At 33.8% G+C, this 144,179-nt stretch overlaps 2 long non-coding RNA genes across 3 annotated transcripts; both read right to left on the reverse strand.

The window, feature by feature from the left end:
* Positions 1-27,049: 27,049 nt before the first annotated feature.
* LOC103092953 (uncharacterized) lies at positions 27,050-85,207 on the reverse strand. Of its 2 annotated transcripts, XR_464941.2 has the most exons (6): positions 84,588-85,207; positions 63,586-63,815; positions 54,101-54,208; positions 28,195-28,279; positions 27,779-27,873; positions 27,050-27,178 (listed from the first exon to the last, which is right to left on the reverse strand). It is a non-coding gene; the product is annotated as an uncharacterized LOC103092953 (long non-coding RNA). The 2 variants fall into 2 exon arrangements; XR_008917648.1 differs by lacking the exon at positions 63,586-63,815.
* Positions 85,208-90,260: 5,053 nt separating this feature from the next.
* On the reverse strand, positions 90,261-114,438 carry LOC130458373 (uncharacterized). Its single transcript, XR_008917649.1, has 2 exons — positions 114,372-114,438; positions 90,261-90,684 (listed from the first exon to the last, which is right to left on the reverse strand). It is a non-coding gene; the product is annotated as an uncharacterized LOC130458373 (long non-coding RNA).
* Between the last annotated feature and the right edge of the window lie 29,741 nt (positions 114,439-144,179).

The following is a 144,179-nucleotide window of genomic DNA, read 5'->3' on the forward strand; positions in this document are numbered from 1 at the left end:
ACATTTATCTCAGCACTTATTTTAGACTATTTAAATGATTCAGAGACTCTAATTTGTCAGAAAGGGCATTCCCTCCCCTAAGGAGGAGTGAGACACATCTAAAATTTAATAGATGATCCTTAAGCATGATTGTATCCAAAAAATCCATTCAGCCTGTAGTCAATCTAGTGATGTCTCTAAACAGAGATAATATGATTCTTCAGACAGCAGATCTTGTACCATTGTCGGTGTCAAATTAATTCAATCAAGGAGAGTCTGCAGGCAGGCTTTCATTTTTAATTAATTAATTTTTTAGAATATTTTCCCATGGTTACATGATTCATGATTTTTCTCACCTTCTTCCCTCCCCTTACCCCACCCCACCCCAGCTGACAAGTAATTGCACTGGGTTATACCTATTTCCATGTTGATTATATTTGCAATGTAGTAATCTTTTAACTTCAGAACCCTAATCACATCCCCATTGAACCACATGATTGATCATATGTTTTTCTTCTGTGATTCTTCTCCTACAGGTCTTTCTCTGGATATGGATAGTGATCTTTCTCATGAGGTTCTCTGGATTGTCCTGGATCATTGCATTGCTGGCTAGCAGTAAAGTCTATGATATTTGATTTTGCCACAATGTATCAGTCTCTATGTACATTGTTTTCCTCGTTCTGCTCATTTCACTCTGCATCCATTTCTGGAGGTCTTTCCAGTTCACATGGAATCCCTCCATATTTTTTATTCCTTTCAGCACAGTTGTATTCCATCACCATCAGATACAACAATTTGTTTAGCCATCTCATAATTGAGGGACACCCTCTCATTTTACAATTTTTTTGCTACCACAAAGAGCACAGATATAAATATTTTTGTACAGGTCTTTTTCTTTATTATCTCTTTCTGGTATAGACCCAGCAGTCCTATGGTTGGATCAAAGGGCAAGCATTCTTTTAAAGTCCTTTGCCCATAATTCCAAATTGCCTTCTAGAATGGATGGATCAATTCACAACTTCACCAGCAGTGTATTAATGTTCCAATTTTACCACATCCCCTCCAACATTTATCACTTTCCTTTCACTGCCATATTAGCCAGTCTGCTAGGTGTGAGGTGGTACCTCAGTGTTGTTTTAATTTGCATTTCTCTAATCAGGAGGGATTTAGAACACTTTTCATGTGCTTGTTAATAGTTTTGATTTCTTCATGTGAAAACTCGGACAAGCTTTCTTTCTTTCTTTCTCTTTCTCCCTTTCTCCCTCCCTTCCTTCCTTCCTTCTTCCTTCCTTCCTTCCTTCCTTCCTTCCTTCCTTCCTTCCTTCCTTCCTTCCTTCCTTCCTTCCTTCCTTCCTTCCTTCCTCTTCTTCCTTCCTTCCTTCCTTCCTTCCTTCCTTCCTTCCTTCCTTCCTTCCTTCCTTCCTTCCTTCCTTCCTTCCTTCCTTCCTCCCTTCCTCCCTTCCTCTCTTTCTTTCTTTCTTTCTTTCTTTTTTTCTTTCTTTCTTTCTTTCTTTCTTTCTTTCTTTCTTTCTTTCTTTCTTTCTTTCTTTCTTTCTTTCTTTCTTTCTTTCTTTCTTTCTTTCTTTCTTTCTTTCTTTCCTCTTTCTTTCTTTCTTTCTTTCTTTCTTTCTTTCTTTCTTTCTTTCTTTTTCTTTCCTCTTTCTTTCTTTCTTTCTTTCTTTCTTTCTTTCTTTCTTTCTTTCTTTCTTTCTTTCTTTCTTTCTTTCTTTCTTTCTTTCTTTCTTTCTTTCTTTCTTTCTTCCTTCCTTCCTTCCTTCCTTCCTTCCTTCCTTCCTTCCTTCCTTCCTTCCTTCCTTCCTTTCTTTCTTTCTTTCTTTCTTTCTTTCTTTCTTTCTTTCTTTCTTTCTTTCTTTCTTTCTTTCTTTCTTTCTTTCTTTCTTTCTTTCTTTCTTTCTTTCTTTCTTTCTTTCTTTCTTCCTTCCTTCCTTCCTTACTTTCTTCCTTTCTTCCTTTCCCTTTACCTTCTGTCTTAAAATCAATACTAGGTATTGGTTCTAAAGCAGAAGAGTGATAAGGTCTAGGCAATGGTGGTCAAGTGACTTGCCAAGGGTCACCCAGCTAGGAATTATTTTAGTCCAGATTTGAACCCAAGACCTCCCATCTCTGAGCCTGGCTCTCAATTTATTGAGCCACCCAGATGCCCCTTAGACAGGCTTTCTTGAGCATTATGTAAAGTCATTTCCTAAAATTTCACTATTGAAGTAGATGGCTCTGCCTACATACTGGCAAGTACATTACTGGACTAATAATAGGCCTGAAATTTTATGAAATTTAAATCACTTAAGAATGACTTATGGTACTAGTGAGGACTATGCTTTCAATAAAACCAGATTTCATGAAATGTCTTACAATATGATACAAGGCAATGAAGAATAGTATTAAGGCATATGTTTCAGTCCCACAAACAGTTGGAAGCACAAATGTTCAGAGACCTGCATTTTAATTTGCTTTGAAGCATAATTTCCATGTATAATGATGCTTGTGAATTGGCTAACAGATATCAAATACCAACTACCCCTCAAATAGATATGTTCAGGTTTCAATTTGAAGGAGATATTTAATTTCTCCACTCTTATACTTGAGAGTGGAATTTAGTGGTTTGTGGCTGTATAGCTTAAGTAGAATTCTATTTTTATTGCCAGAACTATTATTCTATGCAGTATCATTGAGAGGTAAGAGAGGAGCAATTCAATGAAATTGAACAAAAATCTATTAAGCATCTACTAAGTAAAGACCAAGTAGCCAATGTGGATGTTTATTATTGCAAAGGAGCTATTTAGAACAATGCAATATCAACTATAGAAACTTAGAAACTCAAAAAGACAAAAAATAAAGCACGTGAATATATAATAGCTATATTTCATCTCAGAATAAGGTCATCATACATAAAATAAGCAAATATGAGGATTTTTATTTTATTATAATTTTATACTTATTGTGTAAGCATATGACCTACCTATAAGAAATGATATAAGGATTATCATCTAAGATACAGCCTTAGGATATTTGATGCAATAGAAAGTCATGGAATTTGAACCAAAGAACCTTTGTTCAAATTCTGCCACTTCTTGCTTGTTGAAATCAAGAAGGGAAGAGGGAATTATACTTAATAAATACTACATTTACATCATTCTCCATATTTTATCAATTCCTATACTACCTGAATATTTTGGAGACAAATATTGTCATAATATTCCAGGTAGTGACTTCTAGATCAACTAGAAATGAGGCCTACTAATTAAAGATTTAATTTTCATAATCCCATTATTTGATGGAAATTATCAGGGAGTTATACTAGAGGGTATAAACACCAAAACTTAAAGGAAGATTTTAGTGTTTTGACTTAAAATCTAAAATAAATGGTCACCATGGGAAATTCCCAAATATGAAAAATACCCAAGTCAGCTGGGATTTATGGATATTTTAATTAATAAAGAAAGAAGGGATTAAGGGAAGTAGAGAGAGAGAGAGAAAAAGAGAGAGAAAGAAAGAGAGAGCCTCCAAGCTGGGTTCTTCCACTCTGAACTGAAATTACTCTCCAAAAGGAATTGTCTCCTGACTTTTTACCCCTTCTTTTTAAAGAAATTTTCTCTTATGTCACCTCCCCTAATTTTTCACATCTACCAATCACAGTAAACACTTTTTTTTTTTCCAGGACTGTCCAGTCTTAGTTTTCACCTTCTTTGGTTTTCACCTTCTCTGGTTAGATTAAATCTTCTGAGTACTTCATACCACTTTGTTAAGCTTGCCTTTTGTAAGTTATTTGACCTTTTTGCGTACTAATTTAACTTTTACATGTACTTAACACCTTTTTGTATTAGATCTAAAAATAGACCTAGCTTAAGGTTATAACTTCACTATAAGATATGAGTTAGGGACTTTCATTGTTCAATCAGGAGTTTACAACTTTATCTTCCCCTAAGGCAATGTCTGAGTAGGGTGGAGTAACTTTAAAAGTTCCCAATACATTCCTGATTCTTGTTAGACCAAGTATCTCCATTGTTACAATAAGGAAATTTCTAAATCAAATCTTCTAAAGTACAGTCTGAGTAGTTTTAAGATTCACAAGGGGAAATGTTGAGTTCAATATATAAATATGGTATCAATTTATGGACCTATTAAGCATGTACACTATGAGGGAATTTACTAAATTAGTAAAAATATATACACCATCAAAAACAACACTTTTATTGTGACCAGAATTCCAAACAATATTTTTTTTGTTTTGTTTTTAAAACATTATTTTATTTGGTCATTTTCATACATTATTCATTGGAAACAGATCATTTTCTTTTCTTCCCTCCCTCCCCCCCCCAGCCACCCCACCCCTAGCCGACATGCAATTCGTCTGGGTATCACATGTGTTCATGCATTTCCTTGTTGTTGGTATTTGCATTAGGGTACTCATTTAGCATCTCTCCTCTATCATGTCCCCTCAACCTCTGTAGTCAAGCAGTTGCTTTTCCTCGGTGTTTTTACTCCCTCAGTTTGTCCTCTGCTTGAGGATAGTTTTGTTTTTGTTTTGTTTTTTTCTCGTAGATCACTGCAGATTGTTCAGGGACATTGTAAAGCCATTACTGGAGAAGTCCATTACCTTCTCTTGTACCACAGTGTGTCAGTCTCTGTGTACAATGTTCTCCTGGTTCTGCTCTTCTCACTCTGCATCACTTCCTAGAGATTGTTCCAGTCTCCATGGAATTCCTCCACTTTATTATTCCTTTTAGCACAATAGTATTCCATCACCAACATATACCACAATTTGTTCAGCCATTCTCCAATTGAAGGGCATCCCCTCATTTTCTAATTTTTGGCCAACACAAAGAGCATAGCTATGAATACTCTTGTACAAGTCTTTTTCCCCATTATCTCTTTGGGGTACAGACCCAGCAGTGCTATGGCTAGATCAAAGGGTAGATATTCTTTTGTCGCCCTTTGGGCATAGTTCCAAATTGCCCTCCACAATGGTTGGATCAATTCACAACTCCACCAGCAATACATTAATGTCCCTACTTTGCCACATCCCCTCCAGCATTCATTCCTTTCCTTTGCTGTCATGTTGAACAATCTGCTAGGTGTGAGGTGATACCTCAAAGTTGTTTTGATTTGCATCTCTCTGATTATAAGAGATCTAGAACACTTTTTCATGTGCTTATTAATAGTCTTGATTTCTTTAACTGAAAATTGCCTATTCATGTCCCTTGCCCATTTATCAATTGGAGAATGGTTTGATTTTTTGTACAACTGGTTTAGCTCTTTATAGATTTGAGTAATTAGACCTTTGTCAGAGGTTTTTGTTATGTAGATTGTTTCCCAATTTGTTGCTTTCCTTCTAATTTTAGTTACATTGGTTTTGTTTGTACAAAACCTTTTTAATTTGATGTAGTCAAAATTATTTATTTTGCATTTTGTGACTCTTTCTAAGTCTTGCTTGGTTTTAAAATCTTTCCCTTCCCAAAGGTCTGACATGTATACTATTCTGTGTTTACCTAATTTACTTATAGTTTCCTTCTTTATATTCAAGTCATTCACCCATTCTGAGTTTATCTTGGTGTAGGGTGTGAGGTGTTGATCCAAACCCAATTTCTCCCACACTGTCTTCCAATTTTCCCAGCAGTTTTTATCAAAAACGATTTTTGTCCGAAAAGCTGGGGTCTTTGGGTTTGTCATAGACTGTCTTGCTGAGGTCATTTACCCCAAGTCTATTCCACTGATCCTCCTTTCTGTCTCTTAGCCACTACCAAATTGTTTTGATGACCACTGCTTTGTAATATAGTTTGAGATCTGGGACTGCAAGGCCACCTTCCTTTGTATTTTTTTTTTTTTGTTATTTCCCTGGATATCCTTGATCTTTTAGTCTTCCAAATGAACTTTGCTATGGTTTTCTCTAATTCAGTAAAATAGTTTTTTGGTAGTTCAATGGGTATGGCACTAAATAGATAGATAAGTTTGGCAAACAATATTCTGAATAAGGTACATTTTTTAAAAATAGGAACACTATAATAGTTACTATTTTGGGGTTCAATTTTTTCTGTATTGACATGAGGCTAAATGAACTTTTTAATCCCTAGCAGACAGATTAAAAAGGAAAGAAAATGAACAAAAACCAATATTCTTATTCACTCAACCTACCAGAAGAACTGTCTTATGACAATTTCTGTTTAGAGAGAAGATGAAGAGACATTATGCTCTCTAATAGACTTGACTCTAATAAAGAAGAAGAAGGCAGGTAAGTATAGCCCCAAAGTTTCTGCAGTCTTGGCTATATAAGGTAGATAGAGCAGAAGAAGAAAGCAAAAAGATAGATGAACTTTCATGATAAATCAGAGGCAATTAAGTCCATGGTATCAACACAGATGCCAAAAGGCCCATTATTTGAAGCCTCAGCTATCATTCCCACTCTCATTAGCTCCTGTGCTATTGAGCATGATTATTGTTTTTTAGGATTATGGTCTGCTTCGTAGCTTTCTTAACTGCCCTTCAAGATTTAGTAAATACTTTTTATTTTCTGAAATCAAAATTCTGAAGACTTTGATGCTGGATGAAATTAATTTCCTTTTTCTGAGGAAGTCATCAGTTTTGAACTATGGGGCCCTGACTAATTAACAATAATAATAATAATAATAATAATTGTTATTATTATTTTAACTTTAAAGTTTATGGAGCACTTAAAATATATGATCTTATTTAGGACTCAGACATAACAAACTTGGGAAATAGATACTGCAGGAATTAATATATCCATTTTTAGATGAATTAATTGATATAGACATAGTCACTGCAGATAATAATGCATCCATTTTATAGATATGATAATGAACACAGAGTACAGAAGATTTTCCAATAGTCATTCAGCCAGCTGGGCAGCACAGTTTATAGAATTCTGGGACTGAAATCAGGAAGATAGTTTTACTGATTTCAAATCTGGCCAAAGATATCTTCTAGCTATATCATCTTTGGCAAGTCATTTAACTCTGTTGCCTCAATTCATTATCTATAAAATGAGTTGGGAAAATAAATACTAAATTACTCCAGTATTTTTGCTAAGGAAACCTCAAATGGGGTCATGAAGAGAATGACATGACTGAAATGACTGAACAGCAACAACCATATTCACACAGATACTATAAAATGTAGGGTTTGAATTTAAGCCTTGGTAATTCAAAATTCACTTTTGCATGCCCCATTCTATGTAGATTTAGTAGAAAACCAACTCTTTAATTCAGTCCACATTACTCATTGAAGATTACAATTATTGTATAAAATATGCTTTATTTATTTTGTTAAATATTTCCTAGTTATATGTATACATTTAAAACATTTTGAAATACAAATTCTCTGCCTTTCCTTCCCAATCATTGGGAAGGCAAGCAATATAATATTTATTTTATAAATGAAGTAATGTAAGACACATTTCCACATTAGTTGCAAAAGGAAACACATGCACACACAAAATATGAAATTAAAGAAAGTTTTAAAAGTGTACTTAAATATGTATTCAGAGTTCATCAATTCTTTTTCTAGAGATGGAGAGCATTTTTCATCATGAGTCCTTCGGAATTTACTTAGATCATTATTATCTTGATCATAGTACTTGATCATTTCATAGTTGATCATTGTAAAAATATTGATGTTACTGTGTATGATGCTCTTCTGGTTCTGATTACTTCACTTTGCATCAGTTCATGTATGTCTTTCTAGGGTTTTTTTTTCTGAAATAATTCTGCTTGTTATTTATTATACCACAGTCATATACCCCAAGTTTTTCAGTCATTCACTAGAAAAAACTGCTATAAATACTTTTGTATATGTAGGTCCTTTTCCTTTTCTTTTTTTCTATTTTAAAATTTCTCAAGGATAGATCTAATAGTGATATTGCTGGGTTAAAGTTTATGCACAGTTTTATAGCCCTTTGGGCATATTTATAAGTTATTTCCCAGAATGGTTAAACTAGTTCAAAACTCCATCAACAGTGACTTAGTATCCCAATTTTTCTACTTCACCTCCAGCAGTTATCATTTTCCTTTTCTGTAATATTATCCAAAGGGCTATATCTCATACTTAGTTTAATTTGTATTTCTCTAATCAGTGGTCACTCAGAACATTTTGGGGCCTAAATTTGGAGGCAAAGAAATCAGGTCCTTTTGATAAAAAAGAAAATCAGACTCTTAAACCATGAATCATTAAAGAAAACTATTTTCTAAGAACTATTTTCCTGGTTGTAGTATGATAAAGTCATGTTGTGCTACTCTCTATATGTATTTCAGATAAGTAGGAGGAAATTTGAATATTTGTTAATTGTAGCTCTGACAAGGATAACTAAAAAGTTAGGTTCGTTACACTGGAAAATGTTGGACAAGTCAATGAACATCTCTAGACTTCAGTTTCCTTATGTGTAAAATGAGAGCTTCTACTTAATGCTGTTTAACATCCCTTCCAATTCTAAATCTATGAATATATAATCATAAATATATTGGAAAAATAAGCAAGCTGGTAAGATAAGAAAAGCAAGAAATAACTGATGGATAATGCAAGACTACATTGGTCCTCAAAGAATATTAAAAAGCCTAGAATCATATTCAGCACTGTGGAAAACCTATGGAAGAATATAGACAATAATGAATTATGGTTTTTAAAAAATATGAATTAGATCTCTGACAGTAGAACATTGTTCTTAAAATCAATCAATTAATTAATTAATTTGTCAAACATTATTAACTTTTATATAAATTACTCTTTTCTCAATCAATAAGACAATAAAGTTTAATAAGTACTTACAATATGCCAGGAATTGTGCTATATCTTGGACATAGAAAGAAAGGCAAAAATCAATCCCTGCTCTCAAGGATATCACAGTCTAATAAAGGAAACAACATGAGAAATCTACATACACAAACAGGGTATTTTGAAGATAATTATCAAAGAGATGGCACTAACATTATGAATGATTAGGGAAAGCTTCTTCTAGAAAGTGAGATTTTTCACTAGAATTTCAGGGAAATGGGAAGATCAGAGATGGTAATGTGAATGAAAGAACTTCAGACATGGGGATAGTCAATGAAAATATATTAGAGTTGAAAGATAATAGTTTATTGTAGTAGTAACAGTAAAAAAAGCCAATGTCTAATAAGACTGGAAAGATAGGATGGGGCTAGGTTATGAAAGGCTTTAAAAACCAAATAGAGGATTTTATATTTGATCCTGGATGTTATGGAAACCTTTGGAGTCTATTAAATATTGACCTTCCCTTTAGGAATATCAATTTTACACTTAAATGGATGGTGGATTGGAAGAGGCTTTGAGGAAGAAAGAATATCCAAAAGACAATTCAAATAGTCCAGGCATGAGGACCTGCATGAGGTTGATGACAATATCAGTGGAGAAAGGAGTCATATATGAAAAATTCTGTAAAGCTAGAATTAATAGAATTTGTCAACAGATTAGATATAAGAGGTGAGGGAAAACAAGCACCACAGAATGTCATTTAGATTGTGATTCTAGGTGACTGGAAAAATGGTTATGTTCTCAGCAGTAAGAAGGAAGTTAAGAAGAGTGTGGGCTTGGGGAAAAGAGAAATAGTTCAGGTTAGAGATGTTAAGTTTAACATTTCTATAGAATGTCCATGTTTGAGATGTTCAATAGTCAGTTGTAGATGTAGGCCTGGAGATTAAGAGAGGAGATAGGGTTGAATAAACAGATATGAGAATCATAAGCATAGAGATGATAATTGAATTCATGGGAGCTAATGAGATCACCAGGAAGAATACAAAGGATTCAGGGCAGAGACCTGAGGATATCCACATTCATAGGGATATGCCCTCAATAAATATCTAGCAAAGGAGACTGGCTCAGTTTTCCCCCTATCCAACACTATCCTTGGACTTGATGTCTTTCCGTTGGTTGTTTTCTAAATGCTAGAATCATGTTGGTGAACCTATGGCATGTGTGCCAAAGAGAGCTGATCTCCACTTGCACATGAGGACACTTCTCATTTCTCCTGCCTCTCTGCCTACTAGCCTAATGGGAATATTTCCTCCTTCCCATGTCTGGGTTAAGGCACGGAGCTCACATGTGCCTTGAGGATTGCAGTTTGGGCACTCAGTCTCTAAAAAGTTTGTCATCTCTATCCTAGAATGTGCTCCACTTCTGCTTCTTAGAATCTAGTCTTTCCTATAACATTCTACTCAATTTCCACTTTTTAACTGAAGGGATTTCCTGATCCTCCCAGATTCTATGAACAACTTCTCCTGACAAAGAATCCTTATATTAATTTTGAATATGCTAATTCCTTTTTTAGTTGTCATTCTCAATAGAACATAAGCTCTTTAAAGACAGAGACTATTTTATTTTTTGCTTTGTAGCCTAAATGCCTAGCCCTGTGCTTCAGAAGTTTTAAACTCTGGTCCCCCTTTTCAAGTCCAGTAGACTTTATATTGCATTACACTGATTCAACAACATAGAGGAATATCCTAGATTTTAGAATTATATTTATACCTCTAAGTTCATCTATCTATAGGATTCAATGTGAAATGTAAATTATAATTCATTCAAATACAAATTTGGGGAGTTTTCATTTATGCTTCTATTTTCCTTCGGATAAGACACATTCCAGGGACTGATTACGATTTTAAAATTTAGTTTTGCTTAACACAGCAGAGTAAGCCTACTGCCTTAAAACTGTCAAATGACTGTTCTCCACGTTCCCTTTTGTTGACATTGTCAGAATGGGAGAATAGTGTGAACACTGCCAGTAACTACTTTTTTCACTTTAAAATATTACCTAACCTCCAATAACCTTTGAGAAATAGTATTTACCACAGAAAAATATTACACACATGACAAAGAGAAACTATGATTTCGCAAAGGCAATGTCAAATCACACAGCTGGGAAACAAGGCAGGAAAGATGAAATCAAGAGCCTGGTATGCAGAAGATATCCTTGCTAAACTCAATGACACTGTCAGTGTCTCAAAGCCAACAAATGCATTTTGAGTTAGTGATTGTGATAGGGTAAGAATTGCTTTCAAGAAAGAGATACACATTTCTTCTAAGGAAATATGGGAGGCTCCATTAAGTTTTTTTCTTGCCCTTATGTATTTAATTCTTTTAAATTTCAATCTAACATTCAGTTTCCTGCTTTTAAAAATATTTTATAGGAAATCAGGGTTTTAATTAGGAATTTACATGTTTGCAGCTATGTGTTCTTCTTCTTAAAGGACATAGTAGTGTAGAAAACACAAACCTGCTAATTCCCACTGGACAGGGATTTTTTTGCATATAGTAGGTATCTAATATTTGTTGAACTGACTTGAATGGAAATAGTCACAAGATTTAAAGGAAAAGAGAGGACAGATTGCTCCTTATTGCATAGATCAAATGCAATGACTATTTGTTACATTTATGGAACTAAAGTTCATTAGTAGTTTAATTGGAGGAACTATTTTAGATAGGCAGTAAGGTGCTTTATTATTGAAATTCTCATATACATTGCAAAGTCATGCTACTGTGCAGTGAGTGCCAGCAGGATACAGAACAAGTGTTAAATTATAGCCTGAAGAAGCAGATCTAATCATTCTTCAGTTTACTCAATCAAGCTCACAAAAGTTGGTAGCATAGAGCATATAAAATAATATTTAAGGAAATGTGATCCTTGCTGCCTTTGTGCTTTCTTTCCCTGAATTACTCTTAAACCTCAGTGGTTATTGAAATGAAAATTCCATTTCTCTCACATTGACAATTTCTTGAGAGGGGGCAGGAGAAGTTTCTTTGTCAGGATGAAAAATTTCTTTGCAGACTTGGATAAGTAAAATTGGTTGTGACATCAATGTGATTATTACAGTCATGCTTTTTATTTTTAATATTTTCCCCTTGACAGATTTATTTCTTTTCAAATCGGAAAAATTTCTTCTTAGAATAAAAATATATAGCTGCCTTATATTTCCTGATTCTGAAAATTACCAGATGCCAAGCTGGGAACATAAGGAAATTGAAGACCCTTGAGGGTGACCTTAAGAACCACAAAGGTGGAGAATTGTGATATAGTGGTTTAGGCAATTTCATTGCTACTGCTTGGCTCTTGAAAAATGAGAAATGGGTTTTCTATTACTAAATATAATGAATTTCCTTTCTGACCTGTCACAAATTGTCAAACTTCATTAAAGAGAAGAAAGATGTGGTGCTAACATATATAAAAGGGTAATATGAATATCCATACTGTAAAGTGGATAATGACTGAGTATTCATAGATGATGATGACTTGGTCTTGGCTCTAGAACCTAATGCAAATGCAGTTAATGAAAAAGCAATGAGAGGATGTGGTAGAATGGTGGGGGAGGGTATAAAATAGTATCTTTAAAAGTATCCTGTATTAAAGATGTAGGGTGTGTGTGTGTGTGTGTGTGTGTGTGCGTGCGTGCACATGCAAGCACGTGTGCAGGGTTTTAAATAGGGAAAGAGACAAAGAAAAAGATCAAAAGAGAAAGAGGAAAACAAAAACACATAGATAAAGAAACAGTAGCAAAATGACTTAAATACTGAATTGGATTGAGGATGACACAAATTCAAGTCCACATCTGTTACTTATTACCTATGTGACCATTGACAAATCATTTAGTATTTCTGAGCCTCATTTTATTCATCTGTAGAGGAAATAATATCTATAATTTCATGCCGCTTGAATGAAATAATGTTGATGAAGCACTTCGCAAACTTTAAAAGTTTTATTACATAAACACTGAATATACAAACACATGTAAAACGACTATGAGTATGCTACTATATGCAGCTAAAGTAAGTTAATAGAGAGAAAATATATAGATTAATGAGGCTGTGAGAAGCAGTATGACTTAATGTATAGAAAAATTACCTCATGGTGAAAGTGTCTAGGTCCAAATCCTGTTCCTGTCACATATTAGCAGAATAGCTACATGACCAACCTTTCCATTGCTCCAGGAAACTCTCTTAGACCATAAATTGCAATGCCGGTACTGATTGGCATTGATGTAAGTTATTTCCTCATTGATGGTTCTTAATACTAATGAATTCATAAAGCCGTATCATTTCTACATGATCAACCACAAACTGCATATACAAATAACACATGAAATCTCTGTATAAGTACACATCTGTTTTATTTAAAATGTATTTTATAAAATTACTTATATGCATTTTATATATATGTATATATATGGATAAATATTTATATATCCAGAATACACACATTTATATTTAAATCACAAACAAATAATGGTCAGGTGAGGTAAATCACTTACTGCCTAACTACAGTGCCTTTATTGAGTAACTGTCATGTAACCACAGTAGCAATTTTGCTGGTAATTACACTGAGATGTGAATGATCTGTATTCCAGCAAGGGAGAAAGAAATGACAATGTTAAGTAGCCTGTCACTAGATGACATGCACCATTTTGTTAAAAGGTCAATAGTTGTCAAGTGAATAAAAAATACTCATCTTTCATATCACCCAAAGGGCTACTCATAGATAGAGGGAGATTGTACATTTTTATCTTTTGTGATTATAAATGGCCAAAAATATTGGATTAATCATGTTTGATATTTATTGAGATGAATCAGGTTTAGAATCACTTACATATAATAATAAACATGTAATATAATTAGTATCCTTTAAATATAATTTTGATGTAATATATACACATGTGTATGATTTTATACATCACATGTATAAAACAACCTTTAAAGTTGCTTTGATAGATATCTATATCAATATAGTTATCTACATAAAATCCAGATCTCATATGTGTAGTGATTTCCATTAAATTCTTATTCAGTCCTCTCCAAATTATCTGTAAGACATTCATTGGTAGGCTAAGAGAAACCCTGCAATGGTTCCAAATGCAAAGAACATCTTGTGAAAAGAAAAGATACAGTGGATCATAACTTTATGTGACAAATATCTGGGGTTTGTAAGGCACTGCTTGCTTGAAATGAGTCCTCTTCATCCTTTTATCTGTCACTTATACCTTGGGTACTCAGGGGAACACTTTGAGTTTAATTCAAGTATCTTCAATATCAGTTATCTAGAGGATGTATAGGAAGAGTGGTCTTAGAGAGCATGATGTATAGCTTTGAGGTCTTCCAGAAGCCCACTTTTCCCTCGCTGTGGATGAGTTAATTCATATCCTTAAGAAATAAAGAGTATTCCTCATAGAGACTTCTTTCTATTGTTATTACTATTTTATCAATTATAATAATTTTTATGATTACTATTTTTATTAGACATTTATATAGATCATTAAGGATTTTAAAGTATTTTGCAAACATTTTTAAGTTGAGAAAACAGGCTGAGAAATTAAATCACTTTCTCAGACAGCATTTAGACCCAAATAGTCCTCATTCTCAGACCTTCAAATCTACTACAAGTTTTTTTTAGGGTTAATCCATACTGTAAAGTGGCTAATATATAATTTAACCCTATAACAGGACTGCTAAATATGACTCTCTCTCTCTCTCTCTCTCTCTCTTTCTCTCTCTCTCTCTGTATATATATATATATATATATATATATATATATATATATATATATAGTTATATCGGCTTTTAACTTAACTACCCTTTACCTCTCCTTCACCATCACTTACCCTATTTTTTCAGATAATTTCCTCAACATAGAAAAAGACATTATTCCATGTTGAAACAAAACTTAATTATAGGAGAGGCCATGAATAACTAACTGAAAACCATGTACTGACCTAGATTCAGTAGGACATTAAAGACTAAATGCTGAGACTACCTTCACATAAGTCATAGTCCTAGTGAGGAGATAAAATCAATACATAGGAAACACTTAGATACTTTGACTTATACAGTGCAGGATAGCCTAAATAGTTCTTTGAAATATTTGCCATTTGATAATTAATGACTAGAGTAATATAGAAAAAAGATATTTTGGGCAAGATGGATAATAATAATAATAGCTTTTAGTCATGAGTCCCTTAGAGTTGTGTTCAGCCTGCGTTCAGACTCCATCAGTTCCTTCTATGGTAGTTAGTCATGAGTCCCTTGGAATTATCCTACATCCTTGCACTGTTGATATTAGTTAAGTCATTCACAGTTAATCATTGGATACTATTGTTTTTGTATACAAAGTTTAGGTTCTTCTCATCTCATTTTGTGTTACTTCATAGAAGTCTTTTCAAGTTGTTTTGTGATAACTTTTCAGTTTTTATGATAAAATAGTATTCCATTATAATCATGTAACCACAAATTGTTCAGCCATTCCTCAGCCGATCGACATCCCTTCCTTTTTCAAATCTTTGCCTTTACAAAAAGAACTGCTATTAATATTTTTGTATAAGGAGGCACTTTCCCCCATCTTTGGTCTTTTTTGGGGATACAGACCTAGTAGTAGTTTTGCTGACTCAAAGGGTATGCACAGTTTTCTGATGGAACAATAATAACTCTATTGAAATATTTCACTTCCGGTTTCAAAGCTCCTTTCCTCACATTAGCAACTTGACAGAGAGTATAGTGTATAAGTATTCATAAATATAATTTTAAAAGAAAGAGACTGAGACTCTGATGGGTTAAGGGATTTAACACATAATTGTAAGATCTCCATAAAAGGATTATTGATATTATTTTTAGAAATCCTTTATTATATATGAATTTTGTGGCAACAACTTTTCTTACCAAATAAGTTACTAAACTAAGGTGTGAGGGCATAACTTCAGGAAAATTACTAGATTTAAAATCTTTTTTAAAGTTCTCTTATCCTAAAACAAAAATAGCACCCTGAAAAAGAAAACCTCTTTTACTGATCCTAATGTATTTTACCAGATCACTATATTTCACTCTTCCTCTGCACTAACACCTAGAATTATTATCTTATATATAGGCTTTAGCTGTAAAAGGACATGTTAAGATCATCCAGTCTAAACCCTTTCCTTCATAGATAAGGAAAATGAGCCTCAGAGAGATTATATGATTTGTCCAAGGTCACACAGGTTTTTATGAGGATTCAACATTCAGTCCTTATGTTCCCATCAATTGCTTTTCATACTAAACTGCACTGTTTCTTTTAGCTGTTTCTAGTCTGTATGCACTTATTAATTGATCAGACTCTGTTTTAGGTTAGGGATATTGAAAGAACTTTGTAATTTCTCAGATTTATTTAAAAATTTTCTTCTTAAGTCTAAGCCCAACTAATTTTTCAAGTGTGTTGGCTAGGTGTATACCAATTGTGTATATGTGTGTGTGTGTTGTTAAAGGGATGGACAGTGTACAGCATATGTATGTAATTAAAAATGCAAACTAAATTAGAGTACATAGAATATGAATATAATATGTATATGTTCTATTATGTGGTATATTATACATGTATATAGTTACATATAGTATATGTATATAACATAGGCATAAATGCATATATCTGTGTTTTCTGTATACATGTATGTATATATGGGTACATGGATTTGTATATACCAATTTATCCATGCACACATACATATATGCATATATATACATACGCACATATGGGTATATACATATATATGAAATAACCATTTTTAATCCATTCCTTGGAGATTTTTCCAGGAGATTCTGCCATGTTTGGGGCTTTATGGAACCAATATGATGTCATATACACACACATTTGAAATACCTCAAAATTAACAGAGAATCCCATTGCATCTTTGACTCATGTCTGGAAGTCATTCATCACAGCAAACAACATTAGCATGGATATACTTCTCTGAGAGTTATGATTAGTGGGTAGTTGAACATAGTTCTCTCCGTTGTTATATCTTTCAAGGAAAGATTTTGATCTATGATCCAGAGATATCTTTTTTGAAGTGTTATAAAGTCAACAATTTACTCTGCTTAATGGAATATTTTATCATAATCAATATATATATATATATATATATATATATAACAATAAGCTCTCTATGACTTGGCATTGTCTGTCTGAGTCAATAAAATGATCATGAGATATTCTTCACAATGGAATATTGCTTGCTAAGCCTCTTCTCTTCCCTGATACTATAATTTTTGTATCTTTATTATTATATTCAGATACCCCTCCCTTATAGTATAAGCTCTTTACAAGTAGGAATTATTTCATTCTTTGTATTTGTATTGCCAGCATCTAGTCTAGTGCCTAACACATACTGGATATTTAATACTTATTGATTGATTCATACCTTGTTAATTGAATCCTTAACACCCTCATACTTATTTTGCCACCTACCATTGCATTTAAGACCTTCAAAAATTAGGTGGCTTAGTGAATAGAGTGCTGGGCTTAGAGTCAGGAGTTCAAATCCAGTACAAGACACTCACCTGCTATGTGAACTTGGACAAGTAACTTAAAATTTTTTTTAACTTAATCCACTAGAGAAGGAAATGCCAAAGCACTCTAGTGTTGCCAAGAAGCTCCCATATGGGATCACAAAGAGTCAGATCCAATGGAATGACTGTAGAACAAATGACATAGAGGTAACTTCTTTTAAGGGCAGCTAGGTGCACAGTGGATTGAGTGTCATATCTAGAGTAAGGAAAACTAAACTTTGTGAGCTGTATGTCCATGGGCAAGTTACTTAACTCTGTGTGCCACAGTTTCCTCATCTGGAGAAGAAAATGGCCAGCCACTTTAGGATCTTTGCCAAGAAAACCACAAGTGGTATCATCAAGTCAGACATGGCTGAGCTGATTGAACAGCAACAACAACAACAACAAATATTTGCAGCCTTTTCCAGATTACTCTCAGGTCTATTACAGATTTTATATTCCCACACTAGCCTAATGATTATTTCCTAAACTTTACATTTGATATCTTAGCTTTCTACATCTACATAAGCCTTCTATCATAACTAGAATGTAATCTTGACTTGTCTTTGTCAAAATCTATATTTTCACTGGAAGTTCATCTCAGGTACAACCTTTCCTGGTCCAAAAGTTGGTTTTCTCCCATTCCTTTCCCAAAGTCCTTTGAATTGCAGTGTTTTGCATACATGTAACTACTTCAAAGAATGAAAGTTCCCTAATATCATGCAACTCCTTTTTCCTTTGTCTGTGTCCCCTACACTCAAAAGGCTATCTCATACTTAATAGATCCTTATTAAGTTTGTGATAAAAATTGATAACCATGAAAAATAAGAATGTTTCTAATTATATAGATATGGCTGAATAGGGAGCTGATTGATGAACTCATATTTTAGAAATATTGAAGGTGAATAATGCTAATTGAAGACTATTTTTTAAAAAGTAGTATGTTAATTAGAAGAATTTCTTATGAAAGGTTAACATAGACTGTGAACTAAGACATGTGAGGAATCTTAAAGATAGTCAAGTAGGCTTTAAAAACTATGTTGGAATGTAAAATGGAGGAGTTAAAATACTAATTATAATGGCATAAATATTATTACATATTATATATGATTTATTATTCATTCATTACCTGCTTAATGGTATTCTACTAAGGCTTTCTACTGAGAAACAATTTGAATAATTAAAATAGAGCTAAGTAAAATCAGCAAACTCTTAATTCAGACTATGTGCAAAGCACATTGTACTCATCTTTTGAGGGTTAGGTGGAATCTTACTTTCCATATAATGTCCTTAACTCTTCAGGTCTACATTATTCTTTCATTGTTTTTATGCCTATAAGACTAGAACTTCTTGAAAATTGTCACTTGTGTCATGTGGATTTGCATTCCCTATTATGCCCTGTAGAATTTGTGTACACAATGAATTTTTACTGACTATATGAAGAAAAAAGCTAACTCAAAGTTAGAAGGGCCTTCATACTTGAGCAAGAATCTCATATCATTACAAAGAAATGGGACTTAGTTTTGTATAAATACTTCTAGAGACTACTACTATAGATGTAATCTATTACTTCCCTAAGCTCTCCATAATGTTTTGACTTTTTAAGGGGGGAATTTGTCTGGATTGACTTTAGAGTCATAATATCCCACTCGTAATCTTCTCTCCCAATGCATATTCTCACTTTTTCTGTCATTTGTAGTTGGAGAGAGCTGCTTGCCCAGGGTCTCATGGTCAATATGTTCTAAATGTAGAACTTGAAACTAGGTCTTTCTGATTTTGAGACCATTTCTCTATTCAAATTGCTATGCTACCTCATTCCAGTTTTATTTACGTCTAATGGCTAAAAAGTTTTTCCTTGTATTTTCCCATATGTTTTTAAGGTTATTATTCATATTGACATCTAAATTCATGCTTCTTGAACTGTTATTTAAATGAATGTTGGTAGTCTCCAGACATTGTCTTTTGGTCTCTGTGCATTTCTGAGGACCCCATTAACTTACATACCTGGAAATAGAATTTATAAGGAAAATAGGACAGTGAGGCTATACTGCCTAGAAAACAAGGACAGCAAGTGATCTAGTAGAGTTAGGCTTGGTTCCTCCCTTTCTTCTGTTAACCTTAAGATTCATACTACTTGATCCATAGTGAGTGATAGAAAAGTAGATATTATCAAGGGGAGCACAAGGTGTTAAAGATATATCTCTTACCATTTCTTCACCTGTTAAAACTTAAAATTCAGAAATGACATATTGAAGCTACTGAAAACTAATTCAATAACTGTCTCTCTTCCTCTTCCTCCTTTCCCTCTTATCATCATTTTTTTGCTCCCCTTTTCTTAAACTCTACTTCACTTTCTGAGCAGAGGGCATATATGGTTTCTTTTCTTTTATCTTTTTTCTCTTTTTCTCTTTTCTTTGTTTTTATTTGGTCTGTTCTTTTTCCTTACCAACCTAAGGATCTGGGAAGGCAACTGAAAAGAGATGAAGAAGAGGGCTGGAGTTGGATAGTTCCATACAAGAACACTGAATTATCCCATTTCAGTTTGGTTACCTTCAAAAATTGTGTTAATTTTATGAGATCTGTGACTGTTGGGACCAACTGCAACCAAAGCAAGCAAAGCAAAGGCACTTGGGATGGGGGCTATAGAGCTGGTTATGGACCACAGATTTTATATTTTAATATTTTGAGCAATATGCCTTTATAAGTTAGATTTGAGCACTATTGTGGATGAAGCTGTACTCTTAATATTAGAGAAGTAGTCTAGGTATCTTCAGATGTATATCATAGGTGCCAGTGAGAATACTGTAGGTGTGTAGCATTTTAGAAAGATCATTTCATGTATATCCAAGATAGCATCTAATGAGAACATTGGGCTAGTAACCCAAATAAGGTCCTTGAGTGCAAGTCAGACATTAATCCTTCATTGGATAATTACCATGATAACAATATTGTCTTTTTGTGGACTTACAGAATCTGTCACATGGGAAATATGACCCATCAGCACTGAGAAAATGGCCACAATGCCATTATGATTCATATATAATTCAATTAATCAAACAGACACATGCCTTATTTCCCAATATCTTTTTTTCTTATAGAAGATCCAATCTTATAACTCTTCTGCACCCCTATAGTAGACAGTGATGACACATAGTAAACTTGCTGAGTTTCTGTAAGAGGAGTATTTCTTTTTCCAATTGATAAAATTTAATTGAAAGAAGAGTATGTGATAATGCCTAGAGAGACAATATTGTAGTGAGGAAGTGCTGGATTAACATTTTGCTTCTGATATGAAAAGTTTAGTCTGACTTAAGATAAATATGATGGGTTTAGGAATTTCTTCTGTACTCAACAATCAGGGCATCGCAAAGCTGAGACAACTTTCATATTTTGCTATAGGGTTGTTACAAAAGCAAAGCAAAGCAAATATTTCATTATAGTATCAGTGATTACTGGTTTTCCTTATGGAAGTTCTGAGTTGCTGCAAAATTGATGTATATTTAATCATAAAGCAAAAAGGAAAGATTAAGGACTTCTAAATTTGTATTATATTGTATTATAATGCCTTGAAAATTAGCAGAGTTGAAAAACCTCTGATGGCATAATGTGCTGGATTGCCTGATTTCCAAGGCTCTTTCCAGCAATAAAATTCCAAGGTTACCAAACTAGAAACCTTTTTACTTCCCTATTGAAAATAAACATATAGATCTTGTGAGAAAATGCATGCATGTGTGTGTGTGTAAAGGTATCAGGTCTGGTTCTGTGATTTAATTGGTATAAAGAACTTTAATGTGAAAAAATCTTCCTTGATCAATATAGAACTGTACCTTCTCTGCAAGTCAGAGCTGTAGAAAACTATTGAGATTCATAAGTAGTGAAGTGATGACTTCGGGTCACTTCAAGGTGATCGTGATTATAGATCTGCCTAGTTTTAAGGACAACTTTATCCACTGCTCTATGTTGCCCTCTTTAAAAGAAATGAACACAGTTATAAGGTATCTATTCCATATACATTAATTATCCACTTTAAGGGAGAACAAAAACAACAACAAAAATCATCTTTGCAGCCATTCTCTTGATAAACCTCTCCACACAGAAAGGCTGGTCCTCAGAATCCATCATCAAAGCAATATTACAATAAGAACTTTAGTGGCTGCTGAGGATGTACCCAAGCCAGTCCCAGCCTGTCATCATCTTCATGAACTCAGGGTCACTTTCATTCCCCCAAACAGAAGATTTCTGAAGATGTCATTTGCTATTATCATTCTTCCAGAGCTGCTAAAAATCCACAAACCCCAGTATTTTCCTTTTTCAAAAAGTAAGATGCTAGTTAACTGTTCACTGATGAAGTTAAAGTGAACTCATTTCAAATCAGGTCAACTACAAAATATCCAGAACTTATTACCTGAAATAGGTACTGCTATGAAATAGTTCTAAAGTGACTGTTCAAAGAATTCTCTCTTATCCACAGAGCCCTCTAGTGGAGAAAGTATAGGATAAACTACATGAGATGGTATTTTTCTACTTTAATATTTCCCAAATGAAATGCTTATTGTTAGAATATTTTTACATCAGCTTTGTTTACTTCTGTAATTTATTTTGGACCAAAGCAAATACACTCTATGTTCTTTAAAGCAGCGCTTCTAAAAGTTTTCTCCAGGGAACTCACCCATTCATCCGAGTTGTAAGGTTCAAGCTGTTTTTAATAAAAAAAAAAATAATACTAAGATGTTTTACCTTCAAGTATGGCATACTTTGATAGCTCTAACCCACGTAAACAAGATTACTTTGGGAGAGATCTTTAAAAGCACACAAAGGGGTCCTGAGTGTCTGTCCCTAAAATTTCTTTCTTCTTCATTATTTCATTTAAGTAAAGCAAGTCTCCTGAGTTCAGGACCTTGTCTCTGCTTTTGTATCCCCAGGGCTTAGCATAGTGTCTTGCATAAGTAAAGGCTAGGGGAAAAACTCTTGGAATGGAACTGATCATTACATTGGATAGCTTAGGATTTTAAGGTACTTAAGACATACAACGCTGCTCATATGCCAGTGATTAATAATGTCATAGTGGTTTCCTGCCTTATACATTAGAAAGTACTTTGCCTATATGATCTCATTTAATTCTTGTAGCAACCTTCTGAGTCCTCTCCCATGTGTCCCCTATCCCTTGAGGAACTTTGCTAAGTGAATTAGTGAGGGTGCTAATGTCATCCCATTGGTCAGCGGCTGAGGCAGGATTTGAGCCTAGGTATCCTAATTATAGGTCCAGTATACTTCCTTTTATATATGAATAACTTTTATGTGTTACAAAAGGAATCCTGGTAAGCCTTTTATTTTTTTCTTCTTCATTAAGTAAATATTTATGATTAATGTAATCAAAATGTTTAAAAGCCACACTTTCATCTCTTTTGTAAAAAAATACTCAAATAACATATTTGACTTTTATATAGTTTGATAAAGTATATTCATATTACACTTATTTTTTAAACATAAGGCTATTGCTTGTTAGTGTGTGTGTATGCAAGTGCATGTGTGTATAAATTATTCACACTTTTATTCCCCTGAACCAGCCAAGAAGTCAAATTTTAAATTCTTATTACTAAAGGATACCTTCCATATTTTGCAAAAATAATTTTACCACCCTTTTCAATTGAAATATGAGAGTTAATGTACTGTTATCACCTCAGGGATTTTCAAACATGAGAAGACTATTTGTAGCAATAGTCAGCTTTTTATTATGAAAAAGAATACAATCAAGCAGACAATAAATAAGCATCTATTAAGCATATACTACTTCCCAATTTAGAGTGAGGATCATGTCAGAGGGAAGAGGCTAAGGTTAAATATCATAGAGCAAAGAATCTGAGACATTAAGTTAGAATACAAGAATTCAAATCCCTTTTTAAATAATTATGAGCTGAGAACATTAGAAAATTATTTAATCTCTTAGAATCTAAATTTCCTCACATGCAAAATGAATATATCGATGTTTGTATCATGTACTTCAAAGGCATGTGATAGAAATGCTCTTTTATAAAAGCTGAAATATGTTGTTTATGTAATGAAATTTTCTGCTTATATCTAAATGAATTTAAGGAAAATATGTAGAAAATAAAATTATTAAATTCTTTTTTATAAAGAACCTAAAACATAATTATAGAAGACTCATGGGCTCAAATAAAACACTATGAATAAAATTTTAGATTTTTTCATATGACTGGTATTAATTTCCTGGTCCTCTCTTGTTCTAGTTAATAGTAAGTTGAGAATAAACAAATCTTGAGGGAAAGCTTTAACAAATACACATGAATTATAGATATTTTTCTTAAGTTGGGAACTAATTTTAACTGTGTAAAATATTTTGGCAAAATATTCCGTATCTATATATTTTCATGAAAATAATGCTCATTTTCATAATATTGAAGTATATTTAATTATTATCTAATTTTGTCTGGTTTGTTTTAGCTTGGACCTATAGCTTCATTAGAAAGGAGACTTTCCTCTATATTGTACTGTTGGAATAATTCTCTCCAGCAAAATTTTCCCTCTCATATCTTCAGTAACCTTTTAGCCTACTTTTCTACTAGCTAAAATTTTATTCATGTCTCCTCCATCCTTAAAAAAATTCTTCACTTGATCTGAAAATTCCTACTACATTTAGTTCCTCAATTTATACATTCACTCTCTTCTAAACTCTTTGGGGAAAGATAGCTTCTAGTCCCATTTCCATACAAAATTGTCCTCTCAAAAATTACTAGGAATATCTTTACAAACAAATGCAATGAACTTTTGTCAATCCTCATTCTCCTTGAACTCTTTGCATTATTTTCCATTTTGAGTCACCCATTTCTTCCCAGGTACTGATTTTTCTTTGAATTTTTCAAGATTCACCTCTTTCCACATTTTCCACCTACATAAACAACTGCTCTTCAGCCTTTTATTTTCCCCTTCATCCATGCCATACTCAATAACTATATGTCCCCTAAGGTTCTGTCTTATTAGACTCCCTTATTTTTTCATTATATAATATTCTATCACCTACTGATTTCTTCAGTTATCAGGGGTTAGTGATCATACTTATTAAGATTATTCCTAAATGTGAATATTCAGCACTCATCTTTGTACTACAACAGTGAAATTCTACTTGGAAATTTCAAATTGTCTGTCTTGTACTTATCTCAAAGTAAACATGACAGAAAAAAGAACTAATTATCTTTTTCTCAAATCATCTCCAATTCATAACTTTCCTTCTGTTCTTGGGGATATCATTGGCATCTTGTTGACTGATAGTGGGCTAAATCCATTAGTGACTACTCTTTTTCAAATCCAAATCCAGGTTAGGAATTTGCAAAATTCATGGCTGAGGAAATGAGGGGTAAGTAGTGATCATTTCCCTCACTGCATCAGACTACTTTGGGTGTACTGAAAGCTTGTTGATTTCTAGCCTAAGCTGCACCTGAAATGTTTGAAAAAAACATCATTCAAATCCAACATAACCAAGGTTAGAATGGAAACAACAAACTGGAAAAAATTATAACAAATTTTTATAATAAAGGACAAATTTCTCAAATATATAGAGAACTAGGTCAAATTTGTAAGAATACAAGCCATTCCCTAAATGACAAAGATCAAAGGATGTGAACAGCAATTTTCAGATGAAGAAATCAAAGCTATCAATAATCATATGAAAAAATGTTGTAAATCACTCAGTTAAAGAAATAAAAATTTAAAAAAAATGATGTACCACCTCACACCTATCAGATTGGTAAATATGACAGTAAAGGAAAGTGATGAATGTTTGAAAGGATGTATAAAAATTGAGACACTAATGCATTGTTGGTGGAGTTGTGAACTGATCCAATCATTCTGGAGGGCAATTTGGAACTATGCCCAAAGGACTATAAAACTGTGCATACCTTTGATACAATAATATCATTACTAGGTCTCTATCTCAAAGAGCTAGAAAAAGATGTAGGGGAAAAGGACATACTTGTATCTACTTTTTGTGGTGGCAAAGAATAGTAAATTAAGGGAATATCCATTAATTTGGTAATGACTGAACAAATTGTAGTATATGATAGCAATGGGATACTATTGTTCTGTAAGAAATGATGAACACAATGATTTCAGAAAGAGCTGGATGAATATATGTGTATATTTGACTCTATGAAATAAGCAGAACTGGGAGAAGTTTGTATCCAGTAACAGCAATATTATGGAATGAACAATTATAAAAGACTTAACTATTCTCAGCAATACAATGATCCAGGACAATTCTGAAGGACATATGAGAAAGAATGCTATACACCTCCAAAGAAAGAACTATTAGAGTCAGAATGCAGATCAAAGCATACCATTTTCACTTTATTTTATTTCTGTTTTTATTTTGGGATTTTTGTTTTATATGAATATTCTCTTGCAACAATGAACAATATGTTAATATTTTTGCATGTTAATACATGTATAACCCAAATCAAACTGATTACCATCTCAGGGAAAGGAGAGGGAAAAGATAGAGGGAGACAGTTTGCATCTTATACCTTCATAAAATGATTGTGATATTGGTGAATTAATTGGTGAAATAATATATCTCTATTAAAAAAATAAAATAAATAAAAAAACCCACACAAATTAATGCCTCAGGAAAGAAGCAATAGAATTAACTCATTCTTTTCTCTTGAAGTACACAGATACTTTCCCTAACTTAAAGATTGAAGTAAGAATGTAGGATGGAAGAAATGGCAGACAAATGTATCATTCCTCCATAAAATGTTCAATTTGATGGGGCACTCAAGTGATGAGATCAGAAGAAAAAATGACTCAATACATTTATAAACAAAATCTCAATGAAAAATCAGTTGAGTACAGATTCAGTTAGAATTCTTCAAAGAGATAAAGCAAAAGGGTTTTATTTCTTTAAGTTAAAATATTTATAAATTAAATGAGAATGGTGGAGGAAAATATAGGGGGAGGTGTGGAGAGGAGACCTATGGAGGAAATAATTGGAAGGGAAATTAACAGCTAGACACAAAAGTATAAAACTTTGGTCAAGAAAGAAATTCATAGAAAATTAGAATGGATGAAATAGAAATCATTGACTCCATGAAACAAAAAAATAGTAAAAGAAAGTTCAAATATTTAAAGAGTAGAAGAAAATGTAAAATATCTTCTTAAAATAACTCATCTAAAGATACATCATAGACAAAATAGCCATAGTATCTGAAATGTATGAACAAAAAAAAGTCTAGAAATATCTTATTCCAAGTAATCATGAAAGAAAATTACTCAAATCTCTTTGAAATGGAAATCAAAATAGAAAGATATTTAAAAAACATTCACCAGGAGCAGTTAAGTAGCACAATGGATGGAGCATTAGGCCAGGAGTAGATAAAACTTGGGTACTAATTTGGCCTCAGACACTTCCATCGGTGTGACCTTGGACAAGTCACCTAACCCTAATTGCCTAGCCCTTACTACTGTTCTGCCTTTTAACCAATACTTAGTATCAATTCTAAGACAGAATATAAAGGTTTTAAAAATAATAATAATTATAATAATAAAAATCCACTGTTTACCCCCTGAAATAAATCCTCAAATGGTAATTCCTAGGAATATTACAGCCAATATCCAGAGTTCACAGGTCAAAGAAAAAAATTGCCATCGGCCAAAAGGGAAGAATTAAAGTACCAAAACCATTCAGGATCACATGCAGTATTGTAACTACTAGTATAAATGAATGAAAGGGTTGAAACATGGTTTTCATAAGTTTACTGAAAAAACTAATTCAACTGGGAAAAAATGAATTTGTAAGACAATAGAGGACTTCCAAGCATTTCATGATGTATAGATGAGTGCTGCACAGAAACTTTGAAGTTCAAACCTAGAGTCAAAGGAAACATAAAAAAGTAAACACAAACAAATAATAACAAAGAAGTAAATAAGAATAAACTGCTTACTTTTGAAAGTGAGATATCCATCCCCTTTGAAATCTATCACCATTAGGGATCCTAATGGGAATCTAATTAGACCAGGCCAGGAGTGGTTCTGTTATGTCTTATTGGTCTTAGGAGAAGAATGGATGCAGCAGCATAGGAATATTCTAGGAATTGGTTTTCATTTTTCGTCCTTGAAGAGGATCAAAATGACATCACAGGGGAGTATCTTTTGACTCCCACATAAATTGGATTTGTGATAGAGGATCATCCAGAGATTTTGGAATCTCTCTTCCAAAGTCATCAAGATCCAGTGGCAAGACAAAAGTCAAGATGACTGGTGACGGCTAAGGAAATAGTGGATAACTTTAGCTTCTTTGATGTATAACCAAGGTCTAAGTGCTCAATTGTTTTATTTGTCCCTTCCACCATAATATATCTTCACATGTCAACCAGATCACTGATGGGTTTGAGGCTTGTCAGTTACCCTCAATCTGGTTTATCTGCATATAGATGGTTTGCCAGGCAGTGACAACTTCATGCTATACCTTCTTGGAGCCACAGGTGAGACCTGGGTAGCAGATGGAGGCAAACAGCTCTGAGAAAGGTTGAGCAAGCTGTCACACAGGGCTACTAGTCTTTCCTGGATTTATCAGAAGGAAAGAAAGACTAGTGAAAATTCTCTCTCATAATCAGGTTACACAAGTAGACATCTATACAAACAAGAAGGAAGAGTTAGAGGAGACATAAGATACTAACCTCACTTTCATTCGAAAGGGTCAAATGAGTTTCACATACAGTTGAGTATAGAAATAGAGGGGAAAGGTGAGGAGAAAGGGGAATTAGATAGATGATAGTTTAACAGATTAAGGTTCTCCACCTGCCAGCACTATATTGTCCATACATGAAATCATAGATTACAACAAATGGAGTAATGTTGAAAGCTGTGGATGAGCTTGTTTACCTTGGCAGTATACTTTCCAGAGATGTCCACATAGATGATGAAGCTGATATATGCATTGCCAGAGCCAGCTCACTGTCTGGAGGTTCTGAAAGAAAGTAGGTGAGAGGAGATAATGGGGTCACAAAGAGTCAGACATGAGTGAAATGACTGAACAACAACAAAAAAAGATTAAGAGAAGGATTATTTCTAAGGAAAATAGACTCTTCATTGGGGAAGTACAAAAATATAGTTCTTTTTGAGGTAAAAAAGAATGGAAACATGAAAGAACACCCATAAATTGGGGGATTTTTTGAGCAAGTTATGTAAGGGGTAAAATTAGGGTTGTTGACTGAATATATTATACTAGTGGTTGCCAGGGATTAAAATTCAACCCCAATAAAATATTCAAGTCAGTTTGGGATTTTTATGGTGATTTAATTACAATACAGGGAAGAAATTAAGAAGAAGAGAGAGAGGAAAGGAGATAAGATTGCTCTGGCAAGTCAGATAGGAGTTCAGAGGCCTAGGCCAAGGGGCCTTCTCAATTTAGCTCAGCTTCCAGCCACGAGGCCTCTTCCAAGATGGGACTCCTCCTATGAGGATAGCACTTTAGGAGGTAAAGGAAAAGAGGAATCAGCATAAATCACTCACCAAGCATGCTAAGAATGCCACCGCAAGCTCCCAACTCTGAAAGAACCCAATGTCCCTGAGAGAGAGAGAGAGAGCAACTGGAGAGAGGAAGTGATGCAAAATATATAGATCATTCTTTACATCACTTCCTGCATCTCACATGTACCAATGGTAGCTTAAGCTTGACTTAGGACAACCCAGGGCGTCTTTGTCACTTGCTAGCACATGTTGGTCAAAGGCCATCCTCCTCAACACTTAATCCTTAAGTAGGGGTGTAGGCATGGTCTTCACGGTGAGGTAAATGCAGGAAAAATGCCTTGAGCAGAACCTGAGTCTCTACATTGTCTTCATAGACCTGACAAAGGCATTCGACACAGTGAACAGGGACGCATTGTGGGTGATCCTCAGCAAGCTCGGTTGCCCAGCAAAATTCGTCAAACTGATCCAGCTCTTTCATGTCGACATGACAGGGGAAGTCCTATCTGGTGGAGAGACTTCCGATCGCTTCAACATCTCCAATGGCATGAAACAAGGCTGTGTCCTCGCTCCAGTACTATTCAACCTATTTTTCACCCAAGTATTATGACATGCTGTGATGGATCTAGACCTGGGCGTCTACATCAAATACCAACTGGATGGCTCACTATTTGACCTTCGCCGCCTGACTGCAAAAACAAAGACAACAGAGAGACTCATCCTGGAAGCTCTCTTTGCAGATGACTGTGCTCTCATGGCCCACCAAGAAAATCATCTCCAAACCATTGTGGACAGGTTCTCTACAGCAACAAAACTGTTTGGCCTGACTATCAGCCTCAGCAAAACAGAGGTGCTGTTCCAACCTGCACCAGGGAGGCCAACGAACCAGCCGTGCATTACAATCGACGGCACGCAGCTTTCTAACATCAACACTTTCAAGTACCTGGGCAGCACCATCGCCAACGACGGGTCCCAGACCATGAGATTAATGCCAGGATCCAAAAGGCCAGCCAGGCACTCGGGCGGCTGCGCTGCAAAGTCCTCCAACACAGCGGTGTAAGCACTGCGACGAAGCTCAAAGTGTACAACGCAGTGGTCCTCAGCTCGCTCCTGTACAGCTGTGAGACATGGACACTGTACCGGAAGCACATGAAACAGCTGGTGCAATTCCACCAACGCTCCCTCCGGTCAATCATGAGGATCCGATGGCAGGACCGAATCACCAATCAGGAAGTCCTCGACAGAGCCAACTCCACCAGCATCGAAGTCCTGGTCCTCAGAACCCAGCTACGATGGTCTGGACACGTCATCCGCATGGACCCACAGCGAATACCAAGACAGGTATTCTATGGTGAACTGTCAGCTGGACTCAGGAAACAAGGCCGACCAAAGAGAAGATTCAAGGATCAGCTAAAGTCCAACTTGAAGTGGGCTGGCATGACACCAAAGCAACTAGAACTCGCTGCCTCTGACAGAAGCAGCTGGCGAACCCCCATTAACCAGGCCGCCACCACCTTTGAAGATGAACGACGTCGACGTCTTGCCGCTGCGCGTGAACGCCGACACCAGGCCACAGCCGCACCTCCCGTAACAACCGGCGTCCCAGGCCCCATGTGCCACAAACTGTGCGCCTCAGCCTTTGGACTCCAAAGCCACATGAGGGTACATCAATAGATGATAATGCACAAAGACAATCGTCATTCTCGGTCACCGAGAGACTACCGCTTTTATTTCACTGTAAAATTATGCACATCTATCAGATAGGCTGAAATAAATGAAAATAATAAATGTTGGAGGGGATGTGGTGAAATTGGGACACTAATGCATTGATGTTGGATTTGTGACTTGATCCAACCAATCTGGAAGACAATTTGGAACTATGCCCAAAGGGCGATAAAAGACTGTCTGCCCTTTGATCAAGCCATAGCACTGCTGGGTTTGTAACCCAAAGAGATTAAAAAATGGGAATGGACCTGTTTGTACAAAAATATTTATATCTGTGCTTTTTTGTGGTGGCAAAAATTGGAAAATGAGGGGTGGTCCCTTAATCAGGGAATGGCTGAACAAACTGTGGTATATGATGGTGATGGAATACTATTGTGCTATAAGAAATGATAAACTGCTTGATTTCAATAAGAACTGGAAAGACTTTATGAATTGATGTGTAGTGAAATGAGCAGAACCAGGAGAACATTATGCATGGTAACTGAAATATTGTGGGATGATCAAGCATAATTGACTTTGCTACTAAAAGCAATGCAATGATTCAGAACAATTCTAAGGGAATTATGAAAAAGAGCACTATCCACATTCAGAGAAAGAATGTTTGGAGAATAAATGCAAAAGCAAATATATGATTTGTCATTTTTTAGTGGGCATAGGATTTGGACTTTTGAATTTAAAATATTATTCTATTACAAAAATTAGTAATATAGAAATAGGTTCTGAGTGATAATACATTTATAACACAATAGAATTTCTTGTCAGCTCCAGGACAGGGGAGGGAAGAAGGAAGGGAGAGAACATGAATCATGTAACCATGGAAAAGTATTAAAAAAACTAAAATAAAAATTATATTTAAACAATAAAAACAAAACAAATAATAATAAACAAACAAATATCACCCTTTGGTGAACTTTTAGATAGTAATTTTAAAGACATAAGTATTATTATTGTACTACATGAAACAGAGAAAGAATAGATGAGTTCCCCCCCTTCTCAGGAAAAAAAGTAATGATGAAAGATATGGTTTCAGAGACATTATGAAAGACATATTAACTAAAGCCAAATGATATGTATATATATTATATATGTGTATATATGTATATAAATGACACACATATATAATAAGGCTTTGTTTTTATTTCATTGGGTGGGTAGTAGAATAGTAGTGAAAGAAAGAAAAATTTTTGCCAACTGGAAAACAAATATAATTTTTAAGACTAAGATAGTAAAATATATACATGTATGCATCCCTAGTTTTAGTAGGTTAAAGAGAATAAAGTATCCTTTGAAAAATAAAGGAAGATTTTAATAGTTAAAAACAAAGAAGAAAATATATCTAATGGCCGAGGAGAAATTTGGCCTATATCAGAAGAAAGAAGGCTTGAACAGGAAGATAGTTTTAGTAGTGAAATATAAGAATAACTGATTCCTTGGACCTGACTAATAAGTAGGAAACCTATTCTTTTATTGTAGCTCTGATTCTATCAGGGGGAATAATTTTTTGATATTCTAAAAATTATTTTCTATATTCACAGATATTATCAAGTGATTATTGATCTTGCAAATTTAAGATGAAGTAGAGATGTGTAGTGGTGGTTGATGACTTCCTGCTTAGTGGTACCAAGAAAGTTAGGTGTCAAGTAGATAGAAAGAAGGAAGAAGTCAGACGTCTTCATGGGAGATGCCACCAATTAATGGGATCATCAGTTTTATGTGGAAGAGAAAGATCGCATTTTATATAACAGGAAGATGCAGAAGAGAGTTGGTCAAGATTCTGAGAAATTCTGAAGAGTAGAGGTACAGAGTTGAGGATTTCAATCCCTTCCTTGAGGTAATAGTGAGACATTTTCAGCTATAAATGTGTATATTTTGTGGTGGGGTAACAGTATGAGTTAAGAGGCACAGAGTTGCAGGTGGAAGCTAAAGGCAAAAGGAAGTTTTAGAGCCATTGCTACAGGGGAGAAGTCATTAACTTCCTAGAAAATTTTTGTATAATTGCAATTCTAAAAATTGCATTTGAGAGAATTATAATTTAGAGTATGAAGGAAATGATAGTCATCTAGCACAGAGACGACAAAAAAGCTCCATTAGCTTTATGTTTCTACCTCCAAACTCCAAAGAAAATTGATATTCAGAACCATCAGTTTGTGGACATTTCAAGTTAGTAAAATCCAGTTTTATTGCTTTAATGGATTTGTGATTTTATCCAAAGGGGTACTATCTCCTATAGTTAAGCAATGCTTAACTATGTTTCTGTATTAACAATCTATAGAAATTCTATCCAAGTTTTACTCTCTTAAATTCTTCTATCTCTATTAATATCTCAATGTTATTAAATCTATCCTTTTGTCTGATCTTCTATATCCAATAAATAATCAAACCTTCTTTTTTAGTTGTTTGTGTCCTCTTTGATATCTACTTTTTTGATATTGTTTAAATTTCATTATTAAAATGCTACAATCTACTCAAGCTCTCCATATGTGTTTGCCTTGATTTTTGGAATATGTTCAATCTCAATTCTTCTAAAAGCATGATTTTTCATAACTCTCACAGCCACATTCTCACTTGGGAAAACATTACTGCTTCTAAAAAAGTTGGAATTGTTTTGTAAGAAGTGGATTCATATTGCTGAAAATACCACAATTTCTACAAATAGAATTAATAGGATTATTCAAGAATATTGCATTGTACCAGGGCTTATGAGTATCCATCTTTGAATAAATCTCACATCCATTAAAGTGACAATGTATCTGTTAGTAGCTTACAATGCCCACAAACTCTTGCAGTTGGATAGCAATGTTCTTTGGACTTTGGAAACACAGACGTAAAACTAAGGGAACTTTCTTATTGTTCCTGTGCTGAAGGGCAACATTGCTGTTCACCATTCTTAAAAACTGGAAAGCCTTGCATAGTATTCATAACTTTCTTTTAACCAAAATATTTGATTACCTAATGAATCTTTTTCTTCCAGATAAGAGTTTTAGAGAAGCATGAGGGGAATTTCCCTTCATGCCATTCTCCAGCAGATGGTGCCATTCTCATACTATTCTGCAAACAAGACCATTTACTTTAAGTGATCAGATTTCACTGATACACTTTTTCCCCCCCTCTGAAAGCTTTCAGTGCCTGTATACAGAATAATAAATGTTCATAATCAAGTCAGAGGAAAAATATATATTTATTACATATTCAATTTCCTGTACTGGGGAGATAGGATGAAGAAAGACTAGATGCTAAAGATAGTTATATATTGAACCTCATAAAAATTCACCTTTAATGCCCGTTTGCTTAAAATCCCATTATCAAACAAGAAACCTAAGAGCTTTATTTATGTTTCTGGAGTTACTGTGCATATGCTACAGTGCTCACATTTATATGATTTATAGCCAACCTTTTTTTCCTATGAGAGTGGTTTTGTAATGATGACCTAAATGGATTAGTTTAAGTCATTTTGTATGGAAGATAGCAACTACCACAATAGAGAAATTTCATATTTTACATCTCTTGTTTTTGTTGTTGTGGTCACATTTCAGGAATTTTTGTGGAGTGCTATTTTCTTTGGAGGCTCCTTTATCTTGACAATTACTCAGGTTTTCTAATGTAACTTACTTAAGGAAATATACAAAATAACTTTAATGTAATATTAACTACCATTGAACATTTAATTAGCTGCTCTTAATGCCTATTATTTATTCCTAAGTGTCTTTTGAAATAGAAAAAATTTCTGGTAATCCTAAAGTTGTCAGGGTAATACATCATATAGGCACAGTCAAAAGAGTTGGGTTAGCCATGGAACTAATGTTGTCTTCTTGATTTTGAAATCATTTGTCCCTGACTAAAACTCTTCAAGCAAATGGCCATTTGTCATAGTGAATGTAAAGGACATACCTGTTCAAGTTCAGATTGGATTAAAGTGTTCTTAAATTTTGTGTGTTTATGTCATAAACCCCTTTGGCAGGCTGATGAAACTGATGAACCTCTCCTCTGAATGTTGGTAAATGTATCAAATAAAATACGTAGGATTCAAAAGGAAATTAGTTATATCAAAATAGTATTTGATTTTTAAAAAAATAATAGACTTCAAGTTAAGAACTCCTTGATTCATTCATTTGTCTCTAAGGTTCTTCCCAAATGAAAGCATCTCTGATTCAATGATATAACTACACAGTCTATCTAAGGCACGGTAGAGATTATCTTCTGTACAATTTATTCTAGTGTCAGTCACTTATATCAGGGATTCCCAAATTATTTCACTTCAGAGTGCCCTTAGTTCCTCATTAATTTTTATAGTGCTCTTATATGAAAAGAAAAATACAACAGTTACATTTATTAAATAGTTAAATAACTTAAGTGCATAGGTCCTAACAATTTAGGAATAATTTTTTTAAAAGGATGTTAATTGAAAGAAAAATAATATTTTAATTCCTTTCTTATCTATAATTACAAAAGGAATGTGACCACTAAACCATTTTTTGAAAACTTAAAATCAGATTGGATACTGCCATAATTCCTTTTCCATACTTATTTTTGTATGGTTCTTGCTTTTTAACACAGCAATTTCCAAAAACTCAACTTCAAAAATAAATAATGTTGCAAACAAGAAAGTTTGAGAAGATACTAGGGCAGTCAAAAATAAAAGCAAACAAAGACATAGCTCAAATATTTAAGAACCTTATCAAAATGAATGTGACAAGATCTAATGTTGAAAGTTCAAATTACCTCAAGTTAGTAATTTGTGATGTTAACAGATGTATAGTTGGGTCCTTCAAAAATTTGGGATAGCCTTCTTGCCTCTATGACTTTGTTGTGGCACAAAATTTAGGAACTATATTTGGGAACCATGTATTTAAACTATTTCTAAATTAAACAGTTTAAACATTTTGCCTGTATTAATGCTAATTCATTTAGAATCATAACATACTCAAAACTTTCTGATTTGACTAGGTAATCCTTTCATAACAGATGCTTCATTTATATTGTATGCATAACTTTATCCTTTTATAGTCAGTTATGTACCATTTATTACTATATAATAAATTATATTAGACAGTATTGGATAATGAATAGAGAAATGGTCTAGCATAACTTAGATTTCAGTCTAACTGTATTCAGTATATTTATATATGTAGATGAACATGTAGATGTAAGCTAAGTGTGATATGATTCCCCTCTTTCACCAATACTCAACTAATAATATCACAAAATTCTGTCTTACATGGAGTTCTCAATATGCAATCAAAATAAGTTTGATTCCTCTTCCACTTCTCTCCCCCAACTTTTTTATTGAATCAAAAAGGGAAAATTATGATTAGGAAACCAAACAGGGTGACCAAAGATCTGAAGTCTTAAATAATTGGTGAAATTTCAGCAAGTTTACCACTTTGGAGTTTGTCTATTTGAAATTTGGAGCCAGAAATGGAGGAAAAAATTTGAGAAAGAATCATTCAAAGAAAGGAGAAAACTTTCAAAAACATTTTTCTTCTCCTCTCCCTGTTCCCATTTGACCCTACCATCAGAGAAACTGAACACAGAGGACATTAGAGAGGTTGAGAAGTGTCCAAAGGCAAGAGGCAACCTTGTGGAGGAGTTCTGGTCATGATATATAAGGGTTTCAGAGACATGGCCTCCAAGGGGGTTTTCCTGAAATGAAACTATGAAATGAGAATTTTCAGACCGAAATTGTACCAGGAATTGTGAGTTGCTTTTTGACATATATATCCTATATGTGTAAATAGTATTTTTACATTTTTAATTTAAACTAAATTTTTGTGGAAAAGTGTATCACAAGATTATGAGAAAGATATTTTATAATTTCTGTTCTTGCAAGGTCCAGGTATTATTTCCCTGCAAAGAGTTAACCGAGGAACAAGCCTGTGGGAACTCTATGAACTTTTGCATTATAAATAGTCTCCCACAAGTTTGCCTCTAAAATAATGAGAATAAGAAGTCACACCTTTGAGAGCCCAAATTGTGAAAACAAGTAAAAGTAGTGAAATCATCTCTAGGGGAATCAATACACATATTTTTGTAGAATAGTGAATTTCCTACTTTGAAGAAAAAATATTTACCTGAAGCATCTTTGTAGCAGTGTCCTTTAATAACATGGGATGCTACCATCCAACCTTCCTTATACCTTGTCATTTGCTACAGAACTACTAGGACTTCTGAGCTTTTTAAATCTACCTCTACAGAGGAGCTCTTTTATACATTTTGTTTCCCCCTAATTAGAGTGTGAGCTCTATGCATAGGAAAGGTCTCCATTTTTTGCTATTTATATCTCCAACATTTAACAGATGACAAGTACTTAATAAGTGGTTTTTCATTCATTCATCATTCATTTGCTATAGGAATAGAGTCTTCTGGGGACTAAAGGGCTCATGATTAAAGGGATCTATCAGGCTCAGAGGGTGAGAAGAGGTGAGGAGAAAAAGGTTAAGGCATAAGTTTTGATTTGAAAAGGAAGCCTTGAATCATGGAATTGGCCAATCAAGTCAAAGTGATGACAGGTGTCAACTAATCCAGAATAGGAGAATTTGACAAATAAAGGTCTTCACTTAGTTCCTCTTTGGAGTTAGACAATGGGGGGATCTGGGTTGGGTTTTTAGTGATGGGTATTCAGTGAGAATTATATAGTTTTTACAATATATTTGACATAGATAAACTTACATACATATGTGTGTGTGTCTCCTTGAGAGCAAAGGCCTCCTCACATTTTCCTTTCTATCTTCAATTCTTAGGACAGTGTCTGGTAATTAGGTAATTAATAAATTCTAGTTGTCTGACTTGAGTGGGGGTATCCCCAAACAAAATCCAATCCAGACAATTAATACCAGTGTAATCAGAGAAGAATACTTCGAAAGTCTTTCAGTGGTAAATCCACTCATAGCATAAAAAAGAAGAGTAAAATGAAGAGAATGAGTTGTGTGAAAGTGCGCAGACTCCTCTAGAAAGTAGAAATATAAGCTAACTTGGAACAAGTATTTTGCCAATAAATAGGAATAGGATGCTCACTAGAGAAGGAAAGGGTAAGGAAGGGAGGGGAGGAAAGGAAAAGAAGAAAAAGGAGTAGAAGAGAGGGGAAGTGGGAAGGAAGGCAGAGAGGGAAGAAGAAACACCCCACAGTGTTTTATGGTTTCATGGGCATTTTGATCCATTTCCTTCTCACCATGTATTTAAATCAATATTATCCCAAGGTAAGTAATGTAGATACTTTGTGCAAGGCAATGTCCTTTGCCTAAAGAGAAAAAGATGTGTGTGTGTGTGTGGGGGGGGGGGACAATAATAATGATAATTATTATAACAGCAATAATAATTATAATGACAATTTGTATAAGTTAGGACGTCATACTTACCAACTCTTGAGTTTTCCTGTATTCTATAGATAGTTTTAACACAATATATAAATAAATAATTTCTTCAGGATGCTAAATAATTGGTTCTCCATTCTCAGGGAATTAAGTGAAAATATTGACCATAGCCACAAGAGGGAGCATGATGTCCTTTGAACAATTTATTTTATTTTATTTCATTTATTTATTTATTTGAGGTGAGTTGCTTAGAGAATAAAATTCAGGACTTAGAATTATGGAAACCTTGGTTTGAAACTTATTTCTAACATATACTAGTTGTCCCCAAATAGGCAAAATTATTTAATTCATTCATGACTAGGTCTCTTCATTTTGCAAAGCAGGGAGAATAAAATTTTTAGAATCTCTCTTACAAGATTGTTTTGTGGTTCAAATGAGAAAATTTGTGAAAAATACTTTATTAACTTTACATTTTTCTTCCTGGACTACTGCTTTTCATGGTGGAGGAGCTTGCCTAGCAAAAATACACAGAACTGTAAAAAAAGATTTTAATATCATCAATAACCAAGATGGTGTGGTTACAGACCTTAAGCCAGATATCCTTGAGAATGAAGTCAATTGGCCCTCAGGAAGTATTGCTGACATAAAGCTAGTAGAGGTGATGGAATTCTAGCTGACCTATCTGAAGTCTTGAAAGATGATTTCTTTAAGTCCTACACTCAATATGTCAGCAAATTTGAAAATCTCAACAGTGGTCACTGAATTAGAAAAGATAAGTTTATGTTCCAGTTCTAAAGAATAGTAATGCTAGAGAACATTCAAATTACTGAATAATTGTGCTCATTTCACAGATGAGAAAAGTTATGCTTAAGATACTGCAAGCTATACTTCAGCAATATGTAAACTGAGAATTTCCCAAAGAGCAGGTTGGTTTTCCAAAAGGTCCAGTAACGAGAGACAAAATTGCCAACATTTCCTGTATTAGAAAGAAAGCAAAGGAATTCTAGGGGGGTTAGAAATCTGCTTCTGCTTCATTGATTACATTAAAGCTTATTTGGATCACAACAAAATGTGTCAATTCCTTTAAGAGACGAGAGTACCAGATCACCTTATTTGTCTTCTAAGGAACCTGTATGAAGAGCTCACAGTTGGAATAGCAAAAGGAGTACTAGATTGTATATTGTCACCTTCTTTATTTAACTTATATGCAGAGTATATAATGCACATGCAAGATTGCTGGGAGAAATATCAGCAATATCAGATATGCAGATGAGATTACTTTGATGGCAGAAAATGAAGAATTAAGAAGCCTCTTGATGAGGGTGAAAAAGGAGTATGTAAAAGGTTTGAATTAAAAAAAAATTAACAAGGTCTGGGCAACTGGTCCCATAACTTCCTAAAACACAGAGGTAGAAGAAATAGGCTAGAAGGTCTCTTCAGATGGTATCTACAGCAATGAAATTAAAATATACTTACTCCTTGGAAGGAAAGCTATGACAAATCTGGACAGTGAACTAAGAAGCAGAGATATCATCTTACCCACAAAAGTCAATATAACCAAAGCAATAGTTTTTTCTTCCCCCCTAATCCCCAGTAACAATGGATGTATGTGAGAGTTATATTATAAGAAAAGCTGAGTATAGACCTGTGATAGCAAGTTAGCCAGAGATGGCATGCTTAGACCTTTCTATGGACACACATGCCAAGGACCCAGTGACTCATCCCTGTAGCACAGAGTTCACCAGAGTTCTTAACTAGAAAGCCAGAGAAGGTGCAGCTGGACTGTTCTCCTCCCAGCCTCCCCAGTAGGAGTTAGTAAGCAGGTCTCTTCAAGATGTCCCCCCTTGCTGGACAAGATTGCCCCATTTCATTCAGAATACAATGGACTCTTAATTACCTTTGGCCTGAGTGAGACAGAAACAATTTAGGTCTTTACTATCAGAAGCAACTAAATATCTTTACTATTCAAAGTATATCTGGGATTTGGGGATGTGTCTTTTGAGTTTGTACTTTTAAAATGTTCAGAACTGTAGTCTAGTGATTTAGGAATGTTTTATGAACCTCAGGCTAGGTAATAGACTCTTCTCAGTTCTACAACTCCCTTCCCCAGTTTCTTTCACAAGCAAAGGAGCTTAATTTGCATTCTTCTTCCCCTCACTTCTTCCTGTTTAATTTGCATTCAAAGGGGTGTCTGCCCTAGAGGAAACAGGTAGTCTAGAAGCTCTGGAAAACACAAAAGTGGTTTACTAGAGGTAGCAATCAGCCTGGCATTCAGATTAAAACCGGACTTCAACCCTTGACCATTTTCTAAAAAGTTTAATTTGGAGGATACCTGCTTCAGGAAGGCTGGAACAGGGTGAATGTGTCATGGTGATGTCATTTAGCTTGAGGATTATATTTTCCTATAAATAAGGGGTTTTCCTGTAAGCTGGGGCTTTTTTGCTTTTTTATTTCTAGGTTTAAAGAGATCATAGCTCACTTAACTAGAGGGGAGCAGAGTGCTTGTACCCCTTGCCTTTCACTCTCCCCAAGCCTAACTACATTATCCACATCCCTGCCCAGCAGTCCAATGGGAGTGCTTTCTCCCTCCCCTGGGTGGAGTAAGGGGAGAGGACACATGCATCACTCAGTGGGGGGAGGGTCACAAAATGTGGTTTTGCCGGTTTTGGGCATGGCACTAGGTCTAGGGGTTGGGGTGGGGGAGAGGGCCTGGCATCACTGTTATATACCATTTAAAATAAAATTATATGGAGTGGAGCCAAGATGGTGGCTTAGTAGTAGCAGAAACACAAACTTTTCTGGCAATTCTTCAAACCAATCTTTAAAAAGCACCTCAAAAAGACAGGCTTCAAAAATAGAACTATAGACAAGAAAATGGCCCTTCATTTCAAAGTTTCTCCTAGACTATATTCCTATATACACTGTTTCAGTCTAACTATATTTTACCCTATTTTTCAAACTTGTCTTGAGCCTTATTTATTTTTGCTCAATTTCTTCTATCCTTGATAGTTTGTTCCCTTTTTTCCCCCATTAAATCAACAATTAGATCAATAAGCATTTATTAAGAGTTTACTTTTTGCCATTGTACTATTTGCTGGGAACAAAGACAAAAGTGAACCAGTTCTTGCCCTCAAGGAGCTTACATTCTAATGGGGAATATACATATGTGTATGTATGTGTATACACACATATGCATACATATACATATACTTATATACATATATATGTAAATGTGTTATTTGAGATTTCTTAAATTAAACCAGATATTATAAGAGGTAGAAGTGAGATAAGACTACATTCCATACATAGGGAATAGTGAGGACAAAGGTTTAGAAGTGAGAGATAGAGAATCCTGAAGGAGGAATAACAAGTGAATTTATAGAGCTGGATTGTAAGCAGATGGAAAGGAGTGAAATATAAGTAGAATGGAAGGGTAGAAATGGAAAAGATTGTGAAGAGCTTTAATTATACATTCAAGCTAGTCTTCAAGTCTACTTTTCCTGCTCACAGTGGCATGTCTACTCTAAATTCATATTTGTTGTCCTTGCAGTTCATTTGGCTAATAATTAGCTGCTGTCTTGTGAAATATCTCCTATTCTTACCTAGTATTGTTTTTTAAGTCTTATATTATTACTTTATTTTTATATAATGAGAATATTGTAATTAGCTAACATTCATATAGTACTTTAATGTGCCAGGCATTGTGCTTAGTGCTTTAGAATTCTTATTTTCTTTGATTCTCTAAGTAGGTATTATTATTATTATTATCCACATTTTACACATGAGAAACCTGAGGGAAACCCAAGTTAAGTGACTTATCTAGGGTCATACAGCTACATATATATATATATATGTATATATATATATATATATATATATTTCTCAATGGAGATTGTAAGCATCTTGAGAGTGGGAATAGAAGTATTATACAGTAACCCACTGGAATTGCTTGTCAGCTCCAGGATGGGGGAGGGGAGAGAAAGAGGAGAGGGAGAGAACATGAATCATGTAACCATGGGAAAATACTTAAAAATAAATAAATAAATTTTTAAAAATAAGAAAAGCTGAGTAATGCAAAATAAATGTTTCTGACTTGTGATGCTAGGAAAAAAATGTTTGAGAATACTTTTGATAACAATGAGATTAAATCAGGCAATAGCTAAAGAAATTAATTCATAATACTCACTATAAGATAAAATAGTGAAGCGGAACTTACTCTAGCCACATAATGAGAAAGCAAGATCAGTCAAAAAAGAGCAAAAGGAAAAAGAAAAAGGGGATGTAAGAGTATTAAATTAGTTTAAAAAAAAGGATCATAAGTCTCGAGTCAGTATCTATTAGGGATGAATAGGAAAAAAAGATAAAATAAATTTCTAAGTTTTCTAGTTTTATTGGTTATTCTTCATGAAAGTATTGTTAAATTGGTAGAGATATTACACCAATACATGGGAGAAAATATTTTCTAATGTTATCTCATCAGGTACAATTATCACTGTCTTTAGTCTAATTTAGCCTCTGGTTACCTTGGAGACAATCCATTACATGTTCCAACCTCCTGGCAGTAAGAACCAGCTATTTAGCTTCTGCTCTAAGCTCCCTAATTCCTAATTTGGGATGTGGGAATTTATATCTCCAGAATGCCTTAAATTTTATTTAAACTATGGTAAGAATATAGAAGGAATTCAAAGAATATTATTTTATGTTATAATTGATTGATTGTGAATATAATCTGATCAACCATGATTTGATTAACTTTAAAGATTGATGTCTGCCTCTCTTTTTAAATCAACCAGTAGAGGAGGCAGAATCAGGATGGTGGCTTAGAGGCAGCAAATGTTCAGACCTCCTGCAAACCCTTCCTCACCGATCAAAAACACAATGGTTTGAGGGGGATGAAAACCAAATTTAACAACAGGACAGAGCTAGGGAACCCTTCTCCTGGACCCAACTTAAAGGATACGCCCCCGCCCAAATCCTGAGCTCTAGAACATGCAGGTTTGAGGGGAGGGAAGAAGGAAGGTCCCAGGACCCCTCACCCACCTACAGTGCTGAGCCTACAGAGGTGGCTTGTATCTCTGGGCAGGCAAGGGCGCTAGTCTGGAGGGAGAACCTTGCTGGCAAAGCTGTGCCAGGCTCAGGGCTTAGAACACAGGCAGTATAGAGGAAGCTGGAGGAGAAGTGCAGAGAAGGCAGCCCAGTCATAGCCTAAATGCTCCATCTTGCCCCCCACCCCCTTTTTCTGGAGGTTTTGGCTTCAGGGCAAAGTCAGCTTTGCAGATCAACTCCGTCCTGGCTCAATCTCATGAATAAGGGCAGATAAGAAGCCTTCAGAGGACAAGGAAACTCAAGTCCCAACACTTCTCCCTCACAGACTGATCTGAGAGCCTTGCTGACTTAGCTCAAAGGGCAAAGGCTGCAACAAACTACAGGCAACAATCTTGACAACAAGGCAGGAAACCCATCTCATTTTCCACTTCTGCTGTTAGCCAGGGAAGATTAGACTACCTGATCAAACAGCAGAACATAGAATAAGCCCTTTCAGAACAGAACCGCCAAAATTCACAAATCCGTCACAAAATGAAAGGAGCAAGACTACAGGCAACTACAGGGGTTGGAGGGGGGGGGATATGGGGAAAATATGAGTAAACAACAGAAAAAGAAATAAGAAATTCAATCAACAGCTTCTATCCAGGCAATGAACAAAGAGCAAATGAAACAGAGGAAGATCAAGGAACACCAAGCAAAAACACAGAACTCAAGAGAATTAGACATCGACTTTGGAAGAACTCAAAATACAATTAAAAAACAATTAAGAGAGGCTGAAGACAACTGGGAAAATAACTTATAAAGCAAAATAAATCATTTGAAAACAGAAAATAATGTCTGGAAAGCCAAAATTAATCAGCTTGAAAATAAGGCAAAGGAGATGAAAGATGAGGCAAAGAACATAAAAGATGACCTCCAAAGAAAATCAGACCAGAAGGAGAAGAATAACCAAAAAAGCCAGGGATGAAATTCAGCCCTTTAAAACTAGAATACAACAACTAGAAGCAAGCCACTTCACAAGGCAGCAGGAAACTATAAAACAAAATCAAAAGAATGAAGAAATTAAGGAAAATATGAAACATCTAATCCATAAAATGGAAGATTTAGAAAACAGGTCAAGGAGAGACAACTTAAGACTCATTGGTCTACTGGAAGATCATGACAAAAGAAAAATCCTGGACATCATACTACAGGAAATATCCAAGAAAACTGCCCCAACATTCTAGAGCAAGAGGGAAAAGTGGAGATCGAAAGAATCCACAGATCACTTTTTACCCGTACTTAATCTCCAACTGACAATACCCAGGAATGTTATAGCCAAATTCAAGAAGTACCAGACAAAGGAAAAAATATTACAAGCTGTTAAGAAGTCATTCAGATACCGTGGAACTACAGTTAGTATAATATAGGAACGGGCTGCATCTACACCAAAGGAACAAAAGGCATGGAATACAACATTTGGGAAAGCAAGGGAACTATGTCTACGACCAAGAATCAACTACCTAGCAAGACTGACTATATTCTTGCAGGAGAAAGTATGATCATTTAATAAAATAGAAGACTTCCAAGCATTCTTAAAGAAAAGACCAGACCTGAACAGAAAATTTGATGCCCAAACACAGAACTCAAGAGAATCACCAAAACATAATTAAGAAAGGGGAAAAAACACCTTTTTAAAGGGACCCATTAAGGTAAAATGATATGTATTGCTACAAGAAAAGAGGATATTGGTAACTCTTTAAAATTGTTATTATTACCTGGGTAGCTAGAAGAATTATACTTACTAGGAACAGTGACAAACTGTAAAGGATGAAATGCCAAGACATAAATATGTATATAGATATATGCATGCATAAATATCTATATCTATATCTATCTATCTATCCATCTAAAACTAGAGGTAAAAAAGAGGTTAATACTAAGAGAAATGGGAAAAGAAACAAAATCGGATAAATATATATGTCATAAAGAAGTGCATGGTGGGAGTGGGAGGAGAACACCAATACACTGGAAGGGTAAAGAGGTTGGAGATAGGAAATACTTAATTCTTATGTGCATTAAAATTGACTCAAAGAGGGAAAAACAATAAAATCTATTGGGGCAGAGAATTGATTTGTATTCTATAGAAGTAGAAGTAGAAGAGTAACAAATAGACTGGTAGGGAGGGAAACAATATAAGGGAGAGAGAGGTTGGGGGGTAGTTTAAAAAAGCCATAAAGAAAATAAGAGGGGAATTTGAAGGGGGGGGTAGAAAGGGAAGTAAAATAAGGGTGGGAATTAGGGAGACTGATTAAAAACAAAACACTGGTGTAGAAGGAAATGGTGAAAGAAAAAAGGGCAGTACTAGGAGTGGAATTAAAACATTGGGAAATACATAGCTATTAATCATAACTCTGAATGTGAATGGAATGAAGTCACTCATAAAACCCAAGAAAATAGCAGAGTGGTTTAGAAACCAAAATCCTACCATATGTTTTCTACAAGAAACACACATGAGGAAGGTAGACACATATGGGTAAAGGTAAGTGGATGGAGCAGAATCTATTGGGCATCAGCTGAGAAAAAGAAGGCAGAAGTCACAATCATGATATCTGACAAAGCCATAATAAAAATAGATCGAGTGAAAAGAGATATGGAAGGTAATTACATGCTGATAAAAGGCAGAATAGATAATGAGGATATATCAGTACTCAACATGTATGCACCAAATGGCATAACATTCAAATTTCTAAAGGAGAAACTAGTGAAGCTCAAGGATGAAATAGAAAAATTAAATCAATCAGTAGTGTTGAGAATGACTACACTTATTTTTGTAGTTCATGTAGGCTCTAGGGATATTTTTCAAAACTCCATTATCACAATTTTTGAATCCAGAACAAGGCTGGCTATGACCCTTCAAAATTCTAGGGGCAGTGTTGAGACTGTCCAAGTGTGGAAAAGGAGATTCTAATGGTGTACATACAACTAGTATGCTTTCCACCAAGACCATCTATTAGTTTACAATTAGTCATTCATCTTAAATAATTTTTGGAAAACAACATTTTACTATGGCAACATGGTGGTACAAATCTACCTCCTCCCCCCCAAAGTCTTTGACATACTCTGCAATCAGTACATATGGAGTCCAGAGAAAAGCAGACTTAAATTTAGAACATGAAGGGCAAAGATGCTCCATGGCTACCTATACACTTGATCAAATATCTGGGATTTTAAGCCAATCCTCCCATTTTATACAAATCCCAGGATGTTTTAGCAAGTTTTTAACCAATTCAAAAAGTCTTCCAAGGTCATTCAATTACTTTCAAGGTATTTTCATAATTAGTCTAAATTCTTAGATTGATTTATTTGCATGTTCACCTGAAAAGTAGATAAGAGATAAATGAGATTGGATGATTTCAGCCTACATACTTGTTTTTTAAGGCATAGAGGCCATAAATTGCAATTTCATTGACATAAGGAACTCCAAAGTTAGTAAACTTCCTTTAATACTAATTGCAATCTCCTGTGTAACATGAAGATTTACTGAGTTGTCTAGAGTTTTGGGATGTTAAATGATTTTCTAGCATCACAAAGTCAGTATATATCAGAAGCAGAACTTGAATCCTTGTCTTACTGACTAAAAGGACAATCCATTATTCACTATACCATATCTTCCTCTCATTATTTTCATGTTTTTATTTATTGCTAGTTGCTATACTATTAGGCAGATAGGATAGATTATAACACTCATGTTTTTGTAGTTCAGAAAATCTTTTTTTCTTTTTCTTTTCAGAATTGTAGATTATAGTGATTTCCATATTGGAATTTTGCTCTTTAATGTCTTATTGGAATAAGAGATTTTCATATTGCATCTTTATTCATCTCTATGAATCAGTTAATATAGCAGATATTTGTATATATATATTATAATATCTCTATTTCATTGTACTGTGCCTCAAAGTCTATTTCAATGTAAAAATCTAATTTCACTAATAAATATTATTTTTACTTAGACAAATCATAGTAAAGCAATTAATGAGATCAAATATGTCTTTATTATACCAAATAAGTAAATTGCTAGAATTTTACTCATTTATTAAATGAAAATTCATTTTGTACCTACTTTAAAATAATAAAGTTTAGGGAAAGCCTGATCTCTTTCCTCGTGAAGATTTTCATTTATTATATAGATAAGTTTACTCAAACAACTCTAATATACATTGTTATATTATAATTTCATTAGAGATTAACAAAACAAAGTACTAAGGGGAATAATTTACAGTAGTTGAAAGAAAAAAAAAGAAAGGATTAAGAAAACTGTTAGCATTTTAATGATTTTAAAGAAGTAGCTAATCAATAGTTTGAAAGAGCAAAAGGGGAAACTACTCCATGTATATTATCACACATGAAGAGGTGCATAAAAATTAATACCACAGAAAGAAAGATGAGGGGTGGGGATGGAAGGCAATTTTTGAACCTTATTTTTATTAGAGTTGGCAAAATACAGGAAATGAAAAATAATATAAATATCCTGTTAGCTGCAGAATCCCAACTTACCCTAGAGAGAGGTAAGAAGGAGAGAGGGATTAAGAAAAGGGGTGGGGGCAAACAAAAGGGAGGGTGAACTCAGGGACCAGGAATGTCAGAAAACAAAATTTATGAACCTGGAAAAGCTGAAAGGAGATAAGGAAGATAAAGATAAATGAAGGAAAATAGGATGGAGGGAAAATATAGTTAACAATCATAATTGTGAATTTGAATGAGATGAAATCACCCATAAAATGGAAAAGGGTAGGGGAATGGATTAGAAGTCAGAATTCCATAATATGCTATCTATAGGAAAGACATTTCAAGCAGATAAACATACACAGAGGAAAGGTAAAGGGTTAGAAGATAATCTATCTTGCTTCAGCCAGAGTTAAAAAAGCGGAGGTAGCAATTATCATCTCTGAAGAACCAAAAGTAAAAATTACTCTAAATAAAAAAGTAAAGGAATAGAAGTCCCCAGGACAACTCTCAGGGATTCAGGAAGAAAAATTCTATCTAGTGCTATAGAAAAAAAAATGATGAAATCTGAATGCAGATTGAAGCATGTCATTCTTCACTTTCTTTCCTCCATGAATTTTTTCTCTAGGGTAAGCAATATGTTTCTTCTTTCACAACATGCTGTTAAATTGAAAATCTGTTACCCTAAAAAAACCCTACATTTTCCAAGAGCCCATTTTCTTCCTGTTATTATGTACTTCCAGTGGTCAGAAGATATTAGTGAGTGGGCAGTCCTCTTGGGCCTCTTTAGCTTGATGACAGTGACCATGGTGGTGGTAAGGTGGGCATTTTGAAATGACTAATCAGCCATGGGCATGTGGTCTTTATTTTGTATCCCTTTTATTCTTTTATTTCTAATGATCATTAATAAATGTCCCTAAGTATATTTTATTATTGAGTTCTAATTTTGATTTTTACATTTACATTTACATCTGGCAACCAGAAGGTGGAAAAAATTCTCAATCTTTTTAAGATAGCCTAGATAAAAATTTGAAGCCAAATTTCTCCTGCCAAGGTTTTTTGCACCCCCTCACACACCAACCCTCTTGAACTCTGAGTGAACTCCAAACTCTCTCCAGAGCTTCTGCCCTGCTCCTGATGGTTTTTTGTTTTTTTTTTTCCCCTTACTTTTTCCTGGTTACTATTGCTACAGGTCAGGCTATTTTTAGCTGGGGGACTGCTGGGGAAGAGGAGATAAGTCACTTTTCTCACCCATCTGCTTGAGCTCATGTTCCTCAGTTCCTTGTTACTGTCTCTGGCATTGCTGATACTGCTTCCTCCTGATCTCTTGCCCCTGACCCCAATTGCTCATCTGGCCCCAGCCCCAGCCCGGGGTCCCAGACTACTGGTAGCTACCACTATGTCTTCGGAACTCACAAACTTGGAGCTGCTCTCTAGGCAATTGGTAAAAATCAGGGTGTATTTTCCTTAGGCAACATTTGCCTCCTAACTCCACATGGATGGAGAAACACACTTCTCCCTAGCATTTTACCTAAGGTGGGAGGGGGAAGGGAAGAAGGAAGTTACTCTTCCAAACAGGAAGTAAATTACAAGTATAGAACACTCTTTGAAAGATCAGTGCATTATCTATTTCAAACATCTTTCAGTTTAAGGATTTTTTCATGAGTGCACTGGCCCTTTTACTTATCTTGCCTGAGATTCAGGGGAGAAATTCATCTCCCTACAACCCTTTGACATTTGGGCCTGGCCAGTCTCTAAGATTCATCCAGTTTGGGATTCCTAAAATCCATGTTCTCCTTCACTATGGGAAATGCCAGAGCTCTGACAAAAGGAATCTGAACAGATAGAGAAAGGAACTTTAAAGAGTTTGGAGGTGAAATTTTTAAACCTTTTCAGACCCCATTGTTTTATGAAAGTCTCTATTTTATTGTCTTTTGTTGATTGTCTGCTTTAAGATTTAATTTGGTTGGTTTTAAGTTCATATATTAATCTGATCAATACTCTTCTGTTACACTGAATCATTTTAATCTACTATGTTTTAACTACTGTTAAATTCTGTTATCTTTCACCTATGACTATTGAACAAAATATTGTAAAATATTGTAAAAGCCCATAAATAGCCTTTTCTTCCATTTTTGCCTTGTAAATTGCCACATAGATGATGGATAGACTCCATCAACCTGATTAACAACCCTTGGAAAATTTAATGAGCTAAATATCTTAAATTGATTTTAAGGGGATCTTCAAACATGAATTTTAGATTTTTTTCCAACAACTCTGACTGATCATTTTGCATACCTCTGAGTTATTTGTGACAGGAGATAAAGGGTCCATTTTAGTAGCTGAAGTGAAGTGTTATTATAACCCCCACCTCCTACATTTGTAAAAATTTTAATGGATGGAACATAATCGTCTCATACCAAAGGAGCTGGGAAGTTGATCCCAGGGCATGGTACCCCTGGATGGCTCCCATGAGGGAGCATCTCTCATTTGTAACTCTTCAGATTACTATACCCTTTCACCAGAATGATCTAGATTCTTGGTGACATTCTTAGACCCGACATCAATAGTAAAGAGGTTTTTTTTTTTTCTAGACTCATCTGCCACATTTTTTATAATGATGTCAGTAATAGATTTTAAAAAATATCTCTCAGATGAAGTTGAAACATTGCTACACCTGAAAAACTTATGACAAGTATCCATTAGCTTCTAAGTTTGAATTTATATATGTATGGAGTGTGAGATCATGATCTAGATCTGATTTTTCCCATACAGTTCTCCAATTTTACCAGCAGTTTTTGTCAAATAATGAGTTCTTGTCCCCAAAGCTATGATCTTTGGATTTATAAAAACTAGCTTGCTGAAGTCATTTACCCCTCATCTATTCCATTGATCCACCATTCTGTCTCTTAGCCAGTACCATACTGTTTTGATGACCACTGCTTTATAGTTCAGTTTAACACCTGGTAATGTTAGGTCCCCATATTTCACTTTTTTTGTTATTTCCCTTGATATTCTTGATCTTTTGTTCTTCCAAATGAACTTTGCTATAATTTTTTTTTCCAATTCTATAAAAAGTTTTTTGGTAGTTTGATAGGAATGCACTGAATAAATAAATTAATTTGGGTAGGATTGCCTTTTTTATTATATTAGCTAATCCTAGCCAAGAGCAATTAATGTTTTTCCAATTATTTAGATTCAGTTTTAATTGTGTGAAAAGTGTTTTGTAGTTGTATTCATATAATTCCTATATTTTTCTTGGCAGATAGATTCCTAAATATTTCATATCATCTAGAGCAATTTTAAAAGTTTTTTTTTTCTTTCTAATTACTGTTATTGAGGTTTGTTGGAAATATATAGAAATTCTGAGAATTTATGTGTGTTTATTTTGTACCTTGCAACTTTGCTAAAGTTGTTAATTATTTAGTTGTTAATTATTAGTTGATTTTCTGGGATTCTTTAAGTAGGCCATCATGTCATATGAAAAGAATGACAGTTTAGTTTCATCATTGCCTAACTTAATGCCTTTAATTTTCTTTCTTCTCTAATTGCTATGTCTAGTGTTTTTAGTACAATAAATAATAGAAGTAATAATGGGCATTCTTGCTTCATGCCTGATCGTACTGGGAAGGCTTCGAACTTGTCCCCATTGCAGAAGATATTTGCTGATGGTTTTAAATATATACTGCTTATTATTTTGAGGAAAGTACTTTCTATTCTATACGTTCTAGTGTTTTCAATAGGAATGAATGTTATATCTTCCCAAAGGCTTTTTCTGCATCTATTGAGATAATCATGCGATTTCTGTTGGTTTGATTATTGATATGGTCAATTATGTGGATGGTTTTTCTATTATTAAACCATCCTTTCTTTCCTGGTATAAATTTCACCTGATCATAATGAATAACACTCTTGATAACTTACTGTAGTATTTTCCCTAGTGAATGCTATGTCAGCAGAATTTAGGAAATGACAGGCCCCACAAATAGGAAAGGTATCATGCAATGGCCTAACCAGGATCTGTTATTTTAGAAAAGGAACTTACTAATCCTAAATATGGAGAGGTTCATCACTAGAAGACTGAATATAATTTATTGAATGATTTTGGCTACAGAAACTAACACTATTATTTATATTATTATTATATAATATGTAAAATTATATAACACAATAATATATTATTGTTACTGTTATATAACACTATTATTTTTTTAGTACACAGAACAATTGTGATTAGCATCTATTGAGGAAGTAACACTTACACCTCAGTCGTTTGTAGTAATTAAATGATAAAGAATCTCAAAATATTAATCTTTTTCTACATAAAAAGAAAAAAGTATTGAGTTCTTCCAAGAGACAGATAATGTGGGCAAGAATTACAGGGTTAGCTGATGGAGTTCAACTCAGCAAATTATAAACTTCTGAGGATAGAGAAAGACAAGTAGGACTTATGGAATAGAAAGTGACATATATGAAATACCAGAAATCTTGGATTCCAACATTAGTTCTGCCCCTTTCTCACTCTGTGATATTTGCCAAGTAAGTTCCACTCATTGATATCTTCATCTGAAAGTAGTGATAATATGCATATGTAATCTTCATTTTGGCCCACAAATAAAAAGACAGATAAATAAATTAATAACCAAAAAGATAAATAGAGAAAATAGAATAAATATATATATATATATATATAAATACATAGATTAATGTACAAATATAAATCTAGAGGAATAAATAAATATTCAGCAAAATAAAGGAGTAAAGAAATAAATATGTCCACAAATGAATGAATGAAGCAATGAATGAACAAATAATGAAAAATAGAAACAAAAGAATAAATGAATGACTAAATAAGTAAAATAAATGGGCACAGCTAAATAATTGACTTCCAGAAATCAGCCTTCTCTAAAAACTTTATGAGGGGACTTCATTGCATATTTAATTAAATGTAATCTAGTTGACCTTTTGTTCAAAGCCCTTCAAAGTCTAATTCAAAACCTTTTTTTCACCTTATCCTTTGCTATATTTCCTTCACAAGAGCTAAAATGTACATGTACTCTATATCTTGCTATTCACAGATTTTGATCCACCATTTCCTAAATCTGACTATCTTCACTGTCCCTCAGATCTGGAAGGCACTCATACTCCCCATTGATTACTATGTAAGTCATTCTGTTCCTTCGAAATTCAACTATAGTGTCATATATTTCATTAAAATTTTCATATTCCCACAAGCTAGAAGCAGTGTCCATCCACAAAACTATCACAGAATACTGATTGAAATTAAGGTAAATTGAGGCATCAAGTTTTGACCATGTTCAATTTATTAATAAACCTAGCAATTACCAATACATGTAGTACCTCAGTTCCTAAGCCAATAAAAAAGCAGGATATTCCAGTCAAAAGATATTGAGGTGAAGTGAGCTAGTCTTTTTTATAGATTTTACCATCCTCCCTTCCCTGGGAAACAGAATGAAGACCAGAACAGATCACAGATGACCAACAATATGATTAGTTATAAAGTCTAAAGTGCTATAGGTGGTAGAAAGCAAAATGATTGTCTAGTATTTTGGAATGTGAGACTAGCAACACTTCTTCCTTCAATATTGTTGCACAGGAAAGCTCATTGGTGGTATCCACATGCATGATTAAGTAATGTCACAGTGACAACAGAGCAGATCTTCTTGAATGATAGGCCACATTGTGGAGATAACTGACTAGACTCCCTGGCACTCACCTGAATCTTTCCAGGATAACAGATTTCCCTGACACAAGAGTGGAACAAAGATTAATAAGAAGACTGAATTTTTAAACATGGAGAGGAAATAGGAACCTCTGATAAAAAAAAACCAAAACAAATAATGATTTAGTATACAAAATTTCAGTGATACTACAGAATAGAAAAAATTACAAAAATGGAGGCAATATTTATATTTTATTTTTCAGAAATTTATATTTCTGGTTGTTTTCAAATATGGATTTGAATGACTATTTGCATCTTTGTCTTATTTCCCTCACTATACTATGAGCTTCTTCTCTGTTAACTTTATTGATATAATCATGACTACCATCAATGCTGAGTCACCAGCATCAAATATGTAGCCCTTAACATTTTTAAAAATTGTATTATCTATTGAATGGAATAATCAGCTCTTCCTATATAACATCCAGTCCTCCACAAAAGGTTTCTTGTTCAACTTGAATTTTGCTCACCCCCCCCCCACCATTAGCAATCTCTTGTATGTTTTTGTTTTAATGTATGTGTCTTTAAAATATCCTTTTGGAATTGTGTTATAAAATTTGATCTTTTGTTTAGAATGCATATTAAACAGAACAGACAAATTTACCAGAAACTTTAGGTGGAAAAGTTGGGTAGTGATTTTACATGAATCAGACCTTTGGATTTCTAAATATAGAGATTAAAACATAATCATATTTTCTATTCTCTAAAATTTTCTGACAATTACACATCTCTGGCAGGAAAATGGGCTAAGTTGAGCAACTTAGATGAGTGGAGGAGATTGAAAAAAACATTCAAATTTTGCTTTCATTTCATGTATTTTTCATGTGTCCATATACCTTATTTTGTTATACTTATCCTAATGGTGCCTTATATAGCCATTTAGATATCCATTTGAATCCATGTGAAAGGAAATATGGCATTACCTTTTTAGAAATGAGAGATTTTAGAAACAAAGTGAAGATGACTTGCCTAAGGTCAAGAGCACATAATTAGTAGGGTCTAAAATAGAACTTACACACTGGAAACAAAAGCTGTGTCTTTACTGTGGTAAATGGAAAGAAGACTGCTGAAAACTCTTCAAATTGATACAGCGATATTCTCAAATTTCCATAGCTTGCTGAATCTGAAACATGGGGAAATGAATGAATGAGTGACTTGCAGTGATTTGTATTATGCAAATAATGAGTTGGTATCCTATTATTTCCTTCTCCAATCCCCTCCCCCTGCCCATTCCAGTCTTATTCTTCCCCATGTCAAGTAGGTCAATCTTTTTCTTCACTCTGATCATTTCAAAATACTCTTTACTTAGAAAAGTATTCAAAATTTTCTATGAAGAAATAAGTCATACTATAAAGTATTTTGGTGGTTTACATGGATACATTACTAGGACTGGCATAAAGGAAAATAAAGAATCTCCGTGTATTCAACAATTCAAAGCTACAATTCTTGTTTCTTTCTGCAATACAAACAGAAGCACCAATAAACAACCCAAGGTCCAAAATAGATAAGCACTGACTGAGAAGCAGGGAGAGAAGGAATAAAAATTTAGTTATTGGAAAAATTGGCATATATTGCACATTTTTAAAAAATGATTGAATTAAAAAATCACCTTTGAACAAAAAGGACATCACAAAATTCCTATCATCTATTACAAAGACCTAGTTTTTTAAACATCAGCCACTCAGCTTTTATTCTCAGAAATCTAAATAAAACAGGAGTTTATGGATTTATTTTACAAACTGAGGCAGTAAACAGATAACTGTATGGTAATTTCTGCCTGTATAGCTGAAATGTTAACACACATTAACTCAGTTCCAAGGTATGCAAAAGAATAAAGAGTTTTGAAGTATTCCACAGACACTGGAAAGGAGGAATTTCTAGTATGTTAAACCTTTTTATTTTTGCTGTACTACATAAATATGACTTTATAATATATAGCCAAGTGATACAAACATACATACATACACACACACACACACACAGACTATGAAGATAGAATTAACTCTCCCTTTGTCTATTTTTGGCTAATAAAATCAAGAACTTAAAGTGCCCCTACTTGGCACTGATAGGTCACTAGGTAGGAGAGTTTACAAATCACTTACTAGCTCACACCTCCAAAGGCCACAACCACTGCCCTCCTCAGGACAGTGCTTGGCAAATTGGGAGGCTATGATAGGTCCTGTGAAGAGGGGGAGAGACAGGAAGTGACTTCGAGAAAACTGCCTTAAAAAAGCCAGCCCAGGCACTGATGCTTGCTCTCAGCATTGGTGAGCAGGGCTGGAGGAACTCTTTTTCCTTCTTTGGTTCCTTGGAGACTCTTCCTTTAGATTCTGCATCATTGAATAGAGCTGAAGACACCACTTGGAATTCTGGTTGAGGACTACTAGGAAATACACATGGAGATCAGGACTTGGGGAAACCCCTGCTGGTGGCTGAGCCTGACTTCACCAGAGCAGCCCTTAGGACTGTTAGGCAAGACCTTTGTCTAAGATTTGTCTCCTTTCTACATTTACCACTTTCACTAACTCTATCTTGTAAATAAAAGCTGCTAACAGTCATTTTGACTTGGGGTTAATAGGGGCTTATATTTTATAGTGGTTGGTGACCACAATCTCATTTTATTACTCTCATATCAAAACCTAAATTTAATTGTTACAACACACATATTTAATTATTTTTCTTTTCTTTTCAATGAATTGAGTTAGAGAATGGGACAAGAGCATCAGATTAACATGGGCAAGATCCAAGTTTATTTTGTATATTACTCCACATTTTTATAAATCCATGTAATTATTTATTTCTGATCCATGTCTAGAAGTTATCAGACTTTTCATTTTTTTCAGTGTTTATGAATATTGAATTTCTATTTTTGTGCTCAAACCAATCCCCAAATTTTTAGAAGTAACACTGACAATTTTAGATAATTATTTCTCCCTCTCTCCCTCCCCCCCCTCTTTAATTTCATAGGATTTAAATGAAGCAAATATGATTATCTTCCTTTATAGATATGGAAAGAGTTGAAGTGACTTGCCTATATTTTCATAACTCAAGAATAATAGAAAAATAGAAACAGGATAGTTATGTGTGTTTAATTTTTCTTTTCTCAATATCTTGATTATTTTCATAATAACTTTTCATCATTTATTTATATATCCACTGGACTAAGAGAATAAATTTTAATATAAATAAGTACAACAAACATGAAATTTCTTTTTCAAATCAGGGATATGAATATAATATAACAAATATCACATCACACAATATATTATGCTAGATTATTCTAGATTATAATATTGTTATATTACATCATAAACAATATATATATTTAATTTATATCATTAAAAATTCATAAGATCTGTCTTGACACTATTGCTTTCTCTCAGAAACTCTGAATGAAGTGAATACTTTCATTTTTGTTGTTCAGTCATTGTTTAATTGTGTCTAACTCTATGACTCCATTTGGGGTTTTCTTGGCAGATATTGGAGTGGTTTGCAATTTCCTTCTCCAGTTAATTTTACAGATAAAGAAACTGAGGCCAAGAGTATTAAATGACTTTCACAGGGTCATATAGCTAGTATATGTCTAAGAAAAGATTTAAACTCAGGAAGATGAGTTTTTCTGACTCCAGGACCCAGTACTCTTCACTTTTTATTTGTCCTAAAATTAAAATTATTGGCATCTTTATCTCTTAGAAACAATAAAACAATTCCAACTTTAATTGAGGAATTAGTGATATTTTAACCATTATTCTTCATTTTCCCTCAGAATAAATTCTGACACTAGCTTAACATTTAAATGTAACACAGTCTTCTAACTGTCAATTCTAGGAAATTTCCCTACACCAACCGTTTTGATGAGCAAGAATGAATTTATGTAACTATTTGTTTAATTTGTTAGAAAATTTATAGCATTATAAATAGATGGATCTCTTTCTTGAAAACTGCATGTATATTAGTTTCAGACATATTAACCTTCTCATATTTTCCCCTGCAATCTCTTGCTTCCACTCACTAAACTAGATACTGTTGGGTTGTTATTAGGGCATGCTTTCCAAACATTATTTTGCTAGTTATGTCATGCCAACCTGATTAATAACACTTGATGTCTGAAAATGACTCAATTAGCCTAATTTAATTTAACATACTATTGAAGAAGCTATAGGTCTAATCCCCAAATATGGGCTATACATTTTTTTTTCAATGACCCTTGCAGTTCCATGTATATATTCCACTGGTCACTAAGTTTATGCATTGGGAGTAGAAGTGAGCTAGTTTTCATCTATCAAATTTAATTGAGAAAATTTTCAAAGAATCTGCTTTACTGTTTGCAGATCACAATGATCATATAGGCAAAATATTACTATGAATCTGTGATCTCTTGTTATAGATTTTAAGATATTTATCTATAGTGACCTGTTCTGGGCTACCTCCATTTTCCTGCCACATTCACTGAAGAAGCAGAAAGTGGAAACAGAGGAAAGAAAGGAAAATTTGTCCTTTATAAAAGCAAAACAATACACAAGTAATATAAAGAAAAAATCAAGGATGAAATAATTTTTACTTATTCTCTATTAAATAAAACAACTTTTATTAATCAAATATGAATAACATTAGCATTACAAATTTAATTATTATAGAAGGAAATTCTCTTCTTTCCATTTTAAATTATTCATTCAGAAACTCCTTGAGTGGGAGTGAATAGTTGTGTTTTTCATTTTTATATACCCAGAAAATGTCTTTGTCTGAAATTCAGTAAACAATAAATGATTGTTGAATTGAATCAGGGTACTCATATAGGAACTTAATAACTTTGTTGACTGATTGAAAGAAAAGAGAAAGAAAAAAATCTTTACATAAATTCAGTAGCAAAAAATTTAATTTAAAATATGAATCACCACATTGAATAATCTCACATGTTTTTTTTATCTCTATTCTTAAATTTCCTAGAACTAATTCTTCCTCTTTGCATAATTTTATCTGAAACTCACTTTGCCCAATTTCTCCCCTTGATTCCATACTTGACATTTTAGTTCTACTAAAAGGAAACATAAGATAGAGTTGTTGCAATCCAATCAGTTTTTTCCCACTATAAAGTAATTTAGGAGAGCCTCACCTTGAGTGGTTTGGCCACTATGGAATAAATTATTTTGGACATGGTAAATTATGAAGAATGGAAGGGCACCTACATTGGACTTGCCACTGCTATTTAAAGAAAATGCTGATTGTCAAGTAGGTATGGTAAGATAGACATACACATTGTTCCTGGAACTGAATTAATTCAATTTTTCTGGAAAACAATTTCAGTATATATTAAAGTCTCTAATTTGACATACTTTCTTTCCAGTATTTATTGAGCATATCTCCCCAAGGAGGCAGAAGCAGATAAGATGGAAATGTTTATAGCAGGACTTTATGTATGAGCAAAGAATTTTAAGGACAGTGTCTATCATTTAGGAGATGGATGAATTATTTGTGGTATAGTAATATAATGGAATATTATTGTATTTTGATAAATAACAGATATGAGAAATTCATAGAACTTGGAAAAATTTGTGTGAAATAATAGAGTGAAATAAACAGAATAAGGTGAGTAATTTACACACAATGACTACAATAACTTAAAGGCAAAACTGATCGATGTAGCAAACAATTTTCAGTGACCTGTTAGTGAAGCATATTTCCTTCTCTGTGGAAAATTAGGGTCTATAGTTTAATGTGAACAAAAATGTGCATTATATTATGATTTTTGTTTTTCAGTTACTGGGGTTCTTATTTGCTGGGAAGGTTAGTTTGGGAGTCAGGTTTCACTGGAAGCTAATAACTATATTAAAAGAGAAATAATACGGTATTTATAAACTTTTAAAAGTTATTACTTGTCAACTGATTATTTTAAATATACATATATACACACTATATGCACATAGAACTATATATATTCACACATGCATGTAGACACATATAGGCATACACACATTCATATATACAAATATTCAAATATTTTATTACTCATAATACTCTATTCCCAAGCTCTGACAAGGAGTGGAAGATTTTTACTATAGTCCCATTAGTAATAGTTGTCTAATGATATTTTCAACTGTCACTATCACAACAGAATTTCAGAGGTGATATGACTTATGTTTAAATTTGCAATATCTTCCAATTGAGTTCTAATTAATAATGCCTTAGTGCCTAATCATTCCAATTTTTCTATGAAGTGTCATGTGGTGAAGAACATATTAAGATATCCATTTCACACTGTTCATCTCCTCTTTCCAGTGTTCCTTATTAAGAAAAGGAAGATTGTTCTACAGATTTTGGAAGCAAATGGAAATTACTTTAATCAACTGAAAGATTCTTTGATATTAGAATGAAACATTCATATTGGGGCAACTCAGGGCAGTAAAAAATATATTGGAGACATAATGGGTTGATACATTTGCCTCCTAGGGCTTGATAGAAAGATGGGATATTATGAGTTTAATCATGAATTTATTTCAATGATAGGAAAATACAAATCTCCCAATCAATCACCAAATATTTATTAAATCCTGACTATATGCATGACTAAATGCGAGGTGCTAGGGATATAGAAAAAAAATCACAGTTTCTGTCATCTATAGTCATATTGTATGTATATATATAATTATATATATATGAATTAATATACAAAATGCGAAGTAAATACTGGGTACTGGGTGGGGGATGAGGGGTAGAGCAGATGCTGTACTAATGTAAATAATGAAGTAGCTAGAGAAAATCCTGTATAGAATATAGCACATGGAAAAAATTTTGAAGTAAAAATCTTCAGTAGAAGAATATATTGAGAGCCATGGTTGCTTTTTAAGTGGGAGAGTGATATAAGAAATAATATCATTTTAAGAGTTAACTAGAGGAGAGATTGGTAAGGGGGAGACTTCAGACAGAGACTAATTATGAGGCCATGGAAAAGTCTAGGTGAGTGGTAATGAGAAGCTGAATTACAGTGGCTATGTAAATGGTGAGAAGGATAGATAGAAGAGATATTAGAGAAGTAGAATTTAACAGATTTGGAAACTAATTGTGATGTGGGGTGGGATGTAGAGGAGGATTCTGAAGTTATGAACCTTTAAGTGAGAAAATGGTTATGTCCTTGCCAGTAATGTGCTAAGAGTCCAAGTCATTCCAAACAAGCAAGTAATTGACCTTAAGAAACTATTCAATCTGCAATGGCAAAGACAAAACAATATTTCATTTCTCCTTTCATGACAATGTTACTTCTAAGGAACATATTGATTTTTAATTCAATTAAAAAACAGCTGAACATTTACTATGAGTAAGGCGCTATGCTAGATTTGGGGGGATTCAAAGACAAAAAATAGACTTACATTCTATAAATAATCCAGTTAAAATTATTAAGTATTTTCTATGTAGCAGACATGTGCTTGAGGTACAAAACCAAAAATAAACAGCTTTTGCTTTCAGAGAGATTTCATTGGAAGGAGGGACATAATAGCTACCCATGCAGGTATATACAAAACATACTTGAAGTAAATAAAAGATAACTTTGGAAACACAGGAATTAATAGCAGAAGTGTGGAGTGTGGGCTTCAAGCGGAAGGTAATACTTGAGCTAAGATATTAAGTCAACCAAGCATATAGGAAATGGGAGGTAGAATATTGATGGTAAAATAGGTGAGGAATAGAAGAAAGGCTAGTATGGTTGGCTCCATGCACATAGAGAATATAGTGGGGAATATACTTATGGTATTGTTCAAATTAACTGAAACAGCTAAAATGATTATATTTAATAGCATGAAACTTCTTTGCACTTTTAAAAGCATCTATCAATACATAATCCATCTCTTTTTAGACAGATATAAGTTTTTTACAAACATGGAGTTCAGAATTATGGTCATAATTTCTTTAATTATGAAACCACATTTTTTCATACTCACCATTAAGTATATGTTTGAAGTATATTCCATTTCCTAAAGTTTAACCCTGAAGTTTAAATCAGATTAGTTACCAGTTCATTGAAACTTTATTTATCTCCCTCATTTTAATGAATTTCTTATTGTGTTGCAGTGTAAAGTTTCTATATGATTATATTTCTGCCTATCCATTCATATTTGTCCATCCATCTAGCTACATATCAGATCTATCACTTTTTAAATGATGACAAGAATTCCAGGCCTAACTGAATTTTTAAAAAATCCTAAAACTATTTTTGTTGCATGCTTTGCAGTCTGATTAAAGTGCCCAAATTTCACAGATTAATTTGTATACTTTCTTACACTAGCTTTTAATATAGCCCTGAAAAAAAGTTTTATTACTAAAAAAATCACTCTTTTAGTAACTTTTAGGACTATTACCTTTCTCATGACATTTTTTTTCTTTCATAACAAAGATAACATCATTTGTTTAACTCATGTTCTTCCAATTTCAAGAAAACTATATTCCATGGGAGAGGAATCAATAACAATCTTCTGGGATCAGGTTTCTCTGAAAACCTCATTTTTCTCTCCAAGAAACAACGAGGATGTTTTGTACCAATAACTTAAAGCTTTTACCTATTTTTTTTAACATTTCATCTCCTATTTTTCTCTGCTATTTTCACTGTGATTTGAATTATCCATAAAATGTCTATTTTACCCCAAATCAAAATATAGTCTCTGAATCATTAAGGTATGTTCTTTAAGATCTATAACTCATATATTTCCTTGTACAAATAGTCATTCTTTTAAAAAAGAGAATTGAAAGCATGGCAAAATTAATATTTTTAAATTTTAATAATAAATTCCACATATGTTTTCCAAAGTCATGTTATCCATATTGTCCCCTTCTCTCCTTCCCTCTCCTTCCAGACCTGACAAGCAATTCAATCTGTTATACATGTATTATCACACAAAACACACTTCCATATTATTCATTTTTGTGAGTAAATAATTTTGAAGAACACAAACCTCAAAACCAAATAAACAAGTGAAAAATCATGTTTTCATCTGCATTTCTATTCCAAAAGTTCTTTCTTTTGCTGTAGATTCCAGTCTTTTTCATAAGTCCTCAGAACTGTCCTGGATAATTGCATTGCTGTTAGTAGCAATGTCTATCTCATTTGATCATTCCACACTATTTCTGTTATATGTATAAAGATCTCCTGGTTCTTCTTATTTCACTTTGCATCAGTTCATTTAGCTCTTTCCATATCTTTCTGAAATCATCCTGTTCTTCATTTGTTATGGCACAATAGTATTCCACCACCATCATATATCCCAATTTGTTCAGTTATCCTCTAATTGAGGGACATCCTTTTAGTTTCCAATTCTTTGCCACCACAAAAAGCACAGCTCTAAATATTTTTGTACAAATAGGTCCTTTCCCAATTTTTTTATCTCTTGGGGATACATGAATACATATGTGTGTGTGAACTCTCTCCCCTCTCCTGCCTCTTAGATGAAGGCTTTATTGCCAAATCCCCCCCAAAAAATCCCCAAAAGAAAAAATGAAAGGGGAAAGAAAAGAGACCACTGCTAGGGATAGACTAATGCCTCAAGCATAATTTTGTTACCTCACTGGTAGACTTCCAGTGCTTCCCAGTGGACTTTTAGTACTTCAGGTTGACTATGAGTAATTGAAACCCCAGAAAGAATAACTGCAGATAAAGGAGCCTTTACACAGAATGTAAATACACATACATTATAAAATGTGTCCATATATAAAAAAAACAGATATGCATGCATACATTGACTTGTGCATGTATGCTTAAGTAGCTACATGGTGCAGTGGATAAAGCAACTGCTTAGAGTGAGGAAGGCCTAAGATCTCAGACACTTATCAACTTTGTGACCATTTTCTATTTCAATTTCATCATCTGTAAAATGGGAATAATAATAGCACCCATCTCACAGATTTATTATAAGGATCAAATGAGATAATATTTTAAAATACTTTGAAATACTAGTTATTAGACATTACCACACATGCCCACAGAAATAAAGACACAATTTGTATATCTTTTACATGTGCCAGCCACTGATTTGTGTGTGAAGAAACAATAGTCGTGAAGAAATGAGAGGCAGTGGCTTATGAAAAGATCCACAAAATGCTGTGTCTCTAGGAAAGATGAAAAGTTTTCTCATGTAAATGATTTTAGGGACATTCACTGAAATATTCATCAAGAAATAAATTGTCATCAATGTCCAGACTTACTGCTAAATATTATGGTCACTTTCCAACAAATCCTCTACAATTAAAAATTTATTATGATTCTATAATAGCCAATATTGGCCTTTTCAAATTTATGCAAACATTAGCTAAAGGAAATTGATTTTTAATTTAAAAATATACTTTTTAATATGGAATAAAATGGAAGATTTTTGAATAGGAGGAGAAATCATTTTGCAGAAGGATTCTTCACATAACCTTTACATTTTAAAAATAGTTCTCCCTTGTCATTCAAAAATGATCCTACTTATAACATTCATGTCAAAGGTATAACCAGAGGATTGTTTCTCTACCTACCCTCTCCTATTCTTGACAGCCATTGCTTTCCATTTCTCTGGCTAGAATATTCTCCGTAGATTTTAATTTGAACTGAATCTTTTCCAGAGTAGCATGTGATGAGTTTATAGCTGGTCCTATTCTGGTCTTTTTTGTCTTGGTCTTTTCCAGTGCACAGCATGTCTCATGACTGAATGCATCAAGGCTATCATTTGGGATAATATAGTGAACTCTATGTGGTTCCTGGGTCTCTGTATAGATAAGAAAAGGAAAGGATTCAGATAGGATTACTCATGAAGGCAGCCAATATAGGTGCTCAAGCCTGTACATGATGGGTAAGAAAGGGGCGTTTAGCCCTCCCCTCATCTCGGAGAAGTTACAGATGGTATATGGCAACCAGTATGAGTTGACCTAGGTAGGACTGTGACTGGACCTCAAATTCATAGCTGTTTCTTCTCCTTTGGGTGTCTTTCTTTAATATAAGTGATTGAATGTAAAATATGAGATGAACATCTTTAGCCTTGGAGGCAAATTTGTGAGTTTAAGAGGTTAGGAGATTCTAAGTCACTCAGTTGAAGCTCATTGGCAAAATGAAGTGTTTACAGTAGAGATGATGATTACTAGAAAAGGATAAGACCGAACTCCAGCTTAGATGGCCAGAAGACACATAAATCCTGAAAGAATTGTTTATACAGGATAATGCTAAGGGGAAAGTGACATGACAGTTCCACAAGCTCACAAAATATTTCATGTTTTTATGTTTTAAATATCAGTCTGCCAATGGAGGATAATAATAATGCTAATCTACTGCAATTGCTTATTTAGGAGGCACCTAGATGGCTCAGTAGAGAAAGTAGTTGGCCTGGAGTCAGGAAGACCTGAGTTCATATCTGACTGCAAACATTTAAATGCTATGTGACCCTGGAAAAGTCACTTAAACTGTGTTTATCTTAATTCATAGGAAAAGGAAATGGCAAACCAATCCAGTATCTTTGTCAAGGAAATCCAAGAGACAGTACTGGCTATGGTCAATGGGTTCACAAAGAGTCATAGATGACATAAAATCAAAATTTTGTCAATGCACATTTTTGAGTCCTTTTATGTCTCAGAAATAAATGGCTCTCATATTTGCCTAACACTTTTCTACTTTTCTTCTCTACCTCCCCTTTTTGGAATATAACAAACATTAGTCAAAGCCAGGTTTTAAATTATCTTCCCTGGGTTTCCATGTTAGAGATAAAGAACTAGATTTTGAGAAAATTGTCTTGATTCCACTCTATTTAATGAAGTTCCTTCAGAATTGAATCTGGCCTAAATGAATGAGACTTTAATTGAGAGGGATCCCATTAGTAGGAGACAGAGATTCAAACTTCCTAGACTGAGTAGAAGTTTTTTCCCCTTTTTTTCCATATTAGTCATTTTGTAAAAAGAAAAAAAAAACATGAGAGAGAGAGAGAGAGAGAAAGAGAGATTGATTCAATCAACACTCCGAATTCATTAATTTTCTCTCTGCAGATGGGCAGCATTTTTTATAATAGGTCTATTGGAAATTAGCTTGACCCATTGTTTTGATCAGAGTAGCTAAATTATTCATGATTGATCATCATAATTCTGTTTTTACTGTTTACAATGTTATCTTCGTTCTTCCTACCTCATTTTGTATTGGTACACATCTTCCTAGGTTTTCCTGAAGCCATTTCCTTCATCATTTTTAATACCACAATAGTATTTAATAACAATCATATACTTCAATTTGTTCAGTCATTCTTGAATTGAGGGGCATCCCTAATTTCCAGTTCTTTGTCACCATAAAAAAGACCTGCTGTAAATACTTTTGTACATGATGATCTCTTTTCCTTTCATTTGATATTCTTGGAACATAGGTCTAGGAACTGTATCATTATATCAAAAGAAAAACATAGATTTATAAAACTTTGGGTGATTTCGAATTGTTTTACAGAAAGGCTAAACCAATTCAGAACTCCACCATTAATGTAATAGCATATGTGTTTTTCCACATCACCTCCATCATTTTTTACTTTTTTTTGAACATTTATCCAAACAGAGGTATGAGGTGGTATCTTGGAGTTTTTTGATTTGCATTTCAATAATTAAGTGTTTCATAGCATTTTTAAAAATGTGAATAATAGTAGATTTGTATAATTTTGTTCAGTTCCCTGTATAACTGAAATTGAGATCTTTATCAGAAAAACCTCCTTTAATTTTTCTCCCACTTCTTGGTTTCCTTCTGATTTTGGCTTATTTTTTTATTTCTAATAATTAAAGTAATTCTTTTTACTTCTTTTGAGCCTTTCTGTATCATAGTTTGGTCTTAAAATCTTCTCTAATCCATAGGCCAGACTGGTAAAAATTTCCATGCTCTCTTAATTTTCTAATGTCATCTTTTTTAAAATCTAAATCATACTCCCATTTTGATCTAATATTGGTATATGTGTGATTAATGATCCTTGCCTATTTTCTGCCAAACTACCTTCCTGTTTTTCCAGCAAATTTTGTCAAATGATGCATTCTCAGCAAAATTTTCCCCTACAAGTATTTTTGTTTGTTAAAAAGACATTTATTGGGGGAACAGCTAATTGGAGAACCAGGCCTAGAGATGAGAGGTCATAGATTAAAATCTGACCTCAGACACTTCCTAGCTGTGTGACCCTAGGCAAGCCACTTCACCTCCATTGTCTACAATTTACTGCTCTTCTGCCTCTGATCCAATACATAGTACTTATTCTAAGACAAAAGGAAATGGTTTTAAAAATTAAAAAAAATAAAGGGCATTTATGTTTGACCTCCAAATATGGCTAACAGTTGAATGATGAGGTTCATAACCTTTGGGTTGCACTGATATTTGGACAAGTCCAAAGGGTTCTGAGCCACATTTTGAAATGTGACCATACCTTCTGGGCTTGACATAACTTTTTGTCTATCTCTCCCTTCTTTTTTTTTCTCTTTTTTTTCTCCCTTCTTTTATAAAGCCTTTCTCTCCTAATTCACTATAAGGTAAGGTAGTTTTCTATAGCTGACTGAATGTGGATATAATTCCACTTTTGCTAAGATGAGAATAGCATTTAAGTATTGCCCATGACCTCCTACACACTATCTTCTCCATTGTATTGATTCTTAGGTGTCTCCTCAAATTATATAATTACACTCTTCTATCCTTCCTTTTCTCTTTTCCTCATGAGATCTTTCCTGTCCCTTGATTATTATTTTTTTAATATCATCTCATCCTATTTTTATTACTCCCTTTCTTCTTTCTTTCTGGACATGTTTTACTGTCCTAATGGTGATAAAGTTCTCAGGTAGCCTGTATACTTTTTCTTATGTGACTCAAGTATGTGAAGATTAAATTTAACTCTCCCCTCTGATTGTGAAATTGAAATTAATTAATTCTCCCCTGATTTTGAAAATTAAATTAAACCCCCTGCTCATTTTTAAATTTAATTACCAAAAGTGTAGACACTCTAGTTAAAATTCTGGGGAGATCTGCCCATTTTTAGATTTAATCACCAAAGGTGTAAATACCCCATTCACACTTGAGTAGGGGAGGTCTGTGACCCACATGTGCAATAGAGGGTGATGAATCAGAATTAAATGGACTTCCCCTGGGCAGTTCTAAAGCAAATCTTCAACTGTGATTGGTAGATGTAAAATTAGGGGAAGGCACAGGAAATGATGTAAAAGAAAGTGTCTTTAAAAGGGAGTTAGAATCATCTGAGATTTGTGGGAGAATTGTCTGAGATCTTCAGTTGAAGAAGAATCTGTTGACTGGACCTGAGGCCCTGTTCCTGGTGAGGCTGTTCTTAAATCTCTTCCTTTTGGACTGACACATGATGAGTGAAAAGGCTGAATCCTTTCCTGGATAATTTCTGAAGGAACTAGCTTCAGGAGAGACCTACATCTTGAGAGAGTTTTCCCCAGGTAGTCAGCTTTGCTGAGGCCGGCAGAAACTAACTATCCTTGCCCAGGTTGAGGCAGGGGTTGGGAGTAAATTACTTAGTGCTTAGGTTAGATATCTTACGCTATCCTTTCTCTGATTTTCTTACTTCACTCTATATTTTGTAAATAAATTGTAAATAACTTCTTTGGAATAAATTAAATTCCTGGAGACCCTATTCTAAATACAATCTAGTCCATTTTTTTTTTATAAATTGACACCTTTTCCTCCTTACAAGTATTATATATATATATATATATATCTTATGTATTTTAATTATCACCTTTCTAGGTGTGGATTCACCCATTTCAATCACATTGAAACCCTTACATCTGCACTTTTCTGTTTATCTTTTTAAGCTTCTCTTGAGTGTTCAGTTGGGACACTAAATTTTCTTTTCAGCTCTGGCTTTTTTCCCTTCAGGAATACTTGGAAGTACTCTGTTTCATTAAATGTCATTTTTTCTTCTGGAAAGTTATACTCAGTTATATTTTCACTGGGTATGTGATCCTTGTTTGGAGGCCTGAATTCTTTTACTTTTTGGAATATCATCATATCTTCTGGTCCTTTAATGTAGAAGCTAGTAGGTTTTGCATAATCCCTACTGTGGGTTAACAAAATTTGAATTGTTTCCTTCTGGCTGCTTGAAATACTTTTAACTTGGTTTGGTAGTTTTAAAATTTTTTCTGTAATAGCATTGGGTTGTTTTACATTAGGGCCTCTTTCAGGAGATAATAAATTATTTAAATCCCTATTTTCCCCTCTTGTTTGAGAGGACCAGGACAGTTTTCCCACATGATTTCTTATGAAATGGTGTCTAGGCTTTTTTTTTACATGGTTTTCAGGTATTATGTTGATTCTTAGATTGTCCATCTAGGATCTATTTTCGAGGTCAATTTTTCCAATAAGGTATTTTAGATTTTCTTCTATTTTTTCATTCTTTTTATCTTCTCTTATTGTTTTCTATTGCCTTATAGAGTTATTAGTTTCCCTTTGCTCAATTATAATTTCCAGTTATTTTTTCCCTTGAGTTTTTTGTGTTTCCTTTTCTGTTTGGCCCCTTTGATTCATTAGGAAGTTGTTTTATTCAATAATATTTTGAGGACCTTCATTTCCAGTGGTTCATTCTGGTTTCCAAGTTGTCAAATTTTTCTATCCTTTTTTTACTATTTGATTTTTTAACTTCTTTTCAAGTTCTTCCAACAGCTCTTTTGGGGCCTTACTTTCCTTTGAGGCTTCACATGTTTTCATTTTGTCATTTTTTTTCTCTTCTGAGTTTAAATTTTGATCTTCTCTAGCACTAACGATATTTTCTAAAGTTAGATTTTTCTTTGTCTTTTGCTCATTTTTCTAATTATTATTTTTCCCCTTGATTACCACATCTATCTGTTGAGATATTTGTGTTACATCAAGTTGACACTGGGTCCTTCAATATGCATTTCCAAGGGAACTAGTTTCTTGAAGGGAGGATATTAGCAGTTTTTCCAACTAAATTTTATCCCTCTTGCTTTCAGTTTCCCTGTTGTCTTCTGTATTCGGCTCTTCATCCTCTGCTCTTTCATTACCCCTGGACACATAGAAGTGTGAAATTGTGTAGGGCTGTCATTATGTTGCTTCTCACTCTGCTCTTTTTTTAAAAATCAGGCCAGATGGAAGAGGATAGAACTAACCTTGAGTTGTTCCACCACTCTTCCATTTCATTGCCTCTGGACATGTGACAGCTTCTATAGCTGTTCCTCAATTTACTGGGTAGGACTGGCCTTGAGTTTCTCCTTCCAGGTGGTTTAGTTGTCTCAGGTCGTGCATAGGGTTGCTCCATGCTCTGAAGTTTCCTTACCTCAGGGCCCTGTAGGGCTTATCTTGTGCTGCCCCTGTTTGCTATTTATTTGATACAGACCTCTTGGCAGTGGTTATATAATCTGTGAGCTCTCTCAGATGTAACACTCACTGGACTATTCTCTCCTCACTCCAGTGAGACATGATCCTTCTACTTTATTTTCCATTTTTATGGGTTTGGAAGGGTTGGGTGAGCTGAGCATGCCTTAGCTTACATTTCTCCTGACATTCTTAATATTAATTATTAGATTGTATTGAATGAACTTTCAGAAGCAATAATGTCTAGAGACATGCTCTTGAATATAGAAGAAATTTTTAAAAGGTTTTTAAAATATTTAAACATTTTAATCAATAAGATATAAAATAATATAATTGAAGTACTTGAATCAGATGTGATAACTTCCATATTACAAGGTAGTGAATTGCAATGAATTTTTTATTGAGACTTGTAAATTGTTCTTGGAGTTTTAGCCTTTAGTAAGAGCTGAAAACTTATTTTCTCATTCCCATAAGCTAAAAATTGAAGAGGAAAATTATTCTGAGGTAGGTGAACGTGATTCTTGTTTGAAAATTAAATACAGATTTTAAGGAGCAATGGGAACATTGCTAAGTTGGAAGTTGTCAGGTGGAGAATCTTTCAGATTAAACTAAATCAGCTACAAATCTAAATTGATTTGTGGTTTGTGCTAGAGAATTGTCCTAGGCCATTCATTGGCACATTTCATGTCTAGTATATGTTGCCACAACTTCAGTCTTATATTAAAAGACAGGACTTCTAAGGCTTAGACATGCATCCCTGAAAAACATTTCAATTTTCTGTATCTGTAGCTAAAGCTGCCAGCTAAGTATTATGTTGTTACTGAAATATTGCTCTTCTTGGGCTAGTTCATTCTTATTATCATTTTTACTACCATTTCCAGTGAATCTGTTATATAATGATTTCCTTGGTTTAAAGCCCATTGAAATTCTGTTCTTGTTATTGTTTTACTTCACTTGAGAGCCACTGTTGAGTCTGTAACTTCTAACCCATGCAACTCAGCACTTTTGGGTGATTGCATTTTGAACCCTTTAAGGCTCTTAGATTTTAATTAATTCTACTCTTGTACAAATAGTTGTCTTTGAATTCAGCCCTTAAATGAAAATTAGCCCATTTGGATGCATATGTATAAGGTCAGTCAGTAAATAAAAACTTATTAAGGACCTACTATGTGCCAGGAATGATACTAATATGAAGGGATATAGTGAAAAATACAAGATAGTCCCTGTTCTTGAGGAGTTCACAGTCTAATGAGGGAGATAATATGTAAACAACTAATTATGTAATAAGTTATATACTATATAACATGGAATAATCAAGAGTGAAAAGCCACTGTAATAAAGGGGGAAATCAGGAAAGACTTTCTATAGAAAATGGAATTTTACCCAGATCTTTAAAGAAGCCAGGGAAATTAGGAGGCAGAACTAAAAAGTGAGAGCATTCCTTGCATGAAAAATAGATTATGATGGCAGAATCAGAAGACAGTGTTTATTTTTCAAGGAACAGTGAAGATACAAAAGGCTCACTGTACCATGCAGTATGGGGGGTGGGGTGTAGGGAGGTATAAAGTGTAAGAGATTTGTTGCAGACACACCAACTAGAAAGCTATTGCAACAGTCTAGTCATAAAGTAATGATGACCTGCACTGGGATGGTGGCAATGTTAAGATAGAGAAGGAGATATATGTGATAAATGTTATGAAAGTAAAATCAATAGGCCTTGACAACACAGTGGAAATGGGGGTAAGAGAGAGTGAGGAGTCAAGGATGATACCTAGGTCTTGAAGCTCCATACACCTGAATCAACAGCAATGTTGCTTTTATCATTAACACCTTAATATAAACATTAAATGTGTACATGCATTTTGTATAAGAGCCACATATTTTAGATTAAAATTTCCTAAAATTAGTTTGTAGGTTTCCAGTAAACTCTGTTGATTCATGTCAGGCAAAAATATTAAAAGTATTATGCTAGGCATTGAAATACAGAATCAAAAATGAAATTGTACATTCCCTCCAAAAACTTTCATTCTATTAGAAGTGATACAGAGAAAAAAAATACAGTGTTGGAAGGAAGAGGAAAGGATGAACAATTGGACTGCGATGAAGTATTGGGAAAGCCCTATAGAGGAAGCATTACATATAATGAGCCTTGATGTATTCTGGGAGATCTGTATGAGGAGAGAGTAAATCAAGTCATGATCCTTTATTATAATAATGGGAAGTAGAAATAATGATGAGTTAGGAGAAGGCAATTGTAATAGCTAGTTACAGCTCAGCTGCAATACAAAGGGCACAGAGAGAGTAAATATGAAACAGTTTTGGAAAAGTAATTTAACAATATTGTAAATGGTTTTATATGCCAGGCTAAGAAATGTACATTTTATCATAGGAGTTTATGAAGATTGGATTTGGCTCTCCCCTGATTGTAACAATGAAGGTACTTAACTCTTCCTTTATTGTGAAGATTAAATTGTAATCCCCTGTCTGTTTTTAGATTTTAGTCCCCAAAATGTAAACCCAGTATTTGAAGTAGATCTACCCATTTTAACTACAAAAAGGTGTGAACTAACCACAAATGGTATGAACGCCCATTTCATACACTGAGTGGGAGGTCTGTGACCCATGTGTGAAAGAGTGGGCGGTCCTGGAGAGGAGCATCTGCTGTGATTGGTAGACATAAAATTTAGGGGAGGTGACACAAGAGAAAAAAGGTCTTTAAATAGTGGAAAACAGAGACACACAGGATCAACTCATTCATTCAGTCACTCAGAGTTGGACTGAAGATTGCCAGTCACTCAGAGGAGAGACTGGAAGACAGTCACTCAGACTTGGAGTGAAGACAGGGACTTGAACCCTGGAGGAGCTCATGCAGGAGACCTCAGACTTTCTTTTTAGAAGGTCATCCTGGTGAGTGTAAAGGCTGACTTCTTTCCTTGCCCTTCCTGGAGGTGTGAACCTCAGAGAAAGGCCCATCTTTCCCAGACTCCTTTCCCCTGACTGGTGCCTTAGAAATTCTAACTGGTTCAAAGTAAGCTAGAGCTTTCTCTCTCTCTTTCCCCTTTTCTCTCTTCCTCAATATCATCCCTCTATTGTAAAATAAACTACCATGAATTCCATTTGAGTTTAGTAATTCTTTGGGATTTAGCAATTAAATCCCTGGTGACCACCAATTTAATATTCAGGCCAACTATAAATTTAACAAGTTCTTAATCTATTTTTTTGTGATGGACCTTTTCAGCATGCTAGAAAAGACTATGAACCCCTTCTCCAGATAATGTTCCCAAATTCACAAGATGAAATATGCAGATTCATAAGGGAAATTGATTATATTTCCTTAGAGTTATAAAATTAATTAAAATAATAATTTCAGGGACCTCACGTTAAGAACTTCTGAAAGAGGAATTAGACGCTGAAGTTAATATAGTTGTTATTCTTGCTGTTTCATATGGTTTAGCAGCAGGGTGATATGACTGAATCCATGTCATTGGCATAATATGTAGGCAGTTTCCCGGAGGAAGAATATGAAAAGAAATAATCCAAAGGCAGAGATTCAAAATAAGCAACTATCATGAGTCTAGGTGACAGAGACAAAGATTAATGTTAAAGTGGCACTTAATATAGAGGAATCAAATATGCTAGCTTCAACAATGCATACAACATAGCATTATAAATTGTCAAAATTGAGTAGTTCAGCAAAGTCAAAGGAGTGTCTGCTTAAATTACAAAGATGTATGTTTATTTTGGACAGTTGGGTGGTTCAAGGAATAGAGTTTCAGACCTGTGGTCAGGAATATTCATTTCAAATTTGGCCCTCCATATGTACTAGATGTATGACTCTGAACAAGTCACATAATCTAGTTTTGTCATCTGTAAAAAGACCTAGAGAAGGAAATAGCAAATAATATCATAGCTAAGAAAACTCCAAAGTGGGGTCATAAAGAGTTAGATACTATGATATATATATATATATACATATATATATATACACACACATATATATGATATATACTATGAATAAAAGAACAACCAAAGTTTTGATTTCTGCCTCTCACCCATACTGGTTACAGATTCTGGGCAAGTCCCTTAAACTGTTGGCATCCAATTTAATTCTTTAAGATGCAAATTACAGATAAAATGCCAATTTGTATTAACAAAGGAGGAGGTTTTTACTTGGAAAATTGCCCATACCAATAAAATATATACAATACAAAATATAATAATATATAATTTCTCCAAATAGTATAATACTATCCCACTTTTTACTGTTTTGAAAGAGATTCCACAGATAAAGATAGATAGATAGGCACACACACAGAGACTTATTTAATCCTTATAAACAGATATAATTCCTATTTTTCAAGAGGAGGAAACTGAGGGTCAGAAATATTAAGATAGCTAGTGTATAGCAATAGTACTACTGGAGCAGTAGTTCAAAGTGATTCATTCATCATCTGTAGCTTGTCAGATCATCTTGAGTTCATACAGATTAGTCAACAGATTAAAGTTGCCAGAATAAAGAACTTCTTTCTATAGAAACATTTACTATTTAGAGAATTTTTTTGTTGTTGTTGTCATTATGAAAATATTAATGGATTGTGACTCTAAAGAACTCATTTTCCATTGTTACTTGATCATTTTGTTGGATATGGAGGTCATTTAATTCTCTGGGTCTTTGTTTTCTATTCTCCTTCCAAGCTTATTACCCTATTGTGGGAAATAACTGGGGAATTATTATAGTGAAATACTGAATGAGGTACTTTGAAGGGCAAAGAATCATGTGGCTGAAACATAGGTTTCTGGAGTTAAAGAATATTATTCTGTAGTTCCTGCCCTCAAGGAATTTACATTTTAATGGTGGAGAAAATGTATATATAGTTACACAAATATATGCAGGATAGAAAAACTATAACATTAAATGAGAAGGCACTAATTACTAGGGAGACTTTGGGAAGATGTCTTGAAGAAGGTGGTATTTAAGATTAGTACTGCAAAAATTGAGAAAATTTAAAGACAGAGAACAAATATTGTGAAAATCCAGAGAAGCATAATGGACTTACATGTGAAGAATGTTAAGTTGGCTATTTTGACTGAACTCATAGAAAAAAGTAATGTATATGAAGACTTAGAAGCTGTGAAGGGTCAGGTTTTGATGTATATTCTATGGTAAAGAAAAGATTTTATACTTGATCCTAGGGGTAAATGGGAGCCATAAAAGTGTAGTCACTTGGTGGAGGGGGGAAGCATAGTCATGATTTAAGAAAATAATTCTGATGGCTGTGCGGAGGAAGCATCAGAGTGAATAAAGAGTTGAAAGAAGAAGATGAATTAGGAATTCTCTGTCATAGTACACATGAAAGGCAATGAAGACCTGAATTAGCTAGGTTGATGACTATTTATTGTAAGATAAGCATATCTATATATATATCCATACTTTATATATCACTAAATATTATATATCACATATGTTCATACTTTGTATTATTCATTTTTGAGTGATTAAAAGTATGGATATTAATATTTACATATAAAAATTCAGACTTGATATAGCACATGGATTGTATGGGCTATTCTGGGAGGATTGTCATCTCTTGTGTGAGGGCTTGCTAAGCCCTTTTCAGGGCTGTTCATCCATTTGTAGTGTCTACCTGTTACCCAGTTCTCACCTGTGTGAAGTTATACTATAGTGGCCATACAATGGCAAAATGGACAAATCGGCTAGAGCAATTTGGGGATAACCAATAGGCTTCATATCCATTAGTGAGTTATGGGAATGTCTACTTCAAGAGTATGAAACCTTCCCCTGGCAGAATAGAAGAATGAGAACAATTTGTTCCCATGGCCAAGGAGGAACTGAAGCAGGTGCTATGGAACACATAGAGCTTGGCTGGTCATCAAAGATACCAGGTTCATCCACTCTATCCTGTGCCATCACTAGTCATCTTGACTTATGTATTACCACTGGACTTTGATGGCTTTAGAATAGAAAGTGAGGCTAATGATTTTATGCAACTCTGACTCACCTAAATCCAATTCACATAAAAGTATAAATATAACCTGTATTGTCATTAGTACTTTTAGAAAAACAAATGATAAACAATAGCAATAAAACATATAATATGATTTAATGTGATATGTGTAAAAGATAACCTAATTTGTAATTTTAATCAATTCACATTGCTTGTTTTGTCTTTTTATTTTTTTTAAACACTTACCTTCCATCTTGGAATCAATACTGGGTATTGGTTCCAAGGCAGAAGAGTGGTAAGGGCTAGGCAATGGGGGTCAAGTTACTTGCCCAGGGGCACACATCTAGGAAGTGTCTGAGGCCAGATTTGAACTTAGGACCTCCCATCTCTAGGCCTGGCTCTCAATCCACTGAACTACTCAGCTACCTCCTTGTTTTTTCTTTTTAGAACTATATCTTCTGCATGTAATCCTGTTAGATAGCCAGCATTTTAATGACAAATCATGACCATCGATTTAAAAGTAAGTAAAAATCTGAGTTGTTGTATGAAAATCAATAATAATCAATTATCAGATTCTGAGTAAAATAACAAGGAAAATCCCTTGGAAATGCCTTCCAGAATTTCTTTTCCAAGAGAAGTTGGGTGCATGCACTCAGTGTGTAACTGAGTAAAATATAATATTGGAAATTATTTCCAACTTTATAAAAGAAAGAGGCAGTTAAGTGCTTATATTTTTTCACAGTCAAAGAAAAAAAGTGCTTACAAATTTATAAAGTTTCCCTACATAATTAAGTGCCAACAAAAACCTGAAAGTTTTAAATGTATAAATTTAAGAGTGAACATCCATTGGTTAGTTTGGGATGCTATTAAAATATATACCACTGGATGGACTTCTCCATTAGTGTCAATGCAATGTGTCTGAACAATCTGCAGGGATCTAAAAAACACTATCCACAAGCAGAGGATAAACTGTGGGAGTAAAAACACCTAGGAAAAGCAACTGCTTGACTACAGTGGTTGTGGGGACATGACTGAGGAGAGACTCTAAATGAACACTCTAATGCAAATGCCAACAACATGGAAATGGGTTCAAATCAAGAACACATGTGATACCCAGTGGAATCGTGCGTCGGCTATGGGAGAGGTGGTGGGAGAGGGAGGCGGGAGGAAAAGAAAATGATCTCTGTTTTCAATGAATGATGTTTGGAAATGACCAAATAAAATATTGTTTAAAAATATATATACCACTGGAATAAGAATGATTTATTTATCATTAATGAATGTAAAAAAATCGCATATTTGGTAATTTAGATTATTTTCTCACGTGATTTCTGAACAATGAAATTGGATTGCTGAGAATTTACCAGTTTGTCTGTAACACAAACATGTTTTCTAATAACTGTTCTTTATGCCAGAATGCGTCAAAATTAAAAAAAATAGAAGAAAATTAAGTGAAAGATGCTAAATAAAATTTATGTGTGTGAGTCCAGGGAAATTGTTAATCATTATTGCAACTCCCTTAGAGCAAGATTAATTGTATTCAGCTCTAAGCTTTGGTTAGGAAGACTTACCACTTGAGAGGTGTATTTAGCATTTTCAGAAATGGCTTCACAAATACTTATATGAGTACTTTCTTCCTTTTTGCAGATATTTCCAATTAGTTAATGCCAAACTAGTGGTCAGCAATTGGCTGCAGACATTCTGGCATGATGTTTATCTAATACCTTTATTTTCTCACTTAGCTATATATCTGCTATATATATCTGGTTAGATCCCAAAGGACTTGCCCTATGTTTTGGAGGCAGAGTTGGGAAATAAACTTTAGTTTTAAGGCAAACGATGAAAGTATGCAATAAATGCACAAGAAGGTCTTTACTCTAAAATGGTAGAGTGAATAAGAGCTGTGAAATACATAGTAGGATTCCAGTTACTCCACAAACTTGCACACATCATGCCCCTTATTTTTTCCTCTACTGTATATATACATGGATGGCATGGTTGTCAATAGAAAAGTGAAAATGATATTACTAATACAATCATGGGAATTCTTGAAGTCATGAAGGATAAATAAGAAAATGTTGAGTACTGACTATAGAATATATAGGTGATAACATAAATATGTTTACACATATATATTTGATATAGAGATATAGAATGGATGTAGAATCTATAAAATTATTTTTATATATATGAGAATGGAAGTATAGCATCTAGGAGGATATAGAAGTTGTGAATCTGGGTGACAGGAATGATAATAATATTCTCAAAAAAGAACAGAAAAGTTCCTTAGAATGGAAGATTTAAGAGAAAGATTATAAAAATCTATTTTGAATATAATGAATTTAAGATGCCTAGCAAAAATCTGGAATAATAAATCCTACAGAGTTAAAGCTTCAGTACTGGAACTTGGGAGAGAAATTATGGTTGAATATATAGATCTGAGAATTATCTGCATAGTGATTTTACTTGAACTTATGTTAGCTGATGTGATCACCAACTGAGAGTATAAAGATGAAAGATAAAAACATCCAGGGCATAGAATTTGAGAACCCCATAGTTATTCAGAATGCCAGAGATGAAGATCTAGCAGAGGAAAATACAAATAGGCATTTTTGGAGAGAGCCACATCAATTGAATGAGGCCAGAAGTCAGTTTACAAAGGGTTAAGAAAGTGAGATGGGAGAAAGTAGTGACTCCAAATGTAGACAGCTTTCTTTCTCCAGGAATTCAGATGAGATGGATAGAAAGAATAGCTAGCAAGTGTGATAGGATGTAGTAATTATATCTTTGTTTAGGTTAGGGAATACATGAGTGTATTTGTAAGTGGCAGGAAATGAACAAGTATGGAAACTCTTGAGATTAAAGAGAAAGTAGAGATTATGTTGGCAGCAAATTGTTGTTGGGGACAGTAGAGGGTAGATCCAATGTTACATGTTGATAATGGCAAATAGAAGGGACAAATCTTTGTCAGAGAGACGAGCGACACGGGAAAAAGCAGGAGTTGGTATCAGTAGTATATCCTTTGTCAGTGTTTGCTTGTGAGACTTTAGTGCTTTACTTATTTCTTTTGTGTGGACAGAATAAATAACTGTAGTATACCCGATCTACAGTACACATTGAATATTTTTCTATTCTCCTTTCTTGGGAATAACTTAGACATGATATTAGTTTTAAATTATTTCCCCCAGAGATCTCTGGTAAATTGTATCCAGAAAATGGAGGAAAATGCCTGGCTTCTCTCTTTTAGGACCAAACCCACCCCCAGGACTGAATGTTAATCTGCAGTATAGCATACAGGACTAGGGTATCTTTTGTGAGAAAGATAGAGAACAGGCAACTCAGGCCCTTTGGACCCAGCAGTAATTCTGTGATGACACATTTGGCAGAAATGAAGAAGAGAATAATACCAATGGCAGCAATATGCAATTACTGACCCTTACTCACCATACTTTTTTTCATCACCCTCTGAGTCTTCTAATGGATCAGTTGAATAAATTTTCCGTTTGAGTGAATGTTATTATCTAGACAATGCTGTACTCATTAAAAACTGAGGAAAATAAGTCTAATTATACTTAGCAGATTTAAATGAGTTTTGCTTATTAAAAATGGTTCTGTTTCCCTTTTATCCTTGTATCCCCAGCACCTAGTATTGTGTTTGGTACATAATAGCCTTTTAATACATGTTTCTTAATTGATAGATTTTTTTAAAAATGAAAAGGAATACAACCTGACAGAATACAATTATCAATTTAGGATATAATCACCTAAACAAGTGGTATCAAGCATATTTTTTTTCTTTTGTGCACAGTGTCTAGCATATAAAGCAAAGAAAAATGAGGTAATTATCAAACACTAATTTTAGACATGGCTAAAATTCTTTAATCCCAAAATTGGGTTCTGTGCATATACTTCAAGATGATCTGAAAGAGAACCCTGAATTGTCTGTTAATTGAGGTTATCTTCACAAGGATATTGATCACCCTAGTCACATCGTGCAACCAGTAATCTGTTTCTATCATCGATAATCAGAAATAAGGGGACTGATTGTGACATTGCCTATTCATTTTTGAAAGCACCAGTCACTTCAGCTACATCACAAGGAATAGTATTTGGCTCCTTCAAAACCCGCAGTCTCTATATGGATTGAAAAGCTGCATCCCTTTCAGTTACCATAGAAACTCCTGATGACATTTTCAGCTTTCCCTTGTATGCATTTCCTTTCCTGTCCTGTATCCATATGTATAACTTCAAAGATGCCCCTTCATTTGACAATTGAAGAGCACAAAGCTACTTCTGGAGAGGAAAAGCCTCTTTACATTAAACAGAGAATTTCACCCGAGATCTTGTAACTCTGTTATCTCAAATATTTTTACAAAACATATTCTGCTTTAAGCTACACATCAATACCTTCTTCTATGTCTAAATTTTAAATTTAGGACTTTGAGCAATCAGAACAAATGTTCATCACAATATCAAGGGAACTTTTCTTCTTTTTTTTTTGGTTGGTTTTTGTTTTCTGTTTTTTTTCCTTCATCATTTCTAACAGTTATTTACTGAGATTTCCCAAATTTTGCCACATTCAGTTAGTGAAAGAGGGAGGGAATAACCACTTACATAATATCTACTATCTGTCAGGTACTTTGATGAGTGCTTTTTATAAGTATTATCTTATTTGATTCTCATAATGATCCTGTGATTAGACGTTACTGTCATTCTCATTTTACTGAGGAGGAAACTGAGGCAAACAGAGATTCATCAATTTGTTTCATATTTTTTATTTTTTTATTTATTTTTTCCCACTTGAATTAATTTATTGAGTCAATTTAGAACATTATTCCTTGGTTACAATAATCACATTATTTCCCTCCCTCCCATCCATCCACCCTTCCCACAGCCAATGTGCAATTTCATTGGGTACTACTTGTGTCCTTTATCAGAACCTATTTCCATGTTGTTGTTTATACTAGGATATTCATTTAGAGTCTACATCCCCAACCATATCCCTTCAACCCATGTATTCAAGCAGTTGTTTTTCTTTGGCGTTTTTACTCCCACTGTGTTTCCTCTGGATGTGGATAGTGGTTTTCCTCATAGATTCCTCCAAGTTGTTCAGGGTCATTGCATTGCCACTAAAGGAGAAGTCCATTATATTCGATTGTACCCTAGTGTTTCAGTCTTTGTGTATAATGTTTTCCTGGTTCTGCTCCTCTCACTCTGCATCAATTCCTGGAGGTTGTTCCAGTTCCCATGGAATTCCTCCACTTTATTATTTCTTTGAGCACAATAGTATTCCATCACCAACATATACCACAATTTGTTCAGCCATTCCCCAATTGAAGGGCTACCCTCATTTTCCAAATTTTTGCCACCACAAAGAGCGCACCTATGAATATTCTTTTTCCTTATTATCTCTTTGGGGTCAAACCCAGCAGTCCTGTGGCTAGATCAAAGGGCAGACAGTCTTTTAGCGCCCTTTGGGCATAGTTCCAAATTGCCCTCCAGAATGGTTGGATCAATTCACAACTCCACCAGAAATAAATTAATGTCCCAACTTTGCCACATCCCCTCCAGCATTCATTACTTTCCTTTGAGGTCAAGTTAGCCAATCTGCTAGGTGTGAGGTGATATCTCAGAGTTGTTTTGATTTGCATTTCTCTGATTATAAGAGATTTAGAACACTTTTTCATGTGTTTATTAATAGTTTTGATTTCTTTATCTGAGAACTGCCTATCCATGTCCCTTGCCCATTTATCAATTGGAGAATGGCTTGATTTTTTGTACAACTGATTTAGCTCTTTATAAATTTGAGTAATTAGATCTTTGTCAGAGGTTTTTGTAATGAAGATTGTTTCCCAATTTGTTGCTTCCCTTCTAATTTTGGATCCATTCGTTTTGTTCGTACAAAAACTTTTTAATTTGATGTAATCAAAATTATTGATTTTACATTTTGTGATTTTTTTCTAGCTCTTGCTTGGTTTTAAAGTCTTTCCTTTCCCAAAGATATGACATTTTTACTATTCTGTGTTCATCTAATTTGCTTAAAGTTTCCTTCTTTATATTCAGGTCATTCACGCATTCTGAGTTCATCTTGGTGTAGGGTGTGAGATGTTGATCCAAACCTAATTTCTCCCATACTGTCTTCCAATTTTCCCAGCAGTTTTTATCAAATAGTGGTTTTTGGTCCCCAAAACTGGGATCTTTGGTCTTATCATAGACTCTCTTGCTGAGGTCATTTATCCCAAATCTATTCCACTGATCCTCCTTTATGTCTCTTAGCCAGTGCCAAATTGTTTTGATAACCACTGCTTTGTAATATAGTTTGAGATCTGGTACTGCAAGTCCCCCCCTTCCTTTGCATTTTTTTTGATGATTTCCCTGGATATCCTTGATCTTTTGTTCTTCCAAATGAACTTTGTTATGTTTTTTTTTTCTAATTCAGTAAAAAAGTTTTTTGGCAGTTCAATGGGTACAGTTTGTTTCATATTGCCAGTGTCACAGATTAGATGGATATGAACTTCTTCTATGTAGTAATGTCAGTTCTTTCTATATATACCAATAGCTCTCTGTAATCACTTTTCAATGATTTCTATCATAGTTTATTAAAAAAAAACTTTGCAATCAACCTACATAATATGTGCCTCATATTTATTCCTCCTATTCTTTTGCTTCAGTTTTCTAGGGTACAATTTAAATATTCTCATCAAAGCTTTTGTTGATAATAATAGCACCTACCTCAGAGGATTGTTGTGAAGATCTAATAAGATATTTTAAAAGTGTTTAGCACAGTGTCTGGCACAAGGTAAACTCTAAATGAATGTTATGTTGTATTTCTTCTTCTCATAGCTCTGGTAAATTATTTATTTTACCACTAAGATCACAGTTTCCATGCCACACTGAGATCAAGTAGGACTGAGTCTCAGCACTTTGTCCTCATTTTGGAGGGGTTGAATGAAAGAGTACTCACCCTTAGTAAGATTTCAAAATTGAGAATTATTCCCAGCAAGCCTAGTTTTCTTAGGTTAAAAGAAATCTTCCAGCAATCTGAGCCAAGTATGGATGCACTGCCTCAAGAGGTAATAGTAATTAATAACAGCCACAGTAGTAGGAAGAGCAGTAATAGTAGCTACAGTAGTAGTAGTAGTAGTAGTAGTAGTAGTAGTAGTAGTAGTAGTCGTCGTAGTAGTAGTAGTAATAGTAGTAGTAGTAGTAGTAGTCGTCGTAGTAGTAGCAGCAGCACCACTACCATCAAAAGTAGTAGCAGTAGTAATAAAAAATCTGAATTAATTTAACCCTCACAACTACCTTCAGAGGTAGGTATTATTATCTTCACTTTATAAATGAGGAAACTGAGATTGAGTAAGGTTAAGTGACTAACTCAGGACTAAAAAGGCAGTGTCTGAGGCAGTTTGATTTCAGATATTTTCTATTACAAGTTAAACTCTAATAGATTTCTCAGTATATTAACTAGATATCCCCAAAAGCTAAAATAATAATATTAATATAATATCTGACCTTTATGTAGCATTTTAAATTTGCAAAATGTTATCTCATAGATTTATATCTGGGAGGGACCTCAGATGTGAGTGAGTCACATTTCATCCTTTAACAGATGAAGAAACTGAGGCTTGAAGATGTTACTTACCCAGAGTCATGCAACTGGTAGGTGTCAGGATTCCCATTCAGATCATCCTCACAACTAGTCAATGGGGTCTATTACCATTGGTTAGATTTGTTGTAGAGAGTATTTTTGGTTGGGTTGGAGAAATTGTGTGTGTGTGTGTGTGTGTGTGTGTGTGTGTGTGTGTGTGTGTGTGTGTGAGAGAGAGAGAGAGAGAGAGAGAGAGAGAGAGTCAGACAGACAGACAGACACAGAGACACAGAGACAGACAGACATAGAGAGAGAGATGGAGACAGAGACAGAGAGAGTTGATTCTGATTTCTAGCTTGCTTCCATAGAGACTTCAGGGAATTTCTTCTTAAATGAGATCAAAATTCTCCTCTCTGTCTCTGTGTACCTTCATCTATCTGTCTTTCTCATATATAATATAAGCACATGGTTCCTCTCTTAAAGCAAGAAGGAAGAAGGAGGTCTCTTTTCCATGTTCTCATGACAAGTTCAGCTGCATGTAGGCATGTTGCACAATGTAATTAAAACATTTTTTCTCTAGGAAAATTTTGCTTCTTTGCCAACACACTGGGCATTTTTTAATAAAATAAAAATATTACATAAAAATAAATACAATACAAGAGGTCCTGGTTTTAAATCTGTTCTCAGGCTCTTCTAACTGTGTAACCCTGGACAAGTCACTTAATCCCAATTGTCTAGCCTTTATTGCTCTTCTACCTTGGAACCAATACACAGTATTGAGACTAAGATGGAAGGTAAGAGTTTAAAAAATCAATATATCACATTTTTCCCCTCTGGGTAAATGTGGGAATTATAGCTAATAGTTAAATCAAGAAAGATTTCATATAAAAAGGGCCACTTGAACTTGATCTTTAAAAAAACCAGGGATTACAAGACATAGAAGTTAGAAAGATGGGTATTCAGACCATGAGGAGCAACAAGTTCAAATGCACAGAGGTTGAAAATAGAGGTCTATCTATATGATAAGGAATAAGAAGGTAAGTATGACTGAATTACAGGGTCTCAATATGTAAGACTATAAGAAATATAGGAAGGAGTTAGGTTGTGAGTAAATTTAAATAACAGATGGGAGTTTAGATAATATGGGAGAAATGCCACAGGAAATCACCATATTTAATTGAGTTGGTAATTGACATGATCATATCTGTACATTAGGAAAATAGTTTTGTCAGTTGCATGGAGTATGAACAGGAGAGGGGAGATCAGAGCAGGGCATGATGAAGGTACCAACATGTTCCCAGCCACTCAGGGTTCCAAATTCAGAGATTTTTTTAACCTTTTCTTCTTTCTTATCTCTATATAGATTCAGTTAAAGACAGAGAGGGTTATTGAATCTTTTATTTTACTAGGATAGGTTACTCCAAGATGAGGAAACTATCACTAGCAATATAGAACAGAATCTGCTCTATTATTTGGTCCCCCAGAACACTGAAAGTTTGAGACTTCCTCAGAATTTAAGAATCTGTAGGTATCAAAAGTAATATTTAAACCCATATTTTCTTGATTTCAAGGTTAGCTCTCTATTCACTATGCTACACAACCAAATGAATTAACAAATCTTGCTTATGCTATTACCAAATACCTGTCACATCTGGCTCCTCCTTCTTTTTGATCATAAAGTCAGAAGGTTTCCTTTTGGTTTTATTCAATTCTCATCCTTTTTTCTTAGGTTTGATTGTGGAACCATCTTTGTAGATTCATGGAGAGTGATGCTTTAGAGAGGGTCTGTAGAATGAAAGGCAGATAAATATAGTCTTAATTTTCAAAAGGAGAAGAACGTGATTACTTTGTACATTAGACCAATGATCTTAATGTAGAAACCTGGTAAACATTATCAAAGGATGATTAAATGGATGGTTTGTAAACACTTAGAAGGAATGACGCCCACTATGAGCAAGCATGAGCTCATTAAGACCAATAATGACAAAACTGTTATTTGTAAAATGAGAAAGTCTGACTACATGATTTCTCACATCTTTACTGTTTTCTCTCTATGAGACTATGATCCTATGAAAATCCACAGTTTTTTCCTAGACTTGGTGACTAAAATAATGTGAAAGGATAATGCCATAGTTATAGCACATATGGATTTCAGCAAGATTTTGTATTACAAAAGCCTGCTATCTTGGTGAACAAGATGATGAGATGTCTATCTAACCCACATCACTCATATTTAGTGGACTTGGAGGTAGACAAAATTTTTTATTAAGTAATATTTTGTTAAATAATAGATGAAAATGTGAAGAACGTAATGAAAGAATTTTAGATTTAGAAATAGAAAGAAACTATTAAGATATATAGTCACCACCTTCTCCCTTTGTTTAGAAGTTGAAATTTCACTGCAAAGGTTGACGTGCCAAATTTATGCAGGTAATAAATGTCAGAGGCAGAATTTGAAATCAGGTTCTCTGACTCCAGGGGCAGTGTTCTTTCTTCTGTATGCTAACACCATGAAAATCTTCCATCATAATGGTCTCTACAAAAAAAGGAGGTGGCATGCTTATCATCATTTCAGATAGCATGAAATTTTAAGGAATATGAATAAAGGTTAAATTCTGAATTTGGGTTGAAAATTTAAATGTTCAAATAGATAATGAAAAATATGACTAGGCAACATTTCAAGAAAATAAAAATAAGACCTGAGGAGTTAACCAACTGCTAAAAACTATAGTCAACAGTGTGATATAATGTTGACTTACTTCTTTTGTGTCAATTGAATTTGTTTATCTCATAACATTTGTAAGATTTAGTCTTTTTTTTAAAAAACCCTTACCTTCCATGTTGGAATCAATACTGTATATTGGTTCCAAGGCATAAGAGTGGTAAGGGCTAGGCAATGAGGGTTAAGTGACTTCACCAGGGTCACACAGCTTAGAAGTATCTGAGGCCAGATTTGAAACTAGGACCTCCCATCTCTAGGCCTGGCTCTCAATCCACTGAGCCACCCAGCGGTACCCTGTAAGATTAAATCTTATAAGGAAACCAAAGGGGTAAATGAACAAAGAAGGCATTTATAAAATGATTGGGAATGTAGTTCTCTGAAAATGAATAATTTCTGAATATATTTACAAATGAACATTACTGATTAGTATGTAACTGAGTCAATTTCATAGTAAACTGATTATAGTCAAATGGAGTTGATCATAAGAAGCTCTTTATAACTTATTCTTAAATTTACTACATTAAGCATTAGTAGAGAGAAGGTTTGCAAAGTCATAAAGCTAAGTATAAATCCATGTACTATAAGCTAAGGAAAGAACACAGATTTGATGGGTATAAAGGTTCTGTAGCTTAGTGAAATAAAATTGATAAAGTAGTAGATTGTCATTTGTTTAAGGACTTTGAGTATCTAGGTCTCAAACAAAGTGAGAAATGTATAAATCTCACTTCACACTAGCTAGGTAATTCTTGAAAAATAATTTATACTCTTTATACTTCAGCATCCTGTCCTTTAAAAAGGAGTTGGAACAGATGGTTACCCTAGTTGTTGTCTCCATTACCTCTTCCTTGAACTATTGTGATGCTCTCCTAATTAATATTCATGCTTAACATATTATCCCACTCTAATTTTTCTTCTCCTCAATTGTCAAAGTGATTTTTCTAAAATGTATGTCTTACCATGCCTCCTATCTCCCTTTCTATAAAGTCTAGTGACTGTCAATTACCTTCAATATCAAATAGAAAATTCTCCATAATTTCTTTATATTTTTTCAGTCTCCATATATATTACCCCCTTCCATGAAGTCTACAATCCAATCATATTGTTATACTTGCTATTCCTAATACACTGATATTTAATATACTACCTCTATGACTATCTCATGATAATCCCAAGGTTTGAATACTTTTCTTTCCCTTATTTACCTCTTAGACCCTGGCTGCTCAAGACTCAGATATCTCATTCAAAGAGATTGAAAAATAAAAAAAAGAATGTCCTAAGTATATTAAAATATTTACAGAAGATAATTGTAGAAACAAAAAATATCAAGAGAATAGCAATTTACATAAAATCAAAACAATTAAAATATTTCTTTACAAACAAAACCAATGCAACCAAGATTAGAAGGGAAACTACAAATTTGGGGAGGGGTTATATAGCAAGTGTCTCTGAAAAAGGCCTTATTTCTCAAATAGATAGAGAACTGAGACAAATTTATAAGAATACAAAGCATTTCCCAATTCACAAATAGGCAAAGGACATGAACAGGCAATTTTCACATAAAGAAATTAAAACCATCTTTATTATCAGGGAAAAATACTTCAAATCATTATTGATTAAAGAATTGCAAGTTAAAATGTCTCTGAGGTACCACCTCTCCCCCACAAGACTAGCAAACATCACAAAAAAGGAAAATTATAAGTGTTCAAGGGGATGTGGAAAAATCAGGACACTAGTACACTTCTTGTGGAACTGAAAACTCAAACAACCATGCTAGTGAACTTTTTCCAAAGGTCCCTGAAATTGTGCATAACCCAGAAATACCACTACTGTGTCTGTATCCCAAAGAGATTAAAGATAGTGGAAAAGTAGTTACCTATATAAAAATATTCATGACAGCTCTTTTTGTGGTGGAAAATAATAAGAAACTGAAGAGATGCCCACCCATTGGAGAATGGCTGAACAAATTGTGGTATATTCTTTTATAAGAAGTATTTTGGAATACTATTGAATAGTGCCCTAATAAATGAACAAAAGATGATCACACACATGCGTACACTCACACACACACACACAAACAAAATCCTAGAAAGATTTATATGAAGTAATGCAAATTGAAATAAGCAGAACAAGGAGAATATTGTACACAGTAACAGTAATAATATATGATGATTAACTGTGAATGGCAAGATTATTATCAAAAGGATTTAGGATAACTCCAAGAGATTGAAGACAGAGAGAGACAGAATGCAAAAAGAAACATGACATTCTTTAATTATTGCCTCCATTAATTCTTCTCTAGAGAAAACATTTCATAACATGTCAAACATATATAACCTATATCAGACTATTTGACCTCTTGGGGAGGAGAGAGGAGTGAAAGGAAGAGAGTGAACTTGGGTTGTAAAATATCAGAAAATTAATATTAAAAATTATATTGTCATCTGGAAAAGAATAAAAAATATTATGATAAAAACAAAAAATAAAAGACATTCACATTTATATATTGATACTACAAGGAATGGAGGGACCCTAAGACAGTAGAAAAAGATGTTTATATATACTTTGACATATTTAAGAATTTATAATTTTATCAATGTATGTACTTTCCCCACCAATCAAGATCACACAGAACAGTTTTTAACAAAAGTTCTTTGAGAATTATTCTTGCTAAACATTTCATCAACTCATGAAAAATAAAAACCTTTGATAAACCTTTCAAAACACATCAAGGCTTGTCCTCAGATAACAGATATAGAGTGTAAGTTCATACTGATACCCATCTAAGTTTGGTAAGATTTGCCAGATCTTGAGTTCATTGTTTTAGCCATTGAGAGCCTAGGATGATCTCTGCGCCATGATGAAAAAGCAGAGTATGATTTTAAATAAGATGTTGGTTGATATTGGGTGAAAAACAGAATGTTACCTGAAGTTTACAGGAATGAATATTTCCATTTTAAAAGTTGTTAAAATTATATGTACTCAAATAACTCAGGTATTACTTTCAAATTTGAAAACAAAATAAAACAAAAAGACTCAGTAGACTTTAATGAAATAGGAATGTTGGAACAGAGAAAGTTGAGAAATTGTGCTTAGGAATATTGAGTATTCAAAGAGCATAATAGAAATTGTGTAATATCATTGATTGAGAAAGGATATATAGAGGTTAACTGAGGCAGCAAGGGATGGGATATTATCAAAGTGATAGGACATATGTTGTTGTCACAACATGATAGAGAGTGATATTATTACATGCTAGCCTATCCTCTCTTCTTCCCTTATTTCCATTTTCAGAGCACATAAATACTGATCATTACTTGGAAACATACAATTAAAAACCTGAACCAGGTACAATACCCATTTCCACACCTCCTTAGTAAGATATAATTTTTCATTTAATCTTAAAGAGAATCATTATTTTAGGAAACACTATAAGAGAATTCTGAGTTAGACTGCAGAGAGAAGATAAACCCGAATAGCAAAAGATAAATATATGCATTAAGCCACAGTTAGTACTAGCCACCTCAGCCAAAGAGAGTAATTGAAAACCAATAGTTTTTTTTAAAAGAAAAACATACCTATTAAGAATGTTAAATGTTCTCACTTTTGAGAGAAATTTAATTGAACCATTTTTTAGCTCCTAGCTGTACTCACATGTCCTTTGAAATCAATAACCCATAGCTATTTATCTAAAGACAATACTAGAATAAAATTATATTCTGGTAAAATTAGAGGGTTTTTAATTTTTATCATTGTTTGAGAAGATATTTGAGTAATTAAGTGAGTATATGTGCAGGGAATTTTAAATGGTTTGGTAATATTTCAAAATTACTAAATTGAAACTAAAATAAAATTAATTTTGCCCATTTGAAATGTTATGATTTAGAATATAATTAAATTTGAATAGAATGCAGTAATCATTAATTTAGCACTTATATAAAATATATTCAATGGTCTGATAGATTCTAGGAATTCTGCAATGAAACAAAATGCAGACTTTACCACAAGGAACCTATACTATAGTCATGGGTAGAATAAGAAAAAATACACCAGTAAAAAATAAATTATTATTTATTGAGTTGAAATTAAATTTGAATTAAGTAAAATTAATTAATGCCTAGGGTAAGGGGAAGAGGAGAATCAGGAAATTCTTCATGTAGGCAAAGATATCCTGTCTTCAGCCTGGTAAACTGGAAAATATCAATCAGTTTGTAGTCAGAGAACCTGACCCCCCAATCTCTTCTATGACACTTACTACTTGTGTATGTGACACTTGGCTTATCACTTTCTGGAATTTACTTTCCTTATATATATATATATATATATATATATATATATATATATATATATATATATAAGGAAAGTATAATGAACAGAGTGGATTAGATGCCACTTAGATCCTTTACAACTCTAAATCTATAGTCCTTTGAAAGGTAATGATATCCTTGAAGAAAGAAAAGTATTTCACCAGGCATAGATTTTATAGAGAGACCATTGTATAATACCAAGCTTCAATAGAGTTTAGTGAGCATCAAAATGGTAATTAGTACATTTCACTCAGGTGACCTAAGAGATAAGCAATAGAAAATAGAACAATTTTAATCAACTAACAGACATTTATTAAATAATCTGATGTACCATATATAAATAGATATGTTATGTATATATACCTTGGGTGGATTTAATATAAACTGTATCCCCTATTCCATTTGAAAATACATTTTGATCAATATCAACCCTACCCTTTGACTGGACTCCCATCTAAACTATGGGAGGACACAAGAGGTCTTAGGGTTCCTTAGGGTTCTCCGAACATCATCATCATGTCTTCATTTTTTATCTTCGGTTAACAAATATTTTTGTTATTTTCCTAAGAAAAATGAGCTTCTTTTTTCAAAACAAATTTTCCCATGGTTACATGATTCTTGTCATCTTCCTCTTGTCTTCTCTCCTTCCTCCTGGAGTTGACAAACAATTTCACTGGATTATACATATAGTTTCTTATTTTTTATAGAAAACTCTGTAAACAGAAATGAAAAAAAGAATGTGCTTAGGAGATATGCTAAAGTGTTGATTTGGGCATGTATTTTTAGATAGAGACTTATTGTACATTTGTATTTTTAAAAAGATTCTAGTGAAAAATATTACCTAATAGATTTTGCTCTTAGTCATCAAGTGTGAGAAAAAGATGAAGCGATTAATCTTATTTATGAAGACAATTATTTTGTTTGATTGCCACTGTGAGACTGATCTAGCCATATGGCTAACACCTGCAAATAGGTCTCCATTTTTCTTAAAAAGTGAAGATAATAGAACAATTTTTGAAAAAGAAGCCAGGTGATAGTTTTATAGTTCTACTGTATTGTTTAGTTTAGTACAACTATAAAGAATGTGATTTTTACTTACTGGCCAAGAGAGGTATATTCTGAAGAATAAAGAATTCTACTTTTTAGATATAAACTTATAATTGGTAATGTTTTTGCTAGGTAAGAATGAATATTTTATCATCCCCTCCCCCAATTTTTTTCAATTAGTCATTAGAGAAATATACAAACTGAGGAAAAAATCAGAGATCAGGAGATCTATGATGTCTAATTCCAACTTCATCATTAACTTCTAATCACAGCTGGTCACATTACCTGATCCAATCCTTACAACAAGTTTTATACAACATTTATCTTCTGATGAATTTTTGTGATAGTCTATTCATCATCATGTCTTTACTTCGTTAATACCTCAAGGACCAATGGGGATATTTCCCTCACAAGTGAAGATATGTGATTTGGAGGTAGTTGCTTGGAGCCCAAAATTTCATTAACTCCTTGTCAGTTTTCATTAGTGTTGTGGTAGTAAAAGAATTGAACATTAAATCTGAAAAGCTAGATCTGAATCTATAAAACTCAACTATTAGCTGGGTGAGAATGGGCAAGTCTCTTCAATTCTCTGTTCTTCAGTTTTCTCAGCAATAAAGTAGAGGCAATGATACTTGAATCATCTCATGAAATTATTGTGAAAAAACACTTTGCAGAGCTTAATGTGCTAGACAAATGTGAATGGACTTCCCCACTCTGAATCAGATCATACCATCCAGAAGAAAGTGACTATGATGATGTGAGGACTTAAGATCATGTATGAATAATGGTTATAGGAAATGAAGAATATATTCCATGGAGAAGAGAAGAAAATGTTATAGCTGTCTCAGTTTTCACTCTTGTAAAACTGGGATAATAATTCTTGAATTACTCACACCATAGATTTATAGTTAGGACTAACTTATCTAATAACTATAATTCATTTTGAAAATATTAATATGCTATAGACATGTTTGGTATTTCTATAATTAATAGGAACATTTATTTCTTTATATTACACAAGGAAGTTCAGATGAAAAGTGTTGTCTGATATCTAAATAGCTTTAATAAGCTTTATTTCCCCTTACAAATTAAAGAGGAAATACAACTGGTAGCAGGGACAGATTGTGAGCTCCATGTATACAGTGACAGTGGGAACAACACAGGGAGGGAGTGGGTTATCTACACTCCCAGAAACCCTCAATCCTTACAAACAGTCAGTATGAAATTAAATGGAGACTGTCCTGTTATGTGTAGAACAAATAAAATAAAGGTTTTCTCTGAATTACCTAGCAAAGAGCCTGGATTAAGGGTATGTAAATAGGAATGGAATATGGGAGAGGATGATATTAGACTTCGTAGTGCCATTCCAGCAAGGGGTTGAAATGGGGGACTGGAAATTTATTGGACAAAAAATCTTTCACTAGGTCACAAATGGCATATAATTCTTCATTAATTCATCCAAAATGATTTGAATGATATTATTATATTAAATTATATTAGATATGATATTAAATTATTATATTAAATTAATATATATATATGATATTAAAATGTGTGTGGTAAAGATCTTTCAATTCACAAATCATAGCACCTCTGATTTGAAAGATATAGGGAATCATTGCCTGAGCTACCAAATCTGCCACTTCTAACTGTTCTGTTTTCAGTTGATTAAAAGCGACTGATTTTCAAAATTTCAGATCCTCTTTAAATCATCTTTATCCCTCTAATCTCCCAGATTCAATTATTTGCCATGAGCTCCTCAGCATCCCTTCCATCCTTCCCTTTCTTGTCATTCTGATTCAGACCCTCATCACTAATATACCATTTTCGTTACCTCCTAACTCACTTCCCTGTACATAGTATGTATGTACTCCATGAATCTACTCTTCCTATTATTGCCAAAAACAATCTTTCAAATGAATACTGTGGCCATGTTTTTGTCTTCTGCTCAAAAATCTACCTTAGGTCCTTTATGGACTCATAAAATACAAACTTCTCATATTTAAGACACCCCCCAAAATAGGAATCAGATTTATATTTCCAACTTTGTTCAAATGAATTTTGCATATTACACATTTAATTCCAATTCTGTGATTCCTTCACTTGTGTACCACTTCTGCAGTCACATAAATGGAACAACTTATCTGGACTACATCATATCCTGTCTTTGACAAAGCCCTTCTGTCTCTTAAAGATTCAGGTTACATGTTTTTCCTTTTTGAAGCCTTCTCTGATACTATCATCCAAAAATATTCTCTCCCTTTTCAAATTGTCCTATAACCATGTTGGTGAACCTATGGCATGCTTGCCAGAGGGGGCAGCTCCCCTCCCCCTCTCCTCTTAGTCTGAGGACATTGCACACCCCTCTGCCCAGCAACCCAAAAGGATTGCTTCCTCTTTTCCCTGTCTGGGTTAAGGGGGAGGTTCACATCTTATGTGAAAGTTGCAGTTTGGCCACTTGGTCTCTAAAAGATTTATCATCACTGTCCTGTAGCATTTTTCTGTGCATTTTTCCTTTACCTTATTAGACTCTCATTAAATTTATCTGTGTGCATGTCAGATGCCATTTAGAAGATTGCAGTGCTCTTAGGGACAGGATCTTCATTGTTTTTCATCTGTGTTTATGCATAGTACATAATATTCATTAAATTGAAATGGACATATTTCTGAAATCATCTAGACTAACTCTTATATAAACATGAATGTGTTTTACATTGTCCTCATAAAGTCATTTAATATCTAACTTAAGAGCTTCAATGTGAAGTAATTTTCTAGCTCCTAAGGGGGTTCATTCGATGTTTTATTATCTCCAATAGCTGGACAGTTTGTGCATATTAGAAACAAAAACTGACTCTGAAATTTCTACCACTACTGATAATTCAGTTCTTTGGCACTAAAAAGAACAAGTGTTCCACATCCACAGCTATAATATCCACTTTCAGATTTTGATTACTGACCAAATACCCCCAATTCTTTAAAAAAGTCCCTTATATTCCATGCTTTTTTTTTTCTTTTTATCTTACCATGCTGGTTGCCTTCCTCTTTTTTGCAATTCACTTTGTCTCTGCAATGTATATTCACCTGAAACTCCACAGACAGTCTTAATAGGGCAGTTTCTAATACTGTCTATCAAGATTATCACCTTGATCTTTATAGATACTAGACTTATTAATCAAGCTTAAGGTCACATTAGCTTATTGGTTTTCCAGGACATGTCTTAAGCTTGTCACTTAGTAATATCTCATGTTCTCACCACATAAACACTTTTTAAAAAATCCTTGATTATGTATTCTGTAATTGAAAGCTGGTGTTTTGAATGGGACATTTTTATAAGAAAATGTAATAGCATCATAAGTAGAGGGCAAGAATGTATAAGGTAGCTACTATGTGCCATGCATTGTGCTAAAGACTTTAATAGTATTATTGCATTTGATGCTCAGAACAACCCTGAGAAAGAGGGTCTATAATTATCCACAATTTACAGTTGAGAAAACTGAGTCAGACAAAAGTTAACTATATGTTGCACGATCAAACATCTAGAAGTGCTTGAACCCAGATTTAATTTTAAATCTTCTGAATTCTGGGCCCAGTACTCCATATACTTTACCAGGTGCTCCATAATCTATCTAGAGATAGTTATAGCTGGATTCAAAAACCAAGTCTGAATTCCAATTACTTTAGTGCTGTGTGATTTGGGACAAATCAATTTTCTGGGACTCCAGTGTCTTCCATCTTTAAAATTTGTAAGTTGGAATAGACTTTTCAAAAAGGTGTTACTACCTTGAAATCCTAATATTTCATTTTAGTTATTAGGAAATTTTAACTTGAAAAAGGAGATGCAATAAGTTAAGATGCTTTTTTAAAATATTGATGATGTCATTGACAACTATGAAAATACCTCAATGACTAAATCAAGTGATCTAATTACTAGTTCTATATTACATATGTTGTGCTCTTGACACTTTTAAAGAAATTAGATGACTATAAAATTGGTCTGCTTTAAATTAAATTTTGTGAAAGCTGATTTGTCCTCTTCTCACTAAAGGCACCTTTGTGGTTGTAGATTACTCACAAACGTGTACCTATAGAAAAGTCAGCATATGAAATACTTGTTATAGGACCCCAGTCACAATTTGGAGAAGAACAATACATTTAGAGATACTTCTATGAATTTAGAATTTCCTCTTTCAGATACTACGAGGAGGGATCCATTCCAAAATCCTATGACCTTCACGTACCTCCTTTGTATATATTTAGATTTCTTGAACTGTTCTTCCCATCTTCATTTTCTTCAAGGCATTTTTTTTCTTCTGAATTGCTGAACAGGAATGTAATCCACAGGGCATTAGAGAGGGACAGGCTAAATGTGAGCATCATCTTGTTCCTTGTTCCTTGGAATTGTGACAGTAAATACCATAAATTATGTCCTCAGAGAAATGTGTGATAAGAGGGGGGAAGGCAGGTATCATTAAGTAAGAATGAGATAATGATGGAATCTTGTAGATTCTTTTTGGAGTTATGAAATATCAATATATCTAAATGAAGCCCCTGATTATGATGGGCAGATTCCCCTCTGGAAATTTCACAGGAAGATACATAGATGAGAATCATACAGGATATACAACCTTGGATAAGCTGCGAGGTATATCACTTGAGAAAGTATTTACCTGGATGAGATCAAATATTCATCAAAGTACTGAGGTATAAAAGTATATTTAAAGGCTACGCCCCAAGGAGGTAAAATACAGAAAGTAATACTGTTTGATCTAGCAATGAATGGCAAGGAAAGCATATATGCCCACTGACTGGCCAGTGGCTAAATAAATAATGTTATATGAATACAATAGAATAATGCTACATTGAGAAACAATGACTATGAGGAATTAAAAGTTATGGAAAGACATAAGGACTAATATAAGATGATGAAATTAGAAAAAGGAAAACAATAAGCACAAGGTCTAAAATAATACAAATGGAAAGGCGCTAAGAACAGAACTACTGAATGATATTATATGAATAATCACCATGTTTATTTTTAAAATCCTTACCTTCTGCCTTGGTATTGGTACCAAGACAGAAAAGTGGTAAGGCCTAGATAATGGGGGTTAAGTGACTTGCCCAGGGTCACACAGCTAGGAAAGGTCACATTTGAACCTAGGACCTCCCATCTCTAGGCCTGGCTCAAAAATCTACTGAACTACCCAGCTGCCCCCAATTACCATATTTAGACATCAAAAGCAACTAAAAATTCTTTCACCATTTATTTCTTTATGCATGTAGGGGGAATGTGTATATATAGCATTGCATATGCTCTCAGACTCAAATGATATATCGGTTAGTTTTCCTAATCTGAATTTTTTTTAAGGGGAAGGGAATGATAGAGGAGAAAGAGAGATTAATACATGAATTTTATGACAATCCTGACTAAATTAATCTACTTATTCACTGGCATCCCATTTAAATTAATAAAAATATTTTAATAAACTAGAAAAATAATAATAAAATTTAGAAGAACAAAATGTCAAGAATATAAAAAGAATTAATTTTTAAAAATTTAAAGGAAAATAATTAAGCAGACCCAGATTTTGAGCTACTTTATAAAGCAGTAATGATCATAACTATCTGACACTCTCTAAGGAAAAGGGAAGTTGATAAGTGAAACAGGAAAGGTATACAACAACCAGCTATAAAAGATTATAGTAAATTTGTGTTTGACCAAAGTAAAGATCTAATTTTTTGTAATTAAAATTTAATATTTGGTAACAATTGTTGGGAAAACTAGAAATAGACAAATATTTAATACCATTTATGAAAAATAATTTCAAAGTGGATATATGATAGAGGCATAAAGCCAGATCTAGGAAAATTAAACGAACCAGGAACATATTACCTATTAGATTTAAGGATAGTTAAATTTTCTTTTTAATAAACAAGAGATGAAAAGCATTGTGAGATATGAAATAAATAATTTTGGAAAAATTAAATTAAATTGAAAAAAGTTTCTGTACAAATAAAACCAAGGTAGCCAACATTAGAAGAAAAAATAGTAAGTTGGGGAAAATTTATAAACAATTTTTCAGATAGATGTTTTATGTCTAAAATATAGAAAACTGTCAAATATATGACTATGAGCCATTCTCAAATTGATATATATGGTCTAAAGATATGAATAGGGAGTTTTTCAATGAAGAAATCAAAGCTACATATAAGTATATGAGGAAAAAATGCTCTAAATCATTACTGATTAAAGAAATGCAAATCAAATCACCCCTATCAGACTGTCTAAAATGATGAAAGGGCAAAATAACAAATATTGGGGGGCATGTGGGAAAATGGAGACCTGTTTACAATGTTAGAGGAACTATGAACTGATTAAACCATTTTGAAGAACAATTTTGAATTTTACTCAGTGTTATAAAGTTTTATATACTTTTTGACCCAGCAATATAACTATTAGGTTTATTTTCTAAAGTGAACAAGGAAAATGGATAATAAATTATATGTCCTAAAATATTTATGTATTATATATATGTATATATATATATATATATATATATACACAACTCTGTGGTGGAAAAGTACTGAAAACTGAAAGGATGCCATTGAATTGGTGAATGTCTAAATTGTAAGAAATGATAAACAAGTTAATTTGGGGAAAAAAATGGAAGGATCTTTATGAAATTCTACAGAGTAAATTGAGGAGAACCAAGAGAAAATTACATAAAGCCATAGACATATTGTTTGAAGAATGGTTTATGAATGTCCACTTCCAGAGAAAGAAATAATAAACACTAATAAGGGAGACATAGTTGTATAAATACATATATCTTTTTGTTAAATGATGCCTATCTAATTGGTGGGGGGAAGGGAGGAATTTAACTATGCATTTAAATGTAACAAATAAATTTAAAAGAAAAAATTAGTGAATTTGATGTTAAAATACATGTATTTTTAAAAAGTTATAACCAAAATAACTGGAATATAATAAAGGCTAAAAAGAAATACATGTATGATGTATCATGGTATGTAGTTACAAATTTTGAAAATAATTCTAAAAATTATATTTGACTTAGAATTAATAATACACACTTAATTTCTGATATTGAACCCTTCATCTGCAAAAATGAAAGAAAAAAGTTTTAAAAGGAACATACAGTTTTTATTTTTATTTATCATAAATTCCATTTCATCGTTTTCCCTTTCAGGCTGAACTAATCTATGTAGCTATAAAATTTTTGTCACCATCCAGAAACATGTAGTAGAGGTGGCCATTTTCAATGAGATTACTTAAGTGTGGTAATTGAAAAACTGATTGCATTTATCACAGGGTCTTGCAGCTAATAGCCATGTCTTAAAACATACTGAAGTGAAGAAATATCTTTGGATCAAAGCTAATACCACTACTTTTTCTTTGGGTATGGATATGTTCCAAACTACATCCTCCATTTATTTTTCCAGAGCCAGAAGAATAGTATGGCTATGATTTATGGACAGAGGATTAAAGTTATACGGAGTTTTCAGTGACAACTGCAGCCACATCTGATGAGTTTTGATCCAGTGAATTGATAATCAACTTTTTATTACTTGTATCAAGCCAAAGACAACATTACCATTCACTACAAGACATATTACTTTATTGTCACATTAATTCTCATGGAAAACAATAGAGCTGTTATGTATTGAGGTCTATTTTCTGGTGCTTTTCAAACAATTATTGAGTCAAAAAGTTTTAGTCAATTACAAGAACTATGACTTACACTCCAGAGAGTATTTGTAGTTTGGAAAAATGTGAAGTGACTTAGTTCTCAAAATAATGATTATAATTTCTCTATGAAGTGCTATTAAATGAAACTTCTCAGGATTAAAAAATGTGTTTTATTTTAATTATTTATTTATTGTAAGCTAAATACCATATTTAAAATATGGTCTTCACAAGAGATAAAATGTCATAAATCTGAGATCCTTACACTTAGGCCAATAAGTGTTTTCTTTTGAAAAAAATACTTTGATAATTCCATTTCAATATAATTGATATCCTTTGTAATCTTATGTTTTTAACTTTGTGCATTCAAAAGCATTAATCTGATATAGGGTTCATAGGCTTCTCCAAACTGCCAAATTTGAAATGGGAAAGGGGGTGGTCCATGACATAGGCACACAAAGGATAAAAGCTCTAGATACAGAGGAAAATACTTTTGATTTAGTATCAAATGATCTGACTTTAAATTCTTGCTCTTCCAGTTACTAACTGCATTATTTTGACCAAAATTTTGACCATGCTATTTTGGTGATCCTTCTCACTTTAGTTTTCAATTAAAGGTTAGATTATCATTTGTTGGATGTGTTGTAGAGGGGATTCTTTTTTTTTTTTAAACCCTTACCTTCTGTCTTGGAGTCAATACTGTGTATTGGTTCTAAGGCACAAGAGTGGTAAAGGCTAGGCAATGGGGGTCAAGTGACTTGCCCAGGCTCATACATCTGGGATGTGTCTGAGGCCAGATTTGAACCTAGGACTTCCTGTCTCTAGGCCTGGCTCTCAATCCACTTAGCTACCCAGCTGCCCACTTTGTAGAGGGGATTCTTATTGAGGTACAATTTGGATTAGATGACATTGACATATTTTTTTAAATCACTGTTATTCTGTGATTACCTCTGGCATGTCATTTATCTCATGGGTAAAAACATGGGTTTGGACCACACTTGCCTGATAAAGGCTTTTTAGGCCAAAGTCATGGTCTAAGAATAATTAAAGTTATTATGAATAATATACATGTTGATCAGAAAAAAGAAAATTCTCCATAATAGCAAAGACAGTGAAGACTTTGCTATTATGGAGAATTTTCTTTTTTCTGATCAACATGTATATTATTCATTGGAATTTATAAAATAAATAAAATAAATCTTATATTTTATTTTCTTAAACATCTTAGTGGATCTACTACTAATGAAATAAAATATCCATTCTGGTGTGCTATTCTTTTTCGTGTCATCAACCTTCTCAAATTTATTCAGCATTTACAATGAAAATAAAAATAATTTGAATCCTCTTCTTTATAAAAGCAAAGTATTAGAAATTATTTATGTTGGTATATAGCAAATTTTTAAAGCATTATACTTTTCAAAAACCTCATGAACATGCCTAAACACAAGAGTTTTTTTACGTGTTCTATACAACTTTAAATTTCATCACTTTTCTTTTTTTTATAAAATCTCATATCCTCAGTATTAGGAATATTATTAATCAATAAGCTTTATTAAGCTCCTTCCATCAGCCCAGAACAAGGCTCATTATTGGGGATACAAAATAATAAAAAAAGAAATATCATCTCTGCCCTCAAGGACTTTGTAATGTAATGATAAAGAGAATACATAAAGGAGAACTTAAAAGGGAGAGGTCTGGTACCTTGTGCCTGGGAAATGAAATAAATGTTTTTTTTTTCTTTTGTTTGAGTTTGGGTTTTTTGCTATTTGGTTTCTTATGGAGTCATTAGCTTTCAATGCCCAATTCTAATTTTTAAGGAATTACTTTGTTTAGTTAGTATTTCTATTTCTTTTGTCATCTGGCTGATTCTGCTTTTTAAATCCTACTTAAGTAGGTTTTGGTGAACCTTTTGCTATTTCATCAGTTCTGTTTTTAAATAATTACTTTCTTGAGTGAGTGTGTGTGTGTATGTGTGTGTGTGTGTGTGTGTGTGCCTCTTTTACCAACCTATTAACTCTTTTTAAAATAAAAAATTTACCTTACTTCTTAGAATCAATACTGTGTATTGGTTCTAAGGCACAAGAGTGGTGAAGGCTAGGCAATGGGGGTCAAGTGACTTGCCCAGGGTCACACAGCTGGGAAGTATCTGAGGCCAGATTTGAACCTGGGACTTCCTGTCTCTAGGCCTGGCTCTCAATCCACTTAGCTACCCAGCTGCCCCCCAACTCTTTTTTTCCATAATTGTCTTACATTACTCTAATTTAGTTCCCAAATTTTTACTCTACCTATTTTATTTGATTTTCAAAACCATTTTTTGACTCCTTAAAGAAATCTTGTTGGGCTTGTATCCAATTCACATTTTTCTTTAAGTCTTTGCTTGTTGCCTTTATGGTATATGTTCTATTTGGCTGGGTTCATGCACTAATACCATCATTCTAATAACTTATGTAAAAATGGAGATTTTGAACCCTAGACTTCAATTCCCAGAAGTCCTTAGTATTTCCCAGAATTTCCTATAATCTCACCTGAGTCCCTAAATTGGCGAGATCACAATTGGTATTTAACTGGCAGTAACAACTCCCAGACTCCCACCCTCTCTGCTATTGCAATGATGTAGCAAGTGTAGCAAGTAAGCTAAGCACAGGGATTTAAATGGGCTAATCAGCCATGGACACATGGGTTGTTATTTTGTATCTTCTTTATTTCTTGATTGCTAATAATCCTTAATAAACCTCATAAAATAAAATATTTTTATTAGAAGAGATATAATTTAAATTTTACACTTGTTATGGGAAAGTTCTTTTTGTTTGTTTTTGCTCTTTCCCCCCAATCTATTTCTTGATTAATTTATTTTAAAGATGAGCACTATTTCTAGGGTAAAGGGGTCAGGTTACTTTTCCAAGCTTAATGCCTTCCTCATGATGGTTTTTAGAGCTAGCTCTGGGTGTCTGTAATTTTTTCCTTTCTCTAAGATGATATGATCTAAGGAGAGGTGGGGGTCATTGTTCTCCTGGCCTTTGATATTTATGCTGAAAGGAATAGTGTTCTACTGTAGCAACTATAAACAGGTTCTCTATACCCCAAAAAGTCACAATTGTAAGTAATCCTCTTTGTCTTAGAATTGAGACCAAGTCCCTACTCCTCTGTCAGGGACCACAATTACTCCTGTCAACTCTGGATCCGTGACCACACCAATGTGGTCCCCTGGGACCACAAGTATTATCTCTGCTTTTGACCCTGGGACTGTAATCTAAAACTGAGTACTAACAATGTAATGGCATCCTGGACAAACTATCAACAAAGGTTTCCCTACAATCATCTTTGACATTATTTTTTTTTATTTGGTCAATTTCAAACATTATTCCTTGGTTACAAATATCATTTTCTATTCCTCCTTCCCATCTCCCTACTCTTCCCATACCTGACACTCAATTCCACTGGGTATTGCATATGTCCTTGATCAGAACCCATTTCCATGTTATTGGTATTTACACTACAATGTTAATTTAGAGTCTAAATCCTCAGTCATTACCCCCTCAACCCATGTCATTAAGCAGTTGTTTTTCTTTGATGTTTTTACTCCCACAGTTTTTCCTCTGAATGTGGATAGTGTTCTTTCTCCTATATCCCTCTGGGTTGTTCAGGACCAATGCATTACCACTAATGGAGGAGTCCATTACATTTGATTGTACCACAGTGTATCAGTGTCTATGTACATTGTTCTCCTGGTTCTGCTCCTTTCACTCTGTATCACTTCCCTGAGGTTGTTCCAGTCTCCATGGAATTCCTTCACTTTATTATTCCTTTGAGCACAATAGTATTCCATCACCAACATATACCACAATTTGTTCAGCTATTCCCCAATTGAAAGGCATCCCTTCATTTTCCAATTTTTTGCCACCACAAAGAGCACAGCTATGAATATTCTTGTACGTTTCTTTTTCCTTATTATCTCTTTGGGGTACAAACCCAGCAGTGCTATGGCTGGATCAAAGGGCAGACAGTCTTTTATCGCCCTTTGGGCATAGTTCCAAATTGCCCTCCAGAATGGTTGGATCAATTCACAACTCCACCAGCAATGAATTAATGTCTCAACTTTGCCACATCTCCTCCAGTATTCATTGCTTTCCTTTCCTGTCATGTTAGCCAATCTGCTAGGTGTGACATGATATCTCAGAGTTGTTTTGATTTGCATGTCTCTAATTATCAGAGATTTAGATCACTTTTTCATGTGCTTATTATGGTTTTGATTTCTTTGTCTGACAATTGCCTATTCTTGTCCCTTGCCCATTTATCAATTGGAGAATAGCTTGTTTTTTTGTACAATTGATTTAGCTCTTTGCAAATTTGAGTGATTAGACCTTTGTCAGAGGTTTTTGTCATGAAGATTGTTTCCCAGTTTGTTACCGCCCTTCTGATTTTGGTTACATTGGTTTTGTTTGTACAAAAACTTTTTAATTTGATGTAGTCAAAATTATTTGTTTTACATTTTGTGACTCTTTCTATGTTTTGTTTGGTTTTAAAATCTTTCCCTTCCCAAAGGTCTGACATGTATACTATTCTGTGTTCATGTAATTAACTTATAGTTTCCTTCTTTATGTTCAAGTCATTCACCCATTCTGAGTTTATCTTGGTGTAGGGTGTGAGGTGTTGATCCAAGCCCAATATCTCCCACACTGTCTTCCAATTTTCCCAGCAGTTTTTTGTCAAATGGTGGATTTTTGTCCCCAAAGCTGGGATTTTTTGGCTTATCATAGACTGTTTTGCTGAGGTCCCTTACCTCAAGTCTATTCCACTGATTCTCCTTTCTGTCTCTTAGCCTGTACCAAACTGTTTTGATGACCAGTGCTTTATACTATAGTTTGAGATCTAGTACTTCAAGTCTACCTTCCTTTGTATTTTTTTCATTATTTCCCTTGATATCCTTGATCTTTTGTTCTTCCAAATAAACTTTGCTATGTATTTTTCTAATTCAGTAAAAAAGAGAGAATGGTTTTTATGGCCTTTTGAGGTAGTCTATTTTGGTGGGTGCTGAGGAGAGGAAGTGTCCCGTGTCTAGACTGCTGCCATGCTTACCCAGAAGTCCCCTACAATCTTCTTGAGAACAGTTGTCTGACCCTCTGTTCCTCTGTCCATGGACTGAAAGCTCCTGAAGATGTTACTGCCACCAATGCAACTGCCTTCAAACCCTGCTGCTGGCACTGTGGAACAGTCTGTTCTCTGCACTGTACTCAAGCTCTGCCCAGAAACCCAATGAAAGAGATCTTTCCTGATGACTTCCTAATTTGGGGGGGGGCTGGAAAATTGTTTTACTTGATCTATTGTTGGTTTTGTCAGTATAGATTTGTTTTGAGGCATTATTTAAGGTAGGTTGGTGGGGAATTTAGGTGAATTTGGCTGAAATTTTCTTTACTCTTCCTTTTAGTTCCCTCTTCAGCAACTGAAAATTCTGTAAGATGCTTGAGGGTACTAATGAGCTGCATAATATAAGACTTAAGTCAGTATTACAGGATGATGGGTTTCTTGATGATGAAATTTGTGGGAAGGTAGAGGTGCAATCCAAAAGAGTGCAGCCAGATGGAAAAAGAAAAAAATTTAATTAAAATTTGACTTAACAGAGAAAGAAAACTATAGACCAATCTCTCTAATGAATATATATATGCAAAAAAATTTAATAAAATAGTAGCAAGAAGATTACAACATTATGTCAGAAGGATCAAATACCATGTCCAGTTGGATTTTATACCAGGAATGGAGGGATGGTTCAACATTAGGAAAACTACCAGCATAATTGACTATATAAATAGCAAAACTAACAAAAACCTTATGACAATCTCAAAAGATGCAGAAAAACTTTTTGACAAAATACAACACCCAATCTTTATAAAACCATTAGAAAACACTGGAATAAAAAGAGCTTTTCTTAAAGTGATAAAGGGCATCTAACTAAAATCATCAACAAGTATTATCTATAATACGGCTAAGCTAGAATTATTCCTAAAAAGACCACAGGTGAAGCAAGAATCTGCATTATTATTTAGTATTATAGTAGAATTGCTAGCTATAGTAATAAGAAACCCCCCCAAAAAAGATATCAAATTTATTAGAATAGGCAACAAGGAAACAAAACTCTCAATCTTTGGAGATGATATGATGGTATACTTAGAGAATCCAAGAGAATCAACAACAATAATAACAACAAATAGAAACATTTAACTTTAGCAAAGCTGCAGGATACAAAATAAACCCACATAAATTATCAGTATTTCTATTTATCATTAACAAAGTTCAAGAATGAGAAATAAAAGAGAAATCCCATTTAAAGTAATTATAAACTACAAAGGAGTATATTTACCAAAACAAACCTAGCAACTATACAAAGACAGTTACAAAATACATTTCACACAAATAAAGTCAAACCCAAAGTACTTGAAAAAATATTGATTGCTAATGGACAGACCAAACCAATATAATAAAATGACAATTCTATCTAAATTAATTTATTCAGTGCCATACTAACCAAACTACCCAAAAATATTTCCCAGAACTAATAAAATAACAGACTTCATCTGGAAGAACAAAAGTTCAAGAATATCAAGGGAATTAATAAAATATATGAAAGAAAGACATCTATGTGTATCACATCTAAAACTGTATTATAAAATGGTAATCATCACAACAAAGATACTGGCTAAGAAATAGACTAATAGATCAATGTAATAGGTTATTAAATAAAAATAGTAATTAATGACCATAGTAGCCTAGTGTTTTATAAACCCAAAGATGTGAGAAATACTATTTAACAAAAATTGCTAGAGAAAGTGGAAAAGAATATAGCAGCAAGCATGCAGAGACTAACATCTCACAATATACAATAAAATAAAGTAAAAATGGATACTTGATATAGAAATAAAGAGGGATTCCAAAAAGAAATTGGCAGAACATGAAAAAGTTTACCTGTCATATTTACCTGTCAGGTAAGGGATGAATATATGATAAGAATATGGCATACAGAACATTATGAAAAATGAAATACATGATTTTGATTACATTGAATTAAAACATTTCTTTACAAACAAAAGCAATGCAATAAAAATTAAGAGAAACAACAAAGTGGGAAAAAATTGGATAGCAAGCATCTTTGACATAGGGCTCATTTCTCAATATATTGTGAACTAAGTCAAATCTATAAGAATACAAAGTATTCCCCAATTGATAGTCAAAGGATACTAACAGGAAATTCTCAAATGAAGAAATTCACTCTCTATAACAATATAAGAAAATGCTCCAAGTCACTATTGAATAGAGAAATGCAAATTAAAACAACTCTGAGAGGCCACATCACACCTACTAGAATGACTAATATGACCAGAAGGGAAAATAATAAATGTTGGAGAGGATTTAGGAAAATTGGGACACTACTGTTGGTGGAATTGTGAACTGAATAAACCATTCTAGAGAACAATATGGAACCATGCCCAGAGGGTCATAAAATTATGTATATTCTTTGACCCAGCAATACCAACAAGTTCAGAGGCAGGAGATAAGGTTGTATTTGTAGAAAAAATGTTAGCAACTCTCTTTATAGTGGCAAAGAATTAGAAATTGAAGGGATGCCCATCAATTGTAGAACAGCTGAATAAGCCATAGTATATGATTTTAATGGAAAACTATTGTGCATTTAGAAATGATTAACAGGATGAGTACAGATAAATCTGGAAAAACAAATATGAACTAATAAAAAGTGAAGTGAGAAGAACCAGTAGAACACTGTAAACAGTAACAGAAATATTGTATGATGATCTACTGTGAAGAAGCAAACTATTAGCAAAACATGGTTATAAAATAATATCTAGAGACTTTTAGTAAGGAAAAAACATCCTATCCAAATCAAAGAAGGTACTGTTGGAATCTGATTAAAGATCAAAACGTGCCATCTTTAACTTTATTTTCTTAATGAATTTTTTAACAGTATATGTGAATTGTGACTTCAGACAAAATGTGAGGAACTTGGAAATATGTATTGCATGAAAAGCACTGATATAACCTGTATCAGGCTATTTATTGTTTCAAGTTGGGGAGTGAGGTAGGGAGAGAATTTGAATTGTGAAATATCAGAAAACAAATGGTAACTTTTTACATGTATTTGAAAAAAAAGAAAATTCAATAAAAATTAAAAATTAAACTTAATGTGTATAAAATGTAATATAAAATGAAAATGTAATTATTCATTTTCTTTCTTAACATTTAACAATTCCAATTATGTGAGTTCCTTTACTTATTTAATAAATCCCAGTTTGATCATTTTAATGTCTATTACACAGAGTAATAGATTAAAAACTAAGAATAATTTTTAAATAGGAAAAAGCAGCTAAATTAAATGAAAGCAATGTTTCCCTTATTTTTCCTTCTAATTTAGTAGTACAGACTTAGATTGATACACCAATGACTTAGATTGTACCTTTCAGTCAATGGTTACCCACATCCTACTAAAGCTATTTCACTCATCTGTTTTCTTTTTTGAAAATTTTTTTTCTATAACTTGTCCTAAATAAATAAGATATGGAAAGATAAAAAATAACAAATTGGAAATTCCCCTGCTAATCCTTCAAACTCAGTGAAAATTGTTAGTGTGAGCGGGAAATATACTGCCCTAGCACTGTACCGAGGGAGGAGGTCAAAAAATTGGGATCATCACAAAATAAATGAAAATGAAATAATACCCTTTTGAAAGAAGGAAGAATTCCTATAGTCTCTCTAAATAACCTTAGTTTACAGATGAGATTTTGGAACTAAATTTTTTAAAAGTTTCTCAATGTCAGAGGCAAAATGTTCTGGAGATTTGATGAATAGCAAGATTTCAAGAGAACAGTTCAAAGTTGAACTATATAGGGCATGGTGTTATTTGGGAGAAGAGGATAGCGATGAAAGTGAAAGAATGCAGGATGCTGGTTAGTGAGAAATTAACATAAGATATACCAAGGGATCTTTGAAGAGGGCACTGCTTAAGAGTGGCGAATCTTGACCTTCAAGCATGTTATTGAGGTCCAGTCAGGAATTACTATATGTGATGGAAATGTACACATGACTGAGGTAGAAGGCTTTTCAGTAAATATTATTTAACTCTTAGTTTGAATGTCTTTTTTCCCCATCTTTAATGTAAAAATCAAACTGTTCTGGGTTTTGAAGACTTGTGACACTCTGAGCATAAAAGGGTAAAATACTGACTACCATTCGGAGAGTATCTGAGACTGAAGATCCTATTTGTGCTTCAAGGGAAATAGTAATCAGTAGAAGGTTATGGACACCAAATATAGCTGTACCAGGAATATCTTCAGAAACAAGAGTAAAATTTATATTGTGCATTTCTCCTAAAGTGTATGAAGTTTCTATCATTGTCCATCCATGAAAATAGGCATGAATTGGTTATTTCTATTAGAGAAAATTATTCACTATTAGATTAAGCAATTTGCTTAAGCTTGAGAATATAATTGTAATGAAATAGTCTTAATTTACATGTTTTCTAAGTAAATGTTTATTGATATTTTATTAATGACATCCAGATTAGGAGGTAAACATTTTCTGCTAAATTGGTCTTTTCAGGATATATGGACTCATTTTTAAGTTTCCTTTGTTAGATACATTTTCATTGCAATTGCACTTCTCAATTATGTTGCCTTGCATTTACCAATATTTTTCCCCAGTGGAACAATCCACATTTTCCTTTTTTGTTAAATAATCTATCATTCTTCATGAAGAATTATGATTATATTTTCAGAATATATTATTTTGTGGTGAAAACACATTTTCTATGCTTTTCTCAAATCTTATTCTAGTCTTTCATCTATATGATATCATTGTAGTCTTCATTTTTTACCTTGATCTATAAAAGACTATCTCTTGGTTTTCAAAGGATTTATAAGGGAAAGCAGGACCTTTATTTACTAAACACTTAATATATGCCAAGCCTTTTGTTTAAATGCTAGGCATAGAAACATAAACACAAATAATATCAGTTTCTATCTTCAAGGAATGTACACTCTAACGAAGGAAACAACACAGAAAAGGGAGCTACAAAGTCATGATCAAGTAGGATAGGGAGGTCTCTATGTAGGGTCATGGTGGAAGTCTGGAAAGTCAGAAGCAAAACTGGCAGATGAATGTAGGAATGAAAGGTCATTGTTTTGATCCATTCCTCAAAATGGAAGTCCTCAAAGGAACTCTTCAATGGGAGAGGGGGGCCAACTTACCTGAGAAATGTTACAAGGTAAAAACTTTTCCACAGGGGAAAATGGACATTCCACAACCAGGAGGCCTCAATTGCTGAAATGATTGAGGCATGAGGCATTAAAGTTCAGAAAGCAAGAACTAAAGTCAGAAGGTAAGTGCAAAATCTTTTTAAGATTCTTTAAGTTTGGGAATCAAAAATATAGTGATTTAATTTTTCTGGTGAGTTAAATTTGGAGTTTCTCTTGGATAAAGTCTGATGGTTTTGTATATATTATTTTTCTCCTCTGTTATAGTCATTTTGGGTAATCTTCTTATATGTACTCATTTCTACTTCTAGAATAACTTCATGCTTGATTAATATCCCCCAAATCAATCAGTATCTCAAAAATTGTACCTGCTACATGTTTTAGTACTCTTGGTTTTTTAATACTTACTAACTTGAACTCACTGAACTAACTTGAAATCTCTTTTAATCATACCTCTCTCCCTCCCCATATCTGAGGAGTAGCCAAGTGGTAATAATTATACTTCTATAACATTTCTGATATATCACTCCCTTCTATCCTATGACATCATTACCATCATCAGACAGGACCTCATTAGCCCATACTTGTACTTTGGAATAGCCTAATGTTTTGTCTCCCTACTTCAAGTTGCTCCTTGCTTTATTTAATCTTTCTCTCAATTGTCATACTGATCTTCCTGAAGTGAAAATCTCCTCCTCCTCTTATCCCTTCAGGGAAAAGGAAATTGTTACCATTAAAGAACTATCTCATGGTGGCTTGCTTTGGGATAAGATATATCAGTGCTAAGAGTTAACATTCTCATAATAGAGAAATCTGCATATTGGGAGATCTCATTCAGTGATGAAGTGTTGTAAGTAGCAAGATTTCATTCAATTCCGAAAGAAGAGATGAATAAGTCTCCAAGGTCAGCCAACATACACAGCTGTAGAAGATCAATAGAACTAGGAATAGAAAGAGTTGCCATTAGCAGTGGTAAGTGTCCATGGCAACTTCAGGAAGTAAGTTCCATGCTTAAGCTTCATGACTAAGGACATGGAATAACTTGTCACATTTCATTGATTCCACTTGACTTTGCAACTTTCTAAATTTGACATTAAAAGAAAAAAATACTTATTGACTAAGTATTGGTTCCAAGGCAAAAAAAAACAGGTAAAGGCTAGGCAATTGGGATTAAGTGACTTGACTGAGATCACTCAGCTAGAAAGTGTTTAATGCAAGATTTGAACCCAGGATCTCTCAACACCAGGTGTGGTTCTAGCTGGTTCTTTATATTAGTATTTTTTGAGTCATATGAATGTGGGAAAATATTTTTTAAAAAATGTCATAACAACTCCAGAGAGAGAAGTTTCCTAGCCTCTTCTTTATGGAGAGATGCCATCAGAGACATGTGCCAGTGAGGTAATCAATTGCATATATAAAATGTTTTGCATTCTTAAAAGCACTACAAAAACATGAATGAAATGATGATGATTAAATATTTGTGGAATGAAGGCCTTTCTAGGATCTTTGAGTTTCCTCATTGAGGTAATGATTTTATAGCAATTAAATTTCTCTAGGAAATGGAAAAATAAATAAATAAAATAGTGTTTCTAAGGGCCAAGAAGAGAAAGAAGTAAAATAAAAAACAACTGAAGTACAAGATTTGTAAATGTAATCACTTAGAAAAAAATGATAGCGCAGATTCAAATTTGGCATTTCATTAAGCTCTACCTTCATTACTAACAGAGAAAGAATAAAGAAAAAATAGGTGTGGCTCTGATCTGCAGAATAGAATTCCTAATATATTAGAAAAGGAGACAGATATGGTAGATGAAATGGAGGAAAACTTATTTGAGGGATTATGAAATAATGTTACTTAAAAACATATATAGAGCTCTGCAAAAATCACACATTTGCAATCACACTGGATTTTAAGACAGGAACCCTGAGTCTGCACCAGTTATGTTGCCAAGGGCAAAACATTTAAATGAAGAGGTGTAGTGTGGAGGAAACAGTACTGGATTTAAATTGCACTACCTAGGCTCAAATCATTGTTGTACTATTTATCACCTACATGGCTTTGCGTGAGTAATGTGGCTGATCTGATGCCCAGTTTTCTCATCTGCAAAGTGAGGTGAATTAGATTAAAGAATCATCAAAATTGTTTCCAGTTATAAAGTCTGTAATACAGAGCCTTTCCAATGTTCAGTTTCCTTAGCTGTGAAAGCTGTTGGATAATATCATCCCTACTTTTTGCTTCATAGGATGTTAAAAATGTGCTTTGTAACCCTTATTATGCTATGTAAATAAAAGCGATCATTTTTCTTATTCTATACTTAAATCTCTTCAAAAGTTAACTAGGAAACTTTTCTCACTGTGAAATGAAAGTCTGAGTGGCTCAAAGTACTTTTACTGGTAGAAAATAACCCAGACTTTGAGAATTGGCAATGCTGCCTGGGAAAGCATAAACACATTGGAAATTATAAGTTTCTGCATTCACCTGCATTTAATAAAAATTAGCATTTCTGGTAAAACAATATCATATTTTTTAAAAAAGAAAAGATTCTGCTGCCTTCCATGTTCATTGCCTGAAAAATTAATCAGAAAGGCTGTTTTCTGACTTTTCTCATCTCACCTGGCACAGAATGTTCAGGGAGAAAATATAATTTGTTCTTATTTCCCAATGCTATTGAAAGATTTGAAAAGTATTGGGGAGTGTGGTTGAAGAAGAGGAGAAAGCCACTAAAGTAGAGAAAATTCTACAAGAATTTAGACTGTAATTTAATAAAATCTAAAGGCATCTGCATATTTCATATGCACTATTAGGCTTAATTAGTTTACCTAGAGTTGAGAGAATAAATGTAAGCTTGTACATTGCAGGGAAAATTTAGAAAACATATTCAATTCTTCCCCCATCCTTCCTTTAGTATAAACTCCATTGGGTAGTTTAACTTAGTTAAAATTACTGGCTTTAACTCAGTCATTCCATTAGAGTACATTAGTATCTCAGAAAATGTGAAGGAATTGATCCCCTGAAGGCAAATCTACCTGAAATATCCCTGTAAATGAGAGCGCTTGTGATTCAAGGAGAGATGAATCATCATTTTGAGTTATGAAAATTCTGCAGCTCAAGAGGAAGAGGGAAGAAGAATGAAGGAACTTCAACCAAGAAATACCAAGTATCTACTTAGATTATATCAATACAATAAAATACAAAGAAGTTTATGTCATTAATTGAGGAAAACATTGTGCTGATTAATAAAATATATCTAAAAGTGTTTTCAGATGTTTGAAGTGCAAGTTGTTAATTGGAATCAGCTAGAGTTTGATCACATTTGACTCTTGAAAGTATTCACCTGAAATGACTTCTCTGTTTTCTTCCAATTGAAATCCTTTCTACAACATAAAAAAATCTCTCACACAATACACCAAATGATCCGTCAACTTCCCTTTGAAAACCAATAAGGAAGAACTCAATACTTATTGATATAGTCCATTACACTTTGGGAGTACTTCTGTTAGGTATTAATTCTTTACAGAATATATATGCATCTTTTCAGCTTCTAATTTCTTTCCCACAAGACAGCCCTTCAAACACTTGCATATAGCAGTTGTATGATTACAAGGTAACTGCTCTTAATTTGAGGTTCTTTTAAAAGCTGGGGCAGTTTATAATCATGATAGATGGACATCAGTCACTTGTGAGTATAATTTTGGCTAAAGACTAAAAGACATTGGTTTTTGGTATTGAGTAGATTAGCGGAGGGGCAAGCAGTCATTTTGTTGAGTAGAAGATGTATCAGAAGACACATGAGGTGAGATCAAAATGAGAATGAATCAGAATCTGGGCAGCCAAGACAAGAGGAGCCAAAGGGATGGTCCAGGTGGAAAGCAACATAGCCTTGAAGGAGGAAGCAAGTAGGGAAATATGGTCAACAGACCCCTTTCCAAACTGAGAAGCCAGTTTCCTTCAGTACAGAGTGTAATCCACACTTGATTGAAGAAATTGGCCCTTTCAATGCCCAGCAAGATCCACTGTTTTACCTAACAACAGGGGGCCAACAAATGTTTGTTAATTAAAGTGGAAGAGATAGAGCCTATTCAAATAGATTTTTTGGAGAGCTGGTTGTTAAAATTTCAATGGGAGCATTCATGCTTTGGAAAGCCTACAAATCAGGGCTTGGTTTACTGTTTTGTTAATTTTTTACTTAAATTGATAGACCTATAAGCTTGTTGTGCTTCACAGGCTCAGTTGTTAAACATTTGCCAGCACAATACTGGAAGGCTCCTGAAAAGCACTTTGTATTCAATGTGTGTGTGTGTGTGTGTGTGTGTGTGTGTGTGTGTGTGTGTGTGTGTGTGTGTGTGTTTGTGTATCCAAATGTATACATTTCCCTGTAATGTTAGAATGTAAACTCTTTGGTGGTGGTGGCTTTGGCTTTTCTTTGTGTTCCCTTTACTTCATTCCATTCCTGGCAGAGAGTTAAAGTTTAATAAATGCTAACATTATATGAAGAAAGAAAGCTCCTACAAAAGAAATTTTTAAAAATATCTTAAGTTCCCTGCTACATGGGAAATTTAAAAAAAGTCTGATGGGGAAAGTCAGTCATACAATTATCGAAACTTGTGTGCATTCATGTATGTTTGTGTTTGTGTGTGTGTGTGTGTGTGTGTGTGTACAGTAAGTGGATGCCAAATTTCACTTTCAGCAACTACTTTCATCTAAAAGGCATTTCTTGTTTTATTATGCTTTTGTTTTTGTTTCCCTCAAGCTTGGGGGCAGAGGAATTTGAATAGTTTTACCTGAAAGGATATGGCCTTCCTAATCCCAGGATTCTCTTATTTAAGGCTCCTAGATTACAAGGAGGAAAAAAAAAAAACCTCAACAACATACAGTGATTCAGAGAAACAGCAGAAAGTTATAGTGACTTGGACAAGCCTTTGAAGTGTCAAACTCTAAATCCAGTTTGATGATAATTTTGTTCTATGACAATGCTACCTGAGGATATAATCAAATAGTGAATTTTTAAAAAATAATGGTTTAGTTGAGAATTAGTAAAACCATTTCTGAGTTAAAAAACATTTCTCTTGAGACTTTATAGAATCTGAGGTAAATGCTATGATAATCTTTAATGTTTTACTGCTACTAGCTAATGTTTATGTGCAACTATTTTAATAAAGAGTTCTTTATAGAAATCAGAGGAAGATATTTTCTCGGATTAGCACATCCTTACAGAAGGGCAGCAACTAATATTGTGTGGCCTTAATCAAAGCCCCCTTTAAACAGCTTGGTGGTTCATTCCACTATCTATAGTACATCTCTAATGATGAGAATGAATCAAAAGAAATGGCAGGCTAAGTCAAGAAAAAGCATCAGATAAGGTCCTAAGATGACCAATTTAGAGCTGCAAAATACCTTAGAGTTCATGGAGTCCAACTGAGGCCCACAGTGACTTGCCCAAAGTTCAGTAAGCAACAGTTACTGCCCAAGACAATAAGCAACAGAAACAGAATTCAACCAGCCACAGGTTCCATGACTTCAGATTCATATTTTCATGCTATATCATAATGGTTTTATATCAATTTTCAAATAGATGAAAGATGATCATGTGGAAAAGGGATCAGACATTCTGCTTAGATCTAAGTACAAAATTGGGACCAGTGGGTAGCAGTTATAGATTGGCAGTTTTAATTCTTAAATTTAATTTAACTCAATAAAAGAAATAATCTACTAACAGTAGTCCTTCCCACCTCAGTTGAGTGGGTTGCCTTCTAAGGTAGTGAATTTCACATCACATGAAATATTTGAACAGAAGTTTTGTAAGCTATATAATATATAACTTATTTTGGATATAATAATGATAATGAATAAGCTTAAAATTTTTCCCATTCAGTTTCTATTCCTAAGTATAATTATTAATAATAATAATGAGCTAGTAGTTATATAGTGCTTTAAAATTCACAAAATGTTTGCATAAAAATAAGAATTTTAAAATTTCTTAAAGAACTATGCTATGGTAATTGAACCTTTTCATTTTTTCAGATATAAGGCAAATAAAAGAGTTATGTTGAGTACATTTTAAAAAATAAAATTGTAACAATTGTGCCATCTATTAATTATCCAACTCCCTCTAATGTGAAATAATTTGATCTTCATAACAAGCTTTGAAGTAGATGCTATTATTATTGTCATTTTACAGATGAGAAAATGATTGCCGAAGGTCATACAAATAATAAATGCCTAATAGAGCATTTAAATTCAGGTCTTCTTGACTCCACGTCTTACATTTTATCTATTCTACCACCATAACTTCCTCTTAAGGAATACTAAGGAGTAAAACCAATTGAATTTTAATTTTTTGGTTATTAATTATTTTGAAATTAGAGATTGCTGTAGATAGTTGGAAACTACAAAATATGATTTTGATTCTTTTTTCATAAATCAATAACCTATAAGATCATGGAAAAGTAAAAAATCTCTTGACCTCAGTTTCCTCATCTATATAATGGATATAATAATAGCAACTGCTTCACAGGGTTGTGGTGAGGATCAAGTGAGAGAATGCATGTTGTAAGGTACTTTTCAATGTTAAAAGTGCAATGAAAATGCTAATTTTTATTATTAACACTAGCTTTAAATATATTTTAAGGGTTTTATCTTTTTAAAAAATGAATTGAACATTTTATTCTAATCTGAATCTGAGAGAAAGCATTAACCACTTATTGAGATCATGGATTATATAATATAGCATCACCATCTGGTGGCATCAAATCCTAATAAATATAAAAGAAAAGAGCAATAACTTGAATATTAAATACAGAATTCTAAAGTTATAAAGCAATATGTTAAGTAAAATATGGTATACACAGATAGAAACTCTCCAATAGTAATTTTCTCTCATGTCCAGTGTCTAATAGAATGTTACTGTAATGTAACTATTGTTACATTACATATAGTAATCTAATTGCTTTGATTACTTAAGATGACATCTCACACATAGAAAACACTAAAGAGAATGAAGAACTTTATATATCTTCTTGGGGGTGAGGGTAAATATTTTATTTTATGAATTATAATTTAATAATTTTCCACATAAGTTTTCTAAAGTTATATGATACAAATTATCTCCATCCCGCCCTTCCTTCTCACTTCTTGACGATGGTAAGCAATTTGATCTGGATTGTACATATCTCCATATTGTTTATTTTTGTCAGAGAATATTCATATAAAAATAAAATCCATAAATATAAACTCCCCCCAAACTAAAAGTAAAAATAGTATATTTTAAGCTGCATTATTTTTTGTAAGTCCTTATAATTGTCCTGGATCATTTAATTGATGAGAGTAGCTAATATTTTTCACTGTTGATCATCCTACAATATTGCTGTTACTGTGTACAGTATTCTGGTTCTCCTTATTTCACTCTGCATTAGTTCACATAGGCCTTCTCAGCTCTTTCTGAAATTATTTTCATCATTTCTTAAACCACAATAGTATTCTATCACCATTATATAACACAATTTGTTCAGTCAATTGATGGTTAGTCCTTTAATTTCCAATTCTTTGCCACCACAAAAGGGGCTGCTATCAATATTTTTGGACAGGTAGGTCCTTGTCCCCTTTTAAAAATCTCTTTGGGATACTGATCTGGTAGTGGTATAGATTGGTCAAAGGGTATGCATAACTTTTTCCTTTTTTCCTTTAGAATATTTTCCAATGGTTCCATGGTTAATGATTCTCCCAAACCACTTCCCTCCCACCTCCCAGAGGTGACAAGCAGTTCCACTGGGTTATATACATATCATTATTCACAGCCTATTTCCATGTTATTCATATTCATATTGCTCTTTTAACATAAAAATTCTAATGATATCCATATTGAGCAATATGATGAATCATATGTTGTTGTTGTTTTTTCCTGCGTTTCTGTTTCCACAGTTCTTTCTCTGGATGTGGATAACATTCTTTCTTATAAGTTCCTCTGAATTGACCTGGGTCATTGCGTTGCTGCTAGTAGAAAAGTACATTACATTCAATTTTGCTATAATATATCTGTCTCTGTGTACAATGCTCTCCTGGTTCTGCTCCTTTTGCTCTGCATCAATTCCTGGAGGTTGGTCCAGTTCACATGGAATCCCTTCAGTTCATTATTTATTTCAGCACAATAATATTCCATCACTATCAGATACCACAATTTATTCCATACTTAAGAATTAGTATAATTTGTTGGTGGTGGTGCCTATAAGATAGACTGATTTCTTTATAAGAGTTTAACTTCCTCATTTCTCTGAGCCTGGATTCAACCTATGTTACTCTGGAAGGGAGGAGGGAAGATGAGTCAATGTCATCATAAAATATTGATCCTGGTTGTAAGTCTATCAGCAGTCTAGTATGAAAGATATAATAAGGAAAAAGACTTGTACAAAAAGTATTTATAGTCTTGCTCTTTGTGGTGGCAAAAGCATGTAAAATGAGGGGGTGTTCATCAATATATCATGACTTCTTAAGGAATACTAAGGAGTAAAACCAATTGAATTTTAATTTAAATTGTTTTGGTTATTAATTATTCCTCTATTTTGCAGTTAGGGGTTGCTATAGATAGTTAGAACTACAAAATATTATTTTGATTCTTTTTTCAGAAACCTATAACCTATGAGACCATGGAAAAATATAAAATCTCTTGACCTGTTTTCTCATCTGGAAAATGGGTTGTGGTGAAGATCAATTGAGAGAGTGCATATGGTAAGGTACTTTCCAAATGTTAAAAGTGCCATAAAATGCTAATCTGTATTATTAATACTAGCTTTAAATATAATATTTAGTTATATTTAATATTTAAGGGTCATTTATATATATAGGGTCACTGATATGTAACTTTCCAGAGGATATTGACTAACTCTATATTTCCTCCTAACCAAGGACTTTGGAAACCTTTTTTGCAAGCACATCATCATGATTATGTCAAATGTAAGCCTGCTTTTATCTCTGATATTGATCAATCATAGTCAGTCTAATTTTCATTCCTGAGCCTTATGTAACCAACAGTATAAAAGTTGCTCTTACTGTCAGATGTATCCTTAGCAACTAAGGTTTTGGGGATCTCACTTAATGGCAACTGCAAGCTGTGCTAACAAATGATATAGCTCAAATTTTCTGATTCATTTTCTCATAATTGGAATTTTTATCGAGGCAGTACTTTTCTATTTTATGTGTCAGGAGACTTATCTTATATGGGAGTCAAGAATAAGTATAATATGCATCACAGCAGCAAAGCTCTACAGACCTTTGGTCTCAGGACACTAGCATAGTGGAAATCTGGACATGAAATTACTGGGACTAAGGCAATGAAGAAACTAAAGCAAATTACAATTTCCTTCAAGAATTTTTCTCTTCTGTAAGCAATATATGTCTTTTTTTCCATAGGAATAACATGGAAAAATGTGTTTTATGATAATATATGTACTGTCTACATAATATTATCTGCCTTCTTGGGGAAGAATGAAAGGGAAAGAATATCAATTGCAAAATGTCAGAAAGCAAATATTAAAATTATATTGACATGTTATCTAGAAATAAATAATTTCATAAGCTTAATCTCATTTATATCATCTGGCATAAGAAGGCAGAAGATTAATCACAGGTGTTGGTGGAAATTGTGTTTGTTCCTGATTTAGCTTTCAAGTAAATATCCTTTTTAAAATGTTATTCTGAGAGTGAGTAGTAAAATAGAACCCAGGCACAGGGTTCCATAGAGAAATTTTAGTGTGCCCTATGTTAAAAATAGCATTTAAATTTTTTTGCCCAGATACCAATTGTATGATCCTTTAAACTGAAGGAACCATGAGATTTCACCAAATATATATATACAATTTTCTCTTCTAAAAATTAAAGAGAAATGCTCAGTCAACCCCAGGTCCTAAAAATATCTGTAGGGAAAGTTCCTCCAGGTCTGGAGATGTTTGCATCAATAAAAGAAATTATTTTCTTTGTCTTTGAATTTTCTTTTCTTTTTGTTTGTGGGTTGAGGAAGGTCATTTGATCAAGTCAGGCAACTCTAAGGAAGCAACAATATTTGATAAAATTTATGAAACAATATGTTGAATTTGCAAAACTCCAGATATTTATGATTTTCACCATCCTTTGGAAATGCAAAAAAAAAGCTATGTTGATTATTTAGAGAGCTTTCCTTCAGAACACTGTAGAAATGAGCCAAAAAAAGATAATGATATATGTCTCCCCAGATAACTTAGAAGAATGTTCTTGATTGGAAACATGAACAATATGTTCAAAGTGCAGCACTGCTTTTTGATGATGCTGATGGAAGGGTGTTATAAGAATTTGGAGCTTGCTTATATTACCTAAAATAATGTCAACCACTTAAAACATACTGAGGGACCTGTTTCTGGAAGACTAGAGAAAAGGTTCACATGTTTTTATTATGTTTTGGCCTACCATATATTTAGATTTTGTCTTTGGCTATTGCTCTATTTTATTTATCAACAGTTGACTGAATCATCTGCCTCTTTAAAACCATTTCATTGAACACTTTCTATGTTTTTTAAGCATTTAAATCTAAGTACAAATTCACTTATAGCCTTGAAGAGACTTAGAGTCCATTCATGGGGATGGGATATAGTTACTGTAATAAACAATAGCTACTAATAGTGCATTAGTGTATTTATTTTCCTATATTCCTTGAGAATTTATCATTTTCCTTTTCTGGCATGTTACTCAGTCATAATAGATGTGAGGTAGTGTTTAAGAGCTATTTTAATTTTAATTTTTTTAAATCAATAGTGATTTGGAAATTTTTTTCACATGACTATTGATACCTTTGATTTCTTCTTCTGTAAATTTCTCATTCATATCTTGTGACAATATAGTTGGTAAAGATCTTTTAATTTTATAAATTTTGCTCAGTTCCTATATATTTGAGAAATGCAGACTTAGGCAGAGAAGATGTAAAATTTTCCCATTTCCTGTTCTCCTTTTAATTTTAGCTGCATTGTTTTTATTTGTGCAAAACATTTTTAAGTTCATGATCCATTTTACTTCCTATGATTCTTTTGTTCAGTAATAAACTCATCCCTTAGCCATAGATCCTGAAGGTAAAATTTTCCATGGTTTCCATGTTTACTCAGTCTTTATGTCTAAATAATTTACCCATTTTGAGCTTGTCATACGTGTGGTTTATGTCTATTTTCTTCTAAAATACTCTTCAGTTTTTCTTGCAATTTTGGTCAAATGGAGTGTTTTCCCCCCTCAAAAATTGAGTCGGTTTATTTAGCTTAGAAATTAACATTGTCACTCACTACCACATATGCTTAATCTATTTCTAATCCACCACTTTATTTCCTATTTCTAACTCAATACCAGATTTTTGATGATTTTCATTTTGTATTGTAGCATGAAATTTGATACAGATATTCTAATTTCCTTCACATTTTTTGAAATCATTCAACATAATTGACATATACATGTTCTCGGCTTTATATTTTCCTATATAATTTTCCTAACAATGACAAAGTTCTTGGACATTACTTGTTTCCTCTCTCCATTTAGAAATGTAAACAATTTAACCTTTTAGAGTCTCTTAGAATTTTTCTGTCATATTTATCTTTTTATGCTCCTCTTGAGTCTTGCATTTGAAAGTTAGATTTTCTATGTTTTTCTGACTTTTTGATTGAGAATGTATGAAAGTCTTCTATTTCATTAAATATCCTTCCCCACCTTGAGATATTGCACAAAATTTTGCTGAATAGACTATTCTTTTTATAATCCAAACTCCTTCATCTTCCAGAATATCATATCCCAATTCTTCCAGTACTTTAGAATAAAAGCTGCCAAATCTTGTGTGATCATGACCATGACTCAAATTTATTTATTTTTCTTGATTCCTAAAAGTATATTTGACTAGACAGTTCTGGAAATTGGGTAAAATATAAAACTGAGTTTTTATTTCAAAATCTCTTTCAGTAGCTAATTTTAATTTTCATTTAATCTTCTGTTTCTAGGATATCAGGGAAATTTGTTGAAATATGATGTCTCTTTTCTTTATTTGATCATGGCTTTTATGGAGTCCAATAATTCTTAAATTATTTCATCTCCATCTATTTTCCAGTTTAGTTGTTTTTTTTCCCCATTTGCTTCAATTTTATGTCATTCTTTTTCCTTTTTTTTTAATTTCGTGGGACCTCATAGAGACATTAGCTTCCAAACAACAAATTCAAAATTTTAAGAAATTATTTTCTTCAGTGTTTTTGTGTCTTTTTTCCCATTTTTCCCATTTAGTCAAGTCTATTTTAAAGTCATATTTTCTTCAATTTTTGTTGCTTTAAAATTTTTTTAATTTAATATTTTTTTTTATTTTTATGGTCTCACAAAACATACTTCCTATTGGTTAAATCCCCAAATAAAACTATAAATACACTGATATGAAATATAACTGCAAAATATTCTTTTTCTGGAGGTGGATAATATTCCCCATCGTAAGTATTTCAAGATTCTCTCAGATCATTGTGTTGCTGAGAGTAGACAAATTTTCACAGACAAGCATCCTTCAATATTGCTGTTGCTGTGTACAATGTTCTCCCAGTTCTGCTTATTTCAATGTGCTTCAATTCCTACAGAGTTTTCCAAAGTCATCTTGCTTATCATTTCTTATAACACAATAGTATTTCTAACAAGTACTACATTTTGTTCAACCATTCCCAATTTGATGGACACCCCCATAATTTTCAATTCTTTGTTACCACAAAAAGAGCAGCTATAAATATTTTTTTTATAAGTAGGTTCTTTCTGCTTTTTAATTATCTCTTTGGGATAGACCTAGTAGTGGCATTACTAGATCAAAGGGTAAGCATAGTTTCATTGCCCTTTGGGTATAGTTCCAAATTATCCTCTAGAATGGTTGAACCAATTCACAATTCCTCCAATAATTCAAATAGTAGTAGTAGTAGTAGTAGTAGTAGTAGTAGTAGTAGTAGTAGTAGTAGTAGTAGTAGTAGTCTCTCGGAAACCGAGGATGACAATTGTCTTTGTGCGCTTTCATCTGTGATGTAGATGAGTGTGCACAAAAACACTTGTGCTTGAAGGAGATTTAAGTGGAAAAGTCAATGCACAGAGACAGTCCAACTCTCTCGGCATTGGAAGCCTGGGTCCAGTGGCAGGAAAAATCATTACATCTGGAGACTTCCTCAGCTTCATTGGATGGCCATGTTGTCTTTTGTGCTCCAACACGCCCTAAGCACTCCACAGTGCTTTGCTGCGTCACCTTCTCAGCCGTTGAACCTTCTTATTGGTTTCTTCCATCTGTTCAGCCGAAGCAGTCTTCACATGCTGGGTAAGCAAAGCCCTGGTTCCCCAGCGGTCGATGACCCAATGGCTACCCTCACAAGGTTTGGCCGGCCTGTCGAAGCCGTTGCCCTGGGTGTGGCCGCTGCCACATGCTAGCAGCTACTGGGAGCCACAAGTGAGAGCTGGGTGTCAGGTGGGGGGTCAGAGGCTGGAGAGCTGCCCTAGGCGGGCACGACAAACCCTCCATACCAGAGATACTACTCCTCCCTGAGCACCCCATACACCCCAATAATTCAAATATATTCTGCATTTACACTTCATCAGTCCTTTTTCCTCTGGAGTTACAGATAATTTTTCATCATAAACCCCTCATAATTTTCTTAGATATTTATATTGTTGAGAAAACATTCATAGTCAATCATCCAAAAATATTACTATGTATAATGTTCAATTGACTTTGCATATCAATGGCTATATACAGTTTTATAGCCCTTTGAACTTAGTTCCAAATATTTCTCATCAATGGTTGGATCACTTTGCAATTCCACCAACAGTGCATTAGTGTCCTAATTTTCCCACCTCCCCTCAAACATTTTTTCTTTTCTTTTTTTTTTCTGTCATATTAGACAATCTGATAGGTATGCAGTGGTGCCATAGAGTTATTTTACTTTGTATTTCCTAATGAATAGTGATTTAAAGCATTTTATATGAATATAGAGAACTGTTATTCCTTCATTTGAAAACTGCTGGTTCATATTTTTTCACCATTTTTCAACTGGGGAAGGACTTGGGTTCTTTTCAATTTGATTCAATTCTCTCTGTATTTAAGTATTTTAAAATTGTTTTTACATGTAATTAGAAAAATATAATATTTAATTTTTAAAAGGGGTGTTATTTGCCCAAAATTACATAGCTACAAAGAAGCTAGTAGTAGTTGAGATTCAAACCAAAACAATCTGATAAGTTCAACATTTTTCACCTGCAACATACAATTTCTAGCAAATAAAGCTTCTATCAAGACTAGGAGATTACACTGTGAAATTTAATATGTATTCCTTTCTAGTTCATGGAAATTTGTGACTTATAAGATGCAGAATTAGGGAAAAAGAATTGCCTCTGGTTTCAGTATAAAACCACATTCATCCAATTTTGCTAGTAATATAAGCATTTATGCAAGTTGGCTGATCTTTCTTCTAAACCCCATTTTTGGTTTTCTAATATTTATCTGATTAGAGGGCAGCTTTTGTGATAATTGCCAGCATTATGAAGAACCCTTGTAATAAACTGAAGTTATTCTCAATAGGACAAAAACACAAGAAAAGTGTTTGCTGGGAATAATAGTGAATGGGATCACATAGCAACATTTTTAGTGCTTCCCCCTCTCATATTAACATGCCATTCATCTAGAAATATACCTTTTACCCACCATAATACAATCAGTTTTCCCAGAACAATTTTTTTTTCCTTTCCAGAGAGTGGTGGAATCTGATTTGAGAAAAACTAATAAAAAAGGGAGGGGAAATAACGTCAATTATCTCCTCTCTTTTCTATTATAATATCCAGATGAAATAAGGTTACATTTATTATCTGAAATATGAAAGAGCAATTGATAGATTGTGTCAAGTAGAAGCCACTGAAGTAATGAGATGATAAACTGATAACTCAGTTAATATCTCCTTTTGTACTAAATACTAACAAAGTATTGTAATGGAGGAATTAGTTGGTGGTAAAAGGAATAGAGGAGGAATGGATAGCTTCCCCTGAAAGCAGGATCTAGGAGAGGCAGCTGATGTTTAAGTTGACTCAGAGGGAGAGAGAGGTTGAGTAGGTTCCCCCTTCAGCCCTCCCTCCTCAGTTATGGCTGCTCTCACAAACTAGCTTTTGACTTCCTTCAATACTAGTGTCTAAAGCTTCCTCTTCAGGGAGATTACTCTCCTTGTCAAACTGGTGTACTCACACTTGAGTCACTTTGGTGAAAAGACAACTTTATTATAACAAAGTCATCTGGGGATAAGACTAAGAAATGGCTGGTAGGGAAATGTTTTTTAGGAAAGTGGGGGAGGTGTCCCTAACTGGCTATATATCTTCCTCCCCACTCAAGTTGGGGAACCCAGGCCTTGGCACCCTTGGGCCCCTTGAGAGAGTCAAGCTTGGCTTGCCCTGGTCTTGACCCAACTGGCACATGTCAGACCCAGGGCACCAGGAGCTGTGAGGTAAGTTTGACAGAGGTTCAAGGTCTTCTTCAGCTATCACTTCAGTTGGCAATTGGTTGGGGGGGGGGTGATGTCCAGTCACCAGGAGAGGGAAAAGGTGAATATCTCCTCAGGAGAAAGTCTTGGCCAGACCTCCCTCCTAGGCTTCTCAAGGCTGAGAGATCTAACTGCCTTTCAGTTAGAACCTTCTGACTTCTCAAAATTCCAGACCTCCTGGGGTTCCTCCCCTGTTGTGGTGAGAAGATTCAGCAGCCCTTCAGCTTGTCACTTTTCCTTGAGTTCAGACCTCTGTCACAGTATTAAATCAATTCCCTTTTCATTCACATATTACATCATTCATTTGTAACAAAGAAGTTAAGGCATATTTTTATACAAAGAAATTTTAATTCCTCTTTATAGAAAAGTTCATGTATAATTGTCCCTAAGGTATTGTGAATTAGGGGGACTAAAGTTCCATATTGTAAATTTTCCTGCATTACTAGTGTCTGACTGTTGATTTAAAGAGTCCTTAAAGTTAATTAGAAAGTTGACTCCATCAACCAGCTATTATTGATAAAAGACCAGAAGCATAAACATATGAACTTCAACCTTATTATTCAACTGAAACTTTTCTCCAGAGTTACTAAAGATCTCTTAATGGCAAAGAATATGTATATATATATATATGTATATATATATATATACACACATATGTATATATATATACATACACACATATATGTAAAATTTTCAATAATCACTTTCTTACATTTTGCAGTTCATATCCTCTCCCTCCTTCCCATCCTTGCCATTACCCCATAACAGCAGAAATATGATATATGTTGTACATGCATTATTATATATTTGCATATTCATCATGTTGTGAAAGAAGACACATATCACTTATACTAGAAGAAAGTCATAGAAGAAATAAAGTGAAATTGGCATGCATTATTCTGTATTCAGACTCCATCAATTGCTTCTTTAGCAGTGAATAGCCTTTTTTTTAATCATTAATTCCTTGTAATTTTCCCAGATTCTTGCATTGCTGACAACAGTTAAATCATTCACAGTTGATGGTCATATTCTATTGCTGTTACTGTGTACAATATTCTTCTGTTTCTGCTCACTTCATTTTAAAAATTATTTCCAGGTTGTGTGCTTGTGTGCATGCGTGTGTGTGTGATTATATTCTTTGTCACTATTAAATGGCTATATAATATCCCATTACAATCATATACCATAGCTTATTTCAGTCATTCCCCAACTGATGGATATCCCTTCAGCTTTTGGTTCTTTACCAACCCAAAAGGAACTACCAGAAATATTTGATACAAATATGCCCATAGAAGTGATATTGCTGGATGAAAGGGTATTCACAGTTTGATAGCCCTCTTGGTCTGCTTCCAGATTTCTCTCCAGAATGGTTGTATCAGTTTACAACTCAGCCAACATTGCATTAGTTTCCAAATTTCTCCACATACCCTCCAATATTTATCGTTTTCCTTTTTTTGTCATATTAGTCTATCTGATGTGTGAGGTGATAGATGTGAGGTGATATCTCAGATTTTTTTTTCAATTTGAATTTCTCTAATTAATAGTGATTTAGAACAATTTCTTCATCTGAGTTTCCTGTCCATATCTTTTCACTACTTTACATTGCACTTGCCCTAAGCTTATTTTTAATTTCCAATCTTACATTTCCTTCTGTCTATTGGACATAACAAACACCATTTCTTTTGGACATCTTAAAGTTAACATCTTCAAAACTGAGGTCATTTTCCCTCCAACACTGTTCCTCTTCCTAATTTTCTTTACTTTTGGGGCTAATACTGTCCTCCCAGTCACTCAGGTGTACAATTTAGGTATCATTTGAAGACTCTTTAGTTTCTCTTTCTCCATGTTTAATCTGTTGCCAAGATCTGGTGATCTTATTTGAGTAACTTATTTTTTTCTTCGCTTACACTGTCACCACTTTGCTGCAGGCTGTCCTAGTCTCATGTCTGTCCAATTCTTGTATTATCCTTACTATCATAAGCCTTTAACTAAGGTAATTTTCTCTCCAACCATCAAAGAGATTTGCCACACAGATTGGATATTTCATCCATTAATTAACTTCAGTGCACTCCTAAAACCTCAAGGGTCAAGTATAAAATCCTTTTGTGGGAATTTAAGATTCTTCATAATCTCTCCTCTACACAGATTTCTAGGCTTCTTTCACTTTACTCATTCCCTTTCTCTCAACGCTCTGCAGTAGAGTAATGTTGGCCTACTTGTTTTTTATTCCACAAGACATTACAATTCCCAATCTGCAAAATGCACTTTAAAAGGAAATGGCAACCCCCACCATTATATTTGTCAAGAAAACTCCAAATGGAGTCACAAAGAGTTGGACACTACTGAAACAACTGAATGACAAAAATTTATAGCCTTTGAAAAAATTGCTCAAAGCAATATGTGACAAAATGAAATACCAAGCAAACTAGATAGGTATTAAGAGTTTCTCAGCATACGAGGTAAGTAAACAATAATAATGTAACTAAAATGTGATCATCTTTTAGTATCAGCAAGAGAATATAAACTCTCTCGCCCCCTCTATGTATTTCTGTGTCTTTGTACGTATGCCTCTATATGCATTTAAACAAAATTTCAAATTATATGTAAATATATATACATATATATGTACTTATAAGTTGAAAAATCTTTCTGGGTTAACTGTATCTCCTCTTTTAATTTAAACAAACCCTATTTTGCAATTCTGTGTTATAGGTTTTAGAAAAATGAATCTCTCAATTTGACCTTTGGGTGAGGTCTTTAAAAAACAATCGTCATGGTCAAATATTTTCAGCCAAAGTACTAAAGTCCTGAAGAATTGACAGGCATGATATAGAATGGAAGATTGCATTCCACCACAGAATATTTGGTTAAGTTATTATTCCTTTTCTGTTCATCTGAATAAATTTCACTAATATGTCCCTATAAATCTTTTTTTTTCTTATAAATCTTCTAAAAGTATTTTTGTACTTTTCCAGAGTTAACATGATTAATATTTAAAATTACATACAATATTGTTAATGTTTAATATTATATTAATACTTTTACCATTTAAAATATCCTCCCTCTTTATTACTCTGAATCCAGATCCTACCCTTGCTTTGAGATTCAATTCATATCTGACCTATCTCATTAAGTCTTACTACTTATCAACTCATTCAGTAATCTGATTGTAGATGACATCTCATTAGCCCATTTAGCCTATGGTTTTAAAAGATCTTTTTTGGTGTCAAATATCTAGTCTCACAATGTTTTCTTTTTTAGTGCAAAAATTAAATACAGAGACACATATATAAGATTGTTAAAAATGCAATTATATTGAATACTATTTTCAAAGTTATTTTTTAAGTTTGTGAACCTTATATTAAAAACCCCTAATTTAATCCAATATATTACCTCAGAAATATCCCATCAGAGAGGTCATCCAATCTCTCTAGAATTTCTCCAGTGATTGGACAATTAACTAGTCTCATGAGACAGCTTGTGTCATTATTCAAAAGGCTTTATTTTAGGAAAAAATTCATAATCTCAACCTAAAATCAGTGTCTTCACAACTTTCACCTATGAATGACACCTATTTTGTGTCTTTCCAAACCAAACAAAAATTAATTTCTTTCTGACATCACCTCTTCAATTATTAAAAAAAAACAAATTTCTTCCTTTAGTTTCCTCTTTTGTGAGCCTAAAATATTCATATACTAAAATATCTTATCTTCATAAGACATGTTTTTTGAGTCTTCTCTATTTTGGTCATCTTTCTCTAACTATGTTTCAGATTGTGAATGTCCTTCTGAAAATATAGTACCCACAATTTTCTTAGCCAGGGAAAAGAAAAGATGAAGTAATATGATGTTTGTTATGTTTCTCTCTGAAGCATAATTTTCATAAGCTTTTCTGGTGGCCATAGCCAACTGTTGACACATAAGTGAGCTTTCAGCTCATTGAAATTATCAGGAACTTTTTTTTCATGGCAGTATATGTTAGTGATGCAATTCAGAACTCTTTTATTTTTATTTATTTATTTTTTTAAACCCTTACCTTCCATCTTGGAGTCAATAATGTGTATTGGCTCCAAAGCAGAAGAGTAGTAAGGGCTAAGCAATGGGGGTAAAGTGACTTTCCCAGGGTCACACAGCTGAGAAGTGTCTGAGGGCAGATTTGGACCTAGGACATCCCATTTCTAGGTCTGTCTCTTAATCCACTGAGCCACCCAGCTGCCCCTCAGTGCTCTTTTAAAGCTAATGTGGACTTCAATATTAAAAGAGCTTGCCTTAATTGATGTGAGCATTCCCTTCACCAAACTAAATCACAACACTGTTTAAGTAGATGAAATTTGAAATCATTTGTGGCTAAAATAAAATTCATTATCAGTCTATATGGCAATAAGCTTCTTTGCATTTAGCTTAAAGACTGGACATTAAGACCAATACCTTTATCTCTGAGACCATATATAATTCCTGCTACTTTGGTCAATCTTTCAGTGGTATACCTTGAGAACACAGTACACTATGATGAGATATCAGATAAGAATATCACTGAAGGAATAATTTGGATTTGTGCTTCACAAATAAAAGCATAATGTTTTGGAATGTACTAAATAAAATAGCTACCTCAGGAGATGTGATTTCCCATGAAAGAAAGTCTTCAAATGTAGGGTGAGAGACAACTTTTCAGAGATTCTGTAGATTGGATTACAGTTCAGAATGGGTTAGGTTAGATACTTTCTTTGGTTACTTACAACTCCAGATTCTTTGTTCTAGGTAGAATTTAAATGTGTGAAGAAAAGCAGTTCAGGAAGGTATAAAGAGGAAGGATTTCTAAGTATAAGAAAGGAACTATGTAGACAAAGGCACAGAATCAGAAAAATGCAAAATGTATTTCATGGTTGGTGAGTTGTTCATTTTAACTGGTATGTGAAGAGAAAAATTATCAAGGTATAGAAAGAAATAAAGGGAGGTCAAATCCAATGGTCTCTATGTAAGTAACTTGACAAGTAAGGTCATTTGCTTTTAGATAAGGGAGTCTTGCAGGTTAAGATGGCTGCTGTGTAGAAGCAGAACTCTTCCTCTCCTCACCACTGACCAATATAGACTACCTCAAAAGGCCAAAAGAAAAACCCCATCCAAATTCAGATGAATGAAGGGACTCCACAGTAGGTCACAGCATTGAAGTTACATTGGATTTGGGTATTTCCTCACTATAAGGGGGTGAAATAACTCTTACCAAAACTCAAACTGATCAACCCTCCCCCACCCTACCTTTGGAGCCATAGTCAAAGCCAGCACAGGAGAATCAGAGTGATCAAGGGAAGGGCAACTCTAGGTCCTTGGGAGCTGAATAATATCACCAGAGATTTACCCCTGAGAGTTGAAACCCCTGGAGGCTAAAGTGTGTGAACCTTGTGCACAGAGATAGAGCAGAGAGAGGCAGCACACAGTAGAAGCTGTGGAGACCATAGATGTGGTCTCAGGCAAAAATATCTCTCCTTAGCTCCATACACAGAGAAATTGCCCTCCTTGCTCACATTTCTGACTGGAAAGGGAAGGAAAAAATAACATAGTCATGTCTAGCAATACCCTGGAAATACAACCTCCAACCACCACCATGAAGAAGAAGAGAAAGGTGCTGACCCTGCATAATTTTTATGGAGAAAAAATCCAGACTACAGAGGAAATGGCAAAATACAACAAACAAGTAAATGCATCTAAACCTTCCAAAAAATGGAAATTGGCCACAAGCTCTTGAAGAATTTAAACCTGAGATTATGAGAAAGATGGAAGTGTTTTGGCAAGAAAAGTGGTAAACAGTTCAAAAAGAAAATAAAAGTTTTGAAAGACAGGAACTCTCAATTGGAGAAATAAACCCAGAAATCAAATAGAATGATAAACAAATTGGAGACCAAAATTAAACAACCGGAAACTATGAAAAGCAGGATAGACCGAAAAGGAAAATCAAAAGATTATAGCCAAAAACCAGTATTTAAAGATCAGAACTAGGCAAGTAGAAGCCAATGATCTCACAAAACAGGAAGAATTAATAAAGGAAAGTAAAAAACCTGAAAAATAGAAGGAAACATGAAATATCTCACTGACAGGATGACTGACCATGACAACCAGTCTACAAGAGACAATTTGAGAATCATTGGTCTACTTGAAAACCAAGTAATAAACAGAAATCTTGACATCATATTACAAGAAATTATTCAAGAAAACTGCCCTGATGTTCTTGAACACTAGGGCAAAATAGACATTGAAAGAGTCCATAGAACACCCTCTACACTAAATCCTCAAAAGACAATATCCAGGAATGTAATTGCTTATATAAAGGGTGTTGCAATGATTGAGTTGTGAAAGACTTAAAGAAAGCTCAGTGGCAACTTTCTGTGTGATTTTTGAAATGAGAAACACTGAGCTTTATCCTGTCATTTGTGGTGTCATCTTTAATGGTTGTAAACCCTATGTTAAATTGCTTTGTGAATCAAGGGGAGAATCCAGGATAATCTGAAGTATTTTGGCAAAAGTAAAATCAATAATTTTCAGTGATTTATTTGTATATATAGTAGTGTTTTATGTTTTAAAAATATTCTTCACATATATTATCTTGTTTGATTTCATGCAATAAGCATTTATTTACTGGGATAATTACAAATCATTCAATTGGTACCTCATATGAGCCAGAAATTGTGTTAAATGCTGTTGATGCAAAAACAAAAAAATAAAATAGCCTCTGTATTGAAACAACTTATAAATTAAAATATATTTAAGATAACATATGTGCCTATGATACATACATAAATATATACATATACATATACATATACATATACATATACATATATATTTATCATTGCAACACCCTTTCTATGAGCAAATGGCTTTACTTGTCAGGTTACTGACATTGAGACTATTGGATATGATCATATATATATATGTAATATATATGTATACATGTATATTTAAATATACTACTTGAGTTAGGTTCAAATGTGGCCTTCCCTGGGCAAGTCACTTAAACTCAATTTGCCTGCCTTTGTCACCCTTCTCTCTTGGAACTAATATACAGTATCAGTTCTAAGACAGAAGGTAAGAGGTATTTGTTGTTGTTTTTAATCATTCAATGAGTCAGAATCAGATCTGGGAAAGGGTTTTAGAGGAATGCTTATCTGTGAAATGGAGATGATACATGCTTGCATTCTCTACATCCCAGTGTTATATTCTCTCTCTCTCTTGAGATTACTTTGGATGTGCCTTGAACATAGAATGTGTTTAGTAAATTCTTATTGAATGTTGCCTAACATATATAGGGCAATCTGAAAATATTGTTGCAGTTTTACACTTTAATAAATTCAGAAGTATAAATATTACAAACTTTAAAGTATTAAAGTCTAAATCTGCACATTTTAAAAGTACTGATATAGTTCTTATTAACATTCAGCATAACTACCATTTTATAGTATAGTTCACTTTCAAATTTTCTAAAAACTTACCTTTATAATGCTAGCTTTTAAAAAATCTGATGAAAGAATGATGTTTTAATGTATAAATGATAGTTTGCTATAACCTAAGTTTTTTCCACTAGAAAATATCAAAAAGAGGAAGATCAAGTGACTGAGTGAGGTACCCAAGCAAGAGGACCTCTTCTGCCCATCCACTAATCTGAGTGTCATCCAGAAACTATTGTACCTGAAATGCATAATGACAAGTTACTCTGTCATGTTAAAATGAAACTATTCAAAATTTTAAAACATCTTAAATGTAGACGAAATATAAATAATCAGGCTTCCAAGATATATATTTCTATAAGTGTGTAACATTTATATTCCAAGGATCATAAAAGCTTAAATCTGCAGTATGATTTTTGGCATATAATGTATATGTGCATAATGTATATGTACATATATGTACATGCACATACATAAAAACACATACAAGCCTAAAGTGTAACTACAAGTAATTGGGGGTATATAAGGAGAGAAAAATCAGAGTCCATTATCATCACAAGGATACATTTTGTTACATAAAAATTATATATAACATAGACAAATATATGCACAATGATCCATTAGTTGTTTTACAAAGAATTACTAGAGTTTGATATCATTGATATAGGGAACTACTGGGTAAGGAAACTCCCTCTATCAGGGCGGGTCCAAACTTTCTCTGCAGTTTAAAATGTTAAAAATGTCTTCACCACTGGAAGGTTATGACAAGTGTCCAGGGCCATACAAGCAATGCCTGTTGAGGTGCATTATAAACCCAAGTGTTTATGGCTCAGAGGCCAGATCTCTATCCACTGTATTGGGTTGTTTCTCCTATACAGTCCCCTTTCCACTCAGCCAAATACACAGAACGTATCAGGTTGTATATGTTCTGTATGTATATACTTGTACATTTCACAGTCATGGAAATATAATGTAGTATGTGTATTTATACACATATAAATGTGTACTTGGATATATGTAAGTGTGCAGCATATAATGTGTATAGTTATTAGAGAAAATATATGAGCCATAGAAAATGATTTTCAAGTTCAAACAAAAACATATAGCTACAAGAAACCATGGTATTGTTGCTAGAGAAGTGGATTAGAAACATTAGATTGAAATCTTCACTCTTAACATTTACTCCAGCATAATGTTGAGCACATCATTTAAGCTCTCAGAGCTTCAGTTTCCTCAGTGGAAATGATGACACTAGAATCTTATTTATTTTGAAATAAAAAGAGTTTTGAAAACAATTTCATCACCCTCTAAAGTGATTTAAAGTTATTGAAAGTATATTGGTAGCAGAGAGCTTTGGAAATGAATCCCTACCCCAACTGAAATGAATCAAGTGCTCTGTAACTGCATCTTTTCTACCTGACATCTTCTATTTAAATGTTTGCCTTCACTTTTCACAGATAACAGGGCATTTCAAAAACCTGATGAAACATACAGAAGGTCAATTCATTTGAAACATACTTTGTTTTCTCCCACCATACACTTAGCATAGCACAATACTTGGAAGATAGCTCCTGTAATTATCCATTCTGGCCAAATTCTTGATTATGTTTGCAGCTGACTATTAGTTATGTTTCTATTGGCAACAATGAATGTTCTCATGGCCCCAGTTTAACTCCTGTCACTGTTAACCATTTGGAGGGTCATTTCCTGGCATTTAGTATGCCAGTTGGCAGTCATACAATTTGTTCAAGTACAAGCTGCTTTGAAACTGGGAGTTGTGATTTTCCTATTCGGAGCTAATGTTGACAGAAATAAATGGAGTGAGAAAAGCCAAACTGAGTTTTCTACTCTTCATTCCCTGTTCATCATGTCTGTGATTAGAGCCATGGAAGTATGTCCTAGAGTACATAAAGAATGTGTTGATATAAAAAGGATTTCAAGCATTAATAGAAATAAAAAAAGATGGAAGAAAAATCAGTGACTCATTTTAGAGAATTTAATTTGCTCTTTTTTCTCTTTTTCTGTTTAATTTCTGGGACTAAATGGGAGGTTGTTTTAAGGTTTAAGGCATCTTCCTATAAAGCTGAACAGAGTTATACTGTATATGTGACCTAGATTTGTTTGAATCGAATTGTGGTGATGTGTCACACAAAGAGAAGGTAGGGGTTCTCATGTCAGAGTCTAACATCAGTCAAGAACTGGACTATTTCAAACAAAGTCTGACTAAGGGGTTTCAGAACCTGAGTCTGCATTATTCCTTGTTTTAGTAAATAACCACAGCTCTTCTAGACTCTCTCCAATCTCTCTCAGGTTTACTAAGATCTGTCTTGGTCCCTCTTCTCTCCCTCTATTCCTTTTCTCAATGATGTTATAAGAACTCATCACCTTATTTCATTGCAAGTTATTCTCAAATCTCTATTCATATCAGGCACCAGTCTCTTTTTTGAGCTCCAGAACTATACCAATACCAATCCATTCAGCTTCTGCAGTTGGATATCTCATGGGTATCTCAAACTCAAAATGTCTAAGACATAACTTGCCATTTTCTTTCTTAAAGTAACTCCCTTCTCTAAATTTTCCTCTTTCTATTAAAGATATCATTATCCTTTCAATATCCTAGGCTCTCAGCTTTGGAAGTATCTTCAGCTCTTACCTGTTTCCTCAAACTTCTCTCCATAGTCAATCTGAGTCTGTTTTGCCAATGGTATCTCCTCACCTTCCCTTAATCCTATAATTTTAATTCAATGACATCACCTTTTTCCTTAGCTATTGTAATGACATTCTAATTTCAATCTTGAATTTTAGTCTTTCTACTTCTCATCAATCTTTCTCATCATTTGTGAGAATTTAAATCCAAATTTAAATCCAAACAGATCTCTGAACTGCACATTGATCTAAATAACCACAAAGTAACACCTTCTATGTTGTATTGTTTTTGTTTTTGTTTTACATTTTGTTAAACATTTCCAAATTACATGTCAATCTATTTCAGTCACATAGGATTTTTCCAGGGTGCATATAGCAAGTTTGATACCTCCTCTCTTCATCAATCCTCTCTACAAAAAAAACTTCTAGAGTACAAATCTGACCTTGCATTCCTATCCTCAAGAACATACAATTGCTCCCTTATCCCTTATGTTTAAACACAAACCTTTCAACCTGGCATTTCAAGTTCTTCATAATATGACTGTATCCTAGGATTTAAGATTTACTGAATGTTATTCCTGTTCATAATGCTATATTCTAGCAAATTGGTCAACTTACTGTTTCCCAAAAAAACATCTATATCCTGTCTTTATAATCTATGTCTCAGGCCTGAAATGTACTCTCTCCTAAACTCTGCATCTTTGAAATCAAATTTTCCTTCAAGACTTAGTTCATGCATGACCACCTTTGTGGGGCCTATTAGTTCCTTTGGTTGGTAGTGTTCTCTTTCTGTTCTTCAAGATATCCCCCATTTACCTATCTGTCCAAAACACTGTTGCCACATTCTTCTTCTTCTCATGACTACAGGGATGGGGCAGGAGTAGGCAATAGCTAGGTTAGGCAGCCAAAATTAGAGATAGTGAAGTATCTCTTGTCCATAATAAAAACTGATAACAGCATAAAACAGTAAAACTTAGATAGACATCTATCAAGGGGAAATATTGAATGGAAGAGAGATTGTTTGTTTTATTCTTTGACTACTCTAATGTTACTACACACCATCACTCTAATAGCAATGGACAAACCAGGAGGAACAATCAGAACCCTATATACATTGTCCAATTTATAGTTTGCTGGGGAGCCATTGGAGAAATGATCAGTAGATGTAACTTAAAATGGAACTGAGAATAGAAAATTGGCTCAGTGTTAACAATTTCTCCCACTCACTCCCTTCCTTATTAACTAGTTTATGACTCTTCTAGATTTGATAAATATAACAGTATTTGGGACTTGAATTTATTGCATGAACAAATCATTTTGTTTTATTCTCTAGGGAAGGATATAACTAATCAATTAAATGGTGTCTTTCTTTTTTATTTTTTGAATTAATTTATTTAGTTAATTTAGAACATTATTCCTTGATTACAAGAATCACATTTCCCTCCCTCCCCTCCACCCACCCTTTCCACAGCTGACATGCAATTTCATTGGGTATTACTTGTGTCCTTGATCAGAACCTATTTCCATGTTGTTGGTGTTTGCATTAAGATGTTCATTTAGTCTACATCCCCAGCCATATCCCTTCGATCCATGTATTCAAGCAGTTTTTTTTTTGTCTGTGTTTCTACTCCCACAGCTTTTCCTCTGAATGTGGATAGTGGTTTTTCTTGTAGATCCCTCCAAGTTGTTCAGGATCACTGAAATGGTGCCTTTCTTAAATTCTGATTTCTGGTTAAACTCTGCTGAAGTTTTTCACTAAGTAGGTAGAGAGTTTGGTAACTGGCCTATATTTTAGTTGTCTGAATATTACATTAGAGACCCCTAAGTTTGGCAGTGAAAACATAGATATTTTCATACAATATGACCAATTCACTCAGACTGGGCTTCTTGGACATACAAAGTATTTAGTACATAGTCAGAGATATTTTGATTACTCCATTTAAATCTTCCACCACTGTTAGGAAATCAACTTACAGTATTATAAGTCAGTTTGCCTTACAAAATAAAAGGATAATATCTAGAAGAATTTACATTTGTCTTTATTTAAACATATACAACCGCAATTGTCTCACACTATTACATAGAAAAATTGTTTGAAAAGTCATAGGGTGATTGCTATTTTGACAGACTGCTATTTTGTGCTAATCAAATCCATAAGTTCTAGTATATCATCCTTTCATAATAGTCATCTTGGTAGATTAGACAATAGAGTTTTTCCATTTGTAAGGATATTTGGAATTACTTCATTATAATTGCCTTCATAATTACCTTATAGAGCATATAATAAATTAATCTTATTAAAATATTGTCCAATGTACTTGAAAAAGGAAAACAACAAAAGTCATTGTTCACAAGGAAATTATCTTTTTCTTGGGCAAGAATAAAAACAGATTCATATATTCTTGAATGTTTGAGGAAAAGGGCTAGTGCTTTCAGTTAAGAAGGACTGAATTCAGCCTTGAAAGATCAGTATTCTAAGAGAGAATGGTGAAACAAGATTATAAATCTGAGAATTCTACCTTAGTCTTTCTGTTTACTTCAGGATTGTCTGTGAAACAGTTAATGACTTAAAGAATTTCATCTCTGTGAGCTATTTCTGCCAAAATTTGGAGTTTTACATATGACTATCAATCTTACCACCTTTGTTCTTATTTAATAAAACTTTCATGTAAGATTGTAATTTCTCAGTTCCGTGATCCTTTTGTTAAGTGTCAGGGAACTGAAAGACTTTGGCAAATAAATTCCAAACTTACAGAGATTTCAAGTACTCACATTCCCAGGAAAATTGTTCCTTACTTGAAGACATGAAGTCTAGAAAAAAACTTTTTACATCTGAAACTTAATAACTTGACAAACAGATGATTTTCAGAATAATACCAAGCCATTGCATAAATATTTTATAATCAGTATCATTTACTCAAAAGAGTTGAAGTTTGAGAGAAAAATTAATATTTAATTCCTTTTGTTCTCCTCTCAAGAGCTGTTTCCAGATAAGTTGGTTATCTTAAATTAGGCTTATGATTATGAAATAGGATGGTTTTTTCCTCTTCCAGCTATGAAGTATTCAGGGGAATGCTGCTTGATCTTAGTTAAACATTGAAAACTACAAATTGGGGGGAAAGTTTCTTAATAAGAAAAATACTCAACAATATTTGCAGATGTTTCTGTATGTTCTACCACTATCTAGCTTTCTTTTATTAATAACTTGTGAAACTATTTGCAAAAGAACTCTTGGGTTTCGTGTGTGTGTGTGTGTGTGTGTGTGTGTGTGTGTCCCTTTTTTATTAGAAATCAAAATATGTATGAGTAAATATCACCTTCATTTCTTTATAGTAATAGAGAAATCTTACATTTTGGTCTATAATTCTACCATCCTTCAGATCTCATTATCATCTCTACCAGATGAAATTGCTTTTTTTCCCTACAAGGTCTATCTCAAATGCCACTTTCAAGTAGAAAGTCTTCCCTAATTCTCTCAATGAAAAATAACTTCCACTTCTTTGGAAACACCATAGAAATTTGTATAGTTTTATGATCTTAGTTTCTATTTTATTATCATGCTTCATGGGTTCTTTATGTGAATACTCTTCATGAGTTATAATGAGCAATCTTATGACCTTATGCAACAGCACACTGCAGAGTGACAGTAAGATAATTTGCTAAAAATCATATATTACTCACTCAAAAAACAACCACCTTACTCTCTGAGGGTCTTTGTTTTGATACTAAATATTTGCTCCAAGGCAAAAGAAGGTAAGGGCTAGGTAATTAGTGTTAAATGACTTGCCCAGAGTCACAAGGGTACAAAATAACCAAGGGCAGATTTGAAAACAGGACGTCCCATCTCTAGGCTTGGCTTTTAATCCACTGAACCTCCTAGCTGCTCTTACATTCGCTCTTTATTGATTTCATACTTTTAAATTGGTAGAGTTAAAAGTAGTCTTAAAGGGTGCACTTTGCTATTGTGTCACTTATATGATAATTGTGAGGATCATACATAATTGCATGATTGCAGAGTTGTTTAGTAGCAGCATGGAGAACATTCTGAACAGAATACAAATAAGAAAAAAATTCTCTCTAGATAAGAAGGTCCTATACAATATACCTTATATGAATGGTATTACAGTGATCCCTAGAATAGTTTATTAGATCAATGACTGTGCAGACAAAAAAGACAAAAAAAGTTGTTCCATTTATCCACCCAGGAAAAATTAAATGGAGGAAAATGAATACCTATTGTCCAAACGGTAAAAAGCAGATATACTGTCTATAGAGTTTGTGAAGATTGGATTTAGCTATCTCCTAATTGTAACAATGAAGACAGTCTCTTTAACAAAAATCAGGAATGTCTACATCCATATTAAGAATTAAGTATTCAGGAGGATGACCTTTAACAGACATGTACAGAAACAGCTGACAGACCCCTGGGCTGTCCTAAGTCAAGCTAAGCTACCATTGGTACAAATGAGACACAGGAAAGTGATGTAAAACTGTCCATATATTTGGTGTCACTTCCTCTCTTGGAGCTCTTTCCCCGGAGAGGTGGCTCTTGCTGGTGACTTCCTGTGAGCAGGCTGGGCGCCAGTTCAATTCTGGAACTCGAGGTTGGAGGAGATCCATCAGACAGCTTCCTTGAGATGGTCATGTGGTGAGTGATAAGACTGACTCCCTTTTCCCTTGGCTTTCTGAGAAGGCCCCCTTGGCCAAGGTCTTAACTCCTGCCTGGCTCAGCCTGAGCCATAGCAATTTAAATTAACTCTTTTTTCTCTCTATCTCTTTCTTAAATTCTTCCTCTATATTAATTAAAATCACCATAAATTTCCAGCTGATTGGGTATTTTTATTTGGGATATCCCATGGCGACCAATAATTAAATATAGTTTAGGTCACAATGCTAAAATTATCCTTACAAATTAGCCCATCAGTATGTTGGCTAGATATAACAAATGCAAATGAGTTGTGATCAGAACTGGAAATGAGGAAAAGAACAGGTTGCATTGTATTTGGAAAACTTATATTTCTAATATTTATGAGTTTGTACCTGATATAAAATCCCATCTTTTAAGATATATATTTTCCTGGTGATTCTGTATGGTGCAAATTATGGTATACAACAATACTAAAATATTTGAATTGTTGACAGCCTGAAAGTTTTATTCAAACAAATTATTTTAGTAATACCGATAATGACTTTTGTGAATATGCCTCTAAAAGCATCATCTAGGAAATGTAGAATTAGAAAATGAGGCTGATTAGCAATGTAGTGAGAGTGAAGGATCACAGATAGACAACATAGGTAGTCAGAAACCATAATAGAAATACAGGCTGTTAAAAGACCTAGAGAAAAGACATCAGAAAATTGGATAATCATCCCATAAAGGATATATAAGAGGACATGGATCAAAAGCACACAAAATGAGAAAGAATAGATGGGTTGAACTCTACCAATGGATTACCTACATTGATGAAAAAATGAATGTTATTTTTGTATATTCCATATTTCTACATGAAGACAAAAATTTCATTAAAAACTACTTGAAGGCAGATTCCTCTTTGTAACTCCTCTGTGAGCACCACATATAAATGTAGTTTAGTGAATGTTTATTAATTAAATGAAATATTTAATGAATATGGAATGAAAAAGGACTTGGAATCTCTAAGAGTTATTTATGACCATTATCAGAAAAACAATTTGTACATCTTCAAATAAGTATCCAGAAAGATTAGCCTTAAAAATAACTTCAAAGAACAAAACTGGATGGCTGAATGTTTTAATTTATTTAACCATTTGTCCATTATATACTAGAAGAATGTAGTGGTAAAACATTTATTTTTAAAGCTAGTACAAATGGAACTGTGCCTTGGAGCTCTGTTTTTTATCATTCTCATGATTAACTATCTCTGAGTCAAGAGAAAGAAAAACTAAAAAAAAAAAGATAACTAAGCACTGGATCTTGTCCTATTAACTCTGGTAAAAAATGTCTTTTTCCTCATCTTTTTTTGTTAAGGGAAGAGCCATAAAGTTAATTTAAAATTAAAATACACTTCAACTATTACAAGGAAATGTCATCTTGGTCTTCCTCAGTGTTTTCTTCCTTCCCTTGTCTCTATATTTTCTTTCAATTTTTCACCGAAAAATTGAAAACATGCAAGATTAAATTTTTTAAAATTCTTGGTTGAATGGTGATTTATGCATAGATACTTAGAAAGACTCAATCTAGGCCTCCCATCAATCTTTCCCTTAAAAACATTTGTTTCTCTCTTAGAATTGATATTGAGTACTGGTTCAAAGTTTGACAAATGGTAAGTACTAACTAAGTGGGATTAAGCTACTTGATCAAGGCAGAGCTAGGAAGTGTTTACAACCAGATTTGTACCTAGGACCTCCTGTCTATAGGGCTGGCACTTTGTCTACTGAGCCACCTATTTGACTCCCATTCATCTTTTATCATACTTCCATGCTGAGATTCCATCTATTTATTCATTTCAATCTGGGAAAATCATCTAAATCACCTGGACTCCTCTTTTTTAATCTAAATTACCTGGGGAAATTATTATTGTAAAACTTCCATTTATAGAGTGCTTTAAGTTTTACAGAATTCTTTACAAATATTATCCAGTTTTGTCCACACAACAACTCTGTAAGTGACATTATTATCTCCATTTTAGAATGTGGAAACTGAGGCAGCAGAGGTTAAGGGACTCACTCAGGGTGAGCCAATTTGTGAGTATGTGAAGGCAGATTAGAACTCGGGTCTTCCCTACACTAGTTTCAGTATTCTATGCCCTATACTACCTGTTTAGCTCTAAAATGTAAAAAAAAAAAATACACACTAAATAGAGTTCATATTTTTTTTTAATTTTAATATTATTTTATTTGGTCGTTTTCATACATTATTCACTGGAAACAAAGATCGTTTTCTTTTCCTCCCCTCCCCCCCCCCCCCCCGCCTTTCCCTCTCCCATAGCCGATGCACGATTCCACTGGTTATCACATGTGTTCTTGACTCAAACCCATTTCCCTGTTGTTGGAGTTTGCATTATAGTGTTCATTTAGAGTCTCTCCTCAGTCTTGTCTCCTCCAACCCTGTAGTCAAGCAGTTGCTTTTCAGCGATGTTTTTATTCCCACAGTTTATCCTCTGCTTGTGGGTAGTATTTTTTTTTTTAGATCCCTGCAGATTGTTCAGGGATTGCATTGATACTAATGGAGAAGTCCATCACCTTCGATTGTACCACAATGTATCAGTCTCTGTGTACAATGTTTTCCTGGTTCTGCTCCTCTCGCTCTGCATTACTTCCTGGAGGTTGTTCCAGTCTCCATGGAACTTCTCCACTTTGTTATTCCTTTTAGCACAATAGTATTCCATCACCAACATATACCACAATTTGTTCAGCCATTCCCCAATTGAGGGGCATCCCCTCATTTTCCAATTTTTGGCCACCACAAAGAGCGCAGCTATGAATATTTTTGTACAAGTCTTTTTGTCCATTATCTCTTTGGGGTACAAGCCCAGCAGTGCTATGGCTGGATCAAAGGGCAGACAGTCTTTTATCGCCCTTTGGACATAGTTCCAAATTGCCCTCCAGAATGGTTGGATCAATTCACAACTCCACCAGCAATGAATTAATGTCCCCACTTTGCCACATCCCCTCCAGCATTCATTACTTTGCATAGCTGTCATGTTAGCCAATCTGCTAGGTGTGAGATGATACCTCAGAGTTGTTTTGATTTGCATCTCTCTGATTATAAGAGATGTAGAGCACTTTTTCAAGTGCTTATTAATAGTTTTGATTTCTTTGGCTGAGAATTGCCTGTTCATGTCCCTTGCCCATTTGTCAATTGGAGAATGGCTTGATTTTTTGTACAATTGATTTAGTTCTTTATAAATTTTAGTAATTAAACCCTTGTCAGAGGTTTTTATGAAGATTGTTTCCCAATTTGTTGCTACCCTTCTGATTTTGGTTACATTGGTTTTGTTTGTACAAAAACTTTTTAATTTGATGTAATCCAGATTATTTATTTTGCATTTTGTAATTCTTTCTAATTCTTGCTTGGTTTTGAAGTATTTCCCTTCCCAAAGGTCTGACATGTATACTATTCTGTGTTCGCCTAATTTTCTTATAGTTTCCTTCTTTATGTTCAAGTCATTCATCCATTTTGAATTTATCTTGGTGTAGGGTGTGAGGTGTTGATCTAAGCCTAATCTTTCCCACACTGTCCTCCAATTTTCCCAACAGTTTTTATGAAATAGTGGATTTTTGTCCCAAAAGCTGGGATCTTTGGGTTTGTCATATACTGTCTTGCTGAGGTTGCTTGCCCCCAGTCTATTCCACTGATCCTCCTTTCTGTCTCTTAGCCAGTACCAAATTGTTTTGATGACCGCTGCTTTATAATATAGTCTGAGATCTGGGACTGCAAGACCCCCTTCCTTTGTATTTTTTTTCATTAATTCCCTGGGTATCCTTGATCTTTTGTTCTTCCAAATGAACTTTGTTATGTTTTTTTCTAAATCAGTAAAAAAATTTTTTGGAAGTTCCATGGGTATGGCACTAAATAGATAGATGAGTTTGGGTAGGATGGTCATTTTTATTATATTGGCTCGTCCTACCCATGAGCAGTTAATGTTCTTCCAATTGTTCAAGTCTAGTTTTAGTTGTGTGGAAAGTGTTTTGTAGTTGTGTTCATATAGATCCTGTGTTTGTCTCGGGAGATAGATTCCTAAGTATTTTATTTTGTCTTGGGTAATTTTGAATGGGATTTCTCTTTCTAGTTCTTGCTGCTGAGCTGTGTTGGAATTATATAGAAATGCTGATGACTTATGTGGGTTTATTTTGTATCCTGCAACTTTGCTAAAGTTGTTGATTATTTCAATTAGCTTTTTGGTTGAGTCTCTAGGATTCTTTAAGTAGACCATCATGTCATCTGCAAAGAGTGATAATTTGGTCTCCTCCTTGCCTATTTTGATGCCTTCAATTTCTTTTTCTTCTCTAATTGCTACTGCTAGTGTTTCTAATACAATGTCAAATAATAGAGGTGATAATGGGCATCCTTGTTTCACTCCTGATCTTAATGGGAATGGATTTAGTTTATCCCCATTGCAGATGATATTAGCTGATGGTTTTAGATATATACTGTTTATTATTTTTAGGAATGACCCTTCTATTCCTATGCTTTCTAGTGTTTTTAGTAGGAATGGGTGTTGTATTTTATCAAAGGCTTTTTCTGCATCTATTGAGATAATCATGTGATTCTTGTTGGTTTGCTTGTTGATGTGGTCAATTATGTGGATGGTTTTCCTAATGTTGAACCAGCCCTGCATCCCTGGTATGAATCCTACTTGATCATGGTGGATGACCCTTCTAATCACTTGCTGGAGTCTTTTTGCTAGTATCCTATTTAAGATTTTTGCATCTATATTCATTAGGGAGATTGGCCTATAGTTTTCTTTCTCTGTTTTTGGCCTGCCTGGCTTTGGAATTAGTACCATGCTTGTGTCATAAAAGGAGTTTGGTAGGACTCCCTCTTTGCTTATTATGTCGAATAGTTTGTATAATATTGGGGTTAACTGTTCTCTGAATGTTTGATAGAATTCA

Source organism: Monodelphis domestica, chromosome 3, assembly GCF_027887165.1.
Source record: "Monodelphis domestica isolate mMonDom1 chromosome 3, mMonDom1.pri, whole genome shotgun sequence".
Classification (NCBI taxonomy): domain Eukaryota; kingdom Metazoa; phylum Chordata; class Mammalia; order Didelphimorphia; family Didelphidae; genus Monodelphis; species Monodelphis domestica.